At 38.9% G+C, this 144,179-nt stretch overlaps 1 protein-coding gene across 4 annotated transcripts; it reads left to right on the plus strand.

The window, feature by feature from the left end:
• The first annotated feature begins 2,488 nt into the window (after positions 1-2,488).
• Positions 2,489-118,073, plus strand: ADGB (androglobin). Of its 4 annotated transcripts, none has more exons than XR_008552804.1 (38): positions 2,489-2,617; positions 13,602-13,764; positions 16,068-16,160; positions 18,848-18,919; positions 21,151-21,360; positions 24,873-25,012; positions 27,601-27,687; positions 33,822-34,105; positions 37,108-37,236; positions 39,810-39,904; positions 41,537-41,711; positions 45,683-45,773; positions 52,342-52,456; positions 54,595-54,628; positions 55,462-55,645; positions 56,626-56,689; positions 59,816-59,918; positions 63,363-63,504; positions 64,833-64,947; positions 68,000-68,167; positions 73,366-73,501; positions 74,859-74,996; positions 76,878-76,971; positions 77,681-77,815; positions 78,339-78,492; positions 79,766-79,953; positions 81,612-81,793; positions 84,825-85,024; positions 85,580-85,691; positions 88,403-88,563; positions 92,633-92,809; positions 93,508-93,610; positions 96,290-96,490; positions 101,463-101,553; positions 102,217-102,400; positions 105,184-105,365; positions 108,489-108,612; positions 118,051-118,073. XR_008552804.1 is itself a non-coding variant. In XM_037520537.2 (36 exons), the coding sequence occupies exons 1-36, from the start codon at positions 2,544-2,546 to the stop codon at positions 105,367-105,369; spliced, it is 4,980 nt and encodes a 1,659-aa protein (XP_037376434.1). In that variant the 5' UTR covers positions 2,489-2,543; the 3' UTR covers positions 105,370-105,556. The 4 variants fall into 4 exon arrangements, 2 of the variants coding, with proteins under 2 accessions (XP_037376434.1, XP_054553882.1); XR_008552805.1 differs by lacking the exon at positions 118,051-118,073 and adding an exon at positions 111,191-111,213; XM_037520537.2 differs by lacking the exons at positions 108,489-108,612; positions 118,051-118,073 and having other exon boundaries at positions 105,184-105,556.
• Positions 118,074-144,179: the final 26,106 nt, after the last annotated feature.

Below are 144,179 nucleotides of genomic sequence, written 5' to 3' on the forward strand. Positions count from 1 at the left end.
AAGGCAGAGATCCGGAGCCCTGGGCATTTCTGAGCTGTGTGAGTGTGACCCTTTGTTGGGTCATTCAGCCGCTGCCACTGTTGTTTCCAGTGTCTCTTGTCCTCTTGTCTGGTGCTGTGCTGGCTCAACTTGGCAGCTCTGGGGAGCATCGCCTGTTGTGTCTGCTGTTGTCTTGGTGAGTTGAGTCCTGGCCTATTGTCTGGCTGCAATGTGCTCCGGCCCGCAGTGGCAGGAAGACGCCATCCATGAGCCTGGCCTTTTGCTCGGGGTAGGAGCTCCACAGCCTCAGTGGTAGGAAGAATCTGATACCCAAGGCTGGCCTCAATTTCCCGCAGCCAATAAAAGGAAGCAGAGTTTGAGGGAAAGCAAAGTGGTTTTATTGGTTGGCAAATGACGAGGGCAGCAGACTCAGGTCTGAAAGACAGCTGTCCTGCTCTTTGGCGGAGAGCAGGGATATTTACACAAAAGGAAAAAAGGTGGAACTAGGCTAGGGTCTGCTAAGGGGAGAGGGAGGGGTTGGCATGGAGACGGGTGGTTGCCAGCTTGTTTTTCTTCAATAAAGATAAACCTATCAAACAAGGGGGAAACTGCAACAAATGGGGAAAAGACAAACTGTTAATCTTGTTAATGCTAAATAAGGGGAAATTGCAAGAAATGGGGAAAAGACAAACTTGTTAATGCCTATCTAAGAGACTGGTCATTTGTAACTATCAAATCCTTCTTGGAAGCCTTTGTGTTTAGGACTTTATTATATTTTTTTTAAAGATTTATTTATTTATGCATACAAGAGCAGGGGTGCAGGCCAGAGATGCGGGGTTGGGGGTGGTGAGAGGATTCACCAGAGACAGAGTGGGGAGCAGAACAGGCAGACTGATGAAATACACTGCTGAGGGGAGCAGTGGGCGAGACAGGAGAGGTCTGCTGCGCCATGTGGGAAGCTCTCTGGCAGGGAATCGAACTCGTACTGCAGAGGCTGCGGAATGCTTCATAGTGCTGTGCTTAATCCCTTGCGCCACCAGGACTGTGTTTAGGACTTTAAAACACTGGACACAGGGGCCTCCCCAGTGGCCCAGCAGCTTGAGTGCAGTGCTGTGAAGCTGACCGCAGCAGCAGGTTTGATTCCTGGCCGGCCAGGGAGAAACCCACTTGGCAGGGCAGACCTCTCCTGCCTCTACCGCTGCTCCCCTCAGCAGTGTCTTCGGTCTGTCTGCCTGTTCTGCTCCCCGCTCTGTCTCTGGTGAATCTTCTCACTCTCCAGCGCCTCTGACTGTACCCCAGTTCTTGTATAAATAAATAAATCTTAAAAGAAAAAAAATCACTGGACACTGCTTTGGGTAAGGTAAACAGCCGTTTGTGGTCTCAGTGATTCTTTGTTTTCCCTTGTTTGTTAAATAAATCCCATTATTGTTAGCTGAACCTGAGTAGTCGTGCATTTGTGCGCACAGGTGAAGAACTCGGTGACTGGTAAACTATCTGGGCACTGTCCTTGGCCAGGTTTAGTGCCCTTTGCTGCCCTAACAGCAAATGGGACTTCTTATTTAAAGAATATTAATTTCTAGACTTGTGGGAAAAGCAGAAGAATGATAGTGGTCTTAAATTTCAGCCCTGTGAGTGGCCAAGTCTGGCTGAAGTGTGCAGAGCCTGGTCCAACATAGTGTTTGTTTCATTTTAATGAATATTCAAGATTGTCCAGGGTAAGCATTTCTCAGTTTCGCTCACATGTTATCTGCCTGCTCCTTGAAGCCATTTGATTTTCATCTCCAAAAACGGGGACCCTGATTTGCTGTGTTTCTGTGGAGTGCTAAACATTTTAAGTACATCTTGTTTATCCTCAAAACAGACTGTGAGTCAGGTATTAGCCATCTCCTGTTTACAAAGGAGTAAGGAGGAACCAACACAAGACAACTGAAAAGCAAGGATAAGCCGAGAATTAAGCTCCAGTCTTAATAGGATTTGTGCTTGGATCCTGTCACTGGTACCTTTCCAAGTGTTTCCAAGAACCAAGATATCAGATGTGCTTAATTACTCCTATTCTTGGAGTCACTGTCTCGGCCTTCCCTGCAGGATTCCTGGCGCCACTGTGTTCTAGTCCTTAGGAAAATCAGTGCATCCGCAATGTCTCCTTATTATTGGAGGAACTAGTTGAGCAGAGAGGTGGAGAGAGAGGACCTAGCAGAATAGCCATCTTTAAAAAGCTGAAAATCCCAAAGAGCGCGGCTCTGTTGTGGTTTGGAAGGGCAACTTCTGACCAAAGAACTCCAGTTTATCGGCCCTGCCCCTGACTCCTACTGGAAAATCCATGCACGTGGGCACCCTGGTTTCAGACACCACCCGCCTTGCACAGACCGCATCCACCCCCTGGATGCACAGACCGCCCTCGGGGTGCTCGCGTCCCCAGCGCAGCTCTGCGGCCCGGGCGGAGGCTCCAGGACACGGACACCTGGGGCGCGAGGCGGCCGTTGCCTGGCAACAGCAGACGCGGCTCCGGGGTCTCGGAGCGGGTTCTCGGCTCGGAGCAGAGCTCCGCCTGGGTGGTCTTTGCCATGACTACCAAACAAACTAAAAGGAAAGAGGTGCACCGCATCAACTCCGCTCATGGCCCGGAAAAAGCTAAAGAGTAAGGAACCTTATTTCGTCCTTACCTATCCCTTTGGCCTTGTTTGGCCACGTGACTGCTGCCCTGTAGCAAACTCTGGAGGGCAGGGGATTCCCTGATCTGGCAACTCCTCTCTTTCCCTGGGGCCCAGACCTTTCCCTGGGGCCCAGACCTTTCCCTGGGGCCCAGACCTGGAGAGTCCTGCTCCTGGTCTCCCCCATGCTTGCTGGTCCTGTCTTACCTAGACCCAAATTCCTTCCAGAGCACCTGGGCTTCCTGCCTCAGTTGTTGGGCTGCAAATCTGCTTTCCCCCCCTTAACCTCTAGCAGCCCCCCTTTTCCCTTCTCCTCTTCACTTACAACTTTTACCACTTGCTTACCAAGAGGCCTCGCTCAGAGGACTTCCCCTGGGGCCTCAACACCTGACCTAGCCAGGGAGGGAAGGAGGTAGTTCCTAGTATGGTGATTCCAACAAGGAAAGATCTTTAATCAGATGCTATCAGACACTAAATGATTTTCAAAATGTTAAAATGATATAAATATGCAGTTCTTGTTACTGATCCTTCCATCAAGAAAGCATGCACGGACTCTCTTATGCTGCTCTGACCTGGGTTGTTGCTTGTTGTGTCTGCATGTAGCGCCCAATGACCACCACTGTTTTGTTTCTCTCTAGAAATACCCAGTAATTAGTAGACAGAATTTGGGTTATTATTTGATTTTATAAAATTTCCAGAACTTACTCCAGTTTCGAGAGAGGGCCAGCTGCCAAACCTGCTTTCTTAGGATCAGCTGCATTTTTCCCTCCATACCTGTAGGGAATGGCCAGTAAATTACTTTCCATAAAATTCTCATACATTCTATGCCTGCTTCTTCATTTCCTTCCTTGCCTCAAGAATCTCTCATTGGACTTCTGTTCACTGATCTCTAGTGTTTAAACCTTTCCTTTCTATGGACTCTTTTCCAAGACTCATTACCATGTCTTCCATTCTATAGCTCCTAATTGTGCCCTCTCTCAGAAGCAGGCTTCCTGATAATCTGTTCATTTTATTAACTTACATTTCTGATCCTATGTTGCATATCTAAGTGATCACTCTCCTGCTGCATCCCTATGTAAGTCGTGCCATGTCAGCATTTTCTAGTGGCTTCCATTTTCAAAGATCCAAGTCCTACAGGGCCCTGCAAGTTTGGGTTCCTTATTACTCTCTGCTTCCCCCAGGTCACACACCAGCTCTTCCCCACTACTTGGAATGATAGCTAGGCCTTACCCTGCTTCAGGGCCTTTGCACTTGCTGTTTCTGCTGATAGAAAGCTCTTTCCTTCTTATTTCCATATGGTTTGCTCCCTCATCTGCTTTAGGTATTTATCACATGCCATTTTCCACATCAGCTTCTTTAGCTGTTTTAAAATTGCAGCCTCCACTTTTTCTCCCAAAACCATAATACTCCCTTCGCTGCTTTATTTTTCTTTATTATTTTTGCTCATTTAACATACTGCATTTTCATTTTTAAGTATGTTAATTCATGTTTTCCATGTAGTAGAATTTAACTCCTATGAAGGCAGGGATTTTTTTTTTCTATCTTATATGCTATTGAATCTTTAGTACTTAGAATAATTCCTGGGTCTTATATAAGAGACACTCAAAAATGTTTACTTAATTAGTGAATAAATCAGTGATTAAATTAGATATTATAACAGGATCACAAAATAATTTTTAAATACATCAGAACAATTAATAACTTGGTCAATGATGATTATAATGTATGGTGAAGGTTTGCAATTCATAGTGACTTTGGAGGAAATCTTTGGCTTTAAAGAGTTTATAGCTTGAAAGAGATGATATTGTTAACTTCTCCAAAGAAACTGATCCAATCAGTTGCCATAAAACACAGTGGTCTGCTCCTGTGATGTTTGTATCACAAGGGAAAGGTAAGGTCCTGCTGATAAGATGCTAGGTCTTCCTTTACTGGGGCTTCCCGCTTCTCTTTGAGTTAATGTTACTTCTAACATATTTATTTTTTCCAGAAATATCTGAGTTGTATTACATTAATAAAAAATGTCATATATTTATGAAAATACAAACATGGCAAATAATTATATACCAAATCTAGCTTTGTTAGAAACTATTGAGTATCAAATGTCAAATTATTAGATTTTGTTGCAGCATTTGGTGATGGAGCATTAAGTTCATTACCTATGAAATGAAAGCTAACCATAGGTACTGGGCAAATCAGATATAACAGACAATGTAACAGTCTGGGGTCTAGGGATCAAGTCTAACAAGGCTCCAGGGTAATTGTCCCTTAAAATTTACTGGGGACAATTAAAGGAAGTTTTTTTTTTTTTTTAAAGACTTATTTATGTATGTTTACAAGAGATTTTTGTATGCATACAAGAGATGCAGGGGGTGAGAGGATCCACCAGAGACAGAGTGGGGAACAGAACAGGCAGACTGACTGAAATACACTCCTGAGGGTAGCAGCTGGCGAGTCAGGAGAGGTCTGCTGCGCCATGTGGGTTGCTGCCTGGGATCGAACTTGCGCTGCAGAGGCTGTGGACTGCTTCATAGTGTGGTGCTTAACCCCTTGCACGACCAAGGAGGCCCCAATTTGAGTAAATTTTAAGATAACTTTTTTTTTTTTAAAGATTTATTTATTTATTTATACAAGCACTGGGTACATTCAGAAGCGTGGGAGGGTGAGAGAATTCACTAGAGCCAGAGTGGGGAGCAGAACAGGCAGAAGGACCGAAGTACACTGCTGAGGGGAGCAGCGGGCGGCAGGAGAGGTCTGCGCGCCATGTGGGACCCTCCTCTGGTGGCCGGGGAGCAGCCGGGGATCGAACCGGCGCTGCAGAGGCTGCGGGCAGCTTCGCAACCCAGCGCTCAACAGCTGCGCCACCGGGGAGGCCCTTAAGATAACTTTTTACCATACCTGGAGGCTATGTATCTGGTAGTAAATGCACCAAACTCAAACATGGGCTTAGATGTAGAAAGGAGAGAAAAGTCTTCACAGTCCTAAAAATGACCACCTTGGAGACTCTTGATTCTCTGGGATGGTAACCTATAGTCTATCTCTTTTACTCCCTAAAATTACATGTTGCTTGAGGGAGAAGACCACATTTGGCTTTTGCTTAGCTTGGTGGCTAACACATATAAACATTTGCCATTTGCTTATTAAATGAACTTATCTTTTAGTTACTTAGCTTAGTTTTCATGCCTTCTGAATTTAATTGAAGCCCATTTCTCCCTTCCTTTCTGATCTGATGCTCTGTTGGCAAAGTTCAAAACCTGATATATTACAGCTGATGAAGCAGAATCATCTGTTTCTAGTCATGACCAAATTAATGGGTAAATATGACTGAGAAACATTATGCTAATTAACTGAGCTGTTGGCTTTTACATTACGCTGTTCATATTTTATCTATACATTTGTTCAGTGTTAGTCAGAATGAAATTTCTCTTCTAGGGTTCGTTCTTGCACCAATATTTTTGTGATACGGAACAAGTAATTTTTCTATTTTTGTAATTGCTTTCTCTTTTTTCAGTGCAGGACCATTTAATTAAAATCACTAATTTTAGCATAGAAACTGAGTCTTGTTGACCTTTGCAATCACCCAAACACAATGAATTGAAAAAAAAATAAATGTTGAACTCTAAAACTTAAGTGCCAAATTAAATAATTTTAATCAAACCAGGAGAAAAAGAATTCAACACAACAGCCAAGGTTTCACTTTCTTTTAATTTTTAAATTTTTTTGAGATTGCATTTTATTTTCTTACATATGTGATATATCTGAAGAGCCCAACTTAGGATGCCCCTAACCCAGATTAAGTCAATTGTGTAATTCTAATTATATTTGATTCCTTCAGAGTATTAACTACCACTACTCAAGAAGGCATGCTGATTACACACTGCATAAATAAATTGCCTCCCACTATGAATAAAATCATGTCCTTATACTGAACAGCATGCCTGAAAAAAGCAATGCCAAATTTCAGATCCTCATTTTACTGGTTTTAACCTCCCTACAGTGAAAATAATCTAATTAGAGCATCTATAGGACTCTCTCCGAATGTGTCTATATCAGACTCTGCTCTTGTTTTGTTTTGTTTTGGTTTGGTTTACTTAAAAGTTTGTATTGACTTAACCAGCTGTTTTCAGCTCTTGTATATTGTTTATTTTATTATGTAATCGTGCTACTTAAGAATCGAAAAAAATAACTGCCTCATCTTTGCGAAGTATGTAATTCTTAAGTGGCTTTAAGTTTTAAAGTATCATTAGTTTTTATTAGTAATTGCATTATGAAATATATTTTTAATACACTTCCATACTGTTTTCATTATCTATAAGGGCAATTTGACTTGTTCCATTCCAAAATATGCAGGCTGTTTAATTTATCACAAATGCGCAGGAAACATGGAGGTTGTAGACAAAATGTGTTTTACTGTATATGACTGAGCAATTAAATATATCATAGAAACTAGATTTCATTGAACTATGTATTATGAGTTTAGGAACAGCTATTGCTATGACAAAACGATGTTTCTAATTTCCTTAATTTGTCTTTTAAAATCCCCATGTTTATTTTATTTTCTTCTTTTCTGTGTTTGTTTTTTATCTTTTATCATATTTTGGATTAATTTTTTTAACTTCTGTTTATTCCTTTTATTTGCTTTTAGTTATATATCATTTTGTTCTATTGGTGACTTTATAGTTGACAGTATGCAACTTTAACATACACCCTACCATTTTGAGATTAAATCAGCTCACAGCAATATACAAATATTACAATAGTGTACACATTCATTCCCACCTTTAAGCTACAGCTTTCAGGTAGTGGTTAAGCCTCAGCATTATCATCGCGAGGGCTTGAGTTTGATCCTGGTCAGGGAGCTACCCACATGGCACAGCAGACCTCTTCTGTCTTACCTGCTGCTCACCTTACCAATGTATTTCAGTAAATTCACATGTTCTGCTCTCCACTCTGCCTCTGGTGAATCCTCTAACCCCCCCTGTACCTCTGGCTATACCCCAGTTCTCCTGTGCAAAAATTAAAAAGCAAAACAATGTCTTTTTAAAAAAAAGTTACTGCTTTCATACATTGACATTTCTATGTTACTAACCCTTTACTACATCATTTATCTTTGTAAACAGTTAATTATATTACAAATATTTTTAAACAGAAATTTAGTCTTTTAGTTACTACTTCTGATTCTCATTGTTTTGTATAGTTTGTATTTCCATGTGATATCATTTTTTCTTTTGCCTAAAAGACATTGTTTTATTTTTTTATTGTGGTGAAGATTTTCTGCTAATGAATCTTTTCAGCTTATACTGTAAGAATAAAAGTGTGTATATAACTCTCATTTGTTAAAGATATTTTCACTTGGTGTGTAGCATTCTAATGACAGATTTTTTGTTTTAGTCCTTTAAAGGGGTTGTTGATTTATTGGCATTACTTTAAATGAAAGCTTCATTTTCCTTTTATTTGTTCCTCCGCATATAAATTTTATTACCACCCCCATCCCCAACCCCAATACACTAAGATTTTCTTTTTACAACTGCTTTTGACTCATTTGCTTATGTTGTAACTTGGCATGATTTTAAAGATGTTCCTTGAGTTTGGGGATCCTTGAAATTCTTGAATCTGTGGGTTTGAAAATACATTAAAGTTCTTTAAAATGTGACCATTATTTCTCTGACTGGTTTCCTGTCTCCTAATAGCGCTTAAATTAGACTACTGGAAGTTATCTCAATGTTCTCTGATGCTCCTCATTTTCATTTTTTTAATATTTCATTTTGGGTCAAGCTATTGTTATGTCTTCAAATTCATTAATTTTCTATATCTAATCTACCAATTTTCTATATCTAATCTACCATTAATATCCTTGTGTATTTTGTTCTCAGACATTTTAGTTGTTATTGTAGGCATTTAAGTCACCTTTTTAAAAAATCTTGTGCATGAGAAAGTATCCCAGGCCTGAGAAGAAAGTGTACTTAATGATTGGAAGACTCATACAGGCTCAGGACTAGTCCTATTCTTTCCAGTTCGTAAACCAAAGCTAGCAGATGGAAAGAAATAACAAAGATTAGAACAGAAATTAACAATATAGTGGAAAAACAATAGAGGAAATTAATGGACCTGAAATTTGGTTCTTTGTAAAGATCAGCAAGTTGACAAAAGTTTAGCTAAATGAGAGAGATGTAAATTACTAAAATCAGAAAAGAGTGAGGAGATTACTACCAGTTTCACACAAATGAAAAGAATGAAATGTCCAGATCCGAGGAAAATTATATTCTATCAGGTATTCACAGTCATAGGCTCTGTGTTCGTTTTTAAGTTGTGCAACAGCTTGAGTGTTTCTCATGCTTTCTATTTTAAACTAGTGGTCCATTATGAGTAAGTGTCCCTGTAGAACAGGCAAAGTCAGCGCTGTAAGAACTGAAGTTCAAGTTCCCCAGTGAGGCACTCCCTGCGGTGCTACCTGTGTCCCTGTGTTTCCTTCCACCTGATTACCTCCCCCTCCCATCTATACCAATACACTGAAGAGTTCATGTTTTCTGCCCCGAGTCTGCTATGTTTTGCCTGACATTGTCTTCCATATAGTCCTTTCTTCTTGGTGATGCCCTTTCACCTTTTTCAAACTGGAAAAAAATCTATTGATAGGTTCCCTTCAAGACAGCTCAGATTTCTCCTAGTTGCTTCACTTTGGGCAAAATGTCCCCCTTTGACCACGTGTGAATAGTTCTTTCTATACAGATACCAAATTATATCGAAAGTTTCTGTTGCATTCTAAAATAAACTCAAGTGCAGAGATCTGTATTCTGAGCCTGCAACCCCATCATCTGGCACAGGGCTTGTCACTGAGCAGGTGTTCAGTACATGTTAGTTAAAAATAAGTGAACTGTTGACTGCATGAGATTCCTTTGTCATTCTGAAGTGGTGTTTTTCTAAAATTCTTTAGTTTCCAGATATATTGGTTAATTTGACTCTAATTAACGGAATTCCACTCACTAATTTCCCTTCCAGTCAAGCCAGAGTTTCCGGTGAGTTGTTTCTAGTGTCAAACCCATTCCTCCTGTTCTCTCGTGTTTTGGAAGTCTTGTATTGGATTTCTCAGACCATCCTCGCAATGGACTCACAGTATGTGGAGCACCCCCACCCCACCCCACTCCATTCTATATTTTGAAATTCTCATCCTAGTGTGGTGGTACTGAGAGCTGGGGCTTTGAGGAGGTTGTGAGGTCATGAGCATAGAGCCCTCGTGAGTGGGATTAGTGCCCTATATTATGAGAGGAAGCCAGGGAGCCAGACAGTTCTCTTTCCACCCAGTGAGGACACCAGGAGAAATCGGCCATCGGCAGCCCAGAAGTGGGCCCTCACCAGAACCTGTCCAGGCAGGTACCATGATGTCAGATTTTCAGAACTGTGAGAAATATGTTTCTATTGCTTATCAGTTACCTACGCTATTAACTTTGCCACAACAGCTTGAACTAAGACAATATTAACTTTTAAAAATACGTATTTATCTTTAAATACTTTCAAAGTCTAGAATTACTCAATATTATTCCTAAAGAAAAAACACTGTGACCCTCAGAATTCTTTTTCTCATCTTTTATTTTTGACAATGCTTTTATTTTTCTTACTTACAGAATATAGTTTTTAAGATTTTACCAAAATTGGGCCTCTCTGCTAGCCTGGGAATTAGTCTCAGCACTATCACCACTGAGGCTTGAGTTCAATCCCTGGCTGGGGAGCTGACCCACATGGTACAGAAGACTTCTCCTGTCTGGTCCCGCTGCTCCCCTAAGCAGTGTGTTTCAGTCAGTCTGCCTGTTCTGCTCCCCACTCTGTCTCTGGTGAATTCTCTCACACACCCACACCTCTGGCCAGGTCCTCTATACAAAAATAATTTTTTTAAAAAATTAAAAAAAAAAACCAAGATTTTCCACAGTTGTCTCATTTGTTTAGAATTGCTATTTGTATCCTACATTTTCATTCCTGAGATAAATTCTTCAATAATTTCTTTTTCTTTTCTTTTTTTTAAAGAAGCTATGATGGTAAACTCAGTTTTTAAATGCTTTTATAAATGTAATGTTTCCATTTCACTTTTGAAATAAGAGTTTAATTAGGGTCTTGATTTGAAGATTGGAGGATTTTTATTTTCCTCAGCAAGTCAGTTGCTCATTCCCGCAGCCTCTTTCTGTTCTTCTGAAATTTATAGGGAAAATTCAACTTTTTTTCCCAAAATAGACATATAAAGGTTTAAGCTTGGATAACCATGTTCAAGTCCAATTCCATTATTCCAGGCCATGTACATCACCACAAATTCTTTCTGTAATTACACTGACATTTTTCAGTGCCTCTTAGCAATGGTCAGTTCATCTCAATATATGTATATTTTGAATATGTACATATAAATATATTTTATATTTATTTCTTTATATAATCATCTTAGCATCATTGTATTTGTCGTTTACTTGATATGTACCATCCTCATATCAAACTATTCTGTCTGACTTGATCTGTCAATAATTTGCTTTCTTTATGCTTCCTCTCTCTCCCCCAGGAGCACCTTCATCATATCTATTTCTGGAGATAAATGTCTTGCTTGGCTATTTGAAAATTTTCCTCCCTCCAAATATCATTGTTCTTTGGAATATCACTTGGCATTTGGAATATACAGATTTTATAATATAAACATTGCCCAATGGCTTTAAATATTTACAAAATAATGAATTGCCACAAACTGAGATTGCACACATGTTTCTAGCTTCTCCTAAAAGGATCAGAGGCACTCACCTATCTGAGTAATATATTTGGACACACCATATGGGAAGAGAACATTGAACATATACTTAGAGATTGTTTATCGTTGAACTCTTTTATACAACCTCCAATTTGGAATGAATTGAATAATTAACTAGTACCTAGGTTTGTGAACTAAATTGTAAACTAGAACCTGTTATGTGAATTGAGTAACTCTGAAAGTACCCCTGATATTTCAATGTGGCAATTTTGGTTTCTTTGCATGTTTGAAATTTCCAAAATTTCACAACATCTGTCTCCTGGTAGTTGCAGTTTCCAGATCTTTAAAAGTCCTGGGTTACTTTTGTATTTATTTATTTATTTTAAAGATTTATTTATTTATACAAGAACTGGGGTACAGGCCAGTGGCGTGGGAGGGTGAGAGAATTCACTAGAGACAGAGCAGGGAGCAGAACAGGCAGATGACCGAAAACACTGCTGAGGGGAGCAGCAGGCGAGACAGGAGAGGTCTACCGCGCCATGTGGGTTTCTCCCTGGATGGTTGGGAATCGAACCCTAGCTGCAGAGGCTGCAGACAGCTTCACAGGGTGACGCTTAACCCACTGTGCCACCAGAGAGGCCCACTTTTATATTTAAAGATGATCTTGGTTTAAGAATTGATGACACTTGGAATAATGGTCTTAGACCATTTAAAGAATGCCAGCTATGCTAGGGTAGGCGCACATGTGAACATGCTGTGCGGAGAGTTTCAAAAATCCCATTTGAAAAGTCTGCAGTGTGTTTGACACTGGAGAGTGTTGGGCATCATTTATGTTGTGTGTAGCACTATAGGTAAGTCACTGGGCTGGTAGAAGATACTTCTAATGAGAGTCTTTTCAAGTAATCGTCAATATAGAGGGCAATATAGTTGATGTGCCGCAAGGAAAGTATAGTTAGTGATAAAGCTAGTGATAAAGTTTATATATTTATAAGCTAGTGATAAAGCTTCACAGCTTAAGGAAGGAGCTGAACATTTCCTTGCACTTGACAGAATGAAAAGGAAAGCAAAACATGATCTCGTAGGGTTCTTATTTTATGAAATTAGATTTTCCTTTTACAAAATTAGTTTTTAAGATTTTGAATTTCCAGAATGAGGGTTGTTTTTTTTTTTTCATCATTTTGATGTCTATTACTATTGTGGAAATGTGACCTTGTCCCCCTAAAATCTGTTCTAATTATTCGTGTCTCTTGTGTTTTCTTACATAACTTAGGAACACTCCTTTGTAATTCTTGGACTTTCTTTTCCAGCACGATGATGGTAGATTAAGATTTTAAAAGTGCCTCTAATGTCTATGTAGATAAGTAAAAATCTTCAGGATCCAAAAATGAAAATAGTAAATGAAGGTTAGAGTGCTGGGCCTCTAATGCTTCCCTAGAGAAGGCTTTTCGGTCTTATGAAATTAGAATCTTTTGTTTTAACATATAAAGGATAAGGTCTTAAGACTAGATAAGGAAAGGAAGTGTTGCCACTTTAGATACAGCTGTGGCTTTCCAAAGTTTAATTCTCTTTTCAAAATTGAATGAGAAAATGTGGAGAAAGTTGAAGAGAAAACTTGCTTTTCTCTGGTGTCTGCCTAAATAAAAAGAATCCCGATTCTGATGCTGAACCTTTTTTTCAAATCCTGGAATGACTGTATTGAAAGCTCAGTTTTTTTTTTAAATTTAAATTTTATTTTTATATTCCCCATACAATTGAAACCCCCTTATTTTGACCCCAATCCCTCCTTTCCCCGCTCCCACCCCCCATAGGTGTCTCTGGTTCATAGTTGTTGATTTTGTTTTTGTTTTTTTTTTATAAGTATTTTTTTTTAAGATTTATTTATTTATTTATACAAGCACTGGGTACAGTCAGAAGTGCGGGAGGTGAGAGAATTCACCAGAGCCAGAGCGGGGAGCAGAGCAGGCAGAAGGACCAAAGCACACTGCTGAGGGGAGCAGCAGGCGGCAGGAGAGGTCTGTGAGCCATGTGGGACCCTTGCTGGTGGCTGGGGATCGAACCGGCACTGCAGAGGCTGCAGGCAGCTTCGCAACCCAGCACTCAACCACTGCGCCACCGGGGAGGCCCTGTTTGTTGATTTTGATTTTTTACTTTGAAAGCTCAATTTAACATGACTTTTGAACTTAATGTCATGCAATCAATCTGATATTTTATCTCAGGGATTTAAATTATAATTAACCCACCACTTCCTCTGTCTTCAGTCTTTACACTTTTGGCGGTAACGTCCAATCGAGTTCTGCTGAACAGAAGAAGGGCAAATTCCCAATCTGGCCAGAGTGGAATGAAGCAGACATAAATGCAGAAAAGTGGGACGCAGGCAAAAGTGGAAAAGAAAAGGACAAAAGTGGAAAAAGCCCTGTATTTGTAAGTAGATTTGAAAGTGACTAGATTTTATTTTGGTTGGTAGTTTTATAATGGAATAGTATTTGTTACCTGTGAGCCTGCCTACTCTTCCCCATACTCTTCATTCAAAAAAGAATTTGTGTCTACGTGCACCTGACCTCCTCCCTCCTGCCTTGTCTTTCAAGCTCCAGTCCTGAGCTTTGGTGAATCACGCTTGGGTAAATGAAAGTGGTCATAATTGAAGAAAAGGGAAATTGACAGAACAGGTTATTATGAGGATTTTAAACAGACTTGCGTACCAGACATTTACAGATGGTGATTTTGAAAATGAGAGAATTCAACATTGGATTGTTATTGGAGATAATAGGAAAGAAGATTTTTAAAAAGAGATGTTTCTGTAAGATAAGATTAGAATCCCTCTTGATATTCCCCTCCCTGAGATGTGTGGGTAGAGATCTCAGTTACTCTTTGTTTACCTGAGGCCATTTAGACATCATATGTCCTCAAGATTGGACCTGCCAATGGGCTTCCCACATCTCACATTTTTTCAGTTATATTATTTTAGGTTCTTTTGCCAATTTAAAAATGTTTGCTCTGTTTCTGAAGACTTATTTGTGGACACTCTGGGTATTGGTTGCATTCTAGATGTGACCTCTTTAGTACAGCAATTCATTTAACAGAAATGTTTATAGAACGTAATAGAATTTTCAAAATGCAAACAAAACTGTTGAAAAGGCGAAGTTGAACTCTGGTGTCTTAGTTTGCATAGAGAAGTCTGCAATGTACTTATTAACATTTGCATTTTGAAACATTGCTTTTGTGAAATTCAGGATCACAAACTCTGTGATTCATATCAGTAATTTGTTTACAAAAGATATTCAATAAATATGAATAGCTGCTAACTCTTAGTACTTGAACAATTTCAAGTTAAAATGTGTGAGGGAATGCATTCTTTGTACTGTGTTGAGGGTGATTATGGAACTTTTACATACAAAGGGTTTTTTAAATTCAAATGGAAAGGGTCACATTTCTACATATTTTTATCAGTAATTCAAAACTTACGGGACTGTGTGACTTTGCTTCAGGAAGATAGATTGTGCTTATCCTCAGCTGAGCAGTTGAACCTTGCGAAAGATCTAGAGATGAGTCACTCCAAAGTCTGAAGATACAAAGGAGCAGGGAAGAATGTATGTGTTTGATCAAAATAGGATATAATGTTCTTTAGAGACTCGAGCTTGCAAATATACCTTTGTCAGTCCCTGTGACAAGACTGTGTAGACTTTTTCACTCAAGTGAAATTTAGTCCCCCCTCCATACAGATATTTTATACTCTTCAAGCATTTTATTTGTACTCCTGACAATTTTTCTGTTTTTTTTTTTTTTTTTTATAAGGATCTTTTCTCTCTTCTCCCTTCTGAGTAGCGAGAGCCTTTACATAGTAGCCACCTGATGACTTTCTAGTTTGCTATACTGCTAGCATCATTTCAGAGTAGAAATTTGGATATCATTATTTTCTCCAGACCTCATTAATTAACCCATACCATGGGTTCAAAAATTAATGAATGTATTATATCTTTGGGAACTTATCCCAGAGAAATGGAAATTTATGAAGACACAAATAAATATTTTAACAACTTTATTAGTAATAGTGCCAACCTGGAAACAACCGAGATGTCTTTCAGTGGGTGGATGAAGTAGTGACAGCTGGGGCTGGGGTGGGGTGGGGTGTTATTGCCGTTATAAAGGGCTCAGGAAGGATGCTCATGCTGATGGAGTGCCTGTGTCTTGATTATGTGATTGTCCTATAGTTTTGGAAGATGTTAAAGAAGGTGGCCAAACAGAACACAGAAACTCAGTATTATTTCATACAAAGGCAGTAATTATCTTAAAATAACAAGTTTAATTGAAACAGGAACAGTCAGATTAAAGGTATAAATTTTCCTTACACATAATCCTGGTTATGACTCTAATAATTGAAAATTAAGGATTTTCCTGTCTTCTCTACTCAGATAAAACAGTTTCATTTCAGTCAAAAATCTGGCCACCTTGGGCCCATGCGAAATTGTTTTCCTACCATACCTAATTCACATACCGAGGCACCTGATGCAGATTGCTTCCTCTGCAATCAAAACACACCTCAAAAATCAAAATTTAATTAATTAAATATAATTTTAATGTCAGTGTTCTCCGAGTACTCCATGAACTAGCTCTGACAACAAACACAAATTGCTTTACCAATGCTCTACTTATTGATTAATTTTAATTAGTACTGAGTTATTTTTATTTCTACAAAAAATATATATCTATATATACTTTCTATATAGCATGTGTTTGAAGACCCTGAAGGAAAGATTGAATTACCACCATCACTGAAAGTTTATTCCTGGAAACGTCCCCAGGAATTTCTATTTAATCGGGTAAGAAATATTTTTACTATTGAACAAAATATACATTAACAATGGGATGGAATGTCCTAGATATGAAAATTTGCTTTTTTAAAGCAATGTAGGGTAATTTTTCCTCTGAGGTATTCAGTAAAAATAAGTAACTATGTTTGGGGGCATTTAAATTAGAAATAAATGTTTATCAGTGTATTTGACTATTTCTTGCACTGGATTTCAAGAGAATTTTGAAATTTACTTTAGAAGCTTGAGTTTTCTCCTCTCCCTGTGAAAAATTACTCCTTAATATCTGACAGACTTTCTTCTGCTTCCTAGGAGGAAATTACGTAATGTGAAGGTCCTTTTAGTGTTAATTCACATTAATTTTCCAGCTCAAGAGGTTTGCATGGGGATCTATCTATTTCAGAGATTCATGAAACATTTTCAAAGGACCCCATTTCTAAGGACTTTAATTTCTGGACCCTACACCCAGCCATGTGAATCTCATTGACTAGGATGGTGCCCGAAAACCTTCATTTTAGATGGTTTTTATGTACATTTAAACTTTAGACCCACTGGTGCATCTTCCTAATAACTGTGATAGTCTGAATATATTTGGTGTTTCCCAGGGTTTAATTATCACTAATGCCTTTTTATCCTTCGTGAATCTCTTACTATTTTGACTTAATACATAAAAACCTGCAGGCGAAATTAGTTACTTAGTGCTAGTCAAATGGTTGTGATGCACTTGATCCTTTCATTTGTGTGGAGTCCATTGAATTTGTTTCTACACAGTGATTTTATTCCTTAAAGGTTTAGCTTTCATAAACACTGCTACTAATGCTAGAAAATACAGTTTATCCACCATATTTTCCAATTTCTGTTACTATTTGGAAAAATCAAATAATCCTAAATTCAAAAATACTTATTAAAATGAGAAAATAAGAAGGTACATCTCTGTCCATAGGGGTAGTTGTTGAATATCATTTGTAAGACTTTATAAATCTTTGTTTAAGACTTTTTTAAGAAAAGGCGTGAACCATGCATTTAAATTACATATATAATGTTAGGTAGCCTTGACATGAAGAATGTAAATTCTGCAAAGTTAATATAACATAATATTAGTGTAATGTAATAATATTCAGGCTCTGTTCAATGTCAGTGCAGAGATTGCATGCTGTGCAGGTAAAGGATATGAAGTCTGTGAAGTGGAATTTTTGTAAACTTGAATAATAGAATAGAGAATAGAAAAGTTTTGGGTCATTTTCTTTTCTTTTTTAGTATACTTTAGTTCTGAGAGAAAAACTCATACTAAAAATAAGTGTATTTGTTACAGCTGATGACATAATGCTGCATCCTTCTCAATATCTCCCCCTCTGCTCTGACTTGATCCCTCCATCCATCATGCTAGACTATGGGCCAGAACAGTAAGATCTGAAAGTCTAGTGAAGTAGCAAAGTCTCAGAATAGTGTTTTCAATTTTTGTATGTCTAAGTCCACAGTGATAAGTAAATTTTACCTTAAATATGGACTCTATATAATGTAAAGTTCAAATGAAAAAATTACAAAACAATAAATCACCGTTCTATGTGAGATCTACTCTAGTCTATCTTATTCCACATATATACATATTTTATACATATATATGTTCCTGAGCCATTAAAATGATTTAATGAATCACTGACTATTAGTGACTATGCTATTTAAATAGCATAGTCCAACTAAAAAACATACCGCACAATAGTCTAAGCAAAAGATAATGCCAGAAGACATGTTTCTGTTCAATAAAAGAGAAACTAAGTTTAAAAAAAACTTAAGCATGGATTTAAGATATCAGAGTCAACATCAATCATTCCAGCCAAGGCATTTCCCAAGCTCTGATCACAGAGAAATACTCAGATCTGCTGCCTTTTAAGGACCAGATATTGGTGGCCAAACCTTTGAGCATTGATTACGTTGAACAAATGTAACATATGTGAAAGTTTAGCTTGTCCAGGAATGGGGTGGGGGGATGCTAGAATACTGCTAGAAAGACCTCGTATCTTCTGTCAACCGCCAGTGCCTTCTTTTCCTTTGTCAGCAGGTGACTCTATTCAGTTTAATCTTTCAAACTTCAATATTTGTTTATCCCTAAATAATTTTAATGCATATTGGTACTTACTTAAAGGTAGTTATGAATTGTAATCATTATTTGAAAACTGTCACAAGTTTTACTTTTCCTATTAGGTTTATTCCTTGCTGATCTAAATATGTTGAAAGATGATAGAGACCAATTAAATAATAGCCCTCCAGTTTTTTTTTTTTTTAAGATAACAGGATTTCAAGTTGGACAAGAGTTTAGAAAGCTGTCACAGCTAATATGTTTATCCAAGATGAAGATATTTTTTCAGTTACCAGATGTTAACTAAGCTTCAGGTTTAATTTGAGGGGCTCATTTAAATTTCAAATCACTTTATAAACTTCATTTGTGTGCCTTTGCATGCTAAGTTTATCTGCATAAATCATAAAACATTTTGTTTGCTAAAATACTGTATTTTATATGCATTATATTATTAAATTAATATCACTGATAGCTCTGACAGGGTGATCATGTGGAATAATTATTTTTTTAATTCTTCTAATTCCTCTGATTGCAAAGCTTGGCCTGTTCATGGCAGATGAAACTTTATTGCACTAAGCTACATGTCTAGTATCTTATTTTATATTTTTTCTTTTTATTTCAGACTCCAGTAGTTGTGAAAAATGAAATCCTGATTGACTTGTTTTCAGCAAATGAACATTTATTCTGCAGTGAGGTATGTGGTCAAGGAGGAACTAAAGCCTCCTTGCAGAGTGACTTCAGGACCTGCTCAAACAGCTCCTGGTCACTTTCTGTTCTCTCCTCCTCCCCTTGAAGTTTTGTTCTTACAAAGAATTTTATATGCCAGATATTAAAAGGGAAGAGAAGCTTTTTTAATTGAGTCTTGAATGCATGTGGTCAGAAAATGCTAGTACTCAGATTGACTGAACCTCACTCTCCTGCCCAGGGTCCCAGGGTTGCTGAGTCCTCACCTTCTGGCCATTTCTTCCCTGAATGAGGTGTGGAGCAATTGCATGAAGCTGCTGCCAGCCATTATGTCCAAGAGTAGGATGTCGTGATGCAGAGTTGCAAATGTGGGGAAATCATGGGATATAGTTGGATTCCCAGGACTCATTGAAACAAACCACAGTTTGAGCATAATAGCCCTTCTTCCTGTTGGAGCACAGCTCCCTGCCTCGCACATCCCACCTCTATCTCCACCCCACCTCCTCTCTGTTAGCTCCTCCTCCACCCTTCCTTGCTCCTCCTCCTCTCCCCACCTCTTTTTCTCCCTCCCACCCTCCCCACCTCCCCACCTCCCCACTTCTCATCTCCCACCTAGGGATTTAATTCATCAAACAGACCCAGTCTAGTCCCTGAAGGTAGTTAAAGGAAAAACAGGGACTTCGATTATATTCTCCTAACCCCCAATCAGAAGAGTGAGGCACAGTCATTCTTGATTCAAACACTTTTTCTTATCTTTAATATCTTGTCAATAATAAAATCAAAACTTGTATTGCTTCTACCAGGTTGTACCAACTAGTATAAAATTCTAATATCTGATTATTTTTATTTTCAATTTTAAAGATGTTTATTTTATGAATCTTAAATACACATCAACTTTAGTGTTTTTTTTTTAAAGATTTATTTATTTATACAAGAACCAGGTATAGGCCAGATTTGCGGGAGGGTGAGAGGATTCACCAGACAGGGCAGGGAACACAACATTGACTGATGTACACTATTGAGGGGAGCAGGGGGCAAGGCAGGAGAGGTCTGCTCGCCATGTGGGTATCTCCACGGCCGGCGGGGATCGAACCGGTGCTGCAGAGACTGTGGACTGCTTCACAGCGCTGCGCTCAACCGCCTGAGCCACCAGGGAGGCCCTCAACTTCAGTTTTTAATTTGTTAAGCGAAAGACATATAAATATTCTCCAGTAAAATTTCCCGATCTATAAGAGGCTCTCTGATTTGCCCTCTTCAACTTAAACAAACTTTAAGAAGTTTGTTTAAAAACTGACATTCAGAAAAGCACAAATCTTATGAGTTCAGTCTCATGTATATGTTTTCTTGTAAGCCAAGCAGTTAAACATGACAGGGAATTTCAGGAAATCCAGCTCTACTGAAGTACTAATGTCTTTATTTAACACTCACTGTAACCCAGAAATTACTGATAGATTGAAACGCTGAAAAATAGACAGTGGAATGTATATATTTCACAAATGAAAAACTGCAATTGAGAGAAGTCAAGGTGATTTGCCCAAGAGCAGAAGGATCTGAAGGATTCCAACCTTGGTCTCTGCTACTCTGAAATTTATTGGCCCCCGCCCTCAGTGGCAGTTACACAGTTACAGACCCCACAATGAGCATCAGCCAAACATTTGTGCTCTGTACCTGCACCTCAAGGTGTGAAACACGAGATGCAGGTCATCTCTTAGTGCGTGTGCAGTTTTATTTCTTTCATGTTGCATTCTTAGTGTAATTGGTCCTATGGACATAAAAGGTCATTTTCTCTCATACTTGTCAACATTTATAGAAAAATAGCTTACTCCTTCAGAAAAAGTTTATTACATATAAGAATCATTTCACTCAGAAGGATTCAATCTCTCTCTTCTCTCTCTCTCTCTCTCTCTCTCTCTCTCTCTCTCTCTCACACACACGGAATTGAAATGAAGGTGAAGGTCAAATTACAGATAGTCCACTACTGATGACAGCTCCCAGGTGTGTGTTTCATAATGGATTTTTAAATTTGTATTCTGATTACATTTTCTGAAAACCAAAGCAAATCTATGATTTTGTCACAGATCAGAAATCAAAAGCTGAAATACATGTAGAATTTAATGTTACTATTTTTTTTTTAATGTTACTATTTAAAGTTGATTTTGGACTGGATTCCCTCCCCGCTTAAATTGCCATACCAACCACTGAAAAAGAACTAATTAACACTAAAAAGTTTTTTGTCTCTAGCTGATGAGATGGATTATCAGTGAACTCTCCGCTGTGTGGAAGATATTCAATGGGAGTGTTTTAAGCAATTATTTTAAAGGAAGTGCTGGGGAGCCACCTGTCCTCAACTGGAAGCCCTGGGAACACATCTACTCTCTGTGCAAGGCTGTGAAGGGGCACATGCCTTTGTTCAACAGCTATGGAAAGTACATTGTGAAACTCTACTGGATGGTAAGTCGTCGTGTTCTTATGCCTTCACTGTCATGTTGCTTTCATAGTGAAATGTATGTCTTGCATGCGGCTACCTCGGCTAATGCAAGATGATGCAGTCAATGCAGGATGTTACTTGTATAACTACTGGAGAGAAATACTCCAGTATCATTTGGGATTTGGGATCAGTAAGAAACACAGCGGATTCTCCTGTGATACCAGTCTTGTGATAGTGCATCCCTCTGCCCTAGGAGTCAGGCTGGCTGGGTAGCAGGTAGGTGCACATCACGGTCATGGGCCGAAAGGAGTGCTTGAGTATGGTCTAGTCCTCCTTTCTTGGATTTGGCTGCTGCTGCTGGCCAAGATCTCAACTGGATTTGACCCTGAACTTGAGATCTGTTTTCATGTTAACCAACCTCTATCTGACAAAGTCATTTTTGACTTCTGGCTGACACAAAAGAAAATGAATGTGATGGTAGGAAGCACAAATAGAGAATTATGACCTGTGCTGGTTGCTATGGCAAAGTAGATTCACACCATATTTAGCACTGCTAGAGTATAGCCCACATCTTTAGGTTTTTAATGGTAGAATTCTCTTCCTAGAGGCCCCAAGTCATAGGCAGCACTAGCTACAGGATTTTAGGACAGTGATAGCAGCACTTTAAGGCAAGTGTGGGGTCCTTCTAAGTGTGGGTCCCAAGTGACTGACTTGCTGACGCACCCATGGCACTGGGCCTGGTCGCTGACAAATGGCTGGTCAAGGGCTCAAAAGTTCTTGAACATTTGAGGGAGTAGGGAAAATATTGAATATTAATCATATGTTATATATTTCTAGGGCCATGACATTTCCCTCAGCTATCTATCTTCCTGGGATAGGGAATATTGAAAGGTCAATGCTTAGGAAATAATAGCATCATTACAGTGAGAAGGTGCCAGTAAAGAAGGTAATGTTAGTTTCTGATAGCTGAAATAGGATTTTGGGTTTTTTAATATTCACCACAAGACAATGGACCTTGAAGGTCAAACTGTTAGGAGAGAAAATAACTCCCTAAATTACTTTATCACTTTTATTTACTAACAGGAGGCAGATTTGACAGATTAGACTTTAGAGTTTAAATGTGTGATAGGAGAGAGGGATAAGAAAGTGGATACGGAACAGAAAATGTTGAGGAATTCTAGAAGGTGATGAACCTAGGAAGATGAGCAGGTCAAATACCTGGGTATATGTCCCCCACTTCTGCTCATTTGCCTAAACTTGAGTGAGGTCAAATGATTAAGGCTTTCATAAAAGCATCAGCTTAGGGCCTCCCTGGTGGTGCAGGGGTTAAAGTCTCAGCACTATCAGGCTCTTGCAGCCACTGCAACACTTGGATCCCAGGCCAGGGAGATGACTCACATGGTGCAGCAGACCTCTCCTGTCTCCCCACTGCTCCCCTCAGCAGTGTATTTCAGTTGAGATGACTATTCTGTTCCCCACTCTGTCTCTGGTGAATCCTCTCACCCCCGCACCTCTGGCCTACACCCAAGTTCTTGTATTAGGTTATAAGACTGGGAGTGGGACAGGGAGACTCAAAGTGGAGAGGAGGCTCAATGGACTGTGGGTACCTCAGTGGCAGGCATGGTGCGTGGTGACTTGCATCTGAGGAGGTGTGACCTTGTACCTTGAAATGACATTCATTGTTATAAACCCATGTTACCTCGATAATAAAAAAAATGATGTGGTGCTGACACACTCAATTGAGTAAAAAGTGCCCTTTGTTATACCCCCTTTACACACAGTAACACAAAATAATAAATGAAAAATAATTCAGTGTTCTGTAATGAGGTCTCAAATTATGTGTATAATATTTTCCTTCATTTCTTTATACAATTTAGGGAAACCCAACCAATGTATTAATATCAAGGAATCAATTAAATTCCTAAGTCTAGTCAAATTTTATTTTAGAAATGTGATACTGAACATTCATCCCTGTGTATTTTTTCATCTTTTTCTGGTAGCAGATTGATTGAGATACAATATACATGCATGTGACTTACCTAGTAATCAAAGCATTCTTTATTGATGTGATAGCATTGTTCAGCTGGGAGCTCCTCAGTTGGAATCCAGCTGCCCCCACTTAAAATATTCTTGAAAATCAAAATGTAGTAAGGGAACTCCTACTATAGGTTGTGTGGCAAAATAGACATCAAATAATGTTGAGTACTTTCACCATCATAAATGTACAGTTCAGTAGCACTAGTAGTTTTACAATGCTATGCAGTTGTCACACTATTTCCACTACTTTTTCATCATGCCAAACAAAAACTATCTATTAAATATTAATTTCTTATTTCCCTCTCCATCAAGCCCCTAGCAACTACTGTCCTGCCTTTGTCTATATAAATTTGCTTTTTCTAGATAACCTCATATAAGTGGAGTCATGTTGTATCTGTCCCTATGCATCTGACTTATTTGAGTTGTGATTTTGAGGGAACAATTCATTTGAAATTGGAAGATGGAGTTGCTAAACTATGTGACTTTAACCCTGTCCTGTCCTACATCATGCTTTTATATCTGAAGAAAAAGATATATAACCACTACATTAGGCAACATGAGTTCAGAGTTATAAGTATCATGAAAAACAGAACAAAACAATACATTTTTCACTCTATAGTTATTATTAGCTTGGAAAAGTATAATGTCCTTAGAATCCCAGTTCAAATGTCACTTTCTTGTGATGACTTTTCTCAAGCAAAATTAGTTCCCCATTCCTTTCTGATCCTAGGGCACCTCATATTGCATTTTACACTGTTTTCTTTTATGCCTTCCCTCACTAGACTATATGCAGCTTAATGATTATAGGCCATGTGTGATGCTGAATTTTCTTGTTCACAATGCTTGTATCCCTGCTGAAAATATTTCTTTGTCAAATTTGGGAATGAACTTGTAATAAAATTTTGCATGTTAAATCAGAGATAAAAAATCATCGAGCTATAGTTATTAATATTATCATTTATTTCAAGCTTTTATTTGAAATAATATGCTTATATACTGATTTTATTACATAAACTATCTATTAATTAACTTCATGATAAAATTAAATCTTTGATGAGGAGTAAGAATAATACGGTAATTGGAAGTGTGACATCATGGAGCCTATCAGGATAAGTGATAATTACTGAAGTTATATTTGGAGAATTTGCAATGTGACTATATTAAGTTCTTTGATTATGCCCCAGTTATTAATGGTTGCATAATGTTTTAGTTCCACTCTTTGAAACAGAATTAATTAGTTGCATTATATAAGGTGAGGTACCCCAAAATGTCCTAACAGTACCTCTTAAATAAGGACACTGTTGACTTAGTTAGGTCTGGATATGCTATAATATATTAAATAAAATAGTAAGTTAAAATTCTCCACAAAAGTTATATTGAAGGAACTAAAATAAAATTATAAAACAGTAAATAATAATGTCAGTATTATAATAACATCAATAATGTATAAGCAGAAGTAACAAATCACTGAGGCACATTCCTTTTTTCTCATTTTTAGGGTTGCTGGAGAAAGATAACTATTGATGATTCTCTGCCTTTTGATGAAGATAACAAACTCTTGCTTCCAGCCACAACCAATGAATTTGAGCTCTGGCCAATGCTCTTGTCTAAAGCCATAATTAAGTTGACAAATGTTGAGTAAGTAGAGTGAAGAATTAGTCATTTGTATAAAAACAAAAAAGCAAATAATAGCAACAAATATACATCTATATTCTAGAGTTTCATTGAAAAATTAAAAATATTTCTTCCCAAGCAATGTAAATGCTCTAATATAAGAATGAACATGCCATAGCCACGGGCATGAAATACTGGGTTAGGCAACAATAAGACAAAATTGTCTCCCCAAAAAATACTTCACCATTATTTCTTAAATCCAGTGTTTTCTAACTATGAGTGCAAAATCAGTCATAGAAAATAATGTTTCAGATTAGTGGGAGAAAGATGTAGTTTTATAGGGGGAAAATAGCTCATAATGAACAATATATACTAGAATCCCCTAAAAGTTTTTGGTTGGCAATTATTTAGCAGCCTTGAAAAATCTGCTTTTTGGAGGAACCCCAGTGTCCTCATCATGCTTTTGGTAACACTGGTTCTTTTCATGCATTCATGGTGAAAATTGGTAGTATTTCTTTCAATCTCCTTGAGAAATCTGTGTGATTTATGTACCAACATATAGAAGGCATACATGCAACGCTTTAGTTTCATGTTGGCATGAGCAATGCAAAAAAAAAGCTTAGATACTCGAGCTGTGCATGGCAACTTTGTGTCACTGAAGAGTGGTAGAATCCTTTCCTACCCTGCACTTGCTTAAACTTGACGTCCTTCCTTCTTAAGCCTGTGTCAGCAGTTTAATATTCAACAGAACACCCTCACCTTTAACAGGCCATGTCAGCCTTTTGCTCAAAGCTTAGCCCCCTCCCCTTCTGTAAACACAGCAAGTCAGAAGCCCTTGTGCTTTGAGTGCATTGTCTCTGCCTCAGCTTCCTTTTTCTCTTTCAAGGCTACAAATCAGAAACCTTTCCTGCATCTATCACCTGCATTTCTCTTTTTCTCTTACCAACTCTCAATTTTTTATTGGAAACTTTGTTTCACCCTGCTTGCAGCCCTTAATTTCAAAGATTGTTCAAAAAACTCAGCCCATGTCTTTGTAGATAACTAAATCTATGAAGTACTCACAGTGGTGACAACTGTGCTTACTTGTTTTAAGAGAAATTAGTGTTGCTGACTCTCAGGCCTAAGTTGAAGTTCTGAGAATTTAGAGCTGCAAGTCAGGTGAAGCATTTAATGCTTGGATAAGTGGAATGGCATTTGTCTTTCTTAAAGCTTTAGTGCCCTCAAATTTTATAGCAATATAGAGTTGCTATAAAATTTGCAATATAGCAATATAGAGTTTTTTAATTAAATTGTTAATTTAAAAAAAAAGCAGTCCAGCTTGAAAATAGTACCAGACTAAGTGAACTATATTTCTTAGAATTTCTAGTGGAAATCTGCACTATATGCAACATTTATATTTTTCTTTGCATTTTCTCAGATATTGTATGACATAGCGACTATTTTCATGTTTTATATTTCTACACTTAAAAATTAATGTAGAGTAGTCATCTCAATATCTATGTGAGATATACAAAGAAAAAGCATTATTTTTATCAGTTTGCAGAGTAAATTCATAAATACAATTATTCAAAGGGGAGTTTAAACTAGACAGTAAACTATCCCAATAGATGTTTGTTGTCTCTGATATATGTAGATACACCAGAATTTATAATATGTGAATCACAAATCAGTGCACATGAATAAGTGATGGAATGAGTGACTAAGGACTGTAAGATTTCTTTCTGAAGAGGACAAGTCTGTTGGTCAAAACCATAAATCACTGTCACTGATTGGCATACACTGGGCTGAAACTGTAATTCTTGGGTGAAATGGGAATCTGGGTTTTATGTTTAGTAATGTAAGTGGACCAGCCAGCTTAGAAAAAAAAAATGAAAGGACTAAAATGAGAAGAAACATATTTGCTCAGTCACAACCTGGTTTGAATTTATGCTGTGATGGCAGATCTACACTTTTGTACAGGATAGAACAGATGTTCCTAGTTTCTTTGCAATTATCAAAGGATTTCATTAAGATTTGTTGATGCCCATTTTGCACTGCCATGTATGAGACTGGCTTAATTTCATAGTCACCTTAGATTAATTATTGAAATCAGAAAAATTAAAGAGACTACCCTCTTTAAAATAACTACACATGATCATATACAGTAGATATATTGAATATATAAAATATTATATGCTTTTTATATATTTGTAATACTCTGTATGAATATGTTTTATGTAGATACATCCTCACTGATAGATTACTGGAAACTGCAACTTTAAATGAAGCTTTAAATAAGGAAGCCAGGTCTCTGAGCATCATTTCATTCAATATTGATTGGATTCTTTCAACATTGAACAAAAAGATGTTATTCAAGGACATTAATATTAACTTATTTCTCTTTGTAATCATGCTTGTAAGCCTATTTTATAAGTCGACATGAAATTTTATGATTCAATTGGTTTAAATATTTTAACAAAACCAGTTATCTAGCGTTTTCCTATGTAATAATATATAACCAGCATGACCCCTGCATTTAATATTTCCCTGTTTATTAGTGATCCCCATTCCTGAAATACCACTCTGTAGTTCTAAAGTTTAGTAATCATACTGTTGTGTATTTCCTTTTTTAGCATCCACATAGCAGAGAGGCGAGAACTGGGGGAGTTCACTGTTATTCACGCCCTCACAGGATGGCTCCCTGAAGTGGTTTCTATCCAGTAGGTTTGACATTTGGTTCCTTATCTCTTGTTTTCTTTCATCCCTAGTAAAGTTTCTTTAACAGAAATGTTCTCCGCTATTAAAAGGATTTTTAAAAATGTCATATTCTACAAAAAGTGTTTTGGGAAAATAACATAGTATTACATAAAATTCCTTGAGATTTCCAGGATAAATTCAATCGCCACATATATTTAATCTTTAAATATCTGGATTACAGATATTAAAACAATGGTAATAATTTATTATGATAAAATATTTACAGGTGTCCCTTCTTACTTATACCACTATTACATATATTAAGTACAGAAACACAAAAGAAGTTTTTAATTAGCCATACATATTTGGCAATGATTAAAAATAATAAAACACTCATTAGGCATTGAGTACTTTAATGTAACATTGCTAATTAAAGACCACAGTCCTTAAAATACTTTCTTTTTTAATGAATTAATGGATCAATTTATTGAGATAACATTAGTTTATAACACTGTACATGTAAGAGATCACATCTCTTCAGATTTATGTTACCACCTGCCACCATAGCGCCCATTGTCCTATTTCATCATCCCAATGGCCCCATCAGTTAGGTATAAGTAATTACTAATGAGAAAACTGAAGCTCAGTTTGGAATTTATTATGAGGCAGCGATAACAATTTGATAGCAGTCTTGCTGCCCACAGTCCTTCTCTTATGTGGTTCTAGATATATAAGATTTGTCATCTAGGTCCAAAAATAATGCTTTGCAGGTAAATAATGGAACAGAGAAGCCACTTACTGTCATATGTAAAATTTCACAAATAGTTGTGTTTTTACATGAATGTTACGGACAGTTTGATCATATTAGCATTAACATTGGAAATTGATAGGGGTAAGGTACATAGAAAATAATTATATCAATGGATCTGCACAAATCACCAATTTAGATGCTAAATTTTACAAGATGATCAAATCCACAGTACATTTATCAACACAGATCATCTCTGATCTTTGATCAATGTGGTGAAACTATGCTTCCCAGGGTAGAAGCTGGAGAAGATCGAAGTAGTCTTAGTAATGTAAACTCTCAGTATCCTCGTTTCTTCAGTTGTGAAATGGAGATAAAATGACCTCTCCTATATATTCTGAAACTGAGTAGGTGAAATTGTCAAAAATAAGTAGCCAGCATATGGTAGAGGGATGTAAAAGCTTTTTTTTTTTCCTTCTCTAGTTGTTTTCACTAGGTTATTTTGTAAAAACGTGGTAATCAACCATTAGATACAGGGAAAAGAAGTATAAAAAAGTGAGACTGAACTAGAATTTTAAACCTGTCAATTTTCCTTTAAATACAACTTGAAAGACATACTGTGAACTGCCTTATGGGATTTTTCTTATGAACACTCTGTCATGTTATTCATCTAATTTTAAGTTACAATCATACTGCAATTATGAAATCACCAAAAAAAGAAAAGAGTCATGAAACTGGCTAAATTGAAATATGGCAACAGTCGCCTTTGCCCTCAGCATAGGCAGGGATCGAGTAAGGCTTCATGGAGAAATTTCTGACTTGTTTGGAGTCTTTCCTGTTGACTGGCTGGGTTTGATTTGAAGGAATGGAAGGGGACAGGGGCACCAAAGGCAGGCAAACAGTATGATCAAAGTCATGAAATAGTATGTTCAGTGAAATGTTTCTGCTACTAAGAAGGATTAGAATGTGCCAGTCGTAGTCATGGTTTTACAGAGGTCAAGGAGAGTGCTAACTTGTGTGGACTGCTGATTTTTTTTTTCCATATGAAAAGTGTTTCATTGGCATATCCCACAGACACCAGCTACCCTTTTACTCTCCCACAGGAGCAAAGGACAGCTGCTCTATTTGCAATTGTTGACCTTGTGTATTATGCTTTTCTACAATTAATGCAGTTTTACCACTTGGAAAAAAAACAAGAAAGTTCAGATTCTCCATATAGTAATAGAATACAATCAATGATAGTTGTGAGTGGATGTAAGAAGTCTGGTAATTTCAAATGAAGAGATGACTTTTCTTGGCATACTTCTTTGATGTCGGTGTAGTTCATCCATGAATAGAAGATTCTGCCATCCAATATATTTTAGCTAACCACCCAAAAAGTTATATGGTCTAATTCTGTGGTAGAATGTTTCTTGTTCATAGCATAGCACTTTCTTATATTGTGGATGGAAAGATAATATGGATTGTGTTACTGCATTAAAATTTACAGCCTCCTAAGCCTCATTTAGGATTTTAATACCTCTGTTGCAGAGTTGTTGTAAGATTAAAGCAAAGTGAAATATACTAGTGCCCACTCTCTGCCAAGCACTGATGACCCAGTGATGAACAGGAAGCAGTTCAGGTACTCAAGTAAACCACAGATATAAAAGAAAATCAGTAATTATCTTGAAGTCACCAGCTGATCTTCCTTTTCAGAGACAATCTTAAAAGAATGAATTGTCTATACTTTATTTTCTCACCTCTCAAACTTTTCTCACCCAACTTTTTGTACATCCTATACTAAACTCATAAATTGATTTTTAATGTCAACAAAAGCCTTGACATTATCAAGTCCAGTGGTCACCTCTTTTTCTCTATTGATGTGGTACCCCAGTATTTGATCTTGAATAATTTATTTCTTTTGCAAAATTTAATTCACTTTGCTTCCGCAAAACACTCTGAGTTTTTTTTTCAAATATTTGTTTATGCATACAAGAAAGAACTGGGGTACAGGCCAGAGATGTGGGGGAGGGTGAGAGGATTCACAGGAGACAGAGGGGGAACAGAACAGTGAAATACACTGCTGAGGGGAGCAGCGGGTGAGTCAGGAGAGGTCTGCTGCACCATGTGGGGAGCTCCCTGGCCGGGGATCAAACTCATGCTTCAGTGGCTACAGACAGCTTCATAGGCTGTGTCTTTACTCCTTGCGCCACCAGGGAGGCCCAACACTCTTTTGAGTTTTTCTATTTTATTTGCTGCTCTTTCTCAGTCTTCTTGGATAGCTCCTCAATAACTGTCTCCTCAACCACAGTGGAGAGTGTAATAGGTGTACTATCCCATGAACTTAAACTACAATATATTTGACAGTTACTTTCAAGTCTGTGTTGCCAGGCCTGATCACCTTTCTTGAACCATAGCCTGTATGTATATATACTACTTCAATCACATACATTGCATAGATAGTGGATATCAAAAAATTATATGAGATGGAAAATATACAGCACTCTTGATTTTCAATATCCCAAACCTATACCTTTACTAGACTACCTCATCTCAATACATGGCACCCATGTATTGAGATTCAAGCTAAAACACAAACAGAACAAGACTAAGAGACAGCCTTAATCATTTTCTTCAATCTCATGCATAGCCCTTACTGATCTCTGTCAATAGAACACCCTTCCCTCATTTTGAATTTATCCATTGTCCTGAATCTCTGTTATTGCCTATCCCAGATTAACTCCCTGTCACTGCTTACATGCAAAAATTTAATAGCTTTATAACCAATCCTCTTGTGTCTACCTTCCTCTTCCCCAAATAATTCTCTATATGGTAATCTGATTAATCTTCTAAAACATAAATTTTAAAAGTATTAAATTTAAAATATGTAAAAGATTCTTTGGGAACTCAGAGCAGGAACATGTATTTTAATTTCCAAAAAAGGTAGTACTTGAGCTGACCTCAAGGATTAGTTGAAGACAATGCAACTTATTGCGGTAGGAAAGCCAACTTAGAGAACAATCGCATGGAAGTGCAAGGTAAGTAGTTGTACTCCCAGAAAAGCATGTGGTTCTGCATGACTGGAATTTGTGCTACAGGATTGTAGAGGAGGCATGAGTGTCGGGTAGAGAACAAAAGCCGCATAGACAAAGACATTTTATGCCTTGTTAAAAAATTCTCACATCCATATGGTGATAGATTGTCATTGAGGAATTTTAAACAAGAGAATGATCTTATCAGACTTGTGAAACTGGAAGACACTTTGGAGCAATAGAGCAGATGGCTGGACTGGAGTGTGGGAACTGGCTTGTGCAGGAATCCAGAGGGATTTGCCAAGAGCTTCTATAGAGGAATTATTGATAAGAATGGAGAACAGGTAATCTATTAGAGTTAGAGGTGGTAGGATTGATGGACAAAGTGATTTATTTGACAATCAGTTTTTTGACTTGATTGATAGGTGGGAAGATGATAGCAGTATGTTTTGTTCATGGATTTTTATGTTTATTTTTGGACAGCTATCCATTAGGTGGCTGAACATATAGGTTTGGATGTCTGAAGAGAGGTTTAAGCTGAAGTTAATGATTCGAGTGTTACATCTATGTAAACTAAAAATGTGGTGCTGCTCACTTGTTGAGAAAAGCGTCTAAAAGATAATATGATCATAAGGAGAAGTACTTTGGGAGAGTGACCCTCATTTGTCAAAAGTAAGCACAGGAAAGAGAGTTTTCAAAGGGGTCTGCAAATAATATCTATAACAAAAAGATACCAGAAAAGAGAGATGCTGTATGCCTCAGGGAAGACTTTAAAGAAAGGTAGAATAGCAATATTGTTAAATTCTGTGGAGAATTCAGGTATGATAAAGATGTTTTTCATAAATGATAATGTATGGGAAAGTGACTGATACTCAATACTCAAACACATGCATTTTCCCTGTCATGACTGTGATATGCCTATCCCTACTGCCAGCCTGAGCGACCCTTAAGACTAAGAGACATATTTCTGTGGGGCCTCCCTAGTGGCGCAGGGTTTAAAGTCTCAGCACTATCAAGCTATCACTAGCCACTGTGACCTGAGTTTGATCCCCAGCCAGGAGCTGACCCACATGGTGCAGCAGACCTCTTCTCTCTTGCCTGCTGCTTCCCTTAGCGGTGTACTTAAGTAGATCTGCCTGTTCTGCTCCCCACTCTCTCTGGTGAATCCTCTTACCCCCAACCCCCACACCTCTGGCCTATACCCAGTTCTTGTATGTATAAGTAAATAAAAATAAATCTTAAAAATGAAAAAAAAGACTAAGGCCATGATTGTTATTAAAATGTATTTGACATGTAACATTATATTAGTTTCAGGTATACAGCACAAAGATTCAATATTCGTATATTGACTCTATTAACAGTCATTGCCCCACAGTTAAAATTTTCTTCTTGTGATAAGAACTCCTAAGGTCCACCTTCTGAACTTTCAAATATGTAATACAGTATTCTTGACAGTGGTCACCAGGCTGTATGCATCGTGCTCCAGAAACTTGCTTATTTTATAAACTGGGAATTTTGTAGCTTTTGAACCCCTTCATCAATTTTAGCACTTCCAAGACTCTGAGTTTTGCAACTACCAATTTTTCCTCTCTATTATCTGTGAGTACATATTTTTGTTTTGGTTTGGTTTGATTACATCCCACATATGAGATCATATTAACCTCTGTCTGTCTGTGTCATATTTCACTTAGCATGATGCTGCCAAGTTTCATCCAACTTGTCACAAATGACAAAATTTCCTTCTATTTTTATGGCTGAATAATATTTCAAATATGTGTTATATATATTATGTGTGTGTGACTACAGCCACAAAAAATATATAACATATATCTCACATCTTATTTGGGTAAAACATTTTCTTTGTTCATCCATCAATGGACACAAAACTCTGGTCTTTTTTTTTTTTTTTAAGATTTATTTATTTATGCATACAGGAGCTGGGGTACAGGCCAGAGATGTGGGGGTGAGAGGACTCACCAGAGACAGAGTGGGGAACAGAACAGGCAGACTGACTGAAATACACTGCTGAGGGGAGCAGCAGGAGAGACAGGAGAGGTCTGCTGCGCCATGTGGGTTGCTCTGTGACCGGCTAGGAATATAACTTGTGCTGCAGAGGTTGTGGATTGCTTCATAGTGCAGTGCTTAACCCCTTGCACCACAAAGGAGGCCCTCTGGTCTTTTTGCATTAATAAAGGAAAGCACACAGTAGACACTGAATCAGAGTTTATTGAATTCGTGAATGCACCAAGTGGTGTTTTTAACAAAAATTTGAAGTTGCTATTGAAATTAGTCTTGTATATGGAAGAGTAAGTTGATTTTTTTATTGTAATAATTTCTTGGTCTGAAATGAAAGAAAGTTGAAAGTGGTTGAAATTAATATCCATGTGTTTTATCTAAGCCCAACATATACAAACAGAATTTGGGACCTCTTAAAAGACATATTGCCTGAGTTTAAGCTGACAGAAGAATACAGTTCTGAAAGCAAAATTACAGTGACAGAACCCAAAGTAAAAGAACCTGGGAAGGAACTGAAGGATAGCAAAGATGTGAAGGATGGGAAAGAAGGAAAAGAAGTGAAAAATGGCAAAGAAATTAAAGATGGAAAAGACAGCAAAGAATCCAAACCTGAAATTTCATTGACAACACTAAAAGTGCCTGAGAGAAGTGACAGAATTCCCAAGGGTAAGATATTTTTTATCACCATGTTATTAAATATGAATATTGTATATAAATGCCTTAGAAACATTGTTAAATTTAGTGCCTCTTTATTAGTAGTAGTATAATTTATTAACTCTTGTGAAAACATCCATATAATAAGATCCTTCTTTTCTAAGATTCTAGAACGTACCAGGTTCATATTAATTATTACTCCATGTATCGTTTTCTTAGAAATTGAAGGTAATTATATATATACATATTGACAGTGCTACATCATATGGTATTAATATAGGAAGAAAGATTAAATTTTCAATGTTCATCACATACATGCTTTTTGTATATTACATGTAGAGTAGAATGAACTAAAAGGCAAAGGAGAAAACTAGTAGTTTTTTCAAGAAATGGAAAGTAGACACAGTTAGATTATGCTTTGCTGATAATTCACTGGAAAGTGGAAGATAAAGAGTCTCATGGTGATTTAAAGTAGATGTGGTAAATGTTTACAGAACTAAAGGAAAATTATCTCCACTACAGCTCATCTGCTGATTTTATTGCAAGAGGGACCGGCTAGATGGATGGGATACAGTGACAGAGGAGCACCACATTTATCTAGAGTATTGGCAATAGCACAGTTTAATAGAGACTTGCACACTATATGCATCTCTATGTGAAAGCGTATTTTTTTTTCTCCTTTTAAATTTTATCATATATTATGTCTATATTATGAATTCTGGGTAGGAATTTGAAGGTGTTATAAAATCTTACTTTAAAATAATACATTCAGTCATATAGCTACCTAAAAATGGTTTTAAATCAAATATTTATAGAAAACTCACAGGATAAAATTCTGAAAACCTACTTTTTATATGTATGTATGGTCACCAATTAGATCTACCTCCTAAAACTTAACATTATAGCTATCTTGACTTTTGTTTCTGACATAGATTTTTTTTTCATTTTTTTTAAATAATAAATTTTATTTTTATATTCCCCATACAATTGCAACCCCCCCATTCTGACCCCAATCCCTCCCCTCCCCCCCAAAAAAAAGTGTCTCTGGTTCATAGTTTTTTGTTGATTTTGATTTTCACTTTCTTATAGTTATTCATTTTCCTGGTCCCTTATTTAAGTTTTCTAGATTCCTGCTATGAGTGAGACAATCCAGTATTTTTCTTTTTCTTTCTGGCTTATTTCGCTGAGCATGATCCCTTCCAGCGCCATCCATGTTGCTGCAAATTGCATGTGTTTATCTTTTTTGAATGCTGAGTAATATTCCATGGTATATATGTACCATATCTTCTTGATCCAGTCATCTATTTTTGGGCATTTGGGCTGTTTCCAAAGCTTAGCTATTGTAAATAGTGCTGCTATAAACATAGGGTGCAGGTGTTCTTTGGAATTGATGTTTCTGTGTCCTTTGGGTAAATACCTAGGAGTGGAATTGCTGGATCCTATGGAAGCTCTATGTTTAGTAGGTCCAGAAATCTCCACACAGCTCTCCATAGTGGTTGGACCAGTTTGCACTCCCACCAACAGTGCAGGAGAGTTCCTTTTTCTCCACACCCTCGCCAACATTTGTTGTTGCTAGTTTTTTTAATATGTGCCATTCTCACTGGTGTAAGATGGTATCTCATGGTAGTTTTGATTTGCATTTCCCTGATTACAAGTGATGTTGAACATTTTTTCATATGTCTGTTGGCCATTTGCATTTCCTCTTCAGAGAAGTTTCTTTTTAGCTCTTCTGCCCATTTTTTGACTGGATTATTTTCTTTGTTGTTGTTGAGTCTCATCAGCTCTTTGTAGATTTTTGTGATCAGTCCTTTATCATTAGTGTTGTGTGCAAAAATGTTCTCCCAGTTGGTGGGGTTTCTCTTTGTTTTTGTTATTGTCTCTTTTGCTGTGCAGAAGCTCTTTAATTTGATGTAGTCCCAGCTGTTTATCTTTGCCTTCACTATCTGACATAGATTTTTAATATACTATGAAAGCTAGGAGATGAGACAGGAATACCTCAGAATAAGAACATTGCCAGTTGTGAATATACATAGTTTTTATTTATGTAAATTTCAAAAAATGAGCAGATAATGAAGAAATAAAATGGCAGAATCTGAAATTTCTTAAATTGGGAGAAATTTATTAGGGAATAAAAAATCTTGACGGATTTTCTTTTTAAGATGAAGGGAGAATGTGTTTCATGGAATTATGCAAATAAAATGATTGAAATTATATGATAGAGGTAGTTCTGGGTTTAGAGTTTTATTCTGTGAGCTGTGTTGGCAATAAAGTGTTGGTAGGAACCCAGAATCCATTGGAAAATACTGGATATTGGGCCTTCCTGGTGGCAGAAGGGGTTAAGCACCACACTATGAAGTAATCCGCAGCCTGTGCAGCACAGGTTCGATCCCTGGCCACCAGGGAGCTAGCCACATGGCACAGCAGACCTCCCCTGTCTCTCCCGCTGCTCCCCTCAGCGGTGTATTTCAGTCTGTCTGTCCTGTTCCCCGCTCTGTCTCTGGTGAATCCTCTCACCCCCCGCATCTCTAGCCTACATCCCAACTCTTGTATGCATAAATAAATAAATCTTTAAAAAAAATACTGGATGTCTTAGAAACAGAAAGCTGTGTGTTCTTGATATGGGAGCTTCAAATAAGGAAGATCTGAGTGAGTTTCACATTTAGGATTCAAATTTAAGTATATGCTTTACTGTTCCATGTTGAAAATGAGAGAATTATCCTGACCCTGTAATTATATATATATAACTTAAATTCTAGTGACTAGCTGCATCTAACCTATAGTTTATGTAGTTAATATTAACTATTGCTATATATCTTTCTCAATCCATGTCAGTTTTCCCTTGCTTTATTTTTTGCTTCTTGTTAGAGGCGAATACTGTTTTGGGAAATCTGTGCTATGCTTTTGTATTTATATAGGGCTGCTGCTTTGGTCTGTTATTCAGCATAATGACTGAATAAGATATATACTTTGAGACTTTGTGCTTAAAACGTTGGTTGTCTTTTTTAATTTGTTAGAAAGATCAGATGTAAAAGACATTGGGAAAAAGAGGAGTAAAGATGGAGAGAAGGAAAAATTCAAATGGTCATTTCATGGTTCAAGACCCTCCTCAGAAGTACAGTACTCTCTGCAGTCTCTGTCAGATTGTAAGTGCTCAGTCTCCTAGAATCACTGTTCTGGCTCTTTCCAAAATACTAAATAACTTTGAAGCAGGGCCTCCCCTGGTGGCGCAGCGGTTGAGCGCTGGGCTGCAAAGCTGTCTGCAGCCTCTGCAGCACCTGTTTGATCCCCGATCCCCGGCCGCTGGCAAGGGTCCCTCATGGTGCGACAGACCGCTCCTGCCTCACCCACTGCTCCCCTCAGCAGTGTATTTCATCAGTCTGCCTGTTCTGTTCCCCGCTCTGGCTCCGGTGAATTCTCTCACCCTCCTGAGCTTCTGACTGTACCCAGTGCTTGCATAAAAATAAATAAATAAATCTAAAAAAAATAAATAAAACTGGGAGCCAATCAAAGGCAACTGGAAAAATTAAAAAAAATAAAACAACTTTGAAGCATAGAAATGTATTTCCTTTTCTAAAATATCTAAATAAATGCATTCAAGATTGCCAGTAGTTGTCAGAATCTCACATGGGTGTGCATATTCTGGCAAGGGCCTTTGCATGTGATAAACACCAAGGTTGTCCAAGTTCTTATGATTCAGTAGGAAGGTGTATACTAATAAATATATATTGTACTTTAATATATCAATATATTAAAATGTTATTGCATTACATTTATCATACGTGATTACATATATTTAGATATATATAAATATATAACCATGTATTTATACACATAATAAATGTTATTTGTAATTATATAGTGTTATATATAATACATATAAAGTTATATAAGTATGTGTCCTCCTCTGCTAAAATAATTATACATACATGTAACCTTTTATAGCTAAGTTTATAGTCCTAACGTTGAGTCATCTGTTTTGGTATTTCTAGGGTATAGATTAAGATTCTCAGCTCATAATTCACTGTGTGATTAAAAATACCTCCATTTACTCCAGGTCTATGCCATGTCTAGTTTATTTTCACTTCGTGCTCTTTTTCAATATGTTATTAAGGTTTTTGTGTGCAAATTTTAATAATTACGACTTTTTAACAGAAAAGCATCTGGTCATTTGACACAGAAAAGTCCCTAGTCACATCTTTACGTCTTTAGTAAATATTCTCTCTTATATTGAAGACTTTAAGCAATGTTTTTGATGGTGGATGACATAGCACTCCCAAAATTAATAATTCTTCATCTCTGTCAAATCTTTCTCTGAGTTTCATTCTTTGTGAAAACATAAGTCACAAGTAACAGTTTTTTTTTCCTACCAAACTCACAGATAAGTTCAATGTCAAGATACAGAATGTGGTTCAGAGGTTGTGCTGTGTGGTGAAGCCAAGTTCAAATCTCCATTCCATGAAAGACATATAAAGTTTAGCCTTTAAATGTAAAAATGGGTTTTTATTTTTGGCATCTTTCACATCTTAATCTATTCTAGAGAGATCTGGGCTCATATGTAATTGATATTTTGTGGTTGTAAAGGCATTTTTCTTCAAAAAATACTATTTTATATTAGAATTAAATGTAAGTGCTTAATATTTTTAAGGAATAAAATAAATCATTTTGATTAAAAGTAAAGATAAGAAAGGGGGCCTCCCCGGTGGCGCAGCGGTTGAGCGCTGGGTTGCGAAGCTGCCCGCGGCCTCTGCGGCGCCGGTTCGATCCCCGGCTGCTCCCCGGCCACCAGAGGAGGGTCCCACATGGCGCGCAGACCCCTCCTGCCGCCCGCTGCTCCCCTCAGCAGTGTCCTTCGGTCCTTCTGCCTGCTCTGCTCCCCGCTCTGGCTCTGGTGAATTCTCTCACCCTCCCGCGCTTCTGACTGTACCCAGTGCATGTATAAACAAAAAAACAAACAAACAAATAAATAAATAAAACATGCCTCTATTAAAAAAAAAAAAAAAACATAACTTAAAAAAAAAAAAAGATAAGAAAGGAAAATAAGTTAAGTGCTAAAATTTTGGACAGAATCTTTAAAGAACAAAATATCATACTGAATTAAATATAGTAATTTCAGGGATGCTAAGAATCATATGCATAAGTAAATGTGATACTCTCAAGTAATTTCTACAAGCATTAAACATTTCAAATTAAGTTACTTATGTTTTCTCCATGGAAGTGTTCATTTGTTTATGTTTTCTTTTTGAAATGAGATAGAAACTCCTGGTCTGATTTAAATGTTATCTATAGAGGTTACTAATGATCTCAATTTTAGTTATTGATTTATTGGGGTTACATTGGTTTATAACACTGTGTGTGATTCAGGAGTATGGAATCCTCAATAAATCACTCAATTCCAAAACACTCCATTTGTGCATCATTATTTTCATTCTAAGTTACACTGACTGAGAGCTTGTAAGTTTGTGTAATAGCATTTTCAGAGAAGTAAAATTATTTCTTAAGTAATTACAAGGTATTACTGTGAAGGTAGAATTAGTAAGACAGCCTATAAGATATGTGCATATTTGAGATTTAGCATTTATTAAATACTCTCAGAGTTATTTACGTACATTTTACCAGCCCAGATGAGCTCATTAAGGATTTGATCAAGCTGAGATGACCTGCTGACAAGCCCATTTGGGTTAGAATTCCATGAAACTATTTATGTTTGGTTTCACAGGTTCTTCAGCAATACAGTACCCTCACATGGTTGTCTATGCTACTTTCACACCTCTCTATTTGTTTGAAAGGAAGATATTTTCATTAAAGAAGATGGTAAGCACTTAAGGCCAGAAAACACAATATTATTTATGTTGTGTGTGTGTGCACATGAGAGAGAGAAAGACACAGAGACAGGCAGCAGAATAAAGTTACTTGTGCTAGAAAGGAATACCAGAATTTTACCAGAAATAATTAAAATCGTATTCCTGGATTTCAGTCTCCTTATCTATAAAATTAGACACTAACACAGGGATCGGGACATTCAAATGATTCCAGCAGTTCCCTTTTTTAAGAAAATGAAGGTGTAGGCTCACATGCTCTTTATCAATTGCTTGTTTCTATTATATGCCAAAGAAAAGGCATGTAAATTACATATTTTTATTAGTTATAATGTAATTCATCTCTCCTCTTCCTCCTCCTCCTCCCTGCTTTTCCTCCACTTTCCATTTCATATAGAAAACATTCCTTTCTCCAAAAGACTCCCTTATAACCACAGTGATAATATCAATATAATGGGACCTAATGAGCTGCTATCAATACAGAGATAGTGGTAGTTTTTCTGTTTTTAATTCAGAGTTAATTCATTTGATCATGATTAAATCCAATGTGAGTCATGCGTATAGCTGGAACTGGTCATCTCAGCCCTGATTTAATTTTAGTCTTTTACGTGGCACAGGCCCAGGTGTTGTCTTCGATTTTCCAGACACACTGAACACCCACACAGCGGCCCATGAAGGACACAAACCATGCTTGGAGTGTCATGGCCTCGTGTACAGGAAGTACTTAAACATTTTCCATAACTGCAAAAAGTACAAGAACAGGATAAATGCATTACAAAAAGGAAAGAGTATAGCACCATCCATTTGATCTTTTCACTGTTCTTCTGAGAAACTAACATCAAAACAAAAGTGAGCTTTGAATTTCAAAGATAAAAAGGCTCACTTAGGTTTGTGTGCAACAACAGATGTCTTTTGTCCCTGATGTGCTCAGCAGAGAGCAAGCTCTGAGTACAAGGTCTCTCTCCACAAGCTTAGGGTCTAATGAGGAAGCCAGACAAGTGAACAGCAATCATTCTGAGTTGTTCCAAAGCATAGGAGCTTCAGGATAGATGGGGGAAGCATCTGCTTGAGAAAGTTCTTGATGTGGCAGCGTGCTGGGCAGCCTCTGTCCTCTATGAAAGCCCCCATTGTTAGGCAGGATCATGGGGATTCCCTCTGGGGGAGCGGCTGTTTGAGGAAGAAGCCATAAACTATGGACAAGGCAGCCATGTAGCTCCTGCTCGACCTCGCATGCTGTGTGGCAATTGCTGGTGGCGAAAAGCAACAGCAACAAACATTACATATTAAACACTTGCATCAAAGCTTTTATCCATAAAAATAACAGTCGATTAATTTTGAACCCAAGTTGGTGTGCTAAATTTTTTGCCGTCTCATATAATCTGAAACTCTTAGAACTGCACAGCGGACTTTAGTTCTCTTGTTTTGTAAAGAAAGAAACTGGGTGCCCAGAAAAAGCGAAATGCTAGGAAGTGATGTAAGTGTAATGGTGCTTATATTAATGGACACATTAATACGGCTCATTTTCTTTTATTGTCCTCTGACAGAGGATTGTTTTTAAGATCTGAGTATTGTTTTTAAGATCTGAGTCAGTTGCTAGAGTCCTTATAAATCTGCTTCCACCTTTTAGTCCAGTTCTTCTGAGAAGCTTAGAGAATACGGCCTTTCCCACATCTACAGCCATCCTGTGCTGGTCACTCGAACGAGATCTTGTCCTCTAATCGTACCACCGAAATCACCTCCTGTACCTGCCTGGAAGCTCTTTCGCCAAAAAAAGAAGACTGTTATAACAGATGAACCGAAAGGTATGGCCTGTATTATTTCAAAGTCTTTTCAAATTAACATTTTTTTATGTGAAGTTCTAATAGTTTCATTCATTTGTAATGAAAGATGAATATCATGGTTAGCTACCCAATGTCACAACAAAGGCTACGTTTAATTTTATGCCCAAATGTTGAGTCTTTATTTATTTTTTTAAAGATTTATTTATTTATGCATAGAAGAGCTGGGGTACAGGCCAGAGATGCGGGGGGTGAGAGGATTAACCAGAGACAGAGTGGGGAACAGAACAGACAGACTGGATGAAATACACTGCTGAGGGGAGCAGCGGGTGAGACAGGAGAGGTCTGCTGCACCATGTGGGTTGCTCTCTGGCCGGCCGGGGATCGAACTCATGCTGCAGAGGCTGTGGACAGCTTCATAGTGTGGTGCTTAACCCCTTGTGCCACCAGGGAGGCCCCATGTTGAGTCTTTAGAGGATCAGTTCTTTACATCTCAGGAATTGAATGGTTTGTTCTCTTTTAAACTGACCAGGTATATCAAGGCCATTCTTTGAGTGACAACATTGTCATTACTACTGTGAAGCAAAGTGGTTTGTAGTAAACTATATAGAAACTTAAATAGCATTTGTTAAGCCCCTGGGGTGTATTTATACTACGGGAATCAATCTAGAGTGCCCTGCAGGACATAATCTTTGAATTAACTGATTTCCACTTGCAGCTTCTATAGGAGTTCTGTTTCTGTGTTACTATTGACACAGAGGCACTGAGTGAACAGTAGTTGTCCTCAGACATAAATCAGCCCACCTGGGCTGAGAGCGGAGCTGAGACAGTCCACAAGTTCATGCCTAAATTTCTCACAATTTGTATGTGAATTGTCAACTTTTTCCTGTGCAGGTCTTCATTCATCAGTCTGTTATCATTAGCACCACGTTTGAATGAAAATGAGACAAGGTGGCAAGAAAAGAAATGAATGAGACCATAAATGAAAAAAAAAAAATTGATTTTAAGGCAGAAGCTTAACATGAAGAGATTTAAAAAATAAAAAATAACAATTAAAAAATTAAGACATAGGGCTTCCCTGGTGGTGCAAGGGGTTAAGATACAACCTATGAAGCTGTCTGCAGCCACTGCAACATGAGTTTGAGTTCAAGTCCCGGCTGGCCAGGAAGCTGACCTGACCCACATGGCAGGGCAGACCTCTCCTGACTTGCCTGCTGCTCCCCTCAGCAGTGTATTTCAGTCAGTCTGCCTGTGCTGCTCCCCACTCTGTCTCTGGTGAATCCTCTTACCCTCCCACACACCTCTGGCCGTACCCCAGTTCTTGTATACATAAATAAATAAGCTTGAAAACATTAAGACATAGCAGCATGAAGCATAATTTTTGTATACTCAGCATACACAGCTTTCCCATTGCTAATTTAGCGCTGGCAGTTTTTAATGAAGAATGATAAAGGAAGGGAGTGCTATGGCTTATGCATATGTAAGTGCGTGTATAATTCCAAAAGAGCTTAAATTATTTTTCTTCAAAAACCACCCTTTTTGTTTTGTCTTCTGTGTTCATTTCCTCACTTTTGCGTTGTCTGTCTTTTCTGATACCTCCTTATTTTCTGATTGTATTCATCCACTGCCGGGTTGGGTTGGAGAGGTTAATGCCCCAGGGCCTGTGTTTTCATCTGAATGAACAAGTGGCAGTGAACATTCCGAGTGCCCATTTAGTGAAGGCACCATTGTGATTCTTATACACATGACTTAAGCCTCTGGTCCCATAGATAGTGGCTTGTGCCCCTGTTGGTGGTGCTGACTTGGCTGATCCTTTGCCAAGGGTGTCCGAAAGACCATGTGCCCGTCACAGTGAAACACGCACTCTCAGGGGCACTCGGGCTCCTGAAACTGCCGTGGTCACATAGATTGCAACACATACCTGCACCTCACTGCCTCCTGCCACCTATAATTTACATGCATTTTAAAAAATATAAATAACAACCGATAGCTATGCAATTTTCCTCACATTTGCTTTCTGCCTACATTGACACAGCCAGTACAGCTGCAAGCAAAGATTTCTCTAGCACGACATGTTTTATCCCAGCCAGAAAGGAACAAAGATTGAAAAATCTGGTTTGGATGGAGAGGAGATATGGTCTCTATTTTTTATTTAGGTCTGTCGGCCTCTCTCCCTCTTGCTTGATGATCTCAGTCATTTCTGTAGAGTTCTTAATGTTTCAGGAATGGGCTGTTGGTGTCTGCTGCTGCTGGGACTTACGGTGCTCCCATTGCAGTGCTCCCAAAGCTCCTGACCTCCTTCCCTTCAGTCTTTTTTTTCTTTCTTTCTTTTTATTCCCTTCAGTCTTGCTCTTCTCCCCGCCCGACCGCCTGCCCTCCTCCCTTCCTTCTTTCCTCCTTCTTCCCTGTTCTCTTTTGTCTTCCCTGAACTAAAGATCAGCATCTGTATAGTGCTTGAAAGGAAAAGAATATCTTTTGCTTTTAAATGCTATTTTTAATTCAATGCATAAAATCATAATTTAAAAATTGTTCAGGGCCCAAATGCCCAAAAATAGATGACTGGATCAAGAAGATGTGGTCCATATACACCATGGAATATTACTCAGCAATCAAAAAAGATAAACTCATGCAATTTGCCACAACATGGATGGTGCTGGAAGGGATCATGCTCAGCGAAATAAGCCAGAAAGAAAAATACCGGATGGTCTCACTCATAGCAGGAATCTAGAAAACTTAAATAAGGGACCAGGAAAATGAATAACTATAAGAAAGTGAAAATCAAAATCAACAAACAACTATGAACCAGAGACACTCTAAGGGTGGTGGGGGGCAGGGAGGGGAGGGATTGGGGTCAAAATAAGGGGGTCACAATTGTATGGGGAATATAAAAATAAAATTTATTTAAATAAATAAATAAATAAATAAATAAAAATTGTTCAGAACATCAAAGAGTAGCCTGAAGCGAATGAAAAATATTGAATATACACGTTCTCTGACTTAGTAGGGGTTGCTGTGCAAATCGATCCATTGGAGAGCTCTTTTGCAAGGTGGGGAAGAAAATCTAATGATTGTTGAGATTCAGTAATTTTGTTGTGCCACATAGCTGTTCCACCACGTAACTGTCTTCTCTCTCGTGGGTTAACTATTTAAAGTGAAAACTAACAAGAAATGGAAAAAGAGCTTATGTTAGAGATTGCCACAGAACAATCAGAAAAGTTCTGTGTGTTGTGTCAGACCTTGAAATTTTTTCCTCCAATGTGCATCCTACCCACAGTAACAAGAGCTTTTATTTAAATAATCATCCCTAATGGTTAATTTCTGTGTTCACCATGTTAGTACAGGAGGGAGGTGATATGTATCACAGCCATTGGGAATTTGCTTCTCCATCAGCCTCAGGTTCCTTTAGAAGTTTCCACAGGTGATTTCTTGTTCTATTGCTTTCTTTTCTACTTATGATCTTTGTTTTTGTACATTTCCTGTTCTTTGACTACTATCTCCTTGTGTTAGTCCACATTTCCTCTTTATGTCTTCAGCAATTGTGTTATACAGTTTAAGAGAACACATTTTTTAGTGAATACTTTTATAGAAAGTCACTCCTGTGTTTAAAATAGCAGCTGTTCCTGAGTGATAATTCTAGAAGATGTGCTAACTTTCCCCCTTGAGACTTGATTGCTTCACATTGTAAATTTGGAAAACAAGAAAAGTGGACTAATGTAGTCTAATATTGGCATGATCCAGAAATCACTTTCAATTTAAAAAAATATATTCAATTGTTGGAAAAGTAATGACATATTTTTTTCAGTTTTTCAAGCAAAAATACATCATGACTTTTCTGATAATGCAAAATATATCCTAGTACATTCCTACTTTACTCCACTGACATTCACTAGATAGTGATTGCATCAGACCTCCATTCAATGTTAAGTTCTTCATGTAATCATTGAAAATTATTCAAAAGGTAGACCATATTGTCTGTTACTTCTGTTACTTTTTAGAAGTAGTGATAAAGAAGCCTGACCAGTTTATTGAGATATCAAGTCCATTTTTGGATTACAGAATGACTCCATTTACAATTCCAAGAGAAACGTAAGTATATGACATTCGTTTCTGCAAATGCACCTTGTTAACAAATGAAGAAGTCTCTTGATCTTGTACAGCTTATGATTTCATTATTTCACTTCTTTAACAATTTTTTTTTTTGCTCACCTATTAGGTGTGAGTGTTATAAGCTGAATGTTTGTATCCTCCTAAAATTCTGTGTTGAAACCCTCACCCAATATAGCTGTATTTGGAGGTCAGGCCTCTAAGGAGGTGCCATTTAATGGGGTCATAAAAATAGTATCATCATAAGATGAGATACCAGGATACAGAGAGAGCCCTTCTGCCCCCACCCATGCACAGAGGAAAGGCTATGTGAGAGCTGGGTGAGAAGGGGAGCCAGGACGACAGCCCTCACCATGCTTTGGCCATGCTGGGACTGTGGTCTCAGACTTCCAGCCTCCAGAACAGTCAGAACATAAATTGCTGTAATTGAAGTCACCCATCCTGTTACTATTTTGTTATGGCAACCCCAGTAGACTCATACAGTGAGGCACTATCTAACTTGAAGATGGAAGGAAACAGTTCATTTCCCTTGCCCTCCATAGATACCAGCTTTGGGGGGAAGAAAAGTGAAAACTTGTCATAAAATATATGAATTGCCATTGCACAGGTATGTCCCAAATTCTATGCTTTTACCTCAAAGAACATGTTCTGCAGAAGTTATTTGAACCCTGCTTAAAGGAGTCCTAATGTCAGTGAACTTATCATCAGCCTGTGATACAGGGGACACCTTTTATAGATATCAGGAGTCCTCATCATAATGGTGGCCATAGGAATAGCCCATGTTTGAGGTTCTTTTTCCCCATCACCCATGTGTACCTTCCAATTTAAAGTTGCACATCAAAGCCACATGGAGGCTTTACCCGAGGGCAGAATTTGGAGTCTGCTGCTGTGAAGGTGATTGGGTAATTAATGCACCTCCCTTTTCAGCATTTCTTGCTACGCTGCCCACATGCTGTATTAACCTTAAGATTAAAACCCAGATAGACTTCTGGGTAGCCTCACCGATTTTAGATGCCCTCTCTTCTGTACTAACAAGAGAGTGGCCTGCTCTGTTGGACTTTGCCATCTCTCTGTTCCATCCAGCACTGAGGAATGTATTGTTCCAATCATGGCACTCTATATTGCCAATCCTCCTCTTCCATGTCTTACAAAGCCCAACGCTTCTGCTGTATTTGGGGTCTCAAAGTCACATTGCATTCTTTTTTTTTTAAAGATTTATTTATTTATTTATTTATTTATACAAGCACTGGGTACAGTCAGAAGCACGGGAGGGTGACAGAATTCACCAGAGCCAGAGCGGGGAGCAGAGCAGGCAGAAGGACTGAAGTACACTGCTGAGGGGAGCAGCGGGCAGCAGGAGAGGTCTGCCGCCACGTGGGACCCTCCTCCGGTGGCCGGGGAGCAGCCGGGGATCGAACCGTCGCTGCAGAGGCCGCGGGCAGCTTCGCAACCCAGCGCTCAACCGCTGCACCACCGGGGAGGCCCCACACTGCATTCTTGACTGAGAGACTCTGGAGCCCACTGGGCTGGGCTGGTATCACTAATCATGGCAAGCCTATTCTGTTAATTCTGTAGGAATGTTTTTATTTATTAATTTCTTAAGAGACCCTGGTCAGCTTGCAGGAGGGAGGAAGAGGGACACATTTGATTTGTCTATCGTCTTGAAGTGAATGTGTGTCTCTGGTTGTGATTTCCTGCTTCTGCTCTTTTCATGTGCATTTCACTTCCCGTAGCTATTCCTTCCCTCTGTTCCTACCACGATTGGACTTATTTAGCCTTAGCTCCTTCCATTTTCCATTCCATTAAAACCAAGCAACCAAACAAATCCAAAACAATAAGAATTATGCTCAAATTATTTGTGAACATAGCAGATTTTCTAATGGTTTCATCATTAAAAACCAACATTTGAGTAACTGAAATAATGAAGAGAAAATTAGATACTCCTACTTTTAACATCACTCCTCATTGGGGATTCCCACTGGCCATTATCCATCATCACCCAGCTTTTATCCTGTTGGATAGTCTATTGCCTCCATGTTTTCTGCTTCTCTTACCACCCTCCCATTTTGTCTTCAGCGAGCAAGCTAACCCTCCATTTTTCTCTTGTGCTTCCTCTTCAGACTATCTCCTCAAAGCCCCACTTACATCACCCCGTCCCACTTTATGTGGCAAGTACATGCTCTGTCAAGGTGAATCCTAAGTAAATACCTTCCTTCCCCTAAATGGCATAACTTATGAAGCAGCTAAAATAGGATTCAGCCCTTCATTCTCTTTCTATCTGAAACACCTGCAGATATTTCACAACAATTATATGCTACACTCCATTTTGCTCATTAGGCTCCTAGACAGGAATAGAACACTGTCTAAGTAAGCCAATGCCATTTCCTTTCCTATTAAAGCTACTATGAATCAGACATTTTGACACTTGGGACACAAATAGTCCTAACTGGTAGTGCAATAAAACATAAATGCAGTGCATTACTATTGCCATGTTTGTTTGTTTGGTTTTTTGGACATTATCCTGGACAAAAGTTGTGTTGTGTTCTCCATATTGTGAATGTGCATGAATATATCAGTGTTATAAATATATTAAGCACTGTCTTTCCTTATTAATAATAAAGCATAATTAAAAGGTTCCCTGTTCCCTGGACTAATCATACCCAGCACTATTACTACACTGTCTTCTTATGTCAGAGAGATTTTAAGAAATTCCACTTATGCTAACATTTGGCAGTTCCAGAATATCAACCTCGACTTGGTTGTGCTACAGTTTTAGTTTCGTATGCACAGTACTAATGACTTCATTATCTCTGCTCAATATTGTCTGCTTCCTGTAGCCTTGTCTTCTCCAAATTTGCCTCCACTTTTCTGCATACAATGAGAAACATTACTAAATTTTTACAATTAGTTAATGTAGGCTTATATAAATTAGAATGGGCACCTTCAAAGTAGCAGATGGACTTTATATCTATATTATTAAGCTTTGATATTTAAATAGTATCCTGGCTGTGACAGGTGCTCAGTGAATATCAACTGAACTGAAAATACCTTTGAGGCATTTTAAGTTATTCAAAATTTTTAGTGAGTACTGACCAATATAGTACCTACTAGGCACATGTGACTATGTAAATTTAATGTAACTGTGAACTAGTCACAGTTCAAGTGATCAAGAGTGAAATATTCTAGGGCCTCCCCAGTGGCACAGTGGGTTGAGTGCAGCGCTGTGAAGCTGTCTGCAGCCTCTGCAGTGTGGTTTCGATTCCCAGCTGGCCAGGGAGAAACCCACATGGTGCGGCAGACCTTTCCCGTCGCCCACTGCTCCCCTCAGCAGTGTATTTCGTCGGTCTGCCTGTTCTGTTCCCCGCTCTGACTCTAGTGAATTCTCTCACCCTCCTGCGCCTCTGACTGTACCCCAGTTCTTGCATAAATAAATAAATCTTTAAAAATAAGGGTGAGTTATTCTAAAGTAATATTTTCATCATTAAATTCATATTTTTTAAATGTTAAAAGGATTGAATAAATGACTTCTCCTAAGAAGTGTTTTATAGTAGCACTTTTACTATAGTTTTTATTGTTGGGCCTATATTTCTGTTTATAAATTAACATGAGGAGATCAAATCCATTTATGTTATATAGTGTAACTTAGAAAAATTTCCTTCGTTCTACTAAGAAGGCCAGTTGAATTTAAATCCTAATATGATAGTTAAAAGCATCTGAACCTTTTCATTATTATTTTAGAATTGAAATATATGCTTTGGTGACAAATGTAATAGAATTTGTCCGTCCAGTGTTACTGTTACCAACTCATAAATCTAGTTTTTCTCCCACTTTGTTTTAACTTAATATAAATCTTATTTTCTGCATAAACATTAATTTCTAAGAATGTTTGAAATACATTTGTTGTATTTTGAATCCAACAACTTCATTTATATATTTACCGAACAATTTTGTTTTATTGAGGTAATTTTGGGTTACAGCACTGCGTATGTATTCCGTACAGGTCCACACCTCTTCAAATGAATGCTGCCTGCGTTGGGGGGTGCCTGGTGTTTTGATGGTGGGAGTGGCATGGCCCACATTCAGTTGAACCCAATTTTAAACACTTCCTTTAACATACAGATTTTTTACATTTTCTCACTTAATAAGAATGCAAACTTACGTAATCATTTTTTTGGATCTTTGGATATTCAGATGTTTCAACAACTGATTTGTGCACCTCTTATCAAGTGAGTTTAGCACTTATTAAGCTTATTAAGTCAGTACATTTCCATTTATCTTCCTTTTAAAATTATTATTTTTTTTAAAGAACATATAGGTGGAATACATTTTGTTAGCTGAATTAACATAAACATTTAAAATTATATTGACAACCTATTTTCTCTTTTTTATTTTCTCCTTAATTACACAAAAAGCCAAAAGTTGTAGAAAGTAGATCTTGCTAAGTATTAAAATCATTATAAAAGTTCAAATAATAAGTTAAAACTCATGTATTTGCAGAATTTTATTTTTATTTTAATTTTATTTTTTCCTACACATCTATAAATCTTTACCTTCGAACTTAATTATAAAACTAAAACTAAATATCAAGCAACACTTTTTAAAATTTAGTCTTCTGGACTATGTAGCATAATAAATTGTTTTGCATATTATAGGTTCAGAATGTCATATATTCTGAGGATTTTCCTGAACTTAACATAAATATGCTGATGCTTTATACTTTTGGTAATTAATTTTATGCTTAATCATCTTGTCACTAAAATGGTGATTTTACCATTACAAATAATTTTGGATTATTTCAGCTGACTAAAGTTGCACACTAATCAAAGATTTTCTGGATTGTAATAAGGAGCTAGAGACGCCTAGGACAGACATTTTTGTGATTCAAAACACCACACCCAGACCTCTAGAATCCCTATGCCAATAAGGAATACAAATGAGTTGGTTTCAAACCTGAACTTAAGTTACTCCCTTACCTGATTTTATTATGCCTTCTTTCACCTGTATTACTCAACTAAGGTGGATAAAATTTTATAACCCAGATGCAGGGGACTTGCACACTTAATGCAGCCACTTTTCGCACTGTTTGAGTATGTTAGGAGTTCACTTGCGTAATCTTTCTGTTGTCAGAGCAGAAAGCATTTGTGAGGTGAAAGGCATTTCATCCTGTGTGAAAGAAACATCCCTTGTCCTACTTTGCTGCAGTCAGAGTTCTCAGGTCAGCTTAAGAGTAGCCCTTTCTTGGGTGAGTGCTCAGGGCCACTGCAATGGCAATTGCCTCTGACTGGAACACTGTTCTTGGAGCAACAAGCCTGGCTTGCTGGTTCCTGGCCCCTGGCTTTGTTGGATAGAATCTGAGCTCCACAAATGCGCTTGTGCTACCCTCTAGTGGCAGGTAAATCAGAGACATCCAGTTTAAAATCAATTAAGCTTTACTGAGCACTAGCAAGGAAAAATCTGAAAGGTAAGGAAGTCTGCCTACATGGAATTTAACTTCATCCTTTAAAGTGCATTTACCTAAAATATCTATACCATAACAAATGTCTTTTTATTCTGCCTCTGGCAGCAGTGATTTGGGTCATATCAGCAATTACTTGGAAGGAAATTGGGCATCTGGTATGTGTGCCACAGTTAGATATTTAAGTGCTCAAGTGTCATCATTCAGCTTCTGATGCTGAGTCCTATTTCATTGATCCATTTCTCTGGAACTTAGTTAAATTGATTCTAAATGTTGTCATATTCCTATATTCTGATCAATAAATGATGACTATAGCTTTAAAATAGATAGTATTCTAGATTATTGTATACCAACATATCGACAGACAGTGGATATTTCTTCAGAAGAGCAGAAAGCAATTCAGTGTTTTTGACATGAAGCAAAAAACAATATTAATGGTTGCAAAAGAATGAGAATGATAAAATGAGCAATTACAGAGCTTTCCATTGTGGACAAAAGTGTAGTATTTTAATAAACACAATGTTATTCAGTTTTAAGAAAAAACAAAAAGTATATCTTGCTTTTTGTGGCAGTGTGGATGGACCTTGAAGACATCATGCTGAGTAAAATGAATCAGAGAAAAATGAGTAAAATGTATGATCTCACTTCATGTAGAATCTAAAACAAAACAAAACAAACAAACAAAAACCCAAACTAAAAATTCAAAGAACTGATTGGTGATTTCCAGTGAGGGAGAGCAAAATGAGAGGAGGGGTTGAAAAGCACAAAATTCCAGATATAAAATAAATAAATAAGGGGTGTAATATGTACAGTAGTCACAATAGTTAATAACGCCGTATTATATATTTGAAAGTTGCCAACAGAGTAGATTTCAATGAGATCATCTCAAGGAAGAAAAGGTTGTAAAGTTATTGACAGGTGTCAACTAGATCTTATGGTGAACATATTTAAAAATATACAAATATGGAATCAGTACATTGTGTATCTGAAATGAATGTAATATGTTGATTATATCTCAATAAAAAACTGTATTCATTTGTTAGTAACTCTCAGTGAGAGCAAGATAACAAGTGTTTTTTTTCCCCTCTCCATTAGTCATTTTGTACCATCTGTTAAGAAAGCACCTACCTTATCTTCCCTTCCTGAAAATGATGAAATGATAACCTTTAGCCAGACCGAATTCAATCATTTGACCAAAAGTACATCTCAGGTAACTATGTTACTCTTATTACTGGCCCCCTTCTTAATTATAAAAGATTTTTTCTCAAATTGTGAAATGTACATAAAAAAGAATATATACCATTCCTCTGAACAGAGTAAGGAATACAGCTCTTAATAGCCCCTCCTATAGCATCACCTATTCCTGTCATATAAAAGGACCCAATATATCTCCTTTGTATTTCTTGTCTGCCATTCTGGAAGAATTGTTTAACTCCATATACTTCCAATTTGGCCAATTAGGTATCATTTATAAATAATATATTATTATAATTCTTTTATACATATTATGTATTTATATAAATATTATAATTATCACATAGTTCTATTTAAGTGAATTCTTGCATCATCAATTCTTCTGGAACATCTCTTACTTAACATTGTCTTTTTTGCATATCCCAGTTTATTCATTTCACTGGTCAAGGGTATTTAACTACCTTTTCCATTAATCTTTCACAGTGTTAATAGCGCTGTTCATTGCTGTTTGTTTCTTATTATTGCCAGAAAGGGTGCCTTGACTTTCTTGAATGTCCCATATGGGCAAGAATCTCTCTATCTCCTGGGTTTGTAACCTTTTATGTGCCATGATGCCCTTTGTCAATTTTCCAAATTTTAACATGCAATGAGAACAACTCATCTATTTCTGCATATTCGTTAAATATTGTTGGTAGTGGGAGGAATATAGCTGTCTGCTCAGCAATGCAAGAGCCCACGCTTGACTAGCAGTGGCTGTGTGACTGTTAAGCAGAGTTGCCGATTAGCTGGGTGATTGTGGGTTAGGGAAATATCTGTAGACAGGAAGACGTGACCGCATGACATGCAACCATCAGCCTAATAAAGGCTGTAATTGCAAATCAGTGGCCAGCATACGTGTTTTAAGATACTTGCAACAACTATAATATACCGTCATTTTAAACTTTCTTTTGTGAATGAAGTCATTTATTACTAACAATGTTGTGATAAGTGCATTGATAAATCGTATAATTGAAGAAAATGCTGAATGTCAGCCAAATGTTTTTAAAAATCATCCATGTTAATGGATTCCTGAAATCTAACCATTGGTCCCAGTGGACACTAGACTAGCAAGCACTGCTCTAGACTGTGTGTCAGGTAGTATTACTGGTGGGTCCTGAGGCTGTCACCTGTTTAACCTTAGGATAAAAATGCCAAATAATTTTCCTCAATACCCATCTATCAACATCCATTCCAATCAGTGCTAGCTGAGAATTTTCTTTATTGTCCACATCATGGCCAATACATACCGTCTGACATTTCAACTTTGGTTGTAAAAGGTATTTTTTTAAGAGATAATATATTCACGTGTTCAAAAATAAAAACACAAGACACTCATTAAGAAGTCTTGTTCCCATTTAAGCACATCTCCATTTTCACCCCTCAGCCCTCTGTATGGCACTTTAGGGTTAATTCATGTAAACGCAAAGCACACACAAAATGTTCTACCACCTCTTTTCCTACTAAAAATTTAGCAAAAGAATTATCGATTCTATATTCTATACCTAAAGAGTGTCTTTATTCTTAAAGTTACATGATATTTCAGTATGTGTATTAGCCATAGTTTATCAATTTCAACATCTGGTATGAGATATATAGAGGGCAACCATCGTGTACAGGAAAATAGATGTTTTAATATTAATTGAAAAGATGTTTTAATATTAATTGAAACTAACAAATGAGATATAAGGGGAAGAAAATTTTATATTTTTAAAATATTTTTAAAATTTTAACCTTTTGTATATAATGGTGAAAAGAGCAAACTTACCCAAAAAATCATAATTGCCAATGATAATCTCATTATGCCCAGTCTATATTGATGACAGATGACCCAAAGCAAGTAATGTATCTACTTAAGTATATTATTGTGTTAATTTAACTTTATTATAAGACTCATAAACTTAAATTTTCAATTTTTAAAGTTAAATTTACCTCATTTAAATTTTAAAAGTAAAAATGAATTTCTCTCTTACTGTATGTTTTAGTAATTATTTGAGGAAGTCTATTTTCTTCAATGTTTAAAAGACTGTTAACTTTTAAAAACTTTGGTACTTTAAGCAGCTGCAGTGTTTTATTAGATTTATAAGTAGTTTCTTAATGTATTCCTTTCAATTGCAGGGTAATTTTGTTTCACAAGTTGCAGCTGGAAAAGGTAAAATCATCTTCTCGTGACATTGTTTCAGACATCAAAGTACAAAGGAGCCTCCACCTGACAATTGTTTAGTTCACCTTTCTCCTCACTGCCAGCCTCCTTTGAAGGTGTCCCGTGATGCTGAGGCTGATCTGCTCAGAGACAGAAAGATCAGATAATATCATTTGCTAAATTCAAGGTTAAAGTCAGAACCAAAGACCATGGGTCCATGAAGAAATTTACGTAGTTTATGTGTGCATTTTGTGGTCAAGGCACTAGGACTATGGCAGATTTCTCAATTCCTTAATATAAAAACAAAAGTGTTAGGTAGCCTGTGTGTATAGATGATTTTGGTTCAAGAAGTCCATAAGCACTGTATTGTATTACTTGAAAACATGAGCATATAGCATTGCCAAATGTGGGGAGCTGTTCAATGGTTTGTGGAAATACATGAATCAACAGATCTTACAGGTTTTCTCTCTCCTCTGGTGACTGAGCCGTCTCTCTTAAATCAGTACGTCTGCCTGCAACAAAGTTTAAGCACAAAATATAGATGATTTCTTTTATAACTTCACAATCACTAAAGATTGTGAGTTCAAATGTATGAATATGATTTCAAGACTCCTGACCACTCTATGATGTTTATATTATGATCCAATTCTCCAAGGTATGAACTGTGTCTTCATGGACCCCCATCCTCTGAGACTTGCATGTGAATGATTATCTCAATAAATAATTTCTCAAAAATAGACTCTGATAGATGAGCTCCCCTCTCTGGATTTTCCTATTTTATTAATAATAACACATTATGTAATAACATAGGCATGTTTGATTTGTTTGTCTTCTGTGTACAGATGAACTAACAGACATGGGAGTGAATGATGCTGTCCACCAATCTGAGGGATTTAGCTTGGAAAGAGAGGTGGTCAGCTTGAGCACAGCAGCACAGGAAAAATCACAGGAGGAACTAATAGCAATGAATGTGGGTATTTCCAATGAAATATGGCTTGATTTTGAAGACTTCTGTGCATGTTTTCAGTAAGTATATAATATTTTGTGTGCATTTAAATAGTAGTTGTAGAAACTATTAATTCTTAGCTATCATTTAAAAGAGTTACACCAGCATTAGTCGGGCGTAGCTAAAACATCAAAAATTTAGAAAGGAAAACAACCAATCTCAGGCCAATTTCAGTTTCTCCTCAAAAATTTATTTGTTGATTAAGAGGAGGACAGTTTATTCACTGAGAGAGAGAGCATTTTTGTCCCTTTACAGCAACCATTTCAATAGCTATTATTTTTTCACCTTTGTTAAGGTATAATTGAAAATAAAAGTATAAGATGCTTAAAGTGTATGTAGTGATGAATTGATATATATACTTTGTGAAATGGTCTCTCCATATATATAACATTAACACACACATTAGCTTACATATGGTTTTTTTTCCCCCTTAGTGAGAACATTTTCAATACAGTGTTATCAATGGTAGTACTAGGCATTTGACCCTCAGACTTTGTCTTATATCTGAAAACTTCTGCCCTATTACCAGCCTCTCCCTATTTCCCGTCCAGCTCCCAGTCCCCAGTGAATACATATCTACTGAGCCATTACTTTTATTTTTTCAAAGATTTATTTATTTTTATACAAGAGCTGGGGTATAGGCCTGAGGTGTGGGAGGGTGAGCGGATTCACCAGAGACAGAGTGGGGAGCAGAAGAGGCAGATTGACCAAAACACACTGCTGAGGGGAGCAACAGGTGAGACAGGAGAGGTCTGCCGTGCCATGTGGGTATCTCCCTGGCCGGCCTGGAATCAAACCCGCGCTGCAGAGGCTGCAGACAGCTTCACAGTGTGGAGCTCAACCCACTGCGCCACCAGGAAGGCCCCTGAACTGTTACTTTTAAGCTTACATCTGTCTTTACCTTCTTATGCCTAGAATTACTTGACTCTAAGAATCTTAGCATGTAGTATCAGTCTGTGATATATAATGACAATAGCCTGTTCTAAATAATGTTTTTCAGGAATATATATATTTTCCACAGGCCAAATTCATATTGTATTAACTTTCAAAAATCAGAATTTAAGGTAAGCATATTATTATCTCTCCTCTTTCCCCCCTAACACTCAAATTTTGGATAAAACCATGCTTGTGAATGACACCTTTATCAACCATTGGAGGAGGGACACAAAACAAAACAAAAAAATTATCAAATATTTCTAAACTGTTAATATGATTATATTTTAAAAATTAATTCTTAGGTTCTTCTTCATATCCTTTATTCAGAATAGTGGTTCAATCATGGGATGCTTTATTATAGAAATGCAAATTCACATGAAGAAACTTTTGATTTATGAGGGAGAAACACAAATAAAATTCAGCATATTTGATTTCAATTTGCATTTTCTAAGGAGTGTGCAGTTATTAAAACATGAGCACCTCTCATTACCATTTCTGTTATTTTTGCCCATGTTTGTCCCTCTGCTGTAGCTTAATCCCATTCATCCTACTGCCTCCATCAGGCTGATGCCGTTGATGTCCCTGAGCCTCTGAGGCCTTCTTCCCTGGTCTTGGAGTCTTGCGCAAACATTCTGCACACACTCCATGCTGAACCATACCACCTTCCCCTCCTCAATTGCTGGTCACTTTGGTTCAGCATCTTTAGAAGAAGAACAGTGCTATCCTTTCATTCACCACTATGATGCCAGTGTTGGCAAGAGTAAGAACTCAATACAAAATTGTCAAATGAGCTCATTAATAAAGCCCACATTGAGTGGAATTTGGGGGAAAAACATGAAACATATTCCGGGAAAGCAAATTATACCCAAACTTGCATGTTTTCCTATCTTAGAACAAGGCCATACAAGCCTCAGTGATACTCTTACGTCTTCTCCATGAGCAGGATGGGGGGTTGGGATGTGGGAGGAGTCTTACAGTTGACTTTTTCCATCACATTTGTACTGCATGGAAATACAGACAGAGAAAACCAGACCACGCCTCAAAGGGGGCTCTGTGGCCCTTGTTCTAAATTCAGAAATAAGAATCAGGTCTGCAGTCATGTCAGGTTTCGGTCAAATGCCCAAGACACCAAACTGCTCAGTGGTGTGAGTGTCACGAGACGCGGGGGGCCAGGGCTCTTCTCGACCAGGGTCACTGCTAGAAGAAGCAGACAAGTGGCTCTGGGCCAGACCACTTGGCTTTGAAAAGTTTCCACTTGGGGTGCGATTGTGCAATTTATGTGCGTTTTCTGTCTCAGTGCTTATTTACAAAATGGCAGAAATAAGAGACCTTTATCAGGGAATTGAGGAATCATGTATGCAAAATGCTTAGAAGAATGCCTGTTGCTTAACAAGTGAAAATCGAGGTCAGGTGTTTGCAGGAGTTTCCCTTTGCATCACCATCTGGTATATACGTGTATATGTGCAGTCACAAGCCCCGCTCCTCTTTATTCTGACCCTGATTTTATGAAGTGATGGCTAGACATAGTGGCTTTTTGTTTGTTTGTTTTTTTAAAGTCCCAGTGTGGGAACATAAAATAATGAGATTCTTCTGTGAGTCTCTATTTCCCTGAAATTTTGTAAACATTAATGGTGTGAGAAAATGATAACTTTTCCTTGGAGAGCATTGGAACTCAAACTCAATGGCCTTTAGTGTGACTTGACCGGAAGGGTTGGTGATCTGAGACCAACATTTCTGATTTTAGTGGCCACAGGCACTGCCTGGTGAGCTAGAGGTAGCGAGCCTGAGGCTTCCCCTGCACACATTCCACAGAGGCTCTCTGATGCTGGTGGGGTTGGGGCTGAGGACTCTCTAGGATGCCTTGTGTTGGCACCAGGGTGAAGTCCCTCCATGTGCCCATCCCCACCCCTGTCATCGCACCTCCACATTCTCAGACCCCTAAAACAACAGCATGCGGTCTCTGAGCAGAAACCCCCACAAGGCTGGCACCGTGGGCTCGCAGATCCAGGATTCCAGGATCCAGGGCCCTTCTTTCAGAGAGGGGCTATTTAAAACCAAGGTCTGTTACCAGCTAAAAGGAAACAAAGGAGTTAGTGTCAGATGCTAAATTGGGACAAGCAATCACTGCATCAAGCATTTCTAAAAATCTTGTCATACTTGATTGAGGTAAGAAAGTGTCCTTGCACACCATGTTACAGGAGATCTTCCTGTCAGATGTTACTGAGCTCTTTAAATATTGTGGGAAGTTAATATGAAACACTTTTAAAGTGTATGGCAGTGAAATTCATTTAACACCTTTACCATTTGCTGTCAGTCACAATTAGGTTGGGAGTTTGAAAACTGAGAGGCAATAATAGCTCAACAGTCAGAACACCACCCGCAGTCAGGTGGACAGAGACCTGCTTTTGTCTTTTTGTTTGTTTGTTTGTTTTTGTGGGACCCTCGCTGGTGGCCAGGGATCGAACTGGAGCTGCAGAGGCTGTGGGCAGCCTCGCAACCCAGCACTCAACCGCTGCACCACCAGGGGAGGCCCCAGAGACCTGCTTTTGAATCTCAGTTTTGCTCCTTGCAAACTTGGTGACCTGAGGCAAATGCTTGCCTTACCTGTGTTTCAGCTGCTTAACCATAATTATGAATATTGATGATGCCCACATAGAATGAATTGAGACCTTGGAGATACATATATATATCTCCCTCAGGTGGCTCTCTTTAAGAGAAGTTCTGGTTTTATTCAGTACTTTCTTGCATCTCCAAAACCAAATTTCAGCCTTGTGTGCTAGCACGGCTGTGGGTGTGTTTCTGAAGATCTTGCAGATAAAGGAATAGAGGGTTTATATCATATATCACCCTGTAAAATATACACTACATTCCCATAAGACCTTTCCAGCCTCTGCCAAATTTTCTCTGGCCTGGCTCCCAGGAACCCTTCTGTGAGCCTGCTGCTCAGCCATGGTCCAGTGTTCCCCCCATCATCATTTCTAGAACAAGCATATTCCTTTTCTCTGTTCATGGAGAGAAGATTTCACTCTCTGACATGGTTCCCAGTTTACTTAAGCCTTACTTGTAGACTATTCCCAGCATTCATCTGGTGTGATTTTCTTCCCATCCTTAAACACCATCAAGTTCTTATTGTGAATCGAGTTAGAACACAGTACAACATACAAAGTAAGCATTAGCCATTGCATTATAAGTAGAAGTGGGAAACCACCTATTAGACTAAAATTAAGTTCACTGACTGGTCTCGTTTCTTGCAGTTCTCAGATGAGCGTGTGTCCTACTATTTATTTGTGGACAGTCTAAAACCTATTGAGCTCCTGGTTTGCTTTTCAGCCTTGGTACGCTGGGGAGAATCTGGAGGTAAGAGGGTGATGAGAAAATTATAGTCCTAATGCCCAGCTCACCTTCACTGCAGGGGGGATGCAATAACAGGGCTTTAGGCTCTGGATGGAGGAGATTATTCCCTCTTTAGCCTCTCTAAGAGTCGCACTTACACCATCTCCTATGATCTTCGTTCTCTTCAGGCATCAAGGCCAATGCTCACTCCTGCCACCTGCACTTCTTGTCATCTGCTTACCTCTTTGGCACCCCAAGCCACTCTGTTTTTCTTTCCACTTATATATCATATTTTTTAATATTTTCCAAATATATACTTTCTTCTTTTTTTAAAATTTTTTTAAAGATTTATTTATTTATTTGTACAAGCACTGGGGTACAGTCAGAAGCACGGGAGGGTGAGAGAATTTACCAGAGTCAGAGCGGGGAGCAGAGCAGGCAGATTGACGAAGTACACTGCTGAGGGGAGCAGCGGGCGGCAGGAGAGGTCTGCATGCCATGTGGGACCCTCCTCTGGTGGCCGGGGCTCTAACAGGTGCTACAGAGGCTGCAGGCAGCTTTGCAGCCCAACGCTAAACCGCTGCACCACCAGGGGAGGCCCTACTTTCTTCTTTGATTTCACAATTCTGAAGATGTTTTCTTCTATCCCACCTCACCTCCTACTTCGTGTCTGTACTTTAGAACTTACTGGGCCAGGGAGCTACCCACACAACACAGCAGACCTCTCCTGTCTTGCCCGCTGCTCCCCTCAGCAGTGTATTTCAGTCAATCTGCCTGTCCTGCTCCCCACTCTGTCTCTGGTGAATCCTCTCACCCTCCCATGTCTCTGGCCTGTACCCCAGCTCTTGTATGCATAAATAAATAAATCTTTTAAAATAAACTTACTGGACCAAAAGCTGCACCATCTCCGTCATCTCAGTTTCAAGTTCTCTGCCCACCAGCCCTCGACGCTTCAGGTCACTCTTCACCTCCAACTCAACAGTCCTTTGACTCCTCAGGATCCACCATCTGTCAGCCACACCCCGCTCTGCGCCCTTCACCCCTGTCTTCAGTTTTATCACTTCCAACATAGTTCCCATGGTCTGGCATGTAATTTTATCCTCCCATCTGCCCTCAACATAGGCGTTTTCCTGTGCTCTCATCTTACTTTCCTGACAAAATCCTAATATTGGTTGAACTCATCTCTGTGCCTAACCTGGAGTTGAATCAGAGCAGCTTCAACTGGGGAGGGAAAGCATCATACCAGCTACCCCGCCTTACATCAAAGATCACAAATCCCTAAAAGCTCCCCAACGCAAGGCCAGCATTTCACCAGTTCATTCATTCTCCCGCTCTCATTCCCGTGGATGACAACCTCAAACCTCAAATCTCTCCTCTCCCACCCTCCCTACCTCTGCTTTCTCTCTCTTGCTAACACCTACTCTCTTCCTCACTCTTTCCCTAAGTCGTGACCTTGTGGCTGTTTTCACTGAAGAGAGAGAACAAATCAGAAATGAGCCACCTTATCTGTTCATAAAGAACTCTCACAAGCGCTGGGCAGCCTTCCCTCCTGTTCTTTTTTTTTTTTATTTAAAGATTTATTCATTTATGCATACAAGAGCTGGGGCAGAGGCCAGAGATGAGGTGAGAGGATCCACCAGAGACAGAGTGGGGAACAGAACAGGCAGACTGACTGAAATACACTGCTGACGGGAGCAGCGGGCGAGTCAGGAGAGGTCTGCTGTGCCGTGTGGGTTGCTCCCTGGCTGCCTGGGGATCAAACTTGTGCTGCAGAGGCTGCAGATCGCTTCATAGTGCGGTGCTTAACCCCCTGTGCCACCAGGGAGTCCCCCAGCCTTCCCTCCTGTTCTAATGGGTGGGTTGTCCCTGCTTTCCCCTGAGTGCAGCCCTTTGCACACACATTTGCAAGGGCACAAAACATCGTTCTTCAGTTCTTTGACCTCTTTGGTTTAAAACTTTCTCTCTAATACACAATCTGGCACCCTAAATGTTTGGTAAATATTTGCTGAATACTTAATATGGGATGTCTTCCCAACTTGAAGGGCGGGGACTCTGATTTTCCATCAAGATACCACCAGTGTTTTGAATTGTGTCTGGTTTACCAAGGTGGGAAATAAGTACTTGTTGAATAAGCTTCAGTGGTATAATTTCAGTGTGTTTAGTAACCAAGAGCCCCTAAACCACAAGGTATGACCAGACATTTACATTCTTGTGTGTGGAGGGGTTTCAAGTCATGTTGTCATCTTGTCTCCTTGACTGTTACCTGGAAATAAGGTAGAAAATAATTTGCATTAAGCTACTGATGAAGAATAGTTGTTATAGTTTATTCATTTTAAGGGAAACATTTGATATTAAAATTAAAGTTTTGCTAATGATTTGCTATTTCTACATATGGTGAAAGCTTAGAGTCAAAGGTGAAAACTTAGATAAACAATGGGATATGTGGGGACCTCCCTGGTGGTGCAAGGGGTTAAGATGCAACCTATGAAGCAATCTGCAGCCTCTGCAGTGCAAGTTAGATCCCTGGCTGGCCAGGGAGCACCCAGATGGTGCAGCAGACTTCTCCTGACTCACCTGCTGCTCCCCTCAGCAGTGTATTTCAGTAGATCTGCCTCTTCTGCTTCCCACTCTGTCTCTGGTGAATCCTCTCACCCCCCCACATCTCTGGCCTGTACCCCAGCTCTTGTATACATAAATAAATAAATCTTTAAAAGAAAAACAAACAAAAATAACAATGGGCTATGTGGACCTGGCTTTGTCAGGTCAAAAATCTCTTATTTTTCCAGATATGATGTTTTTTTGTTTCCTCCTTTAAGATTGTATCTAGAGGGATGTCGTGATTACTGCCATATATAATAAAAATGATGGTGTACTACAGGGAGACACCCTCTCTGTCCTCTTCCTAACTTTCCCATTCCTGGTTTCTTACCTTCAGGGAAGATTATGGGAAGGACAGGGAGGAAGATGTGGGTGTCACTTGAGTATATTTCCAAGCATGATTCACCCATGTTAATTTTTAATGTGCCATGAAAATGTTTAGAAAATTTCTAGTCCTCGATATGTATTCTTCTTCTTATTATTATTGCTATAATTCATTAATATTGTTACTAGATAAAAGGCAATACTAGTGAAGGCCACTTATACTCTCACAATTAAATATTAATATTTCTCCCTTTTTTTTAAGATTTTATTTATGCATACAAGAGCTGGGGTACAGGCCAGAGGTATGGGGGGGGGTGAGAGCATTCACCAGAGACAGAGTAGGGAACAGAACAGGCAGATGGACCAAAGTACACTGCTGAGGGGAGCAGTGGGCGAGTCAGGAGAGGTCTGCTGCACCATGTGGGTTGCTCCCTGGCTGGCCAGGGATCAAACTTGTGCTGCAGAGGCTGAGGATAGCTTCATAGGTTGCATCTTAACCCCTTGCGCCACCAGGCAGGCCCCTAATATTTCTCACTTTTTCTAAAGCTTTAACAAAAGACAGTCCTCCTGTAGAGCCTGGACTCCTCACAGCTGAAACAGTTTCTTGGAAGTCTGTGAAGGCACGTGATCCCATACTGAAGATTCACACCTATGCCACCAAAGCCACTGTGATCCGCCTGCCTCTCGGGTATGTGGGAAGGGGACTTCATTTCTCCCATTCTAACAGTTGTTTTTTTTTTTTTTTTTTTAAGTCTTATAAACCATTGATGACTAAGTAACTAAATGATATGGAATCTAGGATATTGCTTCCTAGCGTGAATTCATAAATACAGATCTTGATTCTTTTGTTTTTTTCGATCTTGATTCTTAATGATTCTTTAGATATAAAAAATGAAATGCTATATTACGAATCTCCCTTCAAAAGATTCATAATTATTGGGAGTCTAGTAATTTATCTATTAAAGAATGTAGTTTAAACCTCTTGAAGCCAGCTTTTTCTAAAATTAATTTATCAAGAATCCCTTTTGATCCCTTGTAAATCCTGCTATGTTCCTTACCAAGACCCATGACTTTATTTCAAAACAGATTGAGGAATGTAGCATTTCCCCCTGCCAAGTTATAGTTTTGTCTGTAATTTGTTTTTATTAGACTTTATTTTAAATTAAGATACATCTGCTTAAATACATCACATTTTCCATTGAAAAAATGGCCAATGAAATGTTTCCTTGATTTTGATAAATAAAATTCAAAATATTGCCTTACTATTTCAGATTAAATTAGTATCGTTTTTGCTAGATTTTCTAGGAGAAATCATGCTAATTCTATGTAATTAATGAAAAACCAGGGTTCTTGCACAGGAAGCAAAACTAAGCTATAAAATCAAGTGCTAAAATAATGCACACCAAGCATCCATTATTCCTAGAAAATAATAAATTTGAAAACATCTGTATTTCTCACATCTTCTATAAAGACTCTGACATAGTGAGATTCTCCCAGAAATCACTATTCTGAGTGTTCATCCACCAAATTATTAATCTTCTTACATCTAATTCTCCCCCTCCACAAAGCCTAGCCTGTCACCATGTTCTGAGGGTGTCATACTGAGGGGTGGTCAATGTTCTCGGTGATGGTGTAAGCTGGTAGGGAAAGCACAGTTAATACACATGAAATCATGCATTTGTGAGAAAGTGACTAGGAAATCCACAACGCCCTATGCCAGCATGAATTATTGTTGTTATTTGGGGAAGAACAAGATGAGTCCTTTGCAGTGTGACTGCAGTGCATGGGAGAGATCTCCAGCAAGTGCAGGTTTGTCATTTAGTGTAACTGTTTCTAGCCAACCTAATTAGTGAAAGATAGATTGCATCCTCTCTTCAGAGTCTTTTCAGAGTAAAAAGAATTCCACTCTTCCTAACACGTTACTTCATTTGAGCACAAACCGTCAGCAAGAAATGAACAGGTCAGGACTGCTGCAAAGGAAGCTCCTGGTGCTCACACAGTGTCCCTTCTCTCCAGGAGACACATGCTGCTCTTCAATACATATTCCGCAGTCGGACACTCGATTCACATCTGCAGTATGGTCACTTTTGTCTTTGGGGATGAAGACAATGTGCTTCCCAACTTTGAGCTGGTAAATATCTTAACAACAATACTTTTTGGGGTGTGCCTTATTTTCCAGGATTTTTAACTAAATCGTATTTCTATTCTTTATTCAGCTTAACCTTTTTTTTTTTTTTACCTTTTAAAACTATTAAACATACTCTGCAAGAAATTTCCAAATCCAGCATGTGCAGTAAACTGTCTACACTCTATGGGTACACAAATAAAATAGTTTTAGTTTTGTTTCCCCAACCATTGCCTTTGCTCTGTTAAATTTCTTTCACATCTGTTAATCGCTCAGGCAGATCCCACAGTACAGTAAGTCCTTTGGGGATATAAAAGACTGGCACAGCCCCTTTTAATGCAATTTAATGTTTGGGTATCATATGCTTCTCCCATCCCTTCCTTGGCCTCAGGAATTTGGAGTGTGTGTCTCTGGAACTCAGGGAGAGGGTCCATGGAATGTCTGTCACTTCTCTTTCATCTTCTCTTTTTCCTCGTGATGTCTTAGTTTCTCTTGCTCCTCTGCTGATAAGTTCTGAAAGAAAACATGGAATAAATGGTGTCAGCATCTCTCCTGGGGTTCTGCTTGGTTTTAGAAATCCTCCTAAATAGACCCTTTTTAGATAAAAGGGCATCAGCATCTTGGGGGCATAATGGCACTTTATCCCCTTACCCCACCCCATCTCCATGTAGCACAGTCTCATGTTAATGGGATGGGCTCTGCTATGCCAGCCAACAAACCTCGTGGCCATGGTCAAGGTTGCTCAAGCCAGCTCCGGTCACCCATTCCTGCCTCTCTGGGCAGGGGCGCACAGGATCCCCATCACTGCCATCTCTCACCATCCCTCTCTCTTCTGTTCAACAGACAGGGAAGGAAGATCAGCAGGTTCACCTTATATGTCTGTGTCACTTACTTCCTTCGTTGTGTTTACGCTGTTTATTTTAAATTCTTGTTTTCTTTCTTTTTTTCTTTAAAAAAAAAATGCTGCTTTAGATAGGGGTTATCCACTTTGTTTCTTGAGATGTTTCAGCTTCCTAGATGTTCAGTTATTTTGGTCTGTGAATTCATATTCCCCTGAGGTTATCAACTCCTCCAGCTTATAAAAATTATTGGGACTCAAAGCCAATGGCCAATGGCCCTGTGTTTCCTCCATTCTAATGACATAGCAAGAGAAGCGAGAAGAGAGGGTGCAGGAGGGGATGGACTGACCCAAGAGCAGAGGCTCCTGTCGCTCAGTGTCATGCGTGATCACTTGCAATGCTGCCCCTGAAAAGATAACTCTCCTGGTTGTGCTTTCACCTGGGGAAGACATCACTGAGCAAGGGCTTCCTTAGACTTTGGAAGGAATGAAAATAAGTGATGGAAGCAACTGCTATCGGGGTCCAAGTGCATCGCATCTGCTTCTCCTCAGAGCAGGGAATGGAGGAGGCGCACCTGCTGGAGCATTGTTCAAATATTCTCCAAGGACGCAAGAAGAAAAGTGGGTCATGAAATCCCTAGGAAAGGGGTCAAAAACAAACTCCACAGATTTTTTTTTTCTCCAACTTCATTCACTGTTTTTCTACTGCCTCTGAGCACCTCTACTCCGATCAGCTCCACCAATGTCAACCCACACCCCTAGAAACCTGGCAGACTCCTCAGGGCTCTCTCTGTCCTTCTCTCCCTCCCTCTCTCCCTTCTTTTCTCCCTCTCTGCCTCCTTTCTTCCACACTTTCTTTTGGTTTCATACTATCCATTTCTTACAGACCTATTTAAGATGGTAATGTATTTATAGTATATGCACTTCATAGGGGCTGATATACATACACAATGTGAAAGGATTCTCACTATAGCCAACACTTCACATGTTTATCTTATTTTTTTAAAGAAAATTTAAGTCCTACTCTCTTAGCAACTGTCAATTATAATACGATGTTATTAACTGTAGTCACCATGTTTTACATCAGGTCCCTGAACCTGATTCATCCATCAGCTGGAAGTCTGTACTCTTTTGCCAGCCTCTCCCTGTTTCCCAACCCTCAGACTCCCTCTGGAAGCCACTTTTCTACTCGTTTTATGTGTTTGAATTTTTGTTGTTGTTGTTTGCTTTTATGTATAAGTGTTACCACTTGTATTTTTCTTTTTTGTTGTTAGGATTTATTTATTTATGCATACAAGAGCTGGGGCACAGGCCAGAGATGCGGGGGATGAGAGGATACACCGGAGACAGAGTGGGGAACAGAACAGGTAGACTGACTGAAGCACACTGCTAAGGGGAGCAGCGGGCGAGTCAGGAGAGGTCTGCTGCACCATGTGGGTTTCTCCCTGGCCAGCCAGGGATCGAACTCGTGCTGCTGTGGATTGCTTCATAGTGCGGTGCTTAACCCCTTGCACCACCAGGGAGACTCCACTTGTATTTTTCTATCTGAATCCTTTCACCTAGCACAATGCCCTCAAGACCCCTCCCTGTTGTTACAAATGCAGATTTCCTTTGTTCTTACAACTAATGTTCTACTCCATTGTGAATGATGGGCAGTGAATGTGGAAGTACTTAGGTTGCCTCGATATCCTGCTTTGCTTTCCTTTATATACATCAGCAGCAGTGGAGCCCTGGATCATGTAGTGGGCCTATTTTCTGAGGAGCCTCCATGCTGTTTTCAAATCCCTGTCTCTTCATCACGTCAGTTGTCCTCAGAATTCACACCAGGCGGGAAGCAGTAGGGCAGCCTGTTCACCATTTTGTCTTCTTGATCTTTGTTATTCTCTGCCTTACTCTTCATTCCCCATCTGACCCCACAGTTGTTGTCAAACTAATTAATCTCTAGACATCTTTCCACACTAAATCAGGTATTTATACTTTGGAGAAGTTTCCCTGCCCCCAATAAGAGGTTGTGTTCCTGCATGGCAAGAACAATGTCCCTGTTTAAGGTCTCTAGGGCCACAGCTTGGAGCACAATCAAGCCTTGATCAAGTCCTGGATCAATTATTAAGTCAGCTGTTTAGCAGAGGTTTAATATATTAGCAGACATTAATTTTTTGTAAACTTCAGTACACCCAAGTAAAGGAAAACAAGGCTGGCAATTCTTCTCTGTCTTCACAGGAGAGCTACCGGTTCACAGAGCAGGCGATGGTCATTATGAAAGCTGTTGGCCACGTGATTGCTAATTTCAAAGAGAAGGAAAAACTGAACGCAGCCCTGAGGGACCTCCACGCTGTCCTCTACCCCAGATGCCTCCACGACAAAGTGCTGGTGGCGCAGCACTTCCGGGTGAGCAGGCCCAAGATGTCAGCTCCCGCGGGGATGCTCTGTGGTAGTGATGATATATATTTTATTAGGTGCCCTCCCCACCCAAACTGAGAGTCTGAGAAGACACTTGACATTGGAGACAGACTTATTTGGGAGGTGACTTTAGCAAGCAGAGATGAGGGAGTGGAGAGAATGAAATGAGAAACAGAAAACTGTGAAAGGAAGTGATGATTATAGGGCACTAGAACTCTGTCTTCCATCCGGGAACCTGACAGACTATAGGTGAGCACTTGGGGTCCTTACTAACTAATGGGGATACTGTGACACAAGCACCAGACCTTCCCCCACGGATAGGTGGTTGCCTTCCAGTCGTTAGCCTCCTCACAGCTGTAGGGCCTCTGTGGTGAGCCCGTTCTGACCTCACAGCAGGCCCTGAGGGAGTGAAGCACGGTGGCTCCCACAGGCCCAGGTTCCTCAGCCTGGACACTGCTGACCTTCTGGGTCAGGTAACTAGTGCTGTTGGGGCACCCCCCCCCCCAAGCACTTTAAAATGCATAGCAGCTTGGGCAGCCAACGCCAGCTAGACACAAGTAGCAACTTATAGCAAATAAAAATGAGTCTAGACTTTGTCAAATGTCCAAAAGTTGGGGGTGAGGAGAGGGATAACATTTCAAATTTAAGCAAGTAAAAATACAGGACAGCAGTTTTGCTCAACTTTGGTTTCATAGTAAAATTGAGAGGAAGTTACAGATTTCTCTCATAGACACATTTCCCCACATAGGCAGAGCCTTTCCCGCTGTCAAGTTCTGTTCCAGTTGATCACCCCACACTGACAGGTCATTATGACCCAGAGTCTGTAGTTTATATTTGGGTTCGTTCTTGCTGCGGCACTTTGAGTGGGCTTAGATGAATGTAAAATGTCATGCATCCATTATGATATCATGCAGAATATTTTCCCTGCCCTAAAAACCCTCCGTTCTTCACTTGCTCATTCTTCAGCTATTTCAACCTCTGCCAACCACTGATGTTTTTTATGGTCTCTATAGTTTTGCTTTTTCCAGAAAGTCATAAAGTTAGAGTCATATAGTATATAGACCTTGCAGATTGGATTCTTTTACTTAAAATCATGCATTTAAAATTCATCCATGTCTTTGTTGCTGGGAAATACCAGATGCTTTTCTGCCTGCCGCAATTGTCAAAACCAAAAGACAAAGGGGAGGATTGGATCTTTAATATGTACTTTTTATTACATCAGCTAATCTGAGAAGGGCCAGGAATCATGCTCCAAAGTAACCGTTCTACACCTCATCTCTAACTGGCTGTTCTATGGTGATTTAAACAAAGACCATTATCAGTGAGGGGCCTTCACTCTAGGTGGTTAACAACTTCTGGGAGTTTTATTGCTGCTCTCCCTGGCAGCTCCCCTTCCACTGGCATCTCATTTACAGCACTTCACTCTTCTGGGTAGGCTCAGTCTCTGCAGATGCATTCATCAGTCTTCCAGGTACCTCCTGAACTAGGAAGTTAGCTTAGAGCAAACAGGCCAGAGGTCAAACAGTGACTCCTAAATTATGCTTGGTGCCCTCCTCATTCCCCTCCCTGGACCCTATCAGCTTGATAATGCATTTCTTTTCAGTCCTGAATAATATTCCGTTGAGTGGATATGGCACAGTCTACTTACCCATTCGCCTACTGAAGGACATTTTACTTGCTTCCAAGTTTTGGCAACTGTGAGTGCAGCAGCTATAAAAATCCATGTATAGGTTTTTGGGTTTTCATATGATTTCAACTCCTTTGAGTAATACTGAGGAGCACTATTGCTGGATTGTATAGTAAGATTTATTTAGTTTTCTAAAAACATCACCAAATTGTCCAAAGTGGCCGTACCAATTTTCATTTCTACCACTAACGAATAAAAGCTCCTTTTGCTCATCTCCTCATCAGCATTTGGTGTTGACAGTAATCCAGATTTGAAACTTTCTATTAGGCATGTAGTGGTGTCTTGTCTTGATTGACATTTTCTTGATGATGGTCATGAAGAATCTTTTTAAGTGCTTGTTTGTCAGTGTATCTTTTCTGGTAGGGTTTCTGTAAAGGTATTTGGTCCATTTTTCAAACCAATTATTTGTTTTCTTATGGTTGAGTTTTAAAAGTTCTTTGTATATTTTGAATAACAATCCTTAATCATATGTATATTTTGCAGATATTTTCTCTCTGTCTGTTTTGTCTTCCATTCTTTTGACATTTTCTTTCATGGAGGAAAATTATAAAATTTTAATCAGTCATTTCTTCTATGGATTATGACTTTGGTGTTGTACCTGTAAAGTCATTGCCATACACAAGGTCTTAGGTTTTCTCCTGTGCTGTCATCTTCTAAGAGCTTCATAATCTTGTGGTTTTTTGTTTTTTTTTTTTAAGATTTATTTATTTATTTATACAAGAACCAGGGTACAGGCCAGACACACGGGAGGGTGAGAGGATTCACCAGAGACAGAGTGGGGAACAGAACAGGCAGACTGACGAAATACACTGCCGAGGGGAGCAGCGGGTGCGACAGGAGAGGTCTGCCGCGCCATTTGGGACCTTCACTGGCCGGCCAGGATCAAACTGGCGCAGCAGAAGCTGCGGACAGCTTCACAGCACTGCACTCAACTGCCTGCGCCACCAGGGGAGGCCCTTCATAATCTTGTATTTAACATTTCAGCCTAGAATTTTGAGTTAATTTTCATGAAGTTGCAATATCTGTATGGAGTCATTCTGTTACAGAGAAACTGAGGGGCACCCCAATACCTCCAAACCTACCTGTTCTCAATGGGTTCTGCCATTCACTTTATCAAGACAAAACATAATCTAATGCATAAGACTTTCAATGGAAAGGAACTGTAACACAATTAGTGTGCAATAAGGAGAAGGGAAAGAATAGATAAAATAGTTCCCACATGAAACACCCAAAATTACCTATCTCTTCATGGGTAAATGTCCAGCCAAATAGGGTTGGACCAAAGCAGGGCCAATAGACCCAAAAGTTTGCCACAAGTCTAAGGCACCTTCTGGTGGGGACCCATAGGAAAGGGGCACAAGGGGCCAGACAAGTCTGGAAAGAAAAGAGCAAAATCAACATCAAGATAAAGGTTGCTATTGTCAGCCTCTCCATGGGTCTCTCACCCACATCTCTGTCTCATTCATCTGTTTCCTTGACCTGAAGTCTCAGGTTCAAGTCCAAGGCTAAGAAGTAAGTGTAGGGTCTTCCCTGGGGGCGCAATGGATAAAGACGCAACCTATGAAGCTGTTTGCAGCCTCTGCAGCACAAGTTCGATCCCCAGCTGGCCAGGTTGCTACCCACAAGGCGCAGCAGACCTCTCCTGTCATGCCCACTGCTCCCCTCAGCAGTGTACTTCAGTCAATCTGCCTGTTCTGTTCCCCATTCTGTCTCTGGTGGGTCCTCTCACCCCCCCACACCTCTGGCCTGTACTCCAGTTCTTGAATGCATTAAAAAAAAAAAAAGTGTAGCTTCTTCACATGTCTCTCTGCTCAATGTGCCTCCTCTAGGTTCTCTTCTCCCAGTCTCTCTCTAGCTTCACCTGCCTATACCACAAGTTCATTGTATTAGTAATTCCAGTTTAAGTTGGTGTTGCTGGGAGAAAATGATTTTAAAATAAAATCTCCTGCAAATCCAGAAAATCTTTCCAGAAATGTAGAAGCAAAAGAAGACAGTTTTGCGAAAGAAGACAGTTTTGTTAAACATTCAGTTAACTACAGTGGGAGCATTAACATAATTATGTATTTTTCTTATTTTCAGCTTAGATTTTGAAATATTTATGGCATTTCATTAACAAGTCACAGAAACACATTTAACTCATTTAAGACACAACAAGGAGCTGGGTGTGCTGATTTGATTTATTATAAGGATACAGAGACATCTTTCTGGCACCACAGAAAGCAATGACTTGGAGGAAATTCAAAAAGAGACTGGAAGGCCCTTCAAACTAATCATCTTCTCTCCCCCCTACCCCCTTGACAGTCATGTTTTCTCTACTCTCAAGTGTACATCATGACAATTATGACTCCTGAGTTTTACCTTCCTTCCCCATATATGGCTAGCTTAGAAGGTCTTGGTCCTGATTTCAAATTATTGTCCAAAATGACAGTGACTGGTCCAGCTTAGTTTGCTTAATTGGTTAATGCTTGCTCATGGGCCTTCCCACTACTGCTGGCTGAGTGGGTGGGGGGAAGGGAGAGCGACAGACATAGATAGTGGAGTTAGGTTCCTATTTCTCTACTGAAGGGATGGGGTGAGATGGTTAGAAAATGTGGGCTAAGCAAGAAATACAAGTCACATCCCTTTGAAGGGCATTGTATTTCATCAATTTTAATCCAAACATTTCACGTTTTCACATCAGAATGGAATCAGGATGCGTTTTCAAGTTGGTGGTTCCTTCCAATATTTGCTGGCTTGGTGGCCTGCAGACTTCTCCACGCAAGGATTTGCTAATAAGGTTTCATACTGTCACCACTTCAAAAGCAATACGTGTATTGTTTAACAAAAACCTAATCTGGGGAAGAGAACTGATGGCTTAACAGAGCCTCTCAAGGGAACAAGAATAGTGATGTCCAGGGCTCAGGAAAAATAGAGAAAAATGCAATGGCCATTTCTGGCCTCAGTAACTCCTTGTTTTCCCTGGTTTGTTAAATAAATCCCATTATTGTTCCCGGAACCTGAGTAGTCTTACAATTGTGTGTGCTAGTGAAGAACTCAGACTATCTGGGCACTGTCCTGGGCCAATTTTAGTGTGCCTCGTTGCCCTGTATCAATATATGATAAAACCTGTTAGTGGCATTTTTTTTTTTGTTAATAAATGAAATAATAGTGCCTCTTACAATGGCTGGCGCCTTATCATCAGTGAACTGTGGTATTTAACTTGCTTAAATACAAGGACCGCATTATTGAAGAATCGTATGCTTCCTTAATCAGTTTAATATTATATTTTGAATGAGTGTACTTTATAAACATGGTTGGAGTGATTAAATTTTATTGGCTTAGAAATACTCCAATGATAAATAATTTTGGTCTTTTGCTGTGTGAGGGAGAATTTGAGTGTCTCCTGTCAGATTATGTGTGGATTTGAAATACATATGTGTTTTTCTTTCAAGAGTGTGTCATGCCAGTTAATGGCATCTTCCTGGTTTAATAAATATACTAATGCATTTCAATTTTTCAGATTTTTCAAATTTCTTTATGGCGGTTAATGAAAAAAGTTCAATCAGCAAAACCTCCCCTGAACTTCAAATTTGCATTCCGTGCCATGATCTTGGACATGGAATTACTCGATTCCTCCTTGGAAGATGTCTCCTTAGGTACTGACATATTCTGGGATATGTATTTGATAAAGAATTTCCTAAACTTATGTAAAATAATAGAGAAGAAGGTCCTCAGAGTTTTTTGTGGAGTTGGTAGAATAGGTTTTTACCAACAGAGGTGAAGTTGAAGCTGTCCTCTGGGGAATACACGAAGTTCCAAGACTCTGATCTATTTCCCTGAACCCACATATGTTCAAGGGAGCCCTGGATTTTCCTGTTTCCTTTATCCTTGACCTTAAAATGTATGAAAGTCCATTAATCTATACAGGGTGAGTTGAGGAATTCTGGGATTATTCTAATAGTCAAGTAACCCTCCCATTTTCTGCCCAGCTCTACTCCTGTTGTTTGCAGGCAGAAGGGGCACCCCCTCAGACTCCCAAACCTGCCTGCTCTAAATGGGTTCTGCCATTCACCACATAAAGACAAAACATACTCTTAATGTATGTGTACTTTAATACAACTTAATATTAATACAATTGAATAATAATTAAAGTGTGCATTAATACAACTTTAATGCAATTAGTGTGCAATAGAGAGAAGAGAAAGAATATACTTAAAATGGTTTCACCACAAAATACTCAATTACCCATCCCCACATGGGTAAATGTACAGCCAAAAAGGGTTGACCCAAAGTGGGGCCATTGAGGCCCAGAAGCTTGCCACAAAGCCTAAGGTACCTTCTGGCCTGGAACCATAGGAAAGGGGCAAAATGGGCCAAGCAAGTCTAGGAGGAGAAGAGCAAACTCAAACTACAAGCTAAGGTAAAGGCTGCCATTGTCAGTCTCCCCATGTGTTTCTCACCCACATCTCTGTCTCTTTCAAGCGACTCTTGCCATGTCCCCCAAGTCCCTGGTATCCAAGGCCGAGAGGCAAGCGTGGCTACTACTTCACTGTCTTTCCTCCGTGTATCTCCAGTCCTCTCCTAAATGTTTTCTTTCCTTCCTCTCCCATGCCCTTCTCCCTGTCTTTTCTAGCTTCTCTTCACAGCTCAGCTCCACCTTCCTTGGGTGGGCCCAGGAACCTGGAACCTCCCCTTTCTAAGGATATCATGCTGTGATAAGATCCATAGAAATCCTAATGTTAATGAAGATGATCTTAACATTATTTTTCAATTTTGAGAGAGCATCTTGCTACTTTTACAGAGGAAAACGATGACAGTTCACTATGATGTCAAATACTCAGTATCGATTTCCTCCTCAAGAATGTTTACATGCTAAAAAGGGGCATCCACAGCAAACAAGTCTAAATATAATAACAAATTAATTATTTCGATACTTCAGATGTCACTAGCACTGAATACAGGGCTAGGCTTTAAAGGTAGCTTTCAGTCCAAAGTTTGTTTTTCTCTTTCCAGCGGAATGGGTAGATACTAAATATTCTGTGCCAGTAAGTGATAAAGAGTATTCTCCTGAGGAAGTATCAGCAGCAACAAAAATTCAAGCCATATGGAGAGGGACCTATGTTAGATTGCTTATGAAAGCCAGGACACCAGGTATCATTTTTCAATTGTTTATGAAATGAACTTGCCTATGTAAGAATACATATTTCTGTGTGAATGAGATCTTTGTGAATGATGACTCCAAAATAGGCGCAGATAAATTTTAAAAATGTTATAAAAGTTGAAGTCCTTGAGGTCAGTGTGCTCCCTTTCTTGTTCCAGAATTTAGCTCAGTTCTTGGCACAAAGTATGAACACAATACTGAGAGCAAAAGAAAGAAAGAAGGGGGTGGGCAGGAGAGTAGAGGGGGAGAGAAGGGAAGAAAGCAATGAGGCAAGGAGAATAATCAATAGTGTCCCCAATCTACTGTGAACTCTTGAAAACAGGGAGCTGGTCTTTCCTCTGTGCATCCCCAGCGTCTTGCAGAAGGCTGTAGTTTCAGTTAGAACATAGATCATTTTGCCTCCAAGACCATTTTTTAATAAAATTGAATGATAAATGAATGAAAAAGTGTCATAATATCTGTCTGTCATATCAAAAGCAGTGTATGTAACAATGATGTACATTTAGAAGCAAAAATACATTTTAGGCCTGTTATATTATTAAAAAAATATATTTATGTATGTGAAGACATAGATCATTTTACCTTCTAGACCATTTTTTAAAAAATTGAATGATGAATGTAGAAGTGTCATAATATGTGTCTGTCATATCATAAGAAGTGTACTAATAATGATGTACACTTAGAAGACAAAATGCATTTTAGGTGTATTAATGTATTAATAAAATATATGTATGTAAAATAAACTTTATCTGCAAAATGATCTACTTTACTGCTTAAAACAAAACACTAGAGGCAAGAATGATACTCGGTATTTTCATGGTACAATTTTGTTGGCATTTTCATCAGAAAATCCTCAGTTCCAATAGAATTCTTTAAGTATATTAAAATGCTTTGTCTGAACAATATTTCTGTTTGAAACACTTAATGAGAATAACCACTGTTCATCTAGCAGTAAAAACTACAAATATACCAACATAAAGCAAACTACATTACCTAATTTTGTGACAGAAAAATTTAACCGTGGCCTGATTTTTATGGTTTTTCTATTAGAACACATAAATACATCAAATTAAATATATTTTTGGTGCTCATTTACTTTGTAAAAATCATGCTGCTCTAATGCTTTCCTTTCTCTATTTAGAGACAAAAACTGGGCCAGTCTAATAGCATTTGCTTTTCTTTCACTACATTTGTGTTTACTGGCCAGCTCTGTGTGCACAGTGCTGGCTCTAGACCGTGGCCTCACAAAAGTCAGTAAAACTGACAAAGCTTTCTGCTCTGGAGGCGTCCTGTATTTGGTAGTAGGCATTCAAAAGACAAGTAACTATATTAGGACATCAATTTCAGACATTGGTAAGTGCTATGAAGAAATCAAGACAGATAGGCTAGTTAGGAAAAAGGTCAGTCTCTGGCATGTTAAATTTGAGGTACATCACATGGACTAACATTTTTTCTTGTCAAATCATTCCCTGCTGAGGCCCTTGTGGAATGCACTCTACATTAAACTTCAGTGGGGTGCTAGTAGTCATGTTCTTTGGAAAAAAATGGATGGATTCTTTTTTCTGAGAGAAGAGTTTTTGCTGAGGAATTTTTTGATGTAATGAAAGATCTCAGGCTGTAAACTCTGGTGAGTATCTATAATTAGATCAAAAAACATTTTATAATTTTTAACCAAAGCTGAATGGAAATGGCATAGAAAGGCAAGCAGAGTTCACAGCTCTATATTTTGTACACGATTTTGCTGCTAATAAAGCCCATGCCTTGGACACCACCTTACTTGTGAATTTCAGCTTCGTCTGTGAAAGAATTCTGAACAAGACCATCTTTCAGACACCTTACAGCATTTCTATTGTTTTCCATTGTTTGTTTAGACACAAAGGAAAATACCAGTGTTGCAGATACTCTACAGAAGACTTGGGTTATGCTAGAGCAGAATCTAGAACAATATGCAACCTCTCTCTTAAGGTAAAGTCTGTGATGCAGTTCCTCACTGCAGTCTCTTGGCAGCCATATTCATTGAGTTCTCCATAATCACTGCTGCTAGAAACACCATTGCTCTGAACTTCCACAGTATTTTGTCAGCTTCACATCTATGCTACTCACTTTCATTTTTCTTAATTGTACATACCTAAACCTCTAAGCAGAAAGCCTCTGCGAAGAACAGAGTTTCTTGAAGCCTTTGGTTTGGAGGAAACAAAAATTAGAGCTTTAGATCCTGTTAGGGAGGAGACTCTGGTAAACAGTAAAATTGCTTATTGAAATCCCCAGAAGAGGGTGGGGGTGGGGGGATGCTCCCTGGTGGCACAGAGGGATGAGCACAGTGCTGTGAAGCTGTCCACAGCCTTTGCAGCGCCTGTTGGATTCCTGGCCAGCCTGGGAGATACCCACATGGTGCGGCAGACCTTACCTGTTGCGCCCGCTGCTCCTGTCAACAGTGTTTTCAGTCCATCTGCTTGTTCTGCTCCCACTCTGTCTCTGGTGAATCCTCTCATCCTACCGCACCTCTGGCCTGTACCCAGTGCTTATATAAATAAAAAAAAAAGAAATCCCCAGAAGGAATTGAGCAAGGACTCAATCTTTTCTGCTAAGTTTTTGCCTATTTGATCTGTAAGTAAGATCTATTTTAAAAGTTGCTTTGTGTCATTGGTACTTCAGTTATTTTTTTCATTTACAGACTAATGTTTAAAAGCAAGTGTGACTCCATGAAAGCTTATCCATGCTATCAAGATGAAGACACTAAGATTGCTTTTGTTGACTATACTGTGACTTATGGAGACCAGCCACCCAATAGCTGGTTTATAGTATTCAGGTGAGGCTATCATACATTGCGAGTGGTCTCTCTGTAGATGGAATGCAATATTCATATTGTAGTTTTATTTTTTGAGTATCAAAAGTATGAATTTTTAGGTGGTTTTTACAGCTTAATTAAAATGTCTTCCACATCGTTTATGCATAAATAAAATGCTATAGAACTTTTTATTCATGTTTTTAAATAAAATATAAACACTGTGAAATTATTATGATTTTTTTTGTATATTTTGATAAACACACCATAATAAATTGATGTTCTTCCAGTATAGAAAGAAATAATTTCATTTCTAGTCAGTAGACTATTTGGTGAAAGTCAAAATTACATACAAAATTAGATTTCTTAAAGGGTTTGCATTTTTGTCAGAAAAGAGCATATTAGTATTTTTTAAAAGTAACCAATGTGTGTGCACACCTTATAGTTATTTGGGATTTTAAACTTATATTTACACTTTTGTGCCTCAAAGTGAATTTCAAGCTGTATTTTTCATGTCAAGGGAAAATTCATGCTTTTGTAATTACAGAGAAACATTTTTAGTTCCTCAAGATATGATTTTGCTTCCCAAAGTATACACTACACTTCCAGTCTGCATGCTTCACATCGTTAACAATGACACAATGGAGCAAGTGCCAAAGGTGTTCCAAAGAGTGGTGCCTTATTTGTACACCAAAAATAAGGTAAGTATAAAATTGATCCTCCCCATATGATAGAAACATGATGAGGGGCCAGCACCTTGCAGAGGCTCCAGAAGGAGAAGCAGATGGGTTTTCTATCTACTTAGCAGAGAGACAAGATCCTGGTCTTTCTCTGTTGAAGTCCTGTTTATTTGACAGCAGGAGATACTAGAACATTCACTCTCACAGTGACTAGAACATTCACTCTCACAGCCCTCAACTTTCTTCTCTACACTTTGATCTATCTGTATATTCTTTTGCCAATACTATACCACCTTGGATACTGAAAATTCACAGTAAGTCCTGGAGTTAAGTAGTATTAACTCTCCAACTTCATTTTTTCTGCTTCCTTAGTGCATTAGTACTGCAAGCCGAAAACTACAATAAATCTCTGCATTAAACTTCACATGTAAAAATAATTTAGCAAACATAATTTACCTTCCTTTTATCTTAGTCCCAAAAATAATGTTAAAAAGTCCTTATGGGTCTTGCCCTTCTCATTCCATTACAGATATTTGGATTCTGGTTAATATTCCAAGGTAGGAATTCATTCTGTCTCTGTATTTCTAATTTTGTGTTTCTGGAAATCTAAACATATCAGAGAACTTCCTCTGCATCAGAGAACAACTGGAATACAAATCTAACTTTTCTTCTTTACTAGAAGTGTCTGGAATTATAAACTCGGCATTGCTTTGAACTTTTGTACCTCATTATAATATCATGCTCATGCTTTACTGATTTCTTGACCAGATATCCAATTATGGTGAACCTGTTTATTACCCATAAAGATGTTACCACTTTCCTAAGTTCCTTAGCTGCTGTTTTTCTCCCTCCTAAACAGTGTATCTTTTGGGTCACATTTGGGTTCCATGAACTAGCTCTGACATTAATTTGAGACTTCATCTGCTGACTGTGATCTCAGGGAACTACATTTCCATAAACTCTTCTGCTTCTCTCATTTTATATTTTAGAAAGATGATTCTGGAAAATACAGAAAAAATAAGTAGAAGGGTACTGAGCTATTCCATTACGAGGCAGTGATAAACTACATGAACAAAAATGCTGGGATTGTTCATTTTCTCTGAAAGCCTGTAAGACAGTGCTTTCTAAAAGGGATTTCAAGACATCATGCTAGTGATTTGATGTTTTTTAGGAGATTATGGTATCTTTATGTACATCAAGATAATAGAGCATTTAAGTGCTATGAAAACGCATTGTACAATTGAGAGACTAATGACAGTGTCACTTACTTCTGTGTAATTCTTCTCCCCTGCAGAAAGGATACACATTCGTGGCTGAAGCATTTACTGGTGACATGTATGTGTCATCTTCACGATGGAAACTGCGCCTCATTGGCCCTTATAATCCACTCCCATTCCTTATTCGGGAATTCCCCTGCAATACCTTTGCTGTAAAGGAAATCAGAGATTACTACATACCCAATGATAAGAATATTTTATTCAGGTATAAAACTAAAAGGGAAATGCTTTCTATTAAAAAACTAATATTTCATTGTATTAAATATTTTATTTTAAATTTATTGAATTTTTATTTTAAATATGAATGTTATCAAAATGATAAATTCCAAATCTAGTAAATAATAATTTTCTTTTCTCTTGTATCTTTAAAAACAATGCATTGCATAGTAAAATCCTGAGTCAGTTTTGACTTCCAATTTCTACACTCTTTTGGAAACAACTAACATAGGTAAGGTGATTTGGTAAAGCTTATGTAGGATCACTCCTTGTAGTTGTATCTAGTGGGATTTATTTATTTTTCTTTTTTTAATTATTATTTTTAAAAATTTATTTTATTTGTTTATGCATACAAGATCTGGGGTGTATGCCAGAGAACTGACGTTTTACAGTGTGGTGATAAACTGCTTAAAACCCTGGGCAGAGCAAGCTCAGCACTCAGGTGGGGAGAGTGGACAGCTGAGAGGTAGTGAAAGGAATAAGATGAGGACAGTGAAAATAGGTAACTCTCCTGTAATGGTGAGTCAGAGAAGAGTGAAATAGAGTCAAGGTGAGACCATAGGGTTGAATGAAGATTTTTTGATTTGTTTTTGATTTTGTTTTCATCTGTTTTTAAAGAGTCAGATCTGCTACAGGGGCCTCCCTCGTGGCATAAGGGGTTAATTCTCAGCACTGTGAAGCTATCTGCAGCCTCTGCTGCATGAGTTCAATCTGCGGTCAGTCAAGGAGATACCCACATGGTGCAGCAGACCTCTCCTGACTCGCCCGCTGCTCCCCTCAGCAGTGTATTTAAGTCAGTCTGCCTGTTCTGCTCCCTGCTCTGTCTCTGGTGAATCCTCTCACCCCACGCCCCCGCCCTGCACCTCTGCTCTGTGGTCCAGTTCTTGTATGCATTAATATAAATCTTTTTTTAAAAAAAATCTGTGTACAAAAAACAAGAGAAAGAATAAAGGGGGAGATTCAAGATATAGGATACTCAGAAAAGCAAACTTCTAGAGAAATTTAAAGTTGATAGGATCCTTAGCACTTCCAAGTAGTTCACCTAAAATTGGGTGAAAATCCCCTCCACCAAAAAACCTCTCTTCAATTGTATTATCAGGGAGCAGCTGGGGTGGTTAGGGTGCTGGCATGGAGTTAGACATTCCATGCCAGTCTATTTGCAAGAAGTTCTCAGCCTGCATGGTCAAGGCCTAAGTGCAATTAGTGGGAACTGCTGTCAACTTCTCTGTATTTTTGTGAAGCAAAGGTAACACTGTTGACAGTGATTTGAAGGGCACTTCTCCTGCCAGTTGTGTGTGCTCTTTTTCAGAGTTGAAGACCAGAGCGTAATGGCAGGGTTTAGTGTGGCATTAGTTTTCAGATCTATCAAGTTATGGAAGCGATTGCTTCTCGTGTTGAAAGCTACATTTCCTCCTTAGAATTGGATGATAATAAACATCCCATATTTATTTCAGTTGACCATTGCATAGAGATTTTGGCATATAGAAGATCTGCCAAAATCTATAATAGCAATAATACTTCCAAAATTCTAGTTGACTTTACAAAGTGGTTTTGCTTTAAGATTGTATCAGCAAATGATTTCATTTCCTTTACAGTTTTGAGGGGAAATCCAAAATATTTGCTCCTAAAATTGAATTTTCTCTTCAGGTATTCAGTTAAAGTCTCATTATTATATCCTATTACCATACATGTACGCACATCCAAACCTGATGCATTCATCAAGCTACAGATCCTCGAAAATGAGGAAACTATCATCAGCACTACTGGAAAAGGCCAAGCTATCATCCCAGCAATTAACTTCCTGGGCGAAAGGGCTTTGAGCTCCCAGTGTGAGTGTGGTTTTCTAAATTGATTATTGTGATCCATAAATAGATCTTATGATCATACAACTGATTTTCAAAGAAATGTTTTAAGATAAATAACTACTAAGCATTTAAATCTGTAAAAGTTGATGTTAGAATAAAATATTTACAGAAAATCTGTTATATTTATGTGTCAGAGTAGTCTCTGAAGGCTAAATAGTATTGTACTAAAAAGTTTTTAATTCATCTTTTTAAATTTCTGAATAAGAAATAACATTTTTATTGTTTTGAATGAATTTTTTTGTTCCCAATACACTCTTTTTTAAAAATTCTATAAAGTTAACAGAAACTTTAAAGTTATTACTGTCAATGTAATATGATTACTATTAAGCATTATGTTTACTGTTGACTTTTAATAATTGTGCTTTGTAAAATTTTAAACAGTTCTTTTATTAATAGCTCAGAATTTCAACTTGGAATGGATTTGGAAATTTATTAATTAATTACATTTTGTTTATAGAAATTATCAAAATTTACCCTTTTGAATTTCATAAATTAATTTTTAATTTTGATGCATTCTTGGAATACAATCTGTCAATGATGTTTTAGTACATTCATGTTAAGAATATATTATTTTGGTTAGTTTACTGGATTATAGTAGTAGTTGTAGATCTATATGGGAGTTCTCTGTGCGATTATGACTATCTGCTACTGTTTTCAGGTTCTCAAGTTAGATATGTAACAAATTCTTGAAATAAATTTGGAATCTAACTTTGGAAACCATGTAAATGCTACAGAAATCATGTATTTTTTAAAAATTTAGGTTTGACTTTGAAACTAAGTCTGATATTAGGGAATACATTTTTCTTAATTTTAAACCTTTTTAAAAATCTGGAGTGGAGAAAGTGGATATAACAGATTGCTGTTACAGCAGATTAAAATATCTTATGATTTTAAAATTTTACAAAATATATGACCATTTAAAACTCAATCCTAGGACCCCTGCTTCCAGGGTCTTAGCTGACACTATTGGAAGTAAGGATCCTCAAGGCTTCACTCCATCAGCCTCATAGGAAATCCATTTCTGGCAGAACTACCTCAAAGCAATGTCAGGAAGCCAATTTAATCAGATATATTATTACATATTATATTTACTTAAAAGGTGGAAAATAATTCTGAGACACTCAAGCAATTTAAAAGGATTAACTTTCAAAGGCTGCCTTTATCCCACTTTTAATTATTTTTTTTCTATGACTAGTGTTTTCCTTTGAAAAGCTTAAGGAATATCCAGGCAAAGAAAAGTAAATAAATAAGTAAAAATTCCCCATGATTAATTTTTTCAAACTTTCAATATTACAACATGAATTTTTATGTACAAATGACAGTTTGATCTAGTATTTCAAAATTATTTGCATACATTTGTATCCAAAATTCTGTTATAATTTTCAAATCTCTTCTATGTATGTTTGTCTGAATATTTTTAAATATTGCCATTCATTTGTTTTTTTAAAATGTAATCTTGATTAGACTTTTCAGAAGTTTCCCTGCTTTTTTCTTAGAATAAACACTTGGGTTCATTTATCACTCCTAATAGCTCATATTTATCATCACCTTTATCAGTGATCATATTAATCTTTTAAAACTTTCCATCTACTTTTGAAAGTTAGTTTAATGTTCTTTTGTCTAGTTTCATGTTTTGAATCTGTTTTTATTAATTTAAATATATTTAATGATATGTTTTATAAATATAGCTTTACAATATAATATTGTACAGGAAACTATAAAGTTTTATGAGTGGTATTGTAGTTAACCATGGATTTTTATTTTGTCTGTAACTTTAAACATTTATAGTATTTTTACAGTTTCTAAGTAATAAAACAGTCTTGGCAAGATTTTTTTATATTATCAGTATCTAAATACATTTTGTGAGGTTAGATAATGTGGATTATACATTTTCTATTTTGAGGATTTCATTGGTGTTTTTCTTGTGACCTTATTCTAACAACCAGATTGATCATTGTTGCACTGCATTTTCTGTAGAATATGGATACTCTATTTTGAAATTAAATATCTATGATGTCTAAATACCACACTCTCTCTAATGAAAATAAAATTTTCTAATTGTAGTATTTAAAAAAATCTCAAGATTTTCATTTTCATTTTGTTTAATTTGTAAGTTTTTTAGAAAAATGAGTATCTCCATAATTTCATTGTATAATCTATAAAATTTTATCTCTTACATATTAACATATTTCCATGCTGTGCTGCAAGTTGCATAAAGTTCTTTATTTTTAAAATGAATGCAAGTCTTTCTTCAACACTAATAAGTTGTCTGACATTAACACTCGTTTTTCCATGTTATCACTCACCTGTTCATTTTTGTTTGTCCACTTAGTTCTTGAATTTTTATTTTATATGTTTTTTTCCTACTCAGTCCCATATTCATCTTAAATGTAATCCATTTATACTCATATTGATAAAAATACTTTTCTGGATCTGCCATCATGTCTTGTTTATATAATTGTCTTCCGCTTTCTGGCTTATTTCTGGCAACCGGCTAGTATTTCCATTGAATGTATATGCCATATATTCTTTATGCCATTATAAATAAGATATCTCCTCACATTGTGAGAATGGCCTATATCAAAAAGACTGGAAACGATATATGCTGGAGAGGGTGCGACAAAAAAAGAACTCTCCTTCTCCGTAGGTCAGTCTGGATTTAGGGCGTAGATACTACAGACTTTCTAGGAGTGACTTGTTCTAGAAAACAGAAATATAATATGAACTTTCCAGTCCTTTTTATGAGAGTAATGTAATTATGACTTCCAAACTGGTGCAGCCTCTATGGAAAATGGTATGGAGATTCCTTAAATATCTAAAAATAGAAATGCCAGGTGACCTAGCAATCCCTCTCCAGGGACTATACCTAAGAATATGACAATGCTAATTTGAAAAGAATTGTGTACCACTTAGCTCTTTGAACCATTATTCACAATGGCTAAGATGTGGAAATGCTCACAAATTACAGATTAAATTTATTATTTCTCCTACTCAGCTAGCAAGCAACTTCTATCATCTCATTCTTCATCCAAGAAAGAACAAGAAGTGTCTGTTAAGAAGAAATCTACTGCTGGAAGTCAGAAATCCTACAAGAGCAGGCCTGGAAGTGCAATAGCAGACATTGGTATGTCTGTTATGGATGAAGAGTCTACCAGTGTGTCTACCACAGAAGAATCTGTGGTCACCCCACAGCAGGTCTGTGTCATTAAGGAAAACTACTGCACTGAGTGACTCCTAAACATCTAACACAATATGAAATAATAGTAATGGTCTTAATATTATTTCTACTACTCGTAGTAGTATTACTACCAATAATGAATAGTAAATCTGAAATAATAAAGTCTTCCCTTTCAAAAAATCTGCATGTTAGTCTGGATTTAGGGGGTAGATACAACAGACTTTCTAGGAGTGACTTGTTCTATAACACAGAAATACAATACCAACTTTCCCATCCTTTTTACGAGAGTAATGTAATTCTGACTCCCAAACTGATGACTAACAAAAGTTAAAAAAAAAAAAGGTTTATTTATAAACCTGAATGCAAAAGTTGTAAATGCTAATGTATTGCTTGGGATGTGACGATAAACTTTTATTGATGTGGTATTACACAATTTCTGAAAACATCTGGTAGTATTTAATTAAATCATGAATACATGATCTAGAAAAATAATATGCTTTTACTATATACCTGACATCATAAAGTATGAGGGTCTCATATTTGTGCTTACACATTGCATTTTTATTTCACAGAATTCCAAGTATATTATACAATGTGTGGTATTGTATAACAGCTGGCCTCTCACTGAAAGTCAAATGACATTTGTTCAAGCACTAAAGGACTTAGAGAAAAATGACACCAAAGGTATGTCACTCTAAATGGTTATTCATGAAATTATACTTTACATAATGTTTAATAATAAATTAGTCATGTAATTATTAAGACAGTATTGCTCATAATTTATCTTCCCTATCCCATAACATTTCATATTTTTTAACTAATTGTACATTTCAATTTTTTTTTTAAGATTTATTTATTTATTTATACAAGCACTGGGTACAGTCAGAAGCGCGGGAGGGTGAGAGAATTCACCAGAGCCAGAGCGGGGAGCAGAGCAGGCAGAAGGACCGAAGTACACTGCTGAGGGGAGCAGCGGGCGGCAGGAGAGGTCTGCGCGCCATGTGGGACCCTCCTCTGGTGGCCGGGGAGCAGCCGGGGATCGAACCAGTGCTGCAGAGGCTGCGGGCAGCTTCACAACCCAGCGCTCAACCGCTGCACCACTGGGGAGGCCCACATTTCAATATTTTTACTGCCAGCTTATAAAAGCCAAAAATAATTGTTTAAAACTAGTTTAAATACATTTTGTCTTGGTAAAATTCTTTGATGATTACATTAGAAATGAACAGGAATTGTCTCTAGCTATACTTATTTTCCAAGTTGTTCAGAAAGTATAAGGCAAAAGATAAATTGTTACAATAATTAAAAGAGAGAGAGAATATGCTCATGAAGGACACTTTAGGTTTATTTTCTCAAAATATAAACTGCTGTCAATATTCCTGAGGAGGAAATGATAGTTTGGTGCTTTGTAAAAAGTGGAATCTCAAATAGCTTAATATCACATTATACAATGTAATAACTGAATCTGAAGGATAAGCATTTCCAATATATTTTCTTAAATTTTTTTTTTTAAAGAGGCATGTAATATTTATTTATTTGTTTGTTTGTTTGCTTGTTTATACATGCACTGGGTACAGTCAGAAGCGCGGGAGGGTGAGAGAATTCACCAGAGCCAGAGCGGGGAGCAGAGCAGGCAGAAGGACCGAAGTACACTGCTGAGGGGAGCAGCGGGCGGCAGGAGAGGTCTGCACGCCATGTGGGACCCTCCTCTTGTGGCCGGGGAGCAGCCGGGGATCGATCCAGAGCTGCAGAGGCCGCGGGCAGCTTCGCAACCCAGCGCTCAACCGCTGCGCCACTGGGGAGGCCCTCAATATATTTTCTTTTAAATAAATTAAGCAACTCATCTAATCATAAAAAATAGCATATTATTTTAAAATGAAATACAACCAGACATTACAAGAAAAATATAATGAAACAACAAAAGCTAGTAAGGATACGGTGAAACAGAAGCCCACATCTTTATAACTCATGATTAAATGTAAGAACTGAAATTTAGATTTGTACAGCTTAGGATATTTCTGTTGTAAAGTTTTGGAGGCTTAGTCTCTGTTTAAAATGAGGCAACAGCGCCACCTTTAGTATAACTCAATACCTAAGTTTTAGCAAAAATTACTGAGAAACTGACTTTCCCTTAAGGAAATAGAATAGGAGGCTCTTAAACTGGTAGTACATAGTGATAGTGACTGTCTTCATATAGAATTAGAAGTGGTGTTATGTTGCAATCCTTTTGCCAAATGTTGCATTCGTATATTTTGCCAAATGTTGCTATCTGTACCTTTGAAATTCTTATCTGTTTGAAAATACACATATAAACTTTAGTATTATTCTCAAAAGTATTTGGTTTCAAGTGCCACCCAAATTTTACTAGTGGGATTATAACACTGTTTCTTTAACTGTAATGATATATTCAGAATATAATATTCCATCAAAGAATATAACAAGTTTTACAGTATATGAATTTAACAAGAGTTCAAAAGATATGAAGCAAAGACTGACAGGATTAAATGTAGAAATAGACACTTCAACAATGATGGTTCAAAATTCAGCATTCCAATTGTAATAATGGATACACATAACCAAGCAGAAATCAGTCAGAAGCTGTAGAAGACTTGAATAACACTATAGCAAATTTTACATCACAGATATCTAGAGAACAGTCTGTTCAATGACAGCAGAATAAACATTGTTCTCAAGTGCACTTGGAACATTCTGCAGGATAAACCATGTCTAGAGCAGTTAGATAGGTCTACATAAACATCAACGAATGGAAATCATGGTAAGCATGATTTCTCTGATCACAACAGAAAAAAATAGAAATGAATAACAAATCTGTGAAATTCACATATATAAAAATTAAGCAACATGCTTTTAACTAATGGATCAAAGAATAAATCAAGAGAAATGAAGAAATTCTTAAGAGATAAATGAAAAACAAAGTATAACATACTAAAGTTAATGAGATATGATGAAAAAAGTACTGGGAAGGGGATTTATAGCTATAATGCTTGCTTTTAAAAGAGATCTCAAATTAGTAACTTAAACTTCAAAACTCAAACAACCATAACACTAGAAAAGGAAGGATAAACTAAGCCCAAAGCAGGAAAAAGGAAGAGAACAAAAAAAAATGTTAAAATAGAAATCAATCAATTCAATATTGTATTGGATGAGTTTATGGTATGTGAATTATTTCTCAATTTTATAAAAGGAAGTGACACATCTTTATAAAATGTCTTGCTTTTTTTTAAAAAAAAAAAAAAAAAAAAGAAACTCAAACCCTTGAACCATTTCCCCCTGACTTGCTTTCCTTGTTTGTATTTATACATACATTATTTTACTGTATATCATGTCTCACTGGTCTATTGTTGTCCTATATTGTTATGTTTCTCCAACTCATGCAGAGAAACATGAAGAATTAATTACCTTTGGAAATCCAGATATCCATACCCCTAGCGAGGGACAGAAATCTACAGGAACTTCCAAATCAACAAGGAAAGGCAAAGAAAAGTCTGAAAAGGAAAAGATAGCCAAAGAAAAACTAACACCTCGTTTTGAGCCTCAGGTGGGTGTACTACTTTTTTTTTTTTTAATTAAAGTTATTTAATAAATTTAGGTTCATTGGGTCTCCACTTGCTCATCACTCCTGGATACAAAATTGTGGAAAATTCCATCGTCCTGATTCCAGCAACCTCTTAGATACTGTAAGGACTTTCCTGGAACCTTCTGCAATTTCCTTTCCATAGTTCAGAATCAGAAAGTGTTAACTGAGGCCTCCCTGGTGGCGCAGGCGGTTGAGGACCACACTGTGAAGCTGTCCGCAGCCTCTGCAGCCTGGGTTCGATCCCGGCGGGCTAGTGAGAATCCCACATGGCAAAGCAGACCTCTTCTGTCTCACCCGCTGCTCCCCTCAGCAGTGTATTTCGTGGGTCTGCCTGTTCTGTTCCCTGCTCTGTCTCTGGTGAATCCTCTCACTCTCCTGCGCATCTGACCTGTACCCGGGTTCTTGTATAAAAATAAATAAATTTGAAAAAAAAAAAGAAAGTGTTAACAACTTTTAGCACATAAGACACCATTATTGTCAATTGGATTTCTAATATTAATGTTATCCCGTCTCTACCCTTCAGGAACTCATATTCTAATGGAGTGCACTCAATGTGAACAGAGTTTTAATGCTAGATATTGTATATGCAATGGTAGTAGAATAGACACCGATTTCAACCTCTTTTTAGGGGAGCCAAGTCCTGAAATGTCAATGAGCAAAGACATCTAAGGCAAAAAACCAATGCTTTTTTTGTGTGTGAGAGCATGAAAATATGAGTGATAAAGCTAGAGGGGCAAAGATCAGATAGAGAAGGACCTAGAAATCTCATTAGAGATTCTATCTACTGCCCAGAGGTCATCATTCCAAATTGCCTCCAGTTAGGTAATTACAATGATTTGATAAAAGGAAGAGGATAGGGGTAGCAAATTTATGGAATGCAAACACAGACCAAAAGATATTCAAATGCAAGTTATTTAAAAACACTGAACTCAAAACTAACTTCTTTTTTTTTAAAACATTTTAATTTTTTGAAGATTTATTTATTTATTTATTTATTTATTTATTTATACAAGAACCGGAGTACAGGTCAGATGCATGGGAGGGTGAGCGGATCCACCAGAGACAGAGCGGGGAATAGAACAGGCAGACTGACTGAAATACACTGCTGAGGGGAGTAGCGGGCGAGACAGGAGAGGTCTGCCACGCCATGTGGGACCCTCACTGGCTGGCAGGCCGGTATCAAACCAGCACTACAAGGCTGCGGATAGCCCCACAGTGCTGTGCTCAACTGCCTGCGCCACCAGGGGCGGCCCAAAACTAAATTCTTAAGAGGACAAAATCTCCCCAGCATTTGTCAGCACTGCTTAGGCTAAGCAGGGTATGGTGGTTAAGAAGTGTAATGACATGATCACATTTATACTTCAGGTTCTCTCGTGGCTTTTTAAGGATAGTAATTTAAAGAGGGAAGGACAAGATAAGGGGAAATAGTTCAGTGCTGTTCCTCCAGGCAAAAATCTACAAGGTGTGCCAAGAACTGGTCCAAAGGGAGAAGGGGACTTAATGAGCTTCCTGGGAAAAAAAGAGCATCTCAGTTATTAAACCAAGGTGGGTGGTAAAGAATAAAATATAAGCTCCAGATTTCCAGCTGAATTAACAATATAGGATGTCAGCAGCACTAATAAAATAGACAATAAAGGAAAATTAATGGGTTAGGATAAGAGATGATGGTGATTTGTCTGATAATGAAAAACACCTGTTCACTTGTACGTGCAAGATTTACTCTCTTAGCTGGAGTCTACCCTGGAAACACTGTGCATTAAACGAGTTTGAGGTGACTTCCGCCATGGGTGGGGTGGTAACTGAGAGCATGGTGCAGGGGCTGCTGCTCTTCTATTTATGTTGGGAGTTCCGCTGATTTAAACCAACTGAGCCTCTGTCAATACCATGAAGTGGAGAGGAGCTGCTGCTGCAGAAGTAGTTGTGGCCCATTGTGCAAGAGTTCTGTGCGGGAAGCAAAGAAGCAGCAACTGCCATTCTTGTGCTCCCCTAAACAGTATCAGAGAATATGTCACATTTATGTGTTGGGACTTGGCAACCTAGCACTTCTGCCAGGGACTTCCACATGTGAACATTCCTCAGTTCCATTTTAAATGTTTGCCAAGCTCCGTTTCAAAGGCTGTTTTTGGCAATTAGAGGAAATGATTTCAAGTTTAGCTCATTTTAAGTCAAGTTCTCAACTACCTTTTAAAAAGCATCAATTAAGAATCAGATCGTTAAGACAGAAAAATATTAAACAAACCATCAAATCTCTGAATGCTTTCAAGGGTTTTCCAGAAAAGGGAAATCACAGTGCACAAATGAAAATAAAGGTAAACAAACTCTTTTCCATTACATAACTACATACTACAAAATTCAGAGAGTCATTCTGTTAGGGCACCCCAAATTCCCCTAAACCTTGCACGCTCTAAATAGGTTCAGCCATCTGCTGCATAAAGACAAAATATACTAGTAGTGTGTAAGACCTTGAATAGAAAGTAACATCAATAGAGGTAGTGTGCATAGCAAGCCATGCTTGCTTCTTGGCCTTGAACGTACATCAGGGACTTAGGGCATGTAGAACTAGACACTTGGATGAGACAAGAGACATGGGTGAGAGACACATGGGGAGGCTGACAGGGGCAGGCTTTATCTTGACTTGTACTTTGCTTTTGTTCCTTTCCTTTCAGATTTGCCTGACCCATTCTGCCCTTTTCTTATGGCTTACCAGTAGAAGATGACTTAGACTTGTGGCAAGCATTTGGGCCTCAGTGGTCCCGCTCTGGGACAAACCTATCTGGCTGGGCATTTATACACCAGGGGATGGGTAACTTTGGGAATTTTATTGGGAAATTATCCTTTATCTGCTATCTTTTTTATGTTATGCACACTAAGTCTATTAAAGTTCTTTTCTATTGAAGGTCTTGCGTACTAGTGTGTGTGTTGTCTTTATGTGGAGGATGGAAGGATCTGTTTAGAGCATGCAAGTTCGGGGGCTCCTCTTTCTGCCTGCAAACATTATGTTTTTGAAAATTGACTAAATATTTGAAATTTTGTTAATATATGTCCCAAGTAAGAAACAGAAACAATCATATTATATTTTGTGTTTTCACTTTAATCATCATAATCATGTTGACTTTATTTTATCATTGATTTTCTTTCATGTGGAAAAGCTAACTTTTTCTTAAATTTAAATTGCTTATTTTTACTATCTACTTTCTAAAATGCAAATACTGCCTTTTACTCTATCAATCGTCCAAACACATACAGGATCTCTTCACGAAAAGGAGGGCAGCAATAGTTGCTCATTTCCAGGTCTGTGCATACCTGATATCAATTTATTAGGAACATCAGCAATATTTCTGTCTCATAGGATCACTTTCTTGAACCATAGGTTGGGAGCAGCTTGACATATGGCTTGAAAATGTCTACATAATTGAGATTCACTGATGGCAATCTGATAGGGAGAAAGGCTTGAATTTGGTGTGGTTACTAGCACTTTACAGACAATGTCAATTGCCCATCTCTAATGATGCAGGTGGGGCAAAGTAGGGATGGTGGGGCCACTGGACAAAATTTTCATGTGCAGTTTGGATTCAATGTTACTAATTATAAAGTGATCCTATCAGTGAAAATACATGTGATTAAATTTAAATTTAACTCCAGACAACAGTTTTGCGGTTCTGGAATTTCATATGAATGAATCATGCAAGATGATTTCTTTTGTGCTCAGCTTCTTTTCTCAGTATAATGTCTGCCTGTGAGATCCAATTGTACTGTGGGTTATGCTATTAATTTACTTTTTAATGTTCATTAATATCCCTTCCTATTAATATATTACAACATTTCTGTCCATTCATCAGCTGGTAGACTTTTATATTGTTCCTCTTTTGGCTATTATGAATAAAAGATTGTCCAAATCTTTTGTGGATATCTGTTCTTACTTCACCTGGACAAATACTTAAAAAGTAAAATGATGAAATAGAGGGTGAAAACTAGAACTTTTGGAAAGAGGAAAAGCATCTGACCCAAAGAAATGATTCTGTTTTCTCAGATAGCCACGATTCACTCTCAACAAGAAGACCCAAATAAACCCTACTGGATTCTGAGGCTGGTCACTGAACACAATGAAGCAGAGTTTATTGAAGTGAAAAAAGATACAGAGCGAGCAGATGAAATCCGTGCTATGAAGCAGGCCTGGGAGATGGCCGAGCCAGGACGGTCAATTAAGGTCACCATGGCTTGAAAAGTTGTACTTTTACTTTTAATCCCTAAGCTTGGTCTGGGGGAAGAGCCACACTAGAGAAGCAACATGGTCTTTCCTTTAGGAAAGGTCTCTGAAATTTTGTGATACATGGACCACCTAAATGTTAGCACCGCACCTGGACATCTTATGAGCTATCACCCTCCTGACACCAGATGATTTGCAAAAGCAAAGCATGTAATCGTGTCGCTGTTGACACAACTGTGGGTTTCATTTCATCTGTGCTGTACCCATATCTGTCCCTGAGGATCTCCAGTAAGAAAGTACACAGAATTTCACAGCCCTAGATGCAGAGCTGGTGTTGGTCCTTGCTGGACACACATACCTCTTGCCTCCCAAGCCCTACAGTGTATATAAGAATCACTAACAGAGTGAAACATTATCACATGCACTTCATGTTCCAATTCAGAGCTTGTGAGGCAGATGAAAAAGGTTCTGGAGACACTGGCTCTGAGGCAGCCTGCCCAGGGAATTAGTTTTAAGGCTGCTTCTTCATTAGTTCTCATAAATAATTATCACAATCATGGAGGGTTCAGAATTTGAGTTTATGTGAAAATAAGAGCCTCAGTGGTTCAAACTGCCCTACACATGCACATTTTCCTGTTTTCTTAAGAGTAGGCAGATGCTATCAATTCTACTGTTGGTTGATCATGTTTGTTCTTCAGGCTTTGCAGGCTCGTCTGCGTTACGTGACCAAGTATCTTAAGAAAATACCTGATGCTGAGAATGTCTTTGTGTCCGAAAGCCAGATTAAACCACCGGAAGAAGGTCAGTGTCCTGCCACCTATTTGCACTTCTTTAAAAGGTAGCAAGCTTTACTTGATGAAAAGAAAACATTTCAGACTGTACTGCTTCAAGCATTGTAAATAGTTTCATACCACCCTGTAAGAAAATAGAAAGAAACATTGGCTGACATTATTGTTGGTATTTGGGAAGCATAGGAGCCCCCCTCAGCTATCCCCGCCAAGGGGCGGTAACCAACAAATCACTCATAGTCCACACAAATTTGAGATGCTTTCTTTTTACCCAGTTTATGTTTTCCTTGTCCCCCACAGATGTGATTTTCCCTATTTAAAAAATGATAAACCAGAAATCAGGGTACAATCTGAGTAGAAGATTGTGGTATATGAAGTTGACAACACTTTCTAATAACAAGAACAGTAAATAATAGTTATAATAATAGTAAAACTATTATAATAGTAAAACTATTATAACTAATAGTTATAATAATAGTAAAACTAACTGCTTTAAGTTATTGCCTTGGGCCTGGAACTGTAAAATACTAATTATTTCATTTTCTACTTACATCAACCCACTGACAAATACAGGATACAGGCCCACTCCCTCGTGGGGTAGGGGTAAAAGACAGCACTATCAAACTATCACCAGCCACTGCAACATGAGCTTGATCCCTGCCCAGGGAGCTGACCCACATGACACAGCAGACCTCTTCTGTCTCCCTGCTGCTCCCCTCAGCAGTGTATTTCAGTCATTCTGCCTATTCTGTTCCCTACTCTGTCTCTGGTGAATCCTCTCACCGCCCCCACACCTCTGGCCTGCACTCCAGTTCTTGTACACATAAATAAATAAATCTTTAAAAAAAAATAAGGATACAGGTCCAGAGTAATATTCTAAGATACCCAGAGACAGAGCTCTCTCTGAACCCAGTGTCTTCTCATAAACACCTGGCTGCTTCAGTCCATTACTACAGGGGGCTGTGTCTAGGGAGTCTAAAGATAGTCACATACCAAGTCATGCTTTTACACTTTCACATCTGCAGGAGTATAACTTAATAACTGTTATAAAAATAATGTTCTTTAAGTTTTTATGTGAAGAGTACAGAACAACAAATATCACCCTAATCATGTTATCCTGAGGAGAGCATTTGTTCAAAGCCTTTTGTTTATTACCCTACATTAACCTACAGTGATTAAGAAGTAGACATAACTACCCCCATTTTACAGATAAAGAGACCAAACTCAAAGTTGCCTTGTTTTTCCTAAGTCCCACCTTTAAAAAGTGACGAAGTTGGCATCTGAAACATTTCTAACTCCTAATGCACTCACACCCCTGATCATTAAAGTCTAGGAATACAGAGATGAATAGACTGCAGCTCTTGGCTTTTAGGCTCTAAATTTTGTTAAAAATGTACTATTAAGTAAAAATCTACATTGCTCTGGACAGATGTTTAAAATGGCGAGAAAAAATTCAGGACTATTGTGATAGCAGAGACATTGAACTTAACTTCATAGAACTGGGCAAATGGGACATTCGGCCAACAAGCAGGACAAGGAGTGGATGGAAAATTACCCAGAGGAACCTGGTTGGGTGTCAAGGTCGGAGAAGAGGAACTTGATTAAAGTGGGGAGGAGAGGGCTGCTTGACTATAAATAAATAGTGTGTGGGTTCGTAATAAATCAGTTCAGCAGAATTTTTGCTAAACTTGAGATCTCCTTCCAAAGAGAAGAACTAGAGGACATAGGGGTCAAAGGATTCTGGCCTAGTCCTACGACTTACGCGTAATAAAGCCACAGATCTGAATCGGTCAGCTTGATGAATTTCCTCATATGTGTACACTCAGGAGCCACCTTCAGATCAAGATATAAAACACTTAAAAATTCTCCAAGTCCTCCTCATTCCCTTCCCAGTCATCTTCTCCTTCAGGTAAATACCAGAGTGACCTTTATCACCATCAATTAATTTTGCCTGTTCTTGAACTTCATGTATTTGCACTCATCAGCTTGTCCTCTATATGCCGTTATATTTCTTCTTGAATTAGGGCTAGTAAATTTTGTTTTACAAGAAGTTTGTCTATTTTATCTAAGTTAAACTTCCTGCAACAAATTTTATCTTAACTGTCTATCAGTCTTGCTGTAGGGAGTGCACCAGTTCTTCTTAACCCTCTATCAGTCTTGCTGTAGGGAGTGCACCAGTTCTAACAACATTTTTAAAGAACCAACTTTTGACTACTGAATGACTTCCTCTTTTTCCACCATGTCTCCCTGCTCTTAAGCACTAACCTAGTACTGCCACTCATTCAGAGTGAAATATGACACCATATGCGTCTCAAAAAGGGGGACATGTCACCATGTTTCTATACACAGGATTCCCTCCCCAGAGAGAAGAGCCCTCTCCAAGCACACGCCTCTCGTGCCCCACCTAACAGCAGCTCCACTGGTCCAGAAAGCCCCTTTCTATTTGTCATGTCTCACCTCCAAAAAGTCCCTACTATCCCATCTTGAGGCAGCTTCTATATAGACTGGCTGCCAGGGCCATCTATGCCATCTTCTGAGGTACCATGGATTACTTGGGATTGCTCTGGCTAGACGTTGGGAAGCTTTCCTCCAGTCTTCTGCTCCAGTTCTGTGCTCCCGTCAGCCCTGTTACTTGTTGCATGTGATGTTATCCCACACAAGTGTTTTCAGTAATGCACATTTCATGTTGTAGTGGAAACATCTTCAAGTGCCTTGAAAGAGCCAGGCTCCAAGATTTCTGAGCGTTTGGAAACCAGAGAGACCATACCATCAGGCTCCTTACTGTGGAAGAAGTGGCAAATGACTAAGGGTTTCAGGGATCTGGCAAAAATGATGAACAATGAAAGTGGAATATCTGCAGCAGGGAAGGAGGAACGAGAACAGAAAGAAAAAGGTAGGAAGTGTTGCTGTCATTATCATTGTTATAAACAAATATATTTTTTAAAGATTTACTTATTTGTGCACACGAAAGCTGGGGTGTAGGCCAGAGGTGTGGGGTGAGAGGATTCACCAGAGACAGAGTGGGGAGCAGATAGGTGGAGCTACTGAAATACACTGCTGAGGGGAGCAGCAGGTGAGTCTAGAGAGGTCTGCTGCACCATGTGGGTAACTCCCTGGCCAGGGATTGAACTCATGGTGCAGTGGCTGTAGACAGCCATCATAAATGAATATTTTGAAGTAGAAATTCTGGCAAAGGTAGTAACTTAAACATATGATGGCTAAGCTTATCACATAGGAAACATGTACTTTGGATTCATAGCTCTCCCTTTCGCTTACTGGTGCTGATAATCTACTCTAGGACCTCATTACTAGAGTCTTTACCTAAAGATAAAAGCAGACAAAACTTAAAAAATAAAGTGTATCAATTCCAAAGAGCACCTGCACTCCTATGTTTATAGCAGCACTGTTTACAATAGCTAAGCTTTGGAAACAACCCAAATGCCCAAAAATAGATGACTGGATCAAGAAGATGTGGTACATATATACCATGGAATATTACTCAGCATTCAAAAAAGATAAACACATGCAATTTGCAGCAACATGGATGGCACTGGAAGGGCTCATGCTCAGCGAAATAAGCCAAAAAGAAAAAGAAAAATACCGGATGGTCTCACTCATAGCAGGAATCTAGAAAACTTAAATAAGGGACCAGGAAAATGAATATAAGAAAGTGAAAATCAAAATCAACAAAAAACTATGAACCAGAGACACTTTTTGGGGGGTGGGGGGCGGGAGGGGAAGGATTGGGGTCAGAATGGGGCGTTTGCAATTGTATGGGGGAATATAAAAATAAAATTTAATAAAAAAAAAAAAAGAAATAGGGCAAAATTAAGATATGTTGTTCAAAATTTCTGGCATAAATTATCAATCTTTGAACTTGGTCATTAAAGTATTGTTGAAAACTTCCAAAAAAAAAAAAAATAAATAAAGTGTAGGTGTATTTTTGTACTGTTGTTTGTGTCTACAAATCTTGAAGATAAAATTGCAGTGCCTGTTGGGGTGTCATTTAATAGAGTTAAAATATAGTCTCGGCACTTTGCTCAAGCTGAACAATGCCGGGAGAGACAAAATAGATGAGAAACTGATGGAGTAGCCATGGGTCCACATGACCAATAGGGAGCTATGGAGAATTCTGGGGAATGTGGAAACAGGCAAACAGAACCAGGCAGGACACTTGTGAGAAAACCCACCAAAACCTGATGAGCCAACAGATAACAACCAGCAGAGACCGACTCCCCCACTTATGAAAAAGCCCACGGAAACATGTTGAGAGCCCCAAATCCTTCTTTCCCCATAGATGTATATCTCCTATTGCCAACTGCTCCCTTCCAGGGTATTTCAAAATCTGCCTTTTCTGTCTTCCCCTCTGTCTCTGGTAAATTATTTCACCGTTGCGCCTCTGGCCTCACCCCAACAGTAGACCACCACAGTTATTATATATAAAATTGTCGTAAACACAGATCTTTTTTTTTTTTTTTTTACTGTAGTATGATACACATTAGATTTTCTTTGTACCTTATATAACAAGTTTTAGTTATTTGGAATCCAAAATGTTGAAGAGAAATGTTCCATGGTATGCAAACCACACCCTAACTTGGATTATTTCTGTGTGAAGTGGATTTGCATTTATTCACTAAAATGAACCTAAATCCTTCTTGGAAGGTGTTACAGTGAAATGTCTGTCACATTCCTAGTCACTATGAGGAAGGACTTCCCCCTAAGCAACTACTTGTCTTTCTGTGGCTAAGGATGCCAAGTATCTTATCTGATTGATACCTTTGGAAAGAATGCACTGGACTCACATGGCAAGTCTAAGTCCACTGCTTAGCCTTAGGTCGGAGGCACTACTTAAGACTTAGGGTGTGGAGGCTTTGGCCTGCTCTAGCATCCCATGAAAATGGCCCCTGGCCTCAAACAGGACACTTCATTTCTCCAGTCACATATCTACTGGTTCAGAACACAGCCAGGAAAGGGACTATTTTGGAAGGAGACATCTCCACGCTCACCAACAATGATTCTCTTTTCCAAATTGCTAGAGCAGCCTAAGACTTTTAGTACTTAAAACAGTTTATGGCTAAAGCATATCCTTATGTGATTCCCATAGTATTCCATTGTGTGTATGCACTACACCTTCCTGATCCACTCATCTGTATCTGAACCTTCTGAGGTTGTTTCAACAGCTTGATGAATGTAAATGGTTATGGTGTAATGAACATGGGCATTTACTTTCCTTTTGAATTAGTGTTTCTGTGTTCTATGGATAGATACTTAAGAGTGAAATTGCTTTATTCTACAACTTTAATGCTGTCAAATTTTAGAAGTCTCCCATCCTTAAAGAAAAGGTAATTCATTCAGTGGGAATTTATGAGAATTTATTGATGTCCTTTAATAAGATAATGCCTTAGCATAATAATTTTTAAAAGTAAATTAATATAAGATGTATACCTGAATAATACCCCAAATCATAGTCATATACAAAGTAATGTTCATAAGTTAAATAATTTTCAGATAGCTTGCTAGTCACAGATTAGGTCTAGATAGCTCCATTCTTCTCCACAGTAACATCAAAGTTGTAGCCTACATTCTTTTTTGAGCTCTAAATTTTTAGAAAATGATGTAAAGCATTTTGAAAATGCAAGGTATTAGGTCAAATAATATAAGTATGACATTACTGTTCCTTGCATTATTTAAACAATACACAAATATATTAGCTAACTTGATTGAAGGTATGTAAGCTAATTTCCCATACTTCATTTATTTCCAACATACTATATATTTATAAATGATGTAAAATAATATAGTTTGGTGTTGAGAAACTGTTAAAAGATCTCACATTTCCTCAATTTGAGTTAGAAGCAGAGACACATTTAGAATAGTAAAGGATTCTGGTGAAATACAAGTATGTGGGCCTCCCCTGGTGGTACAGGCAGTTGAGCGCTGCACTGTGAAGCTGTCCGCAGCCTCTGCAGTGCCAGTTTGATCCTGGCCAGCCAGAGAGGGTCCCACATGGCATGGCAGACCTCTCCTGTCTTGCCCTCTGCTCCCCTCAGCAGTGTATTTCGCAGTCTGCCTGTTCTGTTCCCCACTCTGTTTCTGGTGGATCCTCTCGCCCTCCCGTGCATCTGGCCTATACCCCGGTTCTTGTATAAATAAATAAATAAATCCAAAAAAAAAAGGAATACAAGTATGCGCTCAAGAAATATTTTTTAATAATTCAGACCCTTTCATTCCTTTATCGCACCCACTTCAAAGATTCTGAAAGGAGTAGGAGCAGGGATTTGAGCAAGTGAAGGTTTTTTAAAAAAAACTCCCAGATCATCCATTTAAATAAAACTAAAAGTTATGTTCATTGCAGTTTTATTCACAGAGCCAAGGAATAGAGACAACCTAAATGCCCACTGATGGGCAGACATGCACATTGTATGTTTCAGGTGTACAGCATTACAACTCAGCCTGCTATGTGATGGCCCCACCAAAAGTCTAGTTTCCATCCACCACACACACACACACAAACACACACACACACACACACACACACACACACTGGAATGCTACTCCTATTAAAAAAAAAAAAAGAAATCCTGCCATTTATGACAACATGGAAGGATCTTACACGGAATATGCTAAAGTCAAATAAGTCAAATGGAGAAAGACATATATCATATGACTTCACTCATGTGGAAGATAAATAAAGAAAGCAAACAAGCAAGGAGACAAGTGGAAAAAAAATCAAACCCTTAGATTCTGAAAACATAATATCATTACCAGAGAGAGGCACTTGGTGGGAGGGTAGCAGTGGGTAAAATGGATAGAATGAATAGTTTGGTGATGAATGGGAAGCAGACTTTCAGTGGTGATCATAATGTAATACATACAGATGTTGAATTACCAACTGTACACCTGAATCTTATAAAAATATAAACAAATGAACACACAAAAACAAAATCATGGATAATGGGAGCAAAGGTTGGTCATCAGAGGGAAAGAGATTGGGGGATGGGCGTATTTGGTAAAAGGGATCAATTCTTGGGTGTAGATGGAAACTAGACATTTGGTAGATTCATTAGATGGCATGTTAAATTGTAATACTGTACACCTGAAATTTATATAATGTTTTATAAACCAATTATTTAAAAGAAAAAGAACCAAATGGGAGAATTTTTCCTTTGTGACTTCAGAATATATTGTGAAGATAATGGTACTTAAAGCATTATGATTTGAAAGTTTCTTTAAAAGTCAAACATAATTTTACCAAAGTACCTTACTCCTGTGAAACATGCAGGTAAGACAAAACTTTAGAGATACAAAATAGATTATTGTGTGCCTGGAACTTGTCTTGGGAATGAAGAATGGCTTTGAAAGAACAAAAAAGATGATGGAAATGTTTTGAAATTAGATTTTTGTGTTGGTTGCACCACTCTGTAAATTTACTAAAATCTTAAAATATCTGTTAAAGTGGTGAATATTATGGTATGTAAATTATACTTCAATAATTGAAAAAGATGAAATGATCTAAACAGGTTAAATAGCTAATGTTTTTGACTCAGTCTATGTCTCAAGTCTCTTCTTACCAGGTTTACTATGGATCTATGGAGTCAAAGCTCTTACTGATTTGCTTTGCAGTGTTTACTTACATATTTTTTACTTCATTGGGTTAAATATTTCTTGAAGGAATGACTCTGTGTCTTAAAACACATTTATATTCTACCCCGGCAACCACATTAAAACCATATTAAGTAAGCCAAGTCCAATCAATGATTTTGTTAACAGAAAATACTATTTTCAATTAAAATGAGACATAACATCATTTAGTTAATCATTATTGATTCTTTTTTAAATGTCTAAGACTTTTTTTTTTTAAACAGGGCCTTTTTCACAATCCCTGACAGTTTTCACAGTGTCTCCACAACTTATTCAGAAAGAGCTAGAGAACATAGACATAACTCAATACCTACGGTAAGTTTCAATAAGTATGATTAATGTAGACATCCCCATTTATAGAGTTTTGAATACATTGCCAATGAGAAGTTGCTAAACCATTGAAAATTTGAAAATTAAAGCTTAATATAAATTTCAGTGAATCTAAAATTTTAGAAGCACATGATTTTCCATCTCAGATTTAGCAAAAAACTTTTAAGTCAGTCATAAAAGTTATTAAATGTTTTCCATAAAGATTTAATTTGTAGTTTGATTAAGGTGAGTTTAAGTATTGAAAATAACCACTAAACCTGCTGCTATTATTTAAATTTGATTCAGTTTTCTTAAGAACTAAACAGATATGAGAGAGATTTTTACTTGGGTATATTGAAAAGCTCTAAAATATATTCAAGATTATTGAGCTACAAAAATTAAAATGGAAAATATTATCACAGTTGTGAACACAAATCACCTCATCGAATAACACTTCTAAATTTACTGATGCTTTTGAAAATAATTTCCTAAAATTTCAGCAACTCAATGAAGAATAGTCATTTGAAAATAATGTTTTATTCGTTCTATCTCTAATATTTGATTTCATTCAGACCACCACACTGTTGATAGGATTTTTAACTGAGTGCTAAGTTTCATTCTGGCATTCTCAAGTGATGTATAGATCTCTTTTGATGTTTTCATCTCAAGGAAAACAGAAAGTGAGCCTGTGCTGCAAACAGAGGAACTCAGCCAGCAGCAGGCAATGGAAAAGGCAGAGGAGATTCATCAGTTCCGGCAATACAGGACCAGAATCCTTAGTATCCGAAACTGGAACCAAGAGCAAAGGTCTCAGTTAAAGGAAGAAATCCTGAGGATGTATGGAGAAATGCGGGTGAGTCTATAAGAGCATATATGGACCATAGTTGATAGAATACTTTATAATATTAATATGGCATATGCATATTAAAATGTCTTAAAAGCATTTGGTTCACAACTTCTTGAAAAGGGTGGCAAATTGGGCCTCCCTGGTGGTGCAGGGGTTAAAGAGCGCTGTCAGGCTCTACCAGCCACTGCAGCACAAATTCCATCCCTGGCTGGCCAGGGAGCAGCCCACATGATGCAGCAGACCTCTCCTGTCTCTCCCACAGCTCCCCTTAGCAATGCATTTCAATACATCTGTCTGTTCTGCTCCCCACTCTCTCTGGTGAATCCTTTCACCACCCCCTCTGCACCCCTGGCTTACACCACCCCAGTTCTTTTATGCACAAATAAATCTTTAAAAAAAAAAAAAGGATGGCAAATTGCATATACACAGCTAATTTTACCAACTTCCTAAAACCCCTCTAAAATGCATTATTGGAAATCTATCCACAAAGATGTGAAGAATGACAGAGAACACAACAAAATATGTGAAGTTGCAAAATAGCTGGATGAAGATCATATTCAGACTTGAGACAGTCAAATCCTAAGCCGAAAATAAAAGAAAAACTTCAGATCCACCTAATTTGCTTCATTGAGTCTCCCAAAAGCTCAGAAGTTGGAGATACCAGCCATATTAGGATGTGAAAGTGAAGTGAGAGGAAGAAATGCACGGTTATTCCAACATTCAGATTAAAGCTGTTTCCTCAGCAGTTAGAACTGCAGCTCTCTACCTCAACTTTCCATCACACGTCCAGCAGAACAGAGAACAGAGGGGCTTTATCCAGACATTTCTGCAGCATGAAAGATCAGACTTAATTGAAAGGTACCAAACTGGGAATGGGAAAATTCAGTAAATGTGCATGGATGAACTTCCACCAAATAGAATGATTTTTTTCTTCCCTCTTGTCTGCAACACACATGCATGGGAAAGATACAGAAAAGTGAGCACATGTAAAAGAAGAGAGAGACATCTGTGCAGAGGCCACAATCATGCATTTCAAAAGGACGTTTGATCAAGGACGGACCACCATGAACTGCAGTGGTCCCCAAATCCCTGCCACCTCTTGACTTCATAGCTGTCTATGTCCTATGTTTTATGCCAGCAATAGCCTCATACATCAAGGAATGGCTCCCTTGAGGGCATCACTTTCCCTGCTTGATTTAATCTCAGGTTGTTTGGTTCATCGCAGCCCCAAAGTGTTCAAAATTTCTGCTGATAAGTGTTCACACAACAACAAAATCACTTAATGAGGCAGTTCCCAGAAAGTATCCCCATCTCTAAGCTACACAGGACTTCCTTGCCTTGAGTGTGTGAGATGTAATGGCGGTGCACCAGGTGGGAGGCAGAGGTGGTGAGCAACAACTGGGCACTGTTACTCTGAAAGTTGAGACAGCAGGATTTCCTGATCAGTTGTTGTATTATAAGAGAAAGAGAGGAGCTAGCAAATAGTTGTTTTTTTTTTTTTTCCCTAAACAACTGATTGTTTGAGTCACTCTCAAATCTGATGGTCTGTGAACAAAGATGAGGATATCAGTTTTGAACAATTTTAGATATAGCTTTTATATCAAAATGGGCATTTTAATATATCAGATAGTCATGTGAAGGTGTTGAGTAGAAGTTCAGCACTCTCTATTGGCTCTTAAATTTGGGACAGAGAGATAAGTATTGGAGATTTTAAAAAAATTGGGGGCCCAAAAATACATGAGTGTAATTTAACTAGAGGGTTGAATGACAGCACACAGGGAAGGGGCCTGTGACCCTGAACATTGTCACTTCAACACAAAGAGATGAAGGAGAAATCAGCAAAGGCAACTAAGAGGGAGCAGCTGGTGAGATCCATGACAAGTTCAAGAGGTGTGTGGTGTCCAAGAAGCCAGGTGAAATCAGTTCATCAGGAGGAGAGAGGAAGAATAGGATTTAGAAATGATCTTGGGTTTAACTACATATAGGTCACTGGTCTCCTTGATAAAGTTATTTTGGAGTAGTGGGAATGAAAACAAACCGACAATGGCAGCAATAACCCAGGGATGAGGTGGTATTATTTGAAAGTTCTTCAAGTACAGCTCAGACATATTTTTCAGAGCTAGAATACATGTGGGAACTAGTAATTTGTTGAGCAGTTAGTAGGTGAGAGACTTTGAGCCTCCTGTTCTTTATAGGTTATACTAGAACTCATTTAAAGCAGATAGTTGCTTTACCTAAAACCTTTACCTGTTTCTCTCTTCACCTTTCTCTTTGATTTTCTCCAATACTTTTATTTACCATTCTGTTAAGATCTAAACTACCTTTATTATTTTTTTTTTTTGGCTTAGAAGAACTGGGGTGTAGGCCAGAGATGGGGGGCAGAGAGGATTCACCAGAGACAGAGTGGGGAACAGAACAGGCAGATGTACTCAAATGCACTGCTGAGGGGAGCAGCGGGGGTGACAGGAGAGGTCTGCTGCGCCATGTGGGTCACCTCCCTGGCCGGGGGATCGAACTCAGGCTGTAGTGGTGACAGCACTGAGACTTATAACTCCTTGGCCACCAGGGAGGCCCCCCCTCACGAAGGTTTTGTTGCTAGCTTATGTTTTATATATTGATAGACATTTGAGAACACGACCTAATTTTCATCACTCCTTAATCACTGCCCATGTGAATCTATCGCATAAGGAAGGGATAAAGTCGTTACGTTTTTGTTTCTTGTTTTGTTTTCTGGCACCATAACCTTTTGTCAGTGTAACTGACTTAATTGGGGTTGTGTGTTGGAATAGGATTCTTTAGATGATGAGCGGCAGAAGATCTTCCACATCAGGGAAGAGTACAGAAACAAGCTGCTGGAAGCTGAGCGCCTCCGACTGGAGGAGCTGGCTGCAGAGGAAGCCGCAAAGCGGGCTGAGCCAGAGAAGAAGGCACAGGCCCCTGATGGGCAGAGAAAAAAGAAATCAAAGAAAAAGTAAGCAGGAGACGCTAGATACTACTGTGCTTGTTCTAAAGAGGAATTTATTCCTTCTCCCATTTATTCCTTATCCCTTATCCAAATTTATTCTTTATGCCATGTGTAATGATCTGTGGCTTTGCCTGTTGGTAGATAGGTATTGAGAATAATTTTTTCTATCTTAGGAATAGTTTCTGTATTTTAATGTTAACTAGTCAGCTTTTTTCAGAAAGCTATTACTTGAAGTCATTAGAGTTTAAACTTTTCTAGTTTTAATAAAAATTGCTCCATAAGATTTAGAGTGTAATAAAATGTATGTTTCTCACTGCATTGCAGCCTTTTGAGTTATGACTGAAACAATCCAACCAGATTGCTTTGGGAAAAACTTAACATTGAGAAAAACATCTATTCTTGTTAGAGGAAATTTTGTCTCTAACTTTATAGTCTTTAATATATTTTTAAAAATATATGCTTCAGACTTGTGTTTTTGCTTTTGTTTTTTGTTTTTAAGCTGAGCTTCCTAAACCTCCCTCCTTGGGCACGGACTATTGTGGGTTACGCCCAGCCAAAGTCCTAAGAAATTGAATCTTAATCCGGTAACTCAGGCATAAAGGACAGATCATAAGTACCTCCCTCCTCAGGGGTGTCAACATTGTACTTTTTGTAAGACTGAAAAACCTGTAAGCAAGTTTTAGAAAAATATAACAAATGAATTTACTGAGACACTTAGTAGGAAATTGACTTTTTCCCAAAGCATACTTCTAATTGATGACTTTTTCAGATGAACAGTCCAGTAGTAATTTTTACTAGTCAAAGCCATTTCGTTTTAGTAGGTGATCTTACTTTTTTCATTTATTTAACACTTTATTATTAAAGATGTAATTCTTAATATATAAACTTAGAGGTATATGAAATTTTACTTATGTGAACTCATGTATTTTTTTCCTTCTTTTAATCTTTGCCTATAACTTTCATGACCTTATGATCTCCTAGCCCCCAAAATAGCACATGGCAAGAGCCTAGTATGCATGTTTCCATATTTTTCACACATCTCATATAAATATTATATCATGCTTATTTTACAAAATATATGTTACTATTTATACTTCCCTGTATCTTGATTTTTCTCACCAACAATACAAAATCTCTGAGTCAATCATTCTATTTAGTTGCTGTATAATACTCAGAGGTACAAATGCTCTGTAATTTATTTAGCCATACACCTTAAATATATACAATTTTTATTTGTCTATTATATCTTTATAAACTTGGTAAAATAAAAATCTATTAATATCCAAAAATTAATGATTACAGTGATCTGTGGGGCTCATAACACACAGACATACGAAAACAATCCGAAGGACAGAAGGCAGGAGATGAAAGTTCTTAATGTAATGCTCTTAAATAATATGTAATGAGTCTTATTTGAATGAAAACTTAGACAACTTCAAAAAGTATAATATTGTTAACCTTTATCATTTAGTAAAAAATAAAAGGTAAGTCACTAGTAAAATGACATAATAACTAATTCAGTTAGTTGAAAAGTAGATTAGGAAAGAGGAGGAAAATAAAAAAAAATGGCAAGAATATAAATACCAAGCAATAGATTTAGTAAAGCATTTTAAACAAATACATTAGTGCCCAACATTTAAAATAAAGGAAAAATAAAATAAAAATCTTGTGATAAAATACTGAGCATATATAAATGTTTCAAGTGGCTACACTCAAGATACCTGATGTTTGTGCCCATCCTTGGAGTGACTTAGTAAAACAATTTGCTAGTTACCAGAGGGACCAGGGGGGAGGGGAGTAGATAGGGTATTGGCAAGGGTGTTTGGTGGAGGGAGAGTGCAATGTGCACAAGAATGTGTGAGTGGAACATGAGTACATATTAGTTATAGTAACTATATTTAACATATTAAAATGTTGAGTTGGTTGAACCTCTTGTCTATTTTTAATTAATATAATATTTTGAAACTCAATAAAAATATATATTTGGAATGTGGTTGCACGGTGACACATTTTCAAAAATGGTGAATAATGCCATCGGTAAATTTTCAAAAATAATATTGTTTAAGTCTACTGTATTGTACATAATTTTTGCAATCCTGAAATCACTTAGTGGGCTTCAAAATTGGACCAAAAATACTTTAGTTTTCTATGTCTTACACAGTTACAGCTTTGGATCATTAACTTGCTTTAGACTATATGAAAGATGGGCATTCAAATCATACAGGTGGTAAAAAAATTATTTGTTTCATGTGACTTAACAATTGTAGGAGATCATCTAAAATAATTGGTCTTCAGCCACTGAATAGCAGTAGTTCTTCTCCATTACTGGGACAACCAAAAATGCTCCCACACGTTTCTTAAATATTTCCTAGATATGGTATTATCCTTACCAAGACCACCATTTCCATGTACAAGAACAGTAAAGATTGCTGAAAAGCTGAAGATAGGAACACCTGTGGACCATAGTTAATAAATGGCTTCATTGGAATACAAAACTCAATAAATAACCTCCACTGTGTGAATCAGAGTGTAGCCATCAAGCATGTCACAGTTCTACGATCCTTAAGCCATTGCCTTTGACAAAGGGTATAGTCTGCCATTTAGTTTTTCTCCTTAGAGTCCTATCATCTACCTGTTTATATCCCCCATGTAATTCAAAAGTCAATCTCTTCTTTTCTCTGGGGCTAGTGTAAGAACAGAGTAAATGGTTTTCTTTTTCTGCAATCACAGGCCTCTCTCTGTGTCAATAGTAATACTCCCCAGGGTGCAACTCTGCTGATAATGAAACATCATTATAAGAGCATTTTAATTCCTCATCACCTCCAGCACCTCCACTGTGTGATAGGATTGTGGCTTTCCCAAAATCAAAGTAGCCACTGAAGATTTTTATTTTAACGGAACAAAAGGCAATCTTCATATAAATGAATCAGAAAACTGCTGACAACTTCAGTGAACTTTTACCTGGCTCCTCAACTTCAAGTTTTTTAAAACCAAGTACTGAATTTTAGTATCAGAGACCCCTTTATATATAGACTGTTTGCACACATGCGTTATATAATATTCTACTCTGATATATTTTTTTTGCCTGTGTCTCATATAAAAGAAACCCTTACATCTGCTACCTTTTAGAAAAAATGGACAGTAGAGGCAAGAAGAGCCACACGGTAATGGAATTTGCATCAGAGAAGAAACCACGGCCCTATCATCTCCAAACCCTGGCTTATTCCCGGGTTTATCCCTAGTCAAATCCCAGGTGAGATTATTTCTAATAGATTCATGAATGTTTTCAAACCTTCACAGAATATCTCCCAAATTTAACATTATGAAGGAAAAAGCTTTGCTTCAAGCTGTTATTACATTTTTGTCTAGCCAGTTATAAACAGATTTTATTTGTCTTAATTTAGAGAAAATAGTTTCCAACGACAGGTGTGTTTTCAGGGAATAGCTTTATTACATGTTGAAGATTTTGTTGGTTCTTAGAACTTTCAGCTAAACATCCTTGTTTTTCATTTCTGGTAGGATATAGATGGTGACAGTACCACACTCTATGATTTATTTTTGAAGTGAAACTATAGAACAAATCTCTCCAGTATATAAAGTAACAATATAATACATAAATATATTAATATATATTTAATTTTGACTTTAAACAATTCTACTGAACTTTCAATTCATTAGGTTAATTATAGTCACTTATCTAATCTTTAAATTTCAACACTTTTATTTTCAAATAAACATTTTATCAAACTGTTGATCTCAGAATTAGCAATTCAAATAACATATGGCTGTCTCTCATTTCACTGTAGGTGATTGGTATATTTAGACAGATACAAAGAAAACTCATAAAAAATGATGTTTGCCTGTGTAAAAATGACTCCAAGTAAATAGATTATATAGTAAAGATTTATCAGTTAATATTTAAGTGGTGAAACATTATGAATCATGATTATAACTCATCAGTGAAATTGGGCTACTCTGTTTAACATCTTTACTTTATAGTGAAAATTAGCACAATGTTCTAATTGTGCTAGGAGGATTAAACTTCTGTAAATGGTCAACATCATATGAGAAACTACTATATCAATTACTTTTCTAAGTTTTCCATTGATGAATCGTATAATAGAAAATTGTTGCTGTATGTATTTTCTCAAGGAACTTGGATGTTTTGATGTATTTTCCCTTGACTTTACTCAATTTTTACCTCAGTTGTATCCAGAGTACCACATTCCCAAACTCTGGATATTTCACAATATAATATTTTTCAATTACATTAGTTAGAGAAAACAACCTTTGATAAATATTATTAAAGTTTTTCTAGCACCATCATTTCCATAGCAATTCATCTGAAGTCATTAAACTACTAAAAGTAGACTTTATAAGAATAATTTTTAGAATAGCCAACTCAAATTCAAAAACTGCCTTTCAATTATGATTCATAGAGATTCCTTATATTTACTTTTCCTTTTTAATTTACTGACATTTAAGTCATTTCTGGTTCCATAAAGACAAAGAAGAGTAAAGCTAGAGAAAATTTAAAGAGCTTCATTTGTGGTTTAAAGATGTGATTTAAAAAAAAAAGTGCTTAAGGGAAGCTAAAATTCCTGATGAGATGCTCATTTATTATTAACAGGTTTCAATAACCCTGGGTTTTGAACCACTCTGAATACTTCAAATTTGACTGATTAAACTTTATTTCTTTAGTTGGGCTGATAAACTAGCATGTCACATTTAGACCATTTATACTACTTCACATGAAGATTTTATTTCTCCTTTATATAATGGATTATATTCACTTTGAGTGCAAGGACTATTTATTAATTTTTATATATTATACATTTTAATTACCCATAGGACATTGTACAAAGCCTCAGAGGGTATACTCTCAGATTATGACTGAATAAGCTACACTCTTTCATTACTTGGACTATTAGGTGACATTAAAATAAGACTATATGCTTATGATTATCTTTAGAAAATGTCTCAGATTGGTGTTCAAATGAAAATATTGAAAAATCAGTTTACAGAGCTTAAAAAAAAGATTCACACCCTTAAAAGACTGTGATAACACCAGATGGCAGGTTGTCAACAATGGTTTTCTGCAGTGCTCACAGAGACATGTATCATAACATACTCAAGGCAGCTTCATTTTCTGGATAGGTTCTTAATTTCATACCATTGAGGTTACCAACAAGTAATTCATCCTGTAGCCGATATTGATGCAGTTAATATGAGAATGGCCCAAATTTATGGCAACCCCTTTTAATAGTGTTCTTGAGCTAAAGAGCCTTCCTTTTTTATTTTTGGCTCTTTCTCCCTTCCCAATCCAATAGACAATTGCAGATTAAAGAATAAATAAGCACTCTTATTTTAGAAAGGGGAAGAGAAGAAGATATACCATCACTGGCTCTTAGCAATTCTGAAATTCCTCAGGATAGACATTGTGAAGGGCCCCAGCAAAAGTGGAGAAGGTATTTGATGAGGTTTGATTTTGTACTCTAGGCAACCTCTATTTTCATTTATTTCCATGTCTCTTGCTTTCATCTTTTGAGAATTTCTTCCTGTCATATTACATTTGGCCACATCTAAAGTGGCTGTTTGAAAGTAGCACTTCTTGGAGGTTGACCAATGTTTGCGTCCTGATTCCTCAAAATTCATATATTTATATTGTATATAGCCATAGCTTAATAAGAAATAAGGCATAATAATAAAAATGTCAAAGGTAGTTAAAATAAGAAATATTTTTCATACTTATCTTCACAGAAGTCTATGGAAACTAAAAGACATTTCTAACTTCTGATATGAATTCCTTCTATGCTTTTTTTGTTTGTTAGTAGCAATTAAAAAGCAGATATGAGTGATTGTGAGCATCTCCAAAAGACTCTCCATTACCATAAAATCTGCAAGATCACTTGCTGACCTTTCCAATTTGGGTTTTTACTCAAATCTGTGTATTACTCAAATATATTTTCAATTACTTCCCCCCACCTTAAGTTAACCAGAATCTTGTTTCTGTTATTTCTTTTATATATAACCAAAACAATCATTATTAGTACACTCAAATCTCATTTTCGATTCTACTCTCTAGATTAGTTACTATTTGAGGGATTTTAAAATTTAGAAGAGACATTTTCATGCAAAATTACTTATATTCTGGAGCAAAAATTCTTTTTTCTTCTTTTTTTTTAAGATTTATTTATTTATTCATAGAAGAACTGGGGTATAAGCCAGAGGTACAGAGGGAGAGAGGATTCACCACAGAGAGAGTAGGGAGCAGAACAAGTGGATCTACTGAAATACACTACTGAGCAGAGCAGTGGGTAACATGGGAGAGTTCTGTTGCTCCATGTGGGCTAGCTCCCTGGCTAATCAAGCTCAGGCCACAGTGGTGATAGTGCAGAGACTTAACCCCTAGGCTACCAGAGAGGCTATAAAGCAAAAAAAATTTTTTAAAGATTTATTTATTTTTGTATACAAGAGCTGGGGTGTAGGCCAGAGGTGTGGGTTGGTGAGAGGATTCACCAGAGACAGATTGGGGAGCAGAACAGATGGAGTGACTGAAATACACTTGAGGGGAAACAGCGGGCGAGACAGGAGAGGTCTGCTGCCCCACATGGGTCAGCTCCCAGGCCAGGGATGGAACTTGTGCTGCAATGGCTGCAGATAGCTTCATAGTGCTGAGACAATCCCTTGTGCCACCAGGGAGGCCCTAGAGCAAAGAGTCTTAATCCAGGCTTTGCGTGGATCGTAAAGAACACTGAGCCATGTACAATTATATATATACATATATATATATATATATATATATATATAGGATTACTAACTCATAAAATGATCGCAACTAGCTCTGGAAAATAAAGAAATCCACTATCAGTCTATTTCAAATAGCACAAAGACAATGAAAAAAGACTACCTTTTAGCAGAAATTCATTTTCTCTATGAAGAATGCCTTAATACCCAGTCAGTTTGAATGTTTACTTGGAAATAATTAAAGCTACTCTATGTTCCAATATATCTGCAGAAGATATAAAGTTTCTTTACCTAGAGATTCTTAAATATAACATAAATTCTTTGATTTAAATTTGTGCTTCTTAAAATGATTGAGTTGATTGGATATTTTGCACATTTTGAGCCCTTTCCAATTACGTTTTTAGCTTTCGCAATTGGAGGGGAGGGGAATAGACTGGCACCTAAATACAAAATAATGCATAGTGTTAGACCTCTGGCCCAGAAGGAAATACTAGGAAAGAGATTTAATCAGAAGGAATTCAACTGAGAACTAAAGATGGAAACACTTTCTACAGTAGAAGCATTAAGAGGGAGGTGAAGGGCCCAGATGAGTACAGATGCCCACTGGCCTTTATCCAGTCCTTTCATCCAAATGTGACATTTGGAAATGTCAACATAAATTTTTTCAGCACGTGGATTTCTTTGTTTTCATAAAGTATCAAACAGATGCAAAAACAATGTCAAGGAAAACAAAAGGGTTTCAATTAGGGAACGCAGAATGGCGACTCAAATACACAGCTTTGTGGCTTTTGGTGGTGTAAATCTCTGGGATCATTCATTGAAAAATGTTTCATTTCCTGCAATCCTCAGTAGAACTCAACATCTTTCTCAGTGTGCACAGCCATCCTGTTCCACTAGTTGAAGACAGAACGTGAGGATAGCTGCATTGATATATTCTGCCAAGGGAATTTGGAAGATCAATATGCTTATTCAAATTGGGAAATTTAGTCCAGACTAAATTGCTATTTTTGGCAAAGGGGATAAAAAAAGATTAAGCATTTCAATAAAGCACAAGAACATGGGTTGATTAGGGATATAGCACACGTTTTCCAAGCTCTAAAATTTCCATTCAATTCTTCATAAAGGGTGAAGAATTGCTCTTGATACACCAGTATCTTTTTTATTTAGATAAGCAGTTGCTTCTCTATCTATCTTTAAAAATACCTGTTTAATAGACTGAATTTTAGTCTTGTCCTTGTTCCTCTTCCTGAAGCACACCATAAACTTCGGATGCCACAGGCAACCGAAGAACCCTAGAAAGTGGTGAACAGAAGACGAACAGGATTTGGACCCCAGATTGGAGATACAGCACAGCAGCGGGGGGCACGTTTCTTCTCCTACTCAAGATTGGGTTGACCACCAGACCCATTGCTTTCTGATCACCAAACTAGTGAAGAGGGTTGCCAAGTCAGCTTTGCTCTTCTCCCAGTTAGAAGGGGAGTCCTCACAACACCAGGGGAGCTGACACCACCAGCAATGCTGATCAGCTGGGGGCCATGAATGAATAATTAGCAGATGCACTGTCCTTTTCTGCGGGGTCTGGGACTCCCCTATTGTGCTGAGATTCCAAGGCTGGTCAGTGGGGACAGTAGGAGGGAACGAGCCAAAGCCGATGCCTGGTCCAAGGAGTGTCTTTGCCCCCATGGGCACAAGATTATCCTGGAACACACATCCTAGAGCTGAAATAATATTGATAAGGGAGGAATTACTCCACCCAATGTTAGAAGATTGACTCTCTATCTATTGAAATCAAAACAGTTTAATATTGGCAGCATTCTAGTCAATGGAGCGATAGTAAAGAGTGGAGAACCCAGAATTAGATCCTCACAAATTTGCCCTACCGATATTTTTTAAAAAAAAAATTATTTATTTATGCATACAAGAGCTGGGGTACAAGCCAGAGGTGTGTGTGTTGTGGGGGTGAGAGGATTCACCATAGACAGAGTGGGGAGCAGAACAGGCAGATGTACTGAAATACACTGCTGAGGGGAGCAGCAGGTGAGTCAGGAGAGGTCTGCTGCGCTATGTGGGTTGCTCCCTGGTTAGCTGGGAATCAAATTTGAGCTGTAGTGGCTGCAGATAGCTTCACAGGTTGTATCTTAACCCTTGGACCACCAGGGAGGCCCCCAACTGATTTTTGATCAAGATGTAAAAACACTTATCATGGAAGAAAGATAACCATTTAACAATGGTGTCAGAGGCAAAAACAAAGTATAAGAAGAAAAAATTAGAAAACCCTGACCCATCAACCACTATGGAAAGCTGTGTGGAGATTTCTTAACCTACTAAAGATAGAGCTTCCATATGATCCAGCAACTCCACTCCTAGGTATCTACGCACAGGACACAGAAACATCAATTCAGAAGGGCACCTGCACCCCTATATTTATAGCAGCACTATTTGCAATAGCTAAGCTATGGAAACAACCCAAATGCCCAAAAATAGATGACTGGATCAAGAAGATGTGGTATATATACACAATGGAATATTACTCAGCAATCAAAAAAGATAAAGTCATGCCATTTGCAGCATTATGGATGGAGCTGGAAGGGATCATGCTCAGCGAAATAAGCCAGAAAGAAAAAGGAAAATACCAGATGATCTCACTCATAGCAGGAATTTAGAAAACCTAAATAAGGAACCAGGGAAAAGACTAATTGCAATAAAGTAAAAATCAAAATCTATAAGCAACTATAGACCAGAGACACACTACAGTGGGGGGCAGGGGAAGAAGAAGGATTATGGTCAGAATAAGGGGGGTGGGAATTGTATGGGGAATATAACCAAAATGAAAATGCATAATTAAAAATGATATAAGAATTTATATAAAATAAAATCATTTATAATAAAAAAAGAAAAGACTGCATAGGCTAGCTGAGTTTGAAGATGAAGACAGTGGATATGAGTCAAGGAATTTAGGCAGCCTCTGGAAACTGAGAAGTCAAGGAAATAGCCTCCCCAGAGCCTGCTAAAAGGAATGCAGTCCTGTCAATGACTGTTTCAGCTTGGAAGACCTGTGTCAGACTTTTTTTTTTAATATTATTTTATTTATATAAGCACTGGGTACAGTCAGCAGCACGGGAGGGTGAGGGAATTCACCAGAGCCACAGTGGGGAACAGAACAGGCAGACTGACGAAATACACTGCTGAGGGGAGCAGCGGGCGGCAGGAGAGGTCTGCGTGCCATTTTGGACCCTCACTTGGTGGCTGGGGATCGAACCGGCGTTGCAGAGACTGTGGGCAGCTTCACAACCCAGCGCTCAACCGCTGCACCACGGGAGAGACCCGACCTGTGTCAGACTTCTGACCTGAGAACAGTAAGAAATAAATTGGCATTGTTTTATACCACTAAAAAAATAAAATAAAATAAACCTGGCCTATCTTTTTTGATTGCTGAGTAATATTCCATTGTGTATATATACCACATTGACCTAAATCTCTCACCTCAGCCAAATTTTAACTCAAAATAGATCTTATAATCAAACATAAATCTATAAATCCTTTTTAAAACAGGATAAAATGGTTTGGCTCTTTGGCAAAGAGTTCTTAAATTTGTCCTTAAAATCACAGTACTTAGGAAAAAGGAATAATGTTAAGTTGAGCCTCCTCAAAATTAAAAACTTGCCCCATGAAACATGTGAAAAGTACAAAAAAGGTCAGGCTACATGCTGAGTGGATAATCCACATATTTGACAAGGACCTGGTATCCAGTATATATAAGTAACTCTCAAAATTCAACAGTAAACAAAGAGAACAACTAGAAAATGGACACATTATATGAAGAGACATAAGAGAATGATAGAGACTTAGCAAACAATGCAAGAAAAAATTGTTCTACACCTTTAGCAATTAGGGAAATGTAAGTTAAAACCACATGACTGAGATGAAAAATACTGAGAAAAATATTGACACCAACACATGCTGGTGAGGATAAGAAGAAACAAGGTCACTGATACATCACTGGCAGTAATAGGAAATGGTACACTCACTCTGGGAAGCAATTTGGCATTTCCTAAAAATAATTAAACTTACAACTATGACAAGATCCAGCCATTGAACTCTTGAGCCTTTATCCCAGGAAATGAAAACTTAAGTTTACACAAAAACCTTCCATATGAATGTTCAGAATAGCTTTATTTATAGTAGCCAACAGTTTGGAATCAAACCAAATGTACTTCAGTAGGTGGATGATTAAACAAATAGTCATAGGCATATCCATAAAATACAACTCAGAAATAAAAAGGAATGAACTATTGATACATACAACTACTTGGATAAATCTCTATGGAATTGTATTCAATAAAAAACGCCAATACCAAAGTTTGCACACTGTATGATTCCATTTTAAACATTGTTGAAATGAAAAACTTTTAGAAATGAAGAACAAATTCATAGATGCCAGGGTTTGGCAAGGGGAACTGGTTTTATCATAAAAGAGGAACAGAAGGGGCCTCCCCTCCTGGCGCAGGTGGTTGAGCACCGCCCTGTGAAGCTGTCCGCAGCCTCTGCAGCACTGGTTCGATCCCTGCCAGCCAGTGAGGGTCCCACATGGCGTGGCAGACCTCTCCTGTCTCACCCGCTGCTCTCCTCAGCAGTGGATTTCAGTCAATCCGCCTGTTCTGTTCCCCGCTCTGTCTCTGGTGAATCCTCTCACCCTCCCGTGCATCTGGCCTGTACCCCTGTTCTTGTATAAATAAATAAAATAAATCTTAAAAAAAAAAGAGGAACAGAAGGTGAGCTTATGGTATTGGAAGCAAAGCATCTTGACAATAGTGATGGATATACAAACCCACACAGGTGTTAACACTGTATTGAGACGCACACACACACACACACACACACACATCCCTGAATTCAAGCAGTCTTACCAAAAACCTGAATCAGATTGGTCAGATCTCTCAACGTTAATATCTTCAATGTGGTACTGGAGTACAATAGGAGGCTAATCACATCCTTTAGACATCTGGGGCCTGTTCAGAGTTGTCTTGACTAACGGTTTTTCTTGCTTTATTCCTGTGTATGAAGGAGATTGACAAGCACAAGGTTGAAACCAATAGTACCAGTCGCTTTCACAGAAGCAAGTTGTGCACCTCGGGGGAGGAGGGGTGTGTGTGTTTGGGGTGGGGGCGAGGTGGTGGTGGTGGTGGTGATTCCTGACAGCAAGACTGAGAATCATCTGAAATGATGGAATTTCCTTAAAGACTCAAAAGAAGCTCTAGGTGCTGCTTTGATTCTCAAGTTATTTTCCCCGAAGGATTTGAAACCTTCCCTCAGCTATTTGAAATCTATATAGTAATCCTAGCCTTCAGAGAGAAAGTAAAACTTTTCATTAGTATTTCTTTCCAAATAACTTTTCCCATCTGTTGTACTTTAATTTGGCTGGAATTGTGTGTGTTAAAACAGAGTGGAGACAAGTCAATTATGAGATAACTTGATGCTACATTTAAAGATTTGCTGAAGTGTGAAATGATTTCCAAGCCTCGGATACAAGGCTGAGGAACAGACCACTCAGAATCACTCCTAAGCTGAGGATGGCTTAGGGGAAGAAAGTTTGATGCTGCAAATTGATTTACTTCAATTCCAAGCAAAATTAAAGTTCATTATGTAAATTTTTTCATGAACAGAGCAGGGAATAAAAGTGACATCTTGATAAATCTGCATCCATTCAATACCCTTCCCTCGGTTTTCTTGTATTTTTCCCCTTTTAATTTTTTACTTTCTATCCATGCCCCCCTCACAATTGCTAGGCAACAATTATTTATATTTCAAGGAAAAGATCTGTTTTTCCCATGATCTCTGAGTTCTTTGCCCATAGACCATACTCACCAGAGAATTTTGTCACCAAGTACATAATCTAAGTCCAGCTTAGTGTTATTTGACTTTCCCTTAAATCTCATTAACATAGCTACCAGGACCCTTGTCTGCTGCAGCAGTGGATGGCAGTCTGTTAACAACTTCCAGGAGTTTCCCAGCTTCTTAACCCAGTCCCCAGGTACCACTCCCAGGTGAGTAGAAACTAAGAGCTCAGGGTTTTTGTATTAAAATATTCTCATGGGCCTCCCTGGTGGTGCAGGGGTTAAAGTCTCAGCACTATCAAGCTATTGCCAACTACTGCAGCATGAATTTGATCCCCGGCCAGGGAGATAACCCACATGGCGCAGCAGACCTCTTCTGTCTGTCCTGCTGCTCCCCTCAGCAGTGTATTTCATTAGATCTGCCTGTTCTGCTCCCCACTTTTTCTTTGATGAATCCTCTCATCCCAACCCCCGCACCTCTGGCCTACACCCCAGTTCTTGTATGCATAAATAAATATAAATAAATGAAAAAATAAAATAAAAATAAAATATTCTCATGACCAAGTCTCTCTTCCTCTTAAAAAAAAAGAAAAGAAAATGCAACACAAGACAGTAGCAAGAATTAATAAATGGCAAGTATTTATACCATACGTGGATACGAAGCATAGTCTACTTGCATTGGTGTTTAAAATGAAAAGACCTACTTTACCTAGAAGTCCAAAACTAGAGAAGCATCTCTTTCAGGCATTGTGGAAATAGAACTAACACCAGATTCAGGAATGAATGGATCAATATGTATTCAAATTTGCATTAATATGTACTCAAATTTAAACATTTATTCAAATTCTTCGGGATGAACAGTTATATGTAGTATAGGAAAAAGTATTCCATAAGCTCAGCACACCTAAAAACTTTAATTTGTTTACAGAATTAACATGTGTCCATTTAAAAATAAACTTGAACATGCAGATGTGAGTAGAATAATAATAACACAGGCAAAGTCTGGGCTATCGGCTCTGTCTTGCAGTTGAATACTTCATTTAATTATCACAACCATCCTGGTAGGCAGATTAATTATGATCCCTGATATTCAGGTTTAAAAAAAAAGTGAGACTAAGGAAAAAAGTGAGGATAAGGTGGGATTTTTTGTTTGTTTGTTTGGTTTTTGCCCAAAGGTTTTTTTTTTTTAATCTTTTAAATTTATTTATTTATTGTTATATATTTTACAATCATTGTTTATTTGCTTTCTCCTCTGAGGCAAGTCCCTGTAAAAATTTGCCCAATGTTTTATAGCCAGCAAGTTATGAAAGTGAGAGGACAAGTTGCATTGTGTCTCAGGATCTCATAACTAACAACTAGGATGCTTCTTGAGCCCAGATATAATCACCATTAGTAGTGGCATTTCCGATCATTCCACATTATTTTCACAAAAATGAATGTCTTTAGTGCAGTCATGTCTTGCTTTTTGAGTAAAATTTTATTGATTTACCATTGATTCACAATACTGTGTACATTTCAGGAGAATAGCTTCACATCTGGTATGTACAGACCTCTCGCTGCATCCACCACCAAAGTTCTAGTGCCAGTCACCATTCTGACTCTTGTGTGTGCAATGTGATTTTTCTCTCTCTCTGCTTGCTTTTAAGACATGATCTTTATCCTCATTTTGCAATTTTTTCCCTATGTATATAGGTGTGAGTTTATTTGTATTTATTTTCATCAGTATTCAGTATGTGCTTTCAGTTTAAGAAATTATAACTTTGGTTCCAGAAAACTGTCAACCAGTATCTCTTCGGATAAAATAGTGTTTCTCAAGTATTTGCTCACGTCTTGACTTTGGAATAATGATGAGATATAAGCTGTTCACCATCACTGTTAACATCTATTTCACACATTAGATTTTTTTATCTTGTTATGCCAACTCCTAGATAAATTACTCAATAGTGCTTCACTAAATCATCCTTCAAGACTTGCTGAAGTTTACCTTCTATGCAGGATAATTCTTTGACCATATTTTCCCCTCCAAAATTTATAATTTGTTATTTTTTTATAGTCACTTATTACTATTATATATTTTTTCTATTTTAATTATACAATTAGTCATTCTTAGGATTTCATGTTTGACTCAGTGTGTATCCCAGAATTACTTACTGAATTCCCTCTGCTTTGGTTTCCTCATTTGTGAAATGAAGCTAATAGTCCTACTTCATAGTACTACTGCATTATCAAATGATATAATACATCAATGCCTAGATACTAAACACAGTTTTATTCTTGCATTTTACTGAAAATAATTCCTGTATCGATTTTGTTCAATGTTTTTCTTAGCAATAATTTTCCTTGCATATGTTTGAACTTGACTTTGCAGGCTTGACATAAAGGAAACTCTGGCCTTTTCCAGGTCCTATCAAGCATTCTACAGTTTCCTCCCTACTGGCCCCAGGTCTGATATTGTCATTTATATCCAGCAGTTCAACCAGAGATATTGAAGGTCTGTGTGAAGACCTGGCAGGTGGCTTGATCCAGGCACTAGTTGCATCTACATTCTTCCTCCCATCTTGCAGCTTAGACAAGTGAGAGCATCACCTCGAATAGGCTCATCTCTCTATGGGGGGTGAGGGGTGGGGGTGGATTACCACTCAGCTTTCCAACCCCCAGTGGGTGTGCTTGTAGCCATCATCCTACAGAAGTCAAATGTTTGTTTCTAGCCAATAGAGCCACAGACTCATCTCTAGTATCTAATGTGTATTTCTGTTATGTTTTTCTTTCTAAAAGAATTACAATTTTGCATGGTTCACATCCCTTTTTTCTTAGCAGACATTTTTATCTGTCATTTCTAATTATTTGTTTCTAGGGAGGGAATGGTAGTGGGACTGTGAGGGGTTGCAGTGAAATTCTGCTTCATGCAGCTAGAAAGTAAATGTTAAGCAGCATTTTAATAAGGAAATCTCCAAAAGCTTGTGACTAAGAACTTCCCACTGTGCCAGAAACAAATTCACACTAAGCAAAAAGATATTTCATTATGTGAAGGTAAATTCCTATCATCCCAGAACCACATACCAGGATTCTCCTAACACTGTTATATGCAAATGTGCATGGGTTAGAAACTCCTTTTCTTTTCTTGTTATTTTCCCCTTTGAACCTTTTATTAGAGCTTGATGACCTGAGATGGACAGCTGACATAGCAGCTTAAGATTATTGAGCTTTTGTTTTATAAACCAAAACTACTAATTTGCATAATGTTCTAGAATCAATTTAGTAGATTATTTAAAACACTCATAATTGCACATTTTACCCCCATATGTGGATGAAGTTTTGTGGCACAAATAAAAACATCATTTTTTACCCTTCCTGGGTATCCCTAAAACAATCTGAGGAAAGAGACAAGAACCAAATGGGGTTCATGACAGTTGTTTATTAGAGGAAGACTGACTTAGAAAACATGGGTTGATCTTTGTGTACATTCAGATTACCTGAAATATCGAAATCCCCTAGACATGTCAGCTCCAATGCTCTGTCCTTCCCTCCCAACCCCCACAAAGGCAGCTTACTCTAGTAATCATGCCGAGGGATGCCGGAGACACACCACGACCCAATACACTTATCTCTGAGGAGAGGAGAGAAGAGGAGAGGGCCCAACCTTGGATGAGTCATAAGCTCCATTCCTTCTCTCAAACCTCCCTATCAGCTCACCTCACCCTCCCCAAGGGAAGAGAGTATAAGGAGAGCAGTGGTTGAGTTTCCTCAGAAGCAGACCCTGAGGTGAATTTGAGTGCACACAATTTATGTGAGAAGTGACTCCAGGAAGCATCACTGGTGGATAAAGGAGACCATGAAAGTCAACAGCGTACATCACTGAGCAAACGACTACTGTGGACAAGAGGGTTTCATCCTGCTGTGCACCCTGAGTTACTGGATACAGTGCACCCTAAAATTGTCCCACCCTCTGGGAGAGGCAGCTGAAGGGGCTTGTCCATCAACCCTCTTCATCACCGGAGGAGACCTGACCCTGGACACGATAGCTAACTCCCCAATAGTCTTGGTGTCCCCCACTCAGGACAGCAGGCTCTGCTGGCCAGTGGAAGCCTACAAGTGGAGACGCATGAGTTACTTGTGGAAGAAGCAGCAGGAGGAGTGAATACATTGTGGGGGTGGGACATGGGCAGCTTCTGCGGAGTATAAGAAGCCTTCCCTGGTACTTCTCAAAAGGTTAAGTTCCTATTTTGGGGGCCGAGTGAGAGCAACAAGATCTTAACTATGACTCCTCCTGTATCTCACAATTTCTGTATGTCAGGAATTTGGGAGCAACTGAGCCAGGTGACTCAAGCTGAGGTGTCTCATGAGATTGTGGTCAAGATGTCGTCAGGGTCTGAGGTCACCTTACCTGGGGAGGCAGGCTCCATTTCCAAGGTGGTTCACTCACAAATATATTGGCAGGAAGCATTCGTCTTACCTCCTAGATCTTTCCAGAGGTTGGGTGTCTTCACAATATGGCTGTTGGTTTTCCCAGAGCTGATTTAATCCAGAAGAGAAAAAGAAAGCAAGTAGGGCCCCACAATGCCTTTTATTACTTGCTCTTGGATGTCTTATATCACTTCTTTTTTTTATTCTTTTTGCGAGGAGCAAATCACTAAGTCCTGCCCACACACAAGAGCAAGGAAATTAGGTTCCACTTCTCAAAGGAAGGCCTATGAAAGAATTTTTAAATATATTTTAAAGTGGTAATAGTTGCTAAGCACGTCTGTATTCTAAAGTGAGGTGCTAGAATTCACTTGCAAACTTTATAGCAGATGAAGATGGAAAGGTTCAGTAAACATACCTGGGGTTAGTTGTTATGCTCCTTTTATGCTCCTTACATGCTCCCAACATGGGAAAAGGCATGGGTCCCTTCACCCCCAGCACACACAAACACTGTATTGAGAGGGGTTTTAACAGACTCTTAGGAAAGTTTGACCCATGTGTCCTGAAATGTGGGGAACTTAAGAACTAAATCCTGCACTATGCTTGAAAAGTCTGAAAGTGACAGTTCATGTACACAAGACTCAAGTGGCTGCACCAGAGGTGCCAAATCAGTTAACTTTCCCTCAGGTAAGCAGAACACAGAGCATTAAGGTTTCCAGAAAAAAGGGGCAAAGATTTAGGGGAAGTTGACTTGAGATACTCCAGGAAAGACTCACCCTTGGGGAGTGTCTGGGGCTGCAGTATGATCACAAAAGAGGTGTGGAGCACTCAAGTCCAGGGACTGAGCCGGGAGTCATAGCAGACTGCCTGATGACAGGTGACAGATATGTCCCACTTCTGGGGAGCTGAAGATCGGGGTCTCCAGTGAGAGGACCTCCAAAGACTTCTAGAAGACAGACAGCACACAAAGAGTGTGACGCATGTAGCCCAAGGTCACCAGCTCTGGATGACAACTGTACCCACTTCTCACTCTTCACCCCTATTCATCCATTCCCCAAAACCAACCCCACAGGAAAAGCATCAGCTAGCAGGTGAAGGAGCCACCGTGCCCCCACTGTCCCCTTTTGTCTTGCAAGCTGGGTGCAGGAAGAAGCTTCCAAATGGACCAAGTGTTCAAGGTTGCACTATCAGAGCAGACTGGCATTATGCGATTATTATACTTGGAAAGGCTTTTTAATGTCAAATCAGGGAACATTTTTTTAGTATCCAAGACATCACCAAGAGCCTCTCTCCCACTGCAGGGTGGATAAAAGTCTTTCATCCTTCCACTTTTAGCTAAGTACTTCCACTTTTGCCCAACAGTTCCACTGCATGACATGAACCAGTTGTATTTGAAATGTTAGCTGGGGACAGAAAATATTCCTTAGAGTTATAAGCAGGTTATTCTGAAGTGACTAAAAAGATACGATGCTTTGCCCACCATTGAGAGAAACACTATGTGATTAATTCTATTTTGAGCCTAGAAATGAGAACGGAAGTGATCTAAGTTTTATGTGAGAATTGGTCAGCTGCAAACCTGGAGATAAAGTTCCTGAGGACCCACCTAGTCTTATCCTGAGACTGACTTTCTTTCTGTGGGTGTCTTAACCACATGGGCTCCTTCTGAGCTCATGCCCCAGACATGCTCCATCTGCTGCAAACTGTCACTGCATGCATTTTATACCATTTGCAATCCCACTGAATTTTAATTCCATCCTTAATTTTCTATCAGTTCCCCTACTGCTCACACTCACTTGAGAAGCCAATCCATCCCCACATACTCAGGGAAATAGCTACTTTCCAGAGAGGGTTGGAAAAAGATGCTGCTCCTGCTTCAAGTTCTCCTTCTAGTTTGGCCAAGAGACAGCACTTGCCTAAGTTCCCCAAATGTGAGTTCTTATTCTTGAGTCTCTTCAATGGGATTGTGTCCTGCCTTCCCCAAGCACGCGACAATTTCTAGGTTCTCCCCAGGGCACCCCTAGTCCCATATGCTCTGTGTGCTCAGCAAGGGTTTCTGCCAGACCAATTCCCTGAAACATGGCAGGGCTGCCATCCACACTGCCTCATCAGTTAGGAGACTTCAAATTCTCCTCTCTTCAGCTCCTTCCTGGGCTGCTAACCTCCCTCCTGACTCTCCAAGGAGGAAGGGAGAATGTTACTAGCTGTAGTGCCAGGATGGGCACAGAGCAGGTTTTCTGTGTTCTGAGCAGACCGGGTAAAGGAGAGTCCTGCAGCCCTCAGTGGCTTTCTCAGGCTTTTATTGAGCTTTACATGCATTGCAGCAACCAGGTACATGGCAGGCAGGAGTGGCGGGGGGAACAGGAGGCCGGGAGGCCTCCAAACCCTGGCCAAGTCTTCACTCTCACCTGCTCTGGAGTTCTTTCTCCCCTTCTCTCTCCTGCTGCTTCTTCTCTTGGTGACTATATCAACACTCCTCCCATGGTCAGCAGAAGTCAACAAGACAGCTTACAACAATGTAACAACTGCAGGTGCCCCCTCAGGCAGGGCAATCCAGCGGTGGGAGGGCAGAAAAGCCTAGAAACCATTTACCCTACACTAGCCTAGTTCCAACAAAAACACAGCTTGTTCTGGGCATTTTTCCCATCCATGTGAACCACCTGACCCTAGCTCTTAAGTCTATCCCCAGAGATTTCTACCCCTAACTTTAGGATTGCCTTATTCTCTGATCTACATTTGGCTACTCATTAATTCATTGATCACACTCACATCAGTTCATTATCCTTACAGATAAAGGAGGATATGTCTATTTTTGCCATTTGCAGGCCTCATTCATTGATCTGTTCATTCACTTGCTCACTTGTTCATCAAACATTACTGAGCTCCTATTGTGTATAAAGTCATGTCCTGCAAACTGGGAAAATAAAGACTAGGCAGTGGTTCTCTGCCTTAAATGAGCATTACAGCCACCTGAGAGTCTTTTAAGACAATACAGACATCTTGGCCCTGCTGCCCAGAGATTCTGATTTAATTGTTCCAGGGGACAGCTTGAGCATCAACGATATTTAAAAACTCCCTGGTGATTCTCAAGGGCAGTTAGGATTGAGACCCACGAGAAGACAAAAACATAAGCAACTTGGCCCAAAATTAAAAGGCAAGAATTCCCTTAAAGAATGAGACAGAGTTCTCTGGAGGCTCAAGCCCAGCACCTGGGGAGCAGCCCCTCTGCCTGGCTCAGCCAGGCCACGCCAGCCTCAGCTCAGGTGGGACATGCGCCGCATTTATCACAAGCTGAAGAAAGAGGTGATGGTCTCATTAGCTTTTTCTCAGCTGCACAGTAACCATATGTCCCCTCTCCTTGGTGAGGTGACAGAGGATGGGGGAATTTTGCCCGGCTGGAGCTAGCCAGGGCTATAAAACTTTGAAAGAGATGATTTAGAGGCCAGACTGAGTCTCTCTGGTATGTTCGCGGCCAGGTGAGGGCAACAGCTTACCCTTAGGGAAGATGACGGCAACTCTACACAAATGCCAGGCCGTGGAGTGAGGGGGAGAAGGAAGCACAGACCATGTCTACAGTCTGAGAGTCTTTGTGTTTCTATGACAAGATGTGGAGTTAGCGGCCAGAGCAGGGTAAGGAAAAATGTCAGGCTTTTCTGCCCTCCCGCCATCAGGATAGATGATGGATCCTTGCGGTCCTGAATGCATGCCTGATGGCGGACACCTGGAGTAGGGTGTGGGCCTAGGTAGATGGGATTCACCTGGGCTGAGACTGGGCTTTTAAGGGCGGCGTCACCGGGACGCCAGCAGAAGCCGAAAGAGAGAGAAGGCCAGAGAGCCCACATAGAGTGAAGACTTGTTGGGGGCCGGGAGGCCTGGGTAACTCCCAATAAAAGACCCGCAAAAACCACTGAGGACTCTGACTCCCCCTTTACTTGGTCTGCTGGATCAGAGAAAACCTGCACGTGGTCTTCCCGGCCCCTACAAGGTCTCATCACGCTCTCCCAGGCACCGAGGACTCGAGGACTCACTCCTGCCTGGGGTCTTCCCTGTCCTCTGGCGAGGGCAAGACTTGGAGCTGGGGCCGGGCAGGGGGCTACTGAGAACGAGTCCGTCTGGCTGTTGGAACTGTCCACCTGAGGCTCCAACTGGATGTTTGGCGCTGGGGCTCACTGCTCATCTCTGCAGAAAACCTCCTGCCGGCGGGGGCACAGGGGCCAACACTTGCAAACAAGGTAGAGAAAACCCGGCGCCGGGCGGCCGCGAAGGCGCGTCTCCGCGCGTGTCCAGCAGGGGGCGCCCGCGCCCGGCGTTCGGGCCGCGCGGCCCCGCGAACATTACGCAACGCGAGGCGCGCGCGGCCGGCGGGTCCTGGCGCAGCGGGCGGGCGAGGGGGCGCCCCGGGGGGCCGTGTCGCCCCCGAAGGGCTGGACGGGCCCTCGCGGCGCCTCGCCCGCCCGATGAGACCCAGGCCACGGCGCAGCAGCTTTTCTGGGCGGCTGGCTGCTGCGCCCAGCTGTCAGCTGCCTGGGGAGCGGCGGCGCGAACTCGGGGCGCCTGTAGTTTCCCAAAGAGGCCGTCTTGGTGCTGGGGGCGCTTTTGGTTTTTTGGACTAAATAATTACAGTTATTACAGGCACCCCTTCCTGAGCAGCTCCCGTATGCCTTCACTTCGTTAGGGGATGGAAGGGCGCAGCGTATTGTCTCGTTCGGGCGTCCTGTTCTCCCCCAGCCTGCAGCCGGCACCCCCACCCCCAGCCTGCAGCCGGCCACCCCCCTCACCTGCAGCCGGGCCCCCAAGCCTGCAGCCGGGCGCCCACCCCTGCAGCCGCCCCCCACCGCCTGCAGCCGGCCACCCCCTCACCTGCAGCCGGGCCCCCCCTGCAGCCGCCCCCCACTGCCTGCAGCCGGGCCCCCCACGCCTGCAGCCGGCCCCCCCCCCCCCCCCCCCCCCCGCCTCCCGCCTGCAGCCGGGCCGCCCCCCTAGGCCTGCAGCTGGCCCCCGCCGCCTGCAACCACCCCCCACCCACCCCCGCCTGCAGCCACTCCCCCCACCGCCTGCAGCCGGGCCCCCCTGCGCCTTGCTGCGGGCCAGGCCGCCGGGTTAATTGCACCGAGTTTCCAACAACTGGGAGGGAGGAGGAGCAAGGCTGGAATCAGTCCCCAAATGTGCTGCATCTGTTCGAGAGTTTCGATTCAGAGAATAAGCAGGAAACTGAGTGTGTTTTGAGTTCTTGTTTTGAAATCAGTTGCGTCTTGGTTCCATTTGTTTTACCACTCAAGGCCTTTGTTTTTAATTTCCCTCAATTGTGTTGGTGATCTTTTTTGACATCATACTCTAAAGAAGGATGCCGATTAAAGGGAGGGGGAAGGTATCATGACGCCCGTTCGGATTGGGAAGTAGGAGTGCTATTATGATCCCTCTTCTCTCAATATATCATGAGGAAATAAAGGTATTTTAAAAAGAAATAATAAGAATAAAGAAATAGAAAAATTGGAAAGAGGTCAAAACAACAGAGATCATTGATTGAACAGGTCCAGGAAATTTGCTTCATTGAAGACACGTTAAATGCAGAGAACGTGGAAAATATAATCGATCTGGGAAAAAAAAAGAATAAAATGCACCCACAATCCTTTAACCTAGAGATAATTGTAGTGATAATTTAACTTAGTATATGAACTGATGGCACTTTTTCCTAACATTATGTATGTTATGCTACAAATGTTATATATACTGGTTTAAAGTCTTTATTTTCCTTATTTAACATATTGTGATAATTTTTTTAAGATTTATTTATTTATACAAGCACTGGGTACAGTCAGAAGCAAGGGAGGGTGAGAGAATTCACCAGAGCCAGAGCAGGAACAGGCAGACTGAGAAATACACTTCTGAGGGGAGCAGCAGGTGCAGCAGGAGAGGTCTGCACGCCATGTGGGACCCTCGCCTGGGGCCGGGGATCAAACCGGTGCTGCAGAGACTGTGGGCAGCTTTGCAGCCCAGCGCTCAACCGCTGCGCCACCAAGGGAGGCCCTATTGTGATAATTTTTAACATCTGCTTAGTATTCCTTATCATGCATCATATAAAGGTAACATATATTCAGCTGATCCCATAAGAGTGGGCACTGAATCTATTTACATTTTTTTTATAGTGGTATGCATGCCTCGGACCATAGTCTTTATATACAGTTGTATATCCTTAAGAAAAATCTTAGAAGAGAAATTAAAGATCAGCAGATATTTTAAGATACTCAGTGTGCATTTACAAATGCCCTTCAGAATCACTGTGCCAATTTCTTTTCTCACCAAAAATTAAGTGCCAAGATGGGTATAGCGCCTTTCATATGCTTTGCCAATTTTATAGGTTGCAAACAGTATTTTGTTGTTATTCTGATCTGTGTTCTTGTGCCTTTTTCTCTTGAATTTCTCATATTTTCCATCAGGACCTTTTCAAACAGCTTAACCTCTGATGTAAGTAATGAAAGATCTGAGAAAAGTAGGTACCAGGCAAAGAAATTAGGGAACTGCAGTGCTAGACATTGGCATGTGAGCCATTTGAGATGTGATGAAACAGTTACCCTGGCATAGCCTGGTCTGTGTAGAGGGACTCAGGACCCTTAGTGGGAAAGATTCATAGCCAAGGAAATAAAGGGCTGTTTTTTGGGATCCAGTAATCCAGATTACTGAATTTGAATAACTAAAAAAACTACGAGGAAGACTAAACACAAACATTCTGTTGACTTTTGCTGTCAAGGCCTGAAATAGGGCAAGATTATGGCAAAGGAGGACTTGAACTTTCAGGTGTGTTTCTCCACCTTGTGACCCAAACTCTGCAAGTGGTTTGTGCGCACAGGTGTGCAGATATGGTCACGTGGTTTGCACAGGTGCATGGCTGGGTATGTATGTCTTTGCAGATGTCATTCCTCTTTATTTTAATTGAGTGTAAAAAATTCAGGAGCCTGGCAAGGAAGACAGAGACATTTAGGAGATAGCTCTATTTAGGGGAAGCAAGTCAATTTACTGATCCACCAGTTTTCTGAAAAACAATTTGCCAGATGCCCAATTTACAAAACCTTGAGGATATTTAGAAGTTTTGACTGCATTCTAGCCTTGTGCTTTTTTTTTTTTCCTGTTCATTTCTCAGAGGTGTGCCAAGGCTGTTTTGTTAGACAGGAAAGGTCAAGCTCAGTGCCAGTGCCTGAAATATCTAGGTAAGGGAAAGAACTAACCTAAGACAAACAAAACCTTCAGTGAGTCAGGAAATCAGCCGTCTATAAAGTTAGTTTCAGTAATTTTTCATCAAATTGCCCCTGAACTTTGCTTTTGCACCTTCTTCTGGAAATCGCTCCTTTTGTCAGTCTTCCCTCATGTAAAGTTGCTATTCACCTAGACCTTGAGATTGTGCCATTCATTAAGTGCAGCCCCCACACTCACTACTTGCTGTGGAGTATAAGGAGTAAACTCTTGCTTGGCTAAACATCTGTGTGAAATATTAGAGGCCCTTTAATAATGTTTATTGATATATTCAAAGACTGTAAGATTATGGTGATTTGGAAATGATTTTTCCTACCTAGTCCAACCTATCTTCCAACTCCATCTCTTCTCATCTTAGAGAAGACCAATGTTGGCCAGAGAGCACCCCATTCCTTCTTGCATACTCTTTCTTGCAGCTCTTTTAGATCCCTCTGATCACCACCCACTGATCAAAAATACTGCTGCCTCCACTTTTCCCTGCCCTGGGTTGTGTAACCAGATATTTGATCCATCACTGAAAAGAGGCCTTTGAAAGCTCAGAGATGAACCAGGAGGACATGGTGATTTGAGCTCTGGAGGAGAGACAAGGGAATGAGCGCACATTTTACATTGAGATGATCTTCCTGTCAAGTTTTGCAAGAAATTTCCTAAAATGAAAGTACATCTCCTTCTCAGCCATAACAGAAACTGGGCTCTAGGGAGGAAAGAGGTGAGGTCATGGGATGGAAGAAGGGTGAATCTGATCAACAAGCTATCTCTGCGACACATTGAATCATAGCAAATGTTGTTCACTCTTACTATTTGCAGCACTCTATTATGGCCTCTGTAGAGGAAATGCAATGTTCAATATGTTTACAGTGTCAGGGGGATTAAAATGTTTACAAAAACCTGCAAGGTGTTATGTGCAATTGGTAAGGTGCCAGGATGGTCATAAACTTGACTGGGGCACCAAGAATGTTGGCAGAGGTGGCATAGGAAACAAAATTGTGAGTCAGGTGCTGAAATGGTTAAGGGAAATGCTAGAGTGAACTGGAATCCAGTGTCAAGGGCACATTCACGCACAGCCTGGAATGTAAAAAAGGAGTCGTAATTGAGTAATGGATGCAGAGCACGTTCATCTATCATGTTAGAAATCTAGCAGGTGCCTATTTAAAGTCAATCCTATAGAACTCTCTGGAGCTGGCATAATTTTCTGCAGGGGCAAATCAGATTTGCTCTGGACCAAGCATGAAAACATATTCAATATGTAGCCTATTAATGAGTCTTATTGCTGTATTAATAAGTACAGACATAGGAAGGTATTTGTGAATTGAGACAGCTCATAACATGATAACTAGCAAACTATTCATCTTCATTTTTTAACCCTCATTTGGCCTAAATAGAAGAAACAATTTGATGCTTTACAAAAGGCGGCATTACCCTTGACCTATGAACCATTTTATGTCAAACTCATCCTACTAATACAATTTTGTCTACTGTTTTGAGGAAAAGCCTTTCCATGTCTCACTCACTGCAGAGCAATCCAGTTTTCTTGTAATGCCCATCTGGTGTTTATATCCATTTCTTGAAATGTAGTGGCTCTTAGAATTAGACCAAAAATATTCTATGTGGAATGAAATTGAGAATCATATCAGTGACCACTAGAGAGACAGAAAAGCTACTAACATCACAGGGAACAAATGGACTCTTACAGAACTTTAAAGGCTAGCACTGTTTCTTTTCTCTTCCATTCCTTCCAATGGTAGGAGAGCAAAAATCTGTCATCCCAAAATATGTTTTTGTGGCAAAAGGTTTATTTCATTGGAGGGACTCCAAAGACTGGGAGGAAGTTGCTTTTGATATGTATAAACTTCTCTTTGTAAGAATTCTCCCCTGACAACAAGTATCATTATCTCTTGTCAACCTAGTCCTTTGTTTTCCTGATAAACATAAAAGCTGAATTTCCCTTCATTTCTTCCAACTTCCCTTATCTTCACCAGCTATTTAAGATGGCATCTAAAACCATGTGGGCTTGGATTAGTTACAGAAGGTTACACATTACTATTAACTTGCATATAGCTTTGATCCCCTATCCATCTGTCTGATGCTCCTTGATTATTTGCCAGCCTAGAAGAACTTAAGGGGTATAGGATGATTTCCTTTGTGACTGACACAAAGTTAATTCTGAGGTCCAGGATGGTGGTCACCTTCCATCTGAGGCAGCAGGACCCTGGCCCATTGTAATATAGACCATGCAGTTTCTCTCTGGAATCACCAAAATAGCAGGATGGTTGTACTGTGTCATTTCAGACATCCACCTCAAACCTCACCCCATTTATTTGTTGCCACTAGCAATTTCTAAAGAGAAATAAGTCATTTTATTCTGGTTAGACTAAAACTTAAAAATGATTGGGAATGAGGACATTGAATTCATACTTAGCTCTATAAGGTAAGTGTCAGAACCTTGTCAAGAAGCAGGTTTCCATACAGGAAAAGCAGCTCAAGGCTGGGAGATAAGACACTGCTCACTGGAGAGGGGCTGGAGAAACTGGAGGAACCAAACCTATTTAGACACTTGGAATAGGACCTGGCTCCTTTACCCTTTATAGTCTGTGTCCAGGTGATGTTGGCTGAAACCAAGAGGTACCTAGGGACCCCAAACTGTTAAAGGGAAGAACCCATTTTGTCCCTTCATAAGGTCCAGCCATCCATGTCCACAGAGGAAAGTCTAGTGTGCTAGAGCACACTCTAGTGTGCTCAAAGATCTTAAATTGGTAAGAGGTTAAAGGTAATAGATAGCAAAAGAGAGAAGAGAAATAGAGAAGAGACTCCCAATCAAACTCCCATCCCTTCATGGGCAAATGCTTAGCCAATGGGCTGGGCACAGACCTTCAAGGTCATCAGGAGGTCATGACACTTCCCAGCAGGGGAAAACAAGTAAGAGATTGGACAGGGCTCAGGAGGCCAATAAAGAAAGAGAGATCCACAATGCACCATGTACCATTGAAGTTGGATAATCCACCACAAAGTCAAGATAATATCTGCCCTAATCCTGGAAGAGCCTGCCTGCCAGTGTGCTAACATCCCAGGAGCTGCCCCTGTACATATCTCCCCTTTCTCTTTGTTCCACCACAATATATATCCCTGCCTCACCCTGTCCTCCCTTCTAGCTGCCCCCCATTCAGGAAGTTCAGTTCATAGCATTCTGGGAATTATAATCCAAGGGATCTGAGATGTTGATGGCATGGAAGTGGGGACAAGGAACATGGTGCCCATTTCTGGACCAATGCCACACACTCCTTCTGTAACACAAGCATCCTACATTTTCTTTGAATTCAATATAGCTATTAAAGCCCAACCTGCATCTGAGGAAATGTGAGCCTAATCACCAAAATCATACAGTGTTGTAAACCAGTATTTCCTCAATTACAAAAAGGTAAATGAAACCTAATCTACTGAAACTAATTACTTAGCATTAATAATTTGAATCTGTCTGTTTCCAGTTTGTATCAGAAATGCAAGCACTTTTCTTTCAAGTTAGGTAGTAATGCTGTTCACAGTACATACAAGTCTTCCAGCAAGAGTTACAAGTTATGTGTTTAAACAGGACATATCACCTCATGATAGAATTATGGCATCATTGAGCAGGAAGGGAGCCTCAAGACTCCCTGTCCAGCCTTGAAGTTGATACAGGAATTACATTTTCAATATCCATCAAGCTTCTATTTGTGTAGACATCCAGACCTGGGCTGTCCAAAATCTGAGGTGGGAGAGCCTAATATGCTGCTTAATAGTCTCAAATTTAGGCTATTTTGAGCTAACATGTAGCTTTGTTTGACGTTGGTTGATTGGTTCTCCTCTAGTGACCTAGAAAACAGTGAATTCCCTTTGACATCTGTGCCCTTCCACTGAAAGTCAGCCATAAAATAGAAATAATACTGCAGTAAGTTTCTGGAGTCCCAGATTTGATCCTTAGCTCTGCTGAAAATCAAAAATGTGAGACCTGTGCTCAAAGTCAATTAGCTTTTCCCTAAGGATGTCATTTTTGTTTTTATTTATTTCCTTTCTAAAGATCTGTGTCTATACATCTCAGGTGGAATTTTTTTTAGCAAATTAAAATATTTTAAATTTAAGAGAGGTGGTTCAACTTTTACTTTTTGTGATGGAAAATTTCAAACATCCGCAAGAATTGATGTAATAAAATATTGCATGCTCCTGTAGTCAACATCAGCTGTAAATCTGTCAACTTGCGATCAGCCTTACTTCATCTTCATCCTCACACACTTCCCTCCTCCCTGGACTTGTTCTGAAGCAAATTCCATCAAGGATGACTCAGTTTCTTTAAAATATAAGGACTGAGTTTTTAACACCAAATATTACTATTATTCCTCCCCAATTAATAGTAATTTCTAAATATTTTAAGCTCACACTCTCCAACATGCTCTCTATAGCGATCATTCTGTCTTTGTCTCTTTATCTCAGTTTGTTTGAATCAGGATATAAATAAGGGACTACCATTACAATTGATTAATAAGCCAATTGTTTCCTTTAAACTATTCCTGTCCATCACATTTATTTTCTCCTTAAAATTTTACTTGTGAAAGAAACAAGCTTCAATATAATGAATGCACAATGGAAACTTTTGTGAATTCGTCCTCTTTTATTTATTTTATTGTTAGTTTTATTTTCACTAGTGTCCCTTTGCAGTGATGTTGCAGAAGTGGAATTCTTGAATCAAATAGTAAATGCATAAATAATTTCTGAAAATATAGACAAATGCCACAATGTAGCAAAATATCTTCTCCATAGTTGTTATATCATGTTGCATTCCCACCATCCCTGAGGCCATCAGATTGATGATGTTGGAGGCTGACAAAACTATAGAACAAGTGATGAGCTCACTCATGTCTCCATGGGTCTTCCTTTCTTGGCTAACCTTATCCTAGTTCTTGAACACTTGATAAATATCATCTATATCTGCAGTCACTAATAAAATTCTTAAAAAGAAAAGGATTAAGATACCTGGACATGTTTTTGTACTAGCACATTTCCTTCCAGGCTGACATTGGTTGAGCATCTTGGATTGGTCTAAATGTTTACCTCACATTTCTCTATCCTGATTTTTTTAGATTGTATACAATAGTACTAAAAATAAAAACATACTTCTTGTTAATGTCTTTCCCCTAAACGACAGTGTAGCATACTGGCTAAGATAGTGACTTCTGAACTCCGATGATTAGAGTTTATATCTTGTCTCTACCACATTACAACTGTTCCGTTGTGTCAGTTATTTTAGCCTCTGTGCTTCTGTTTTATCATTTGTAATTTGGGGGTCTAATACTACTTGTGTTGTGACATGGCATGTGTCATGATGACTGACAAGATAATAGATATAAAGTACTTAAAACTGCATGGACAAGAAGCAAGTCTTCAAAAAAAACGCTGGTTAATGAGTGAGAGTTGTTAATCTGATATCAAGGTACTAACAAATGAAAGCAATGGGCAATTGTTACTCTTATTGAATGTGTCGTGTCTCCAGCAAGTCACCATTTCCATCCCTAAACACTATCAGGGTGACTTAGAATTCTTTTTTAAGGGTTTTTTCCTGGGATTTATCACACTTATATCTAGTCCCTGAAATTGATCTATAGTTTCTGAAATTTTTTATTAGCTAGGATTTAGTTTCAACTGTATATCAGATATATTAAAATAACATAACCTTCTCCAAGTTGATCCTTTACTGTTCTCAGCACATGGTTTTATTTTAGGATGCCAGCAGTAACAACAGAGAGACAAAGGGTCACTCCTCTCAGATAAGTGATCTCAGTCCATCCAGAAGTCACATGAACACCGGCAATTCAGTTTCATCAACCAGAATAGTCACCTGATTACAGTAAACAGTGGCAGACATTCAGAACAGGCTTTGCACTGCAATGCCCCCCTCATGAAATCAGAGTTCCATTACTAAAGAAGAAAAGGAAACTAGTTAATGAGGTAGACAACTAGATGTCCCCACTACAATAATTTTACTCTTTTCAGACCTCTGTTGCTCTTGTTTTATCTTATATATTGTCAATATTGGTGCTAGGATCACATCAACAACTTTCAAGAACTTGGGAATTCAGTGTCTCCCAATTGTGGAATCAGTAAAAGAAATATGGTGCTCCTAGTATTACAGTAGGTGCTGGACATATGCAGATGAGTGAAAAAGGGCCATGCTTGAGTCATCATGGAAAACACTGCCCCTTATGGATCGGTCAAAATTCTTTTTTTTTAAGATTTATTTATTTATGCAGACAAGAACCGGGGTGCAGGCCAGAGATGCTGGGGGGTGAGAGGATTCACCAGCGACAGAGCGGGAAACAGAACTGGCAGAATGACTGAAATACACTGCTGAGGGGAGCAGCGGGTGAGTCAGGAGGGGTCTGCTGCGCCATGTGGGTCAGGTCAGCTTCCTGGCCAGCAGGGAATCGAACTCATTTTGCAGTGGCAGCAGATAGCTTCATAGTGCTGTGCTTAACCCCTTGCACCACCAGGGAGGCCCTGATTGGTCAAAATTCACTCTTCTTTATGCTTTGAGCTTTCCTTAACCCGGTCAGAATCTTTCTAATCATTGTCATTGAAGCTTCTGCTGCATTAGTGATTTTAACTGCCTTCATGTCAAGGTCTTCCAAGATGTTATCATTAGAATGTTTATAGAATCTCACTCCCTTTGAGCTGTTTTACTTCTTAAAATCTCCAATCGTGGAATTGTGCTTATATTTTTTCTCTGATAATTAAAAAGTCTGGCTACTGTGTTATTCTCTGTATTCTCTCAATTTATTATGAACTCTAAAATGACAGTGCCTTTCTCCCAAAACCCTTTACCATTTCACTTCGCCCTGTATCTCCTCCCAGTTGCTCAGATTTAAGTCCACCATCCTTATTTTCCTTCTCTTTTTTTCAAACTTCTGGAAGGCGAGTGTTGTAACAAAGTAACTTAAGAATTGTTCAGAAGAACTGTGTTCACCAGAAAGAGTCTTTCTGCCAATATTTAGATAATCACATTTTAAAATTTGTTTTTGAACATGATTCGGTCACACAGTCTGCCCACATAAAATGGGAAAATCCACCACGCGCTCATGGGGTAAGGAAAGTCGACTGAGAGATCATTATGTGATAATGTATTAATAATAGATGGTATAATGAACCAAAAGTGAGCTTGGCAAAACTCCCAGGTACTTTTCATAAAATACTTCCCATGATCTGCTTTGCTTATGAGGGTAGAATATATTATCCCACATTTACTTGGAGTGGAGGGCCAGGCACAGGTCCAAGGAACAGAACCGTGCTGTGTGGGCCCTACACCTCTCTCTGGCTAGAGTGTGCATATCCGTGGGAAGGAGCCTAAGGCCAGATTAGGCTTTGCAGAATGAGCTCCAAGTCCTTCAGCTCTTCCCAGTAAATATGCATGGGGTTGCTCACAGCTGCACAAGCCCAGCTCCCAGGAAGAACAGATGAGTTTCTTTTTTCCATTTGAATGTGTAGTATGAGGCACTGGGCAAACTGTAAGAGAATAAGTGGTGCATTTCCTGGCTACATTGGCCAATGATACAGTCCCGAGGCGGATGGGTGAGACAGACCTTCAGAAGTCCATGCTCGACTCAAGGCATAGTCAGTGTATGGGAGACCGAGATCACAGTTGCAAAATGGGATCCTAGGGCCGGCTTTTGTTTCCAAATCCTGCACCTACTTAGGGTGTACCAGTCATTGAGCTCCCTAAAGAACTATGACATGTCCATAAATCTTCTAGATATGAACGTATGGGTTAAACTAAATGACAGCAGACAGGCCATTGAGAGAACAGAACTGTGGCCGGAGTTTGATGAGTTTTCTGGTCTGAACATCAGAAACATGAAACTGCCTGCAGTATCCCCAGGTGAAAGATCAATAGGAATTTGTGATAAGAGGCATGTGCCAGAAATACTGCTAATAGCCACCAGTTTGAAGAAGGGCAGCTCAAGTGAAAAGGATCTATTCAATGAGAAGCTCAAAACCTTACTTGGTTTGCAGAATGCTTTTGTCTAGCCACACACATTATAAATTCCATATTTCAAATTGGTTTCCATGAGTGGGAGTTCATTCACTTCCACACATTTATTTAACCTATTGAGTGGTTCTAAGCCATGGACAAATATTACCCCAAAAATGTAATTATGTAAGTAAAGAATTATAGAGCAAAGCTATCAGGAGCCTCTTTAATTATCTGACTTATGCAGCTCCTCTAAGAAATGCCAGGCAGAGGCTCTGTATGGAAGTGAAGAAATGAGTTCATCTGTCTGGAAGGTGCAGAGGCTAGTGTGCACATAGCTGTGGCCTTTTAGATTGAAAAAGCCAACTGTCAAGTTAGTAGGTCAAGTGTACATTACCTGGCCCACAAACTAGCCAATGGAGAGATCAGCTACATCCTAAATCATTTTCATGGAACCTGCATTTTAAAGACTAAAAGGCAAAGGCACATGTAATTATAACACACTGGTCAAAATAACTAGACTTTCATTACGTCTCCTCTGTGACTTTATCTTGTGTCCACTTCTCTAGTCAACACTGTGTGTTACCCACACACAACTTTCTCTGAGCATTCAGACCGGGCCTCCCAAAAGGGGTGCCTCTGTGAAGTCCAGAGAACACCTGGAGATGCATTTCCCATGGTCCAAAAGGGCACTTTCTGTTGTTTTGCATGAGGACAGTCTCATTCTAAAGTGTGCTGCAAACCATGGAAAAAGAGTTAGCTGAGTTGCTCTGTATACACTGCTCCCTGGAGATTCATAAAATTTCTTTCATCATTTTTCAAGTGTTCCCATGCCTATTTATTTCAGGATAGCATCCGCCAACTCATTTAAAGTCTATGAGCACTTTAAAATATTAAATTAGGGGATCTCAGAACAGGAAATATCTATAGATTAATGGAACAATGTGGCAGGATGGGCCCTTTCTGCAGCTTCTGGTTTCAATAAGACCTCATTGCTTTTTATTTCATGGTACCTCTCAATTGATTCCCTACAATTGTTACTAGAAAAATATCCAACATCACTTTGTTCAGGTTAACCTCTTCACAAGTTATTCAGGAACAAATGAGTTTACTCAATCTACAGAGTTCATTTTATACAAAGACAGGTGGTGGGTTGGAGTGAAAACTATTGTGTTCGATGCATTAGCCATGCTGACACCAGACTGGATCTGCAAGAGGTGAATCAGTTCTTCTTGTCTAACACCCAAGGCTGTTGTTGTACAAAATACCCAGTGCATGTTACTTTATTCCTTTTCATGAATTTTTCCTGAGGGAACTTGGTGGTCATTCTTGCCAGACTTTTAAGGGACCCAAACACAAGTTACCACTTTAAATATCACAATTCAGCCTTCCATCTCTCATTTCCCTGCAGCCCCCAGGATTCTTATGCAAACAGGCATCTTGTCTGTAGGGCTGAGGGAGGACAGCCTTCATCATTGAAGGCCTGGTCTGCTCTTCCCCCTACATACTGAATGTCTCTCCTACAAGCAGAGACATCACCAAGAAGGGTTTCAGGTCACCTATCTTCCCCCAAGTTACCTCAACACAACCAGATGGTACAAAGGAATTCTCCCCAACACAATACCCAGCAACACCTGCCATTCCTTTGCTTTGTTCAAATTCTTAAAATGAAGGGTAGAATGGGTCATGTCTTTGCTCTAGCCTTTGTCATTTTTGTGACTTTGAGCAAATCACTGCCTTTTTCTGTTGGCATAGAGTAGGGATCTTAAATTTCTGTTTTAATAAGGTCACAAGTTTGAACAGTTTAGTTTTACCTCAGAATCTTTTTTCCCACCACAAATCTTTTACCCAGTGTAAAAAATATGAAGCTTTACTATGTGTTCCACAAATATTTCTGAACCATAACTTTATTTTCTGAAGCTAAATTTTAATGTATGTCTCTGAACTTTGTCTTATGTAAAAAACTTAATCCAAGAAATCCCATTTAAATATATTAAATTTTGGTGTTTTCTCAGTCACTCTAGGTTAGAAATTCAGAGGTACTCATGACCACTTACCTTTTTCTATCTTCTCATTGGAAGAGGAACATGGCAATATTCAACATGGTTAAATCGAAGACAGCGTTTCAAAGGAGAGTCAGGCTGCTTAATAATCTCACACTTGTATTCCAGCTCTGGCAAAGATCCCAGGATTTGTTCACAGAGTCAAATCACCTCTGAACACACAAGGTCCTGTTCAGTCCTTCCTTCTCTGTTTTTAATACATCCTGTCTTTGCTCATCTCATCTGTTGCCACTTTTAATGACTTTTCTAAAAAGACTAAGTGCTCAGGACTTTATTTCCCATCAAATGTGGTGTGATGGTTGATTTTAAACATCTACTTGACTGGCCACAGAGTGCCCAGATTAAACACTCATCTGGCTGTGTCAATAAGGGTATTTCTAGATAAGATAAGCATTTGAAATTTTGAATCAGTAGACATGGTCAAATAGATTGCCCTCACCAATGTTTGTAAGCATCATCCAGTTCTTTGAGGACCTTGAATACAACAAAAGGCAGACGAAGGCAGAATTTGCTCTTATTATTTTCCCCTGAGAAATGACAGATCATGGACACTCTAGCCTCTATAATGATAAGAGCCAATTCCTCATTATAAATTCTCTGTCTTTGTCTCTCTGTATCTCTTTCTCTCTCATTCTATGGACAACCCGTATTAATACTAATACTAGTGGATTAAGAGTAAAAAGGCCTAGCCCTCCCTAACTCAATCTCCACAAGACCTTGGCAATTCACCAGTTTTCTCTGCGCCTTACTTTCTTTATTAAAATTAAAATATTATGTCATCTCAAAACTGACTTCCACTTTTGAAATTCTATGACTTGTACATTCTAAGTGCTCAGTTCTTAGACTTTCACAAGTCATTAGGTGCCACCCCTGTAAATATGCACAAATAAATATTAGTGCACACACAACTGCTAGCATGTCTACAATTTACATGCAGTTCAAGTAACCCAAGCACACTGGGCTTGCTGCCACCTATTAGAACCTATTACAGTCCTCTCTGGGCATAAGGTTTTGCCTTTTGCTCTAAAATCAACATGAGATGTATCAGAGCCACAAGGTAACAAACTAGAGTTGAGCAGTGCATTGGAAGTCAGCCAAGCAAGATTTGGATACAAGTTCCAGTTCTGAAGTGGACTCCTTAAGTGCTCCTGGCTTAATCACTTTATGCCTTTTGTATCTCACTTGCAGTACCTTTAATATGTACATGATATGTACCCTATCTTTATTACCTACTTCATAATACTATTGTGAGGTGCAGAATTCCAGAAGCTACACATCAGACCCACATTTGCTTAGTCAACTGCAGCCAGGTACCACAGTCATAAAATCACCCCAAATCAGAAACCCCTATTCCTGTTAGGTAGGTCTGACATGAATGGTTAGAAATCCTACTTTTATCCCAGTTCACCTTTGCAACTTAATCCCTTGCCTAACTTAAAACCCATTCTCTAGCAACCATAGTTAATCTGATATATTTAAATGTTTTTTTTTAGATGTTTATTTATTTATTTATACAAGCACTGGGTACAGTCAGAAGTGCGGGAGGGTGAGAGAATTCACCAGAGCCAGGGCAGGGAGCAGAGCAGGCAGAAGGACCGAAGTACACTGCTGAGGGGAGCAGCAGGTGGCAGGAGAGGTCTGCACGCCATGTGGGACCCTCCTCCGGTGGCCGGGGAGCAGCCAGGGATCGAACAGGTGCTGCGGAGGCTGCGGGCAGCTTTGCAACCCAGCACTCAACTGCTGTGCCACAGGGGAGGCCCCTAATCTGATATATTTAGACATCTACCTACATAATCTCACCTAGCATGTATCTCTGCTATGTTCTTTTTATCTGATACATACACCTACAAACATGTATTTATCTCCTAGTACATAGGAGAACATGTAGATTAGTTGCCTTTTATTATAACAGTAATAATCATCAGCATCTTCATAGCTTTGTTTATTTCATGGGCTCTTCTTGAATGCCTTTCCCTTTAATGCATAATTATCCAGAGAAAATCCAAACTGTTTTTGTGGAAAACAGTCAATGTTCTGAACTCCTGTATTTACACGATTTAGATAGTAGTTTCCACACCTGCATTTATTGTGGTGATTTTTACATGTAATACTTTTTTATTATACATATGGTCCTAGGGGTCACCAGATCCTGTCATATACATCTTTATAAAGTCCCGAAGCAGCTAAGCTACAACCCTGCACAGATAGAACTCAATAAATGCTCACTACATAATTGATAAAGAATTAATGAAATCGACCGATGAGCCCATAAATCATTTCTTGACTGTGTAGCTTGCTCGAGTGTGGCTGCCATTCGATTCAGGCAGGGCCGAGGGTATTTCTAAGCATGCCTAGGGAAGCAGCTGTCTGGCGTTTGATGTTCTCTGCATGATGGCATGGAACCCGGAGACTTCTCTACCCCAGATTCTGAGCATATCTGTTGAACTGAAAGCAAAAGTATTTCTAACAAAAGACATTTTAGAAGCCCTGTGGAATTAACAGCACTTCCTAAAGGTTTTGTTTGTTGGTTGGTTTTTGAGTAAAAGCAGTCTATGTATACAATAGCCAGAAACTGTATGGTAATTAGAAAAAATATTTGTTCTCCTAAAATCATAATAGTGATAAGTGACAACTGTTGACTTTTCATCATGTGCTACATCACAGGATACACTGTCCCATTCAAGCATTGCAATGACCATGTTACAGGAATCACTGTCATCCATGTTATAGATGAGGAACCTGTGGTAAGAGATGGTGGGAGGTAACACAACTAGCATGTGATGGGATGGGTAACTTGGCCACTATTCAAACCCTCTACCTGGACAGAACTATTTGGGAATTGCAACAAGATGATTTCTCTACTGTGGGAATCTTAACTTTGGTTTCCGAGATACCTGACATGAAAATAGCATTTTCATGGCCACGGTGCAACCTCTGTTCACCTTAAAAAAATCTCTCTCCCCCTTTACCCCTCCCACCCCTTTCCTGTGGAAAGAAATGAAAATAAACTGGTGCTCACTGGAGGGACTTTCCCAATGCTCAGGGAAGTCAGGTCCCTGTGACTTTGCCAGGGGTTTTCTGGGCCTGACGCAGGCATCAGCAGCAGTGAAAGCCTCAGCCCAAGCAGCAAGAATGTACTGCCTAGGGAGGAGCAGAGCGCTGGGCTTATTACCTATACCATTCTGTTAAATGCTTGAAGTACAGGGTCCTCTCTGGTGGCACAAGAGGTTATCTCAGCGCTATCAAGAGACTGCCAGCCACTACGACATGAGTCTCTAGCCAGGGAGCTATCCACATGGTGCAGCAGACCTCTCCTGTCTCACCCGCTGCTCCCCTCAGCAGTGTATTTTGTCAGTCTGCCTGTTCTGTTCCTCACTCTGTCTCTGGTGGATCCTCTCACTGCTACCTCCCCCACATCTCTGGCCTGCACCCCACTTCTCACACAATAAATAAACATAAATCTTAAAAAAAAAAATTAAAAATAAATGCTTGAAGTACAAGACCCTTTGTGTGGTTTCACCCTCCAAAATGGGTACCCTGAAAAGCCTTCCACCCAATAAGGGAAGCTAAGAGGCAACCTCCAGATGCTGGACCACCGAAAGGGTGAAAATGTTGCAGATGAGGAAGGTGGAGTTTGATCTTTCTTTCATCCCCAGCATGGTGCGTGTCCTACAAAAGGAAATGCAGGCAGGGAATTCCTGTCACTGAAAAGGCCACCCACATGACCCAGGAAACATAACTAGATGTTCAATCCTGCACAAAAAAGTTTCAGCATGACTGAGTGACCTTTAAACCATCACACCATGGAAAACTGCTCCCATCTGGCTGTCACCTCAACCAGCCCTAACAAGCTGCACGCACGGTGCAGTGTCTACACTGCACACAGCTCTGGAGGATCCCTTATATTACAATCAATTCTTTTAAGCCTTTCCCTAACAGCTCCATCTGTTACTGATCCATTAGAGATGCAGATTTTTGCTCGTTTCATGAATTTTCGAAACACTGACAGCCCTGGGCACTTTTCTGTTAATACCTCTCTCCATCATTTCTTTTCTCACTCCAGCGCCTAGGAGATACCTCTTTCTCCTAATAACACAGGCAGAACACATAATATTGATCTCACTGCAGCAGAGAACTTACTGAAATGCTGAGAGCCAATGATTTCACACTGCACACGCCAGTAAAAGCGAGGCTGGCTTGAGCCAAGGCAGTCAAGTGTTGTATAAGAGAAGAAACTATAAAAAGCGTGTGCTTCAGATTCTTCTCTCGCTATGATCCAGTCAGGTCATATTTTATTGGTGCTCATTACCAAGGTAGAGTGTGCTAAGTGTGGAAACCATGGAAACATGTAATGGCGAAACTGAGGTTGCTTCGAAACCCCAGTGACTGCTGCTGTGGAGCGCTTACTGCACATTATCTGTTAAGGTACCTCTCTGACCTTCATCAGGAGGGTCTTTTACAAGTTCATTCTAGGTTGAGGGTCAGCCCTAAACTCTCTAGGAGGGGAAATGTGTTATCTGAAGTCAAAAGCATGCCAAAT

This window comes from Talpa occidentalis, unplaced genomic scaffold (genome assembly GCF_014898055.3).
Source record: "Talpa occidentalis isolate TD23 unplaced genomic scaffold, MPIMG_talOcc4v2.1 talOcc4.2, whole genome shotgun sequence".
Classification (NCBI taxonomy): Eukaryota; Metazoa; Chordata; class Mammalia; order Eulipotyphla; family Talpidae; genus Talpa; species Talpa occidentalis.

What these genes read in the sequence shown, in the direction of transcription:
- ADGB (XM_037520537.2), top strand. Translation starts at nt 2,544, where the DNA reads ATGACTACCAAACAAACTAAAAGGAAAGAGGTGCACCGCATCAACTCC. An exon ending in TTCAAAAATCAGAATTTAAG is followed by an intron (nt 56,690 to 59,815) that starts GTAAGCATATTA and finishes CGTTTCTTGCAG; the next exon opens with TTCTCAGATGAGCGTGTGTC. An exon ending in ACGCTGGGGAGAATCTGGAG is followed by an intron (nt 59,919 to 63,362) that starts GTAAGAGGGTGA and finishes CTTTTTCTAAAG; the next exon opens with CTTTAACAAAAGACAGTCCT.